Source organism: Mytilus trossulus, unplaced genomic scaffold (assembly GCF_036588685.1).
Source record: "Mytilus trossulus isolate FHL-02 unplaced genomic scaffold, PNRI_Mtr1.1.1.hap1 h1tg000070l__unscaffolded, whole genome shotgun sequence".
NCBI classification, from domain to species: Eukaryota; Metazoa; Mollusca; class Bivalvia; order Mytilida; family Mytilidae; genus Mytilus; species Mytilus trossulus.
Window position 1 is genome coordinate 3,799,841 of NW_026963294.1, and position 144,179 is coordinate 3,944,019.

The 144,179-nt window shown below is 32.4% G+C and overlaps 4 protein-coding genes and 2 long non-coding RNA genes across 6 annotated transcripts; 4 read left to right on the forward strand and 2 right to left on the reverse strand.

Moving 5' to 3' along the window:
• Positions 1–35,064: 35,064 nt before the first annotated feature.
• Positions 35,065–47,059, reverse strand: LOC134699544 (uncharacterized). Its single transcript, XM_063561137.1, has 6 exons — positions 46,939–47,059; positions 46,011–46,151; positions 41,693–41,971; positions 39,288–39,620; positions 37,500–37,835; positions 35,065–35,873 (listed from the first exon to the last, which is right to left on the reverse strand). The coding sequence occupies exons 1-6, from the start codon at positions 47,057–47,059 to the stop codon at positions 35,080–35,082; spliced, it is 2,004 nt and encodes a 667-aa protein (XP_063417207.1). The 3' UTR covers positions 35,065–35,079.
• An 18,334-nt stretch (positions 47,060–65,393) lies between these two features.
• Positions 65,394–66,998, forward strand: LOC134699545 (uncharacterized). Its single transcript, XM_063561138.1, has one exon. The coding sequence runs from the start codon at positions 65,394–65,396 to the stop codon at positions 66,996–66,998; it is 1,605 nt and encodes a 534-aa protein (XP_063417208.1).
• Positions 66,999–68,008: 1,010 nt separating this feature from the next.
• On the forward strand, positions 68,009–71,494 carry LOC134699446 (zinc finger protein 180-like). Its single transcript, XM_063561042.1, has one exon. The coding sequence runs from the start codon at positions 68,063–68,065 to the stop codon at positions 70,850–70,852; it is 2,790 nt and encodes a 929-aa protein (XP_063417112.1). The 5' UTR covers positions 68,009–68,062; the 3' UTR covers positions 70,853–71,494.
• A 15,597-nt stretch (positions 71,495–87,091) lies between these two features.
• On the forward strand, positions 87,092–88,471 carry LOC134699546 (uncharacterized). The gene has a single exon (XM_063561139.1). The coding sequence runs from the start codon at positions 87,092–87,094 to the stop codon at positions 88,469–88,471; it is 1,380 nt and encodes a 459-aa protein (XP_063417209.1).
• Positions 88,472–117,429: 28,958 nt separating this feature from the next.
• Positions 117,430–119,266, reverse strand: LOC134699447 (uncharacterized). Its single transcript, XR_010103595.1, has 3 exons — positions 119,189–119,266; positions 118,106–118,148; positions 117,430–117,531 (listed from the first exon to the last, which is right to left on the reverse strand). It is a non-coding gene; the product is annotated as an uncharacterized LOC134699447 (long non-coding RNA).
• A 13,617-nt stretch (positions 119,267–132,883) lies between these two features.
• On the forward strand, positions 132,884–139,860 carry LOC134699440 (uncharacterized). The gene is made up of 4 exons (XR_010103592.1): positions 132,884–132,960; positions 135,146–135,294; positions 136,281–136,323; positions 139,748–139,860. It is a non-coding gene; the product is annotated as an uncharacterized LOC134699440 (long non-coding RNA).
• The last annotated feature ends 4,319 nt before the right edge of the window (positions 139,861–144,179 follow it).

Consider the following 144,179-nt stretch of genomic DNA (forward strand, 5'->3'; position numbering starts at 1 on the left):
AACATTCGTTTTCAACATTCAACATTCGTTTACAACATTCAACATTCGTTTTGAGCGTTCAACATTCGATTTTCAACGTTCAACATTCGTTTTAAACATTCGTTGTAAAGCTGTCCTATATTTTCCACTGGATTGATACTTTTTCAGAAGCTTAACATATATCTTTCAAGAGATCAATTAAAAATCAAATGTCTTTTGTCTCATTTTTGTGTAAAATTGCGTCACAAGGTTCGTGTGAAAAAAATATTGTAAACATTTGGCCTAACAGTGACATAGTGTGAAAGTCCTGTTGAGAATTGTCTCATTAGCAATTATACTTCATCTTATTTTTATACTACAAAAGTTGCTGGATATGCTGAAAATATGGAAAGTCAAAGAGAAAGAAGCCCATAAAACAGGTAAATAAAATTGAGAATGGAAATGGGGAATGTGTCAAAGAGACAACAACCCAACCAAATAAAAAACAACAGCAGAAGGTCACCAACAGGTCTTCAATGTAGCGAGAAATTCCCGCACCCGGAGGCGTCCTTCAGCTGGCCTCTAAACAAATATATACTAGTTCAGTGATAATGAACGCCATACTAATTTCCAAATTGTACACAAGAAACTAATATAAAAATAATACAAGACTAACAAAGGCCAGAGGCTCCTGACTTGGGACAGGCGCAAAAATGCGGCGGGGTTAAACATGTTTGTGAGATCTCAACCGTCCCCCTATACCTCTAACCAATGTAGAAAAATAAACGCATAACAATACGCACATTAAAATTCTGTTCAAGATAAGTCCGAGTCTGATGTCAGAAGATGCAACTAAAGAAAATAAACAAAATGACAATAATACATAAAAAACAACAGACTACTAGCAGTTAACTGACATGCCAGCTCCAGACTTCAATTAAACTGACTGAAAGATTATGATTTCATCATATGAACATCAGGCACAATCCTTCCCGTTAGGGGTTTAGTATCATACCATCATAGCATATATGAGAAGAACATAACCCGTGTCATGCCAACAACTGTTTTTAGAATAAATGGGTTTTTTCCCGACGCAAAGACCTTATCAGTGACTCAATATCAACGCCAAAATATGCAATCTTTAATGACTTGACAACAGTATCGTAATTATATCCCTTCTTAATCAGTCTATTTAAAGGTTTTGTAAGTTTCTGAGTTGAATACTGACACCTTTGTGCTTTATAAAGAATATTTCCATAAAAAATTGGATGTGAAATACCTGAACGTATAAAAAGTCTGCATGTTGAGCTATATTTACGAATGATGTCTTTATACCGATGATAAAATTTAGTAAAAGTTTTGACTAGTTTGTGATATCGAAAACCCTGGTGTTATAATTTTTCAGTAATACATAAATTTATCTCGTTAAAATCTAAAACACTGTTACAAACACGAGCGAATCGTACAAGTTGAGATATATAAACACCGTAAGATGGTGACAAGGGAACGTCACCATCTAAAAACGGATAATTAACGATAGGAAATGAAAAATCATCCCTTTTATCATAAATTTTAGTATTCAGCTTTCCGTTAGTGATAAAGATATCAAGATCGAGGAAAGGGCAGTGGTCATTATTAGTATTAGCTTTATTTAAAGTAAGTTCAGCAGGATAAATTTCATTAATATACATACTGAAGTCGTCATTATTGAGAGTCAAAATATCATCCAAATGTCTAAAAGTATTATTAAATTTGTTTATCAGATGTTGTTTTGATGGGTCTTTGCTTATTTTTGTCATAAATTGTAACTCATAACAATACAAAAAGAGGTCCGCAATAAGTGGTGCACAGTTAGTCCCCATTGGAATTCCGATAATCTGACGATATACGGAATCCCCAAAGCGAACAAAAATGTTATCTAGTAAAAATTCGAGGGCATATATAGTATCAAAGCATGTCCAATTAGCATAGTTTTTTTGTTTATTGCTACTAAAAAATGACCTAAAAGAGTTTGAACATATATATTCACATTCTGATTTTTTGAATGCCAATTTAATTAGGTGTGTGAATTTTTTCTTAATGAGAATGTGAGGCAATGTGGTATACAGGGTAGAAAAATCAAAACTTTGAACAGATTCAAAATCACCAATATGAGCATGCAATTTATCAAGTACTTCAAACGAGTTCTTGACACTCCAAAAGTAATTTATTCCACTATTTTCGAAGGCCTTATTTGAACAATTTATTATAAGGTTTTTAATTGTACCAAGTGTGCTGGTAAGAAGAATAGACATTTTAGTAGTTGAACAATGGCTTGAAGACGAAATAAATCTATATTTGTAAGGGGTTTTGTGTAGCTTCGGAAGCCAATACATAGTTGGGACTTTCATTATATTTGGCTCTGCTTGTAAAGCGGTGGCTAAAAGTTTATGTTTGTTACAGATTTCGTTTTCTGAAAATGAAGTCAGTTGGAATGTTGGTGAATTGGTGATTTCTTTTTTCAGAACCTCAATGTAAAATTTACGTCAAACAATAATAATATTATTAGCAGCTTTATCGGCCGGGACAAATACAAATTCCTTGGCTAGTTCTTTTAGTTTATGTTTGATACGAGAAATAGGTTTATTGTGGTTATTGTTAATAGTAAAATGTTCTTTAAAATGTTGAATACGTATATCAACTATCTTCATTACTATTACTGAATTAAAAAAAGAGTCCAAAGTTCAGCTTTTTCCCGTTTTATCCATTTCATACAGTAAGTATGGAGTGAGTCGTGGATGATATTACGACACTCATTCAAATTAATAATTGACGGGGGACGATGTTTAGGTCCTTTACTGAGGAATGATTTTAACTCTCGGTTTTGAACGATGTTAAGATCTCCTGTTATAACATGGGAAATTGGTCCATAGATATATGCGGAATTACTGCAATTACACGAAGTAGGCGTATTTTCACTGATATTAACATCTTTACACAATTGACTATAATTAAACACAAATTTCCCGGTAGATTTCTTGTAAATATAACAAATAAGAGGTAGCTCAGTATTGTCAAAATAACCAGGAATTTGTTCTTTAACAGAATGGTCGTTAAATATACCGGCAATATTTACAAAATCAAAGCCTTTATTGACATACTTAATTTTAATAAAATGTTTTTAATGATCTTCAGGGCGATCAATTTTGGGAAATAATTTAGAATAACAATATGCCATAATAATTTGAACAATTTCATACTTAGGACTGCTATATGAAATTGTGTTGCAATCCTCCAAAATTTTATTTAACTTATTAACCGGTAACGAACAAAGTTTTGTTAACAGAAAATGTCTGCCGTTGTTTTTTGAAATAGAAATTAGGTCCGAAATATTGGTATGATTGGCCCGAAATTTTCTTTGATTGCGATTTGTTCTACGACCGTGAGAACGGTTTTTACGAACAGTTTTAGAAACTATATCCAAAATGTTAACGGAATTGGTTCTAGATATATTACCAATTCCCATAATATTATCATTTAGACCGAGAGGGTAAACTGCCTGTTATTTTTAATCCAATTTAATTCAATTATTTTCCGTGATCGTACAAACTTTGAATGCGATTCACCAGGCTGCTTATTTATTACTTCTAAGGGTTGAACTGCTAAATATTTAAACGGATGGTTGTGCTTCTTAAGGTGTTGGTAAATGATACTTTTGAATTTATTTGGTCTTTTAAAACGATACAGATGTTCTTGAGTGCGTTTAGATAAATATCGTCCAGTTTCTCCTACGTACTGAATACCACACCCCGGTTTGTTTCATGTGAGTAAATAAATAATACTGTTTGTTTTTTAAGTTATATCAGTTTCAAAGTTTAAAGAAAATGTGCGACCATTAAACGTGGACCTTACCGTATTGTTGGTGGAAAGACGGGGACATGTAAGTCATTGTTTGGCATGACACTTATCGATAGAAGGGTAACCACGATTTTTATTGTTAAAAATGTTAGCGATGGTAGTATTTTTAGATAACCGATTTTGAAGATTGAGACGTGTAGATACCCTTTGAACAAGTTTAGTTTTTAGTATTTTTCCGTTTCTAAGCTTCATAATTGTTTTGTTAGTGAATTACATAATAAAGGAGAAAAGATTGGCGTCCAGAATATGAACCAGCATACAATAATTAAAGTTATGTAAAATTGATAAATTATTGTTCGGCTGAAAATGTCAAACGCTATCAGTATAAATTACCAGAAAAAGATAGTGTATATCAGGGTAGGACTGATGGCTGACTAAATAGTAGAATGGGGCTGAATATTGAAATACTACTTTTTGATAAATATTTCTAAAGTAATGAACTAGAGCAGTTCTCGCTCGGACACACACTCCATAATCTAGTATATTATAAGAGCATAAACCTGAAGCACGGGGAGGCACTCTACTGCCTCCACACGGCACTAAAGACAAACTCTGTAAAAAATAAAATTGAGAATGGAAATGGGGAATGTGTCAAAGAGACAACAACCCGACCAAATAAAAAACAACAGCAGAAGGTCACCAACAGGTCTTCAATGTAGCGAGAAATTCCCGCACCCGGAGGCGTCCTTCAGCTGGCCCCTAAACAAATATATACTAGTTCAGTGATAATGAACGCCATACTAATTTCCAAATTGTACACAAGAAACTAATATAAAAATAATACAAGACTAACAAAGGCCAGAGGCTCCTGACTTGGGACAGGCGCAAAAATGCGGCGGGGTTAAACATGTTTGTGAGATCTCAACCGTCCCCCTATACCTCTAACCAATGTAGAAAAATAAACGCATAACAATACGCACATTAAAATTCTGTTTAAGATAAGTCCGAGTCTGATGTCAGAAGATGCAAATAAAGAAAATAAACAAAATGACAATAATACATAAAAAACAACAGACTACTAGCAGTTAACTGACATGCCAGCTCCAGACTTCAATTAAACTGACTGAAAGATTATGATTTCATCATATGAACATCAGGCACAATCCTTCCCGTTAAGGGTTTAGTATCATACCATCATAGCATATATGAGAAGAACATAACCCGTGTTTTTAGAATAAATGTTTTTAGTTCCGACGCAAAGACCTTATCAGTGACTCAATATTAACGCCAAAAAACAGGTATGTTGAATGTTGAAAATCGAATGTTGAAAACGAATGTTGAAAACGAATGTTGAAAACGAATGTTGAAAACGAATGTTGAATGTTGAAAACAAATTATGAAAGTTCAATAACGAATGTTGAAAACGAATGTTGAATGTTGAAAACAAGTTATGAAAGTTCAATATCGAATGTTGAAAACGAATGTTGAAAGTTGAAAATCGAATGTTGAAAGTTGAAAATCGAATGTTGAATGTTGAAAACGAATGTTGAAACCAATGTTGAGTGTTAAAAATATATGTTGAAAATGAATGTTGAAAATTGAAAATCGAATGTTTAAAACTTATGTTGAATGTTATAAACGAATGTTGAATGTTGAAAACGATGTTGAAAGTTGAAAACGAATGTTGGAAACGAATTTTGAAAGTTGAAAACAAAGGTTGAATGTTTCAAAGAATGGTGAAAGTGGAAAATTGAATGTTAAAAACAAATGTTGTATGTTGAAAACGGATGTTGAAAATCTAATATTGAAAAAAAATATTGAAAGTTGAAAATCGAATGTTTAAAAAGAATGTTGAATGTTAAAAACGAATGATTAATGTTGAAAATGAGTGTATAAAGTTGAAATCGAGTGTTGAAAGGGAATGTTGTATGTCAAAAACGAATGTTGAAATTCGAGTGTTGAAAGTTGAAAACGAATGTTAAAAAAATGAACTTAAAGTACAAGAGAATAAAATCAATACTGAATGCTGAAATCGAATGTAGAATAATGAAAAGGAATGTTCAATGTTGAAATGTTGAATATTGAACCAACTTGACATCCGTTGCTGTTAAGAGATATTTGAATTAAATATAATACTGTTTCAAATAATTTGGGTTTGTAAAGATACAATTCTTGTTTCTTAAAGTCTCTTTTCCCTTTTGACTTAGACACACTTTTTCTCTAAAAAGTCATTATTTCATTTGTTTTGCATATCAAATTTCGTCCTTCTATCAACCACAACATATACTAAGCCGGTCATTTAATTTTGAATTTAACTTTGATCCCAAATGTCTGAACATAAATAATGTCATTCCTTGCTGATAGTAAAGGCGATATCACGATCGTTTTTTGAGTCAAATAACTTTTTGATAATTTTTTTCGATTTCAAAAACAATAGCAGCTGCTGAACGCTTTAACACTTATTTCAATGATCAAAACGAATTGTCTTAGTAGAACAGTGTTGGCCTCTGACTACAGAATGTCTATAAAACGACTGAGAAACATAACTTTTTTTTGTTGGTCACATTAGATAATATTTGATCAAGCTGACCGTTTCTATTCAATATTACTTTGAATCTTGTTAAAGTGGAATAACTTATTGTAAAGTTTATTGATATGTTCTAAAATAATACCTTATCAACTATAACAGTGTATTACCTTTTTCGTTCAGTGTTCTTGTTTGATTTCCTCTTATATATATATCATATTCTCCTACTTTTTGTGGTGCCCGAATATTGATTGTTGTTATCTTACTTCTATCGATCTGATATTTTTCATTTCGTTTATGCTTATTTATCATTTCACTCTCTGAATTTGGATATGCGGAGGTGAATTCACAATCGATATACGGGTCACAGTTACTGACATTAACGTGCAAGTAGGATCCTGGTGTGGTATACACCCTTCTTCTATAAATAAAATGATGGCATCGATCACCTGTAATAATACAACAGCAATAACCAGTTACACAAAAGACACAAAATAAATACAACATTGTATTCTATTCTTATCTATTTATACTATTACTTTGCTTGGTAAACATAGAGAGCTGAATGATTGTCTTATATGTGAATGTACCTTTGCAAGTGTTAATTATTTTAGAAATATGTGGAATATTGAATATTTCTATAATGTAAATAAACAAGACTATAGTAAGTGTATTACAAAGAAATATCACTTTTGATGATTTGTCAGTCTCCTTTTGTACCAAAGACCAATTAGCCAGTGCGTCAGAAAATTATGTTTTGTACTTTTTTTATTTTATAAAATATTTAATTGTTCTTTTACAATACGTAGATTTGTGCATTATTTTGACATTTTTGCTGTGCGTAAAAACATCTGTGTCATTTACTAGTAATTATCATAATGCTTCCTAATTTTACCTATTTAAACAAAATGTGTTTTCATTACTAATGATTACAACTATAAATCAGAGACCAAATTACGTATCAATTATTTTCCGCCGTATATCTTTTAACAATGAACAACATCTAGCATATATAGTAAGCGTTAAAGGCCTCAACTTTTTAAATGTAAAACGATTCCAACAGGAAAACCAACAGTCTGATTCATGTAAAAACAACAAACGGAAAACAAATATGATAGGCAGTAATAATCGACAACCACTTAATATAGGGCTCATGACAAGTCCATCCAGAATATTAACCAAAAGGTTTGCTGATTTACAACCAATTACTACAAGGTTAGCATGACAGTGAGGTTTTTTTCTTCTTTTTTTGTTCAATATCTCACTGATATAACAGATTAACAATGTTAAGATGGAAACTTATATTCACTATATACTGACATGTAATGAACTAATGAACTTTTGAATAAGTGGGAAATTACTGAGGACAACTTATGTAAGCATTGTAAGGCCGTGTTCACATTGACCTAAATTCGGGGTTGTGTTAGTGTAACTCACACGTAAACTAAACTCAATTGCATTCCCATTGATAAAACTCAATGTTTACATGTAGTTTAAATGATGCTTTATCTACACACAGTCGATAGTCAATGAAGGCCTTGTGTTAAGTGTACACAAAACTAGTCATTTAGGACATTAGTTTTTCCGTGTATATTTAAGGAGGAAACTTTTTTTGAATAAAATTGATATTTTTGATAATTATTAGTATAGTTCTTTACAAAAATTGTTGTCCAAATTTTACAGGGTTTTTTTTGTTAAAAAAAATTAACGCAACCGATTGATTTTTTTTGGGGGGGGTATTATAGTTGAGTATAAAACATAAATGCAGGTTGGTGGGGTGGTGGGCTATGGATTTTGTCATGAAAAAAAATGTTTCCAGTTTTTGGTAAACAGCTGCTACTATATATAATGCTGAAATTGATTTCGACTTGTCACCAAAATTTGTCCTGAAAAAAATCTTTAGCCTACGCCCCCCCCCCCCCCCCCTCTCCCCCTCCCCTAAAAAATTAAATAAATAGTTGCTGCCTTATTCATTTGAAAAGGTCTTCCCGAATCGACTTGAAGTACACAGAAATATTATCCACTGGTCTTTACTCAAACAACGATTCACGCATAAATGCATGACTAAAAAAAGGGTGAGGTAAATGATGTTTGTCTAGTATCTCAGATCCGTTAAATTACACTTAAGATAAAACAAAAAAACGTTACCCTATTCCTTTACCAAATACTCCTTGGAGAATAAATACCAGTTGACACAAACAGAAAAGATAAAAATGCAGTGATCCCTAATATCTCAATCCTTTTTTTCGGCTGCATGTTAGCACGCTGCTGCAGCTAACGTTTTCTAATACGTAATCGAGACATCTCTAGTATAGTCAAACTACTGCAAATTATAAAAATGGCTTTCATAAAGTAGCAACCACTTAACTTAAAATAAAAGGGGGGAGGGTTATTACTTTTATCTGAGTCAGATTTTTTTTCGCGCGTACGTTTTTATTCCGGTTTTTTTTCGATGCTGGTGATCAAATACTTTGGCCGTGTTCACATAGACCTAAACTTGGTGTTGTGTTAGTGTAACTCACGCATAAACAAAACACAATTACGTTCCCATTGATAAAACTGTTTACATGTAGTAGTTTAAATCATGTTTTGTCTACATGCAGTCGATAGTCGATGTAGGCCTTGTGTAGGTTTAGTGTACATAAAACTAGGCACTCAGAACTTAATTTTCCTATGTATATTTAAAAATGATTCACTCATAAATGCATTACTAAACATATGGAAAGCCAACGGGGTCAAAATTCTTAATTCGTAACTTGTAACTGAGTAATTTCTAAATTGTAAATTAGTAAATTGTCAATTTGTAACTTGTTATTGTTAACTTCATAATGCCTAATTCGTAAATTGTCAATGTGTAACTTGCACCTTTGTAGTTTCAACATTCTTAATCGGTAAATTGTCAGTTTGTTACTTGTAATTGTGCAAAATTTTTCATAATGCTTCATTCGTTAATTGTCAATTTGTAACTTGTATCTTTGTATCAAAATGCTTCATTTGTTAATTGTCAATTTGTAAGTTGTAGATTTCATAATTCTTTATTGGTAAATTGTCTTTTTGTATATTGATGTTTTGTAACTTGTAACATGTGATTTGTCGATTCGTGAATTGTCGATGTGTGAAATGTCGAAATGTTAAATGTCCTCTTTGTATTATGCTAACGATCATTATGACGACAGATGGCGGTCGAGTTCTTCTTCGATGTATAATCCTCTTGTAAGTAGGAGCACCGCCATATGGAATATATACAAAAGGAGTTTAATTCAATTATGTACAGCGCATACATATAAAAGATAACAAATAAATAAATACATTGTTTGTTTTATATGGCATGTATAACAGGGACTCGGTTTTATATTTAGGTAAACTCGTATTAACATATATTTATTTAATGTACTGGTCACCAAAAAAAAGTAAAAACACAAAAATACTGAACTCCGAGGAAAATTCAAAAAGGAAAATCCAAAATCAAAAGGCAAAATCAAAAGTCCAAACACATCAAACGTCATGCAATGAGGTATGTCACTTCCTTTATGAGTCACCAAACATGCAATGAGGTATGTCACTTCTTTTATGAAGGTATACATGGTATATAGATGTGTCGCTGGAACGCGCTTCTTTATCAACTTCGCAAATATATGACTGTCACTTGGCAAGAAAGGAGTAAGTTCGGTAACGGCCATATTTGGCCCCAATTATAAAGTTCATAGTTATAAGACAATAAATGTTTTAAGTTGCCTTAAAGACCTCTTAAAAAGTTAAACAGAACTGTTTTGTCAAAAGTTAATTCTACCACGTTGATTTTTACATCCAAAAAAGGTCAAAATATGGGATTTTGGTGAAATTTGGCAAAATCAGCTAGATTTCAAATAAATGTTAGACCAGGAAATATAGAGCGCAGGTGTCGACAAGCTTAAGATTAAAATAGGGCATGTGAAATATCTTTACAAACATTATTTTAAAAGATCTTTGTTGTCGACGTATGCGCTCTATGTTTCCTGTCCATAAATCTATAGAAAATTACCCATTTTCATTGATTTTTTCATGAAAAATCAATATGAGTACCACTTGTGACGTCATAATTAAACGCAGAAACGTAAAACTTTCCACAAAATTGTTTATATCCTAGCTAGTCAATGTATTAGCTGTAATTTATCGTGATATTGATCGATATATTTGAATTTGAAATTAACGGTAAAAAAGGGGGCCATTTCAGGACCATATCGAACATACTCCTTTCTAATTAATATTTAATCGGGTCAAAACAAGACTCAAAACATGAAATATAAGACGGTGCTGGAAAAATACTAATATTGTCTTGGGCCCGCAAATTTTGGACTCAATGCATAATGGCAGAAATGGTTTGACAACCATCATTCATTAATATTATAATCTCAGTATTGAAATTTCAGAAAAGAATGTAAATATCTAATGATATGTTCTAATACAAGAAACAAATGGACGAACAGTCTTTATTTAGCTCCCGAGTAATGAACATAAATCAGGAATCTGATGTACAGTAATTGCGTTTGTTTATATAATTTATACGTGTTTCTCGTTTCTTGGTTTTTTTTTATATAGATTAGACTGTTGGTTTTCCCGTTTGAATGGTTTTGAACTAGTTACTTTGGTGGCCCTTCATATCTTGTTGGTCGGTGTGAGCCAATGTTCCGTGTTGAAGGCAGTATCTTGACCTATAATGGGTTACTTTCATAATTTGTTATTTGGATGGAGAATTATCTCATTGGTGCTCATACCACATCTTCCTATATGTGGGAAAAAATGTTTAATGATATCATATAGGTACTTTGCAAAACAAACTGAATGGAAAATTATTTTAAATGAGTCACTTTTTTAATGTATACTATATATCAAAACTGTGTTGAATATGCACTATTTTGTAATAAAATATAAAGGAACAAGAAAACTAACCGAGGTCCTCAAATTTGAGATATCGTCAACCGGAATGCGAGAAAACAGCGTATATTTAAATGTTCAGGCCAATAATAAGATATCATATCGACAATAGTATGGGACCAGTTCACATCTACAAACATCAATAAGCTAGAAAGAATATACCGACAACCTGTCAGATTTTAAACAGGAGAGTACAAATCCAGAGAAGTTGGTTGCGTCTCAAACACGCTCACCAATCTGAATCTACAAGACATACAGACAAGACGCTCAAATCGGAAGCTAATATTTCTGTACGAGATGGTCGCAGTGATATAGAACCAGACAATTTGAAAAAAAGCTCGTCCAAAAAGAACACTAAATTGCTGCCAAGGACCCGATTTAACAATCATCAGTAAGAACTATTGTGAAAAAACACACGAAACGTTTTGAGATCTCAACGAGTAAAATACAACAATATTCTAACTCATTTTCCCCCTAAAATCAGTATTCAAAAAGAACCACACTGAAGAAGCGTAGTGCGTACACCGGGCGTTGATAGCCGTTCAGAAACTACTCTCGTGCATCGTTAATACATCGACGGCGCTCTCTTTACCGTTGTATTAAAGCCGGTATTTGTATCAACAACGTTCTCCTACAGATACAGATACAGATCTAAAATGATCATGGTACTAGATCGAAATATACTAGTAGGTGTTCCCTCTATATATTCTATATATTTTTAATGACCATGATCGTTAAACGTTGAAACTGTTTATTTTTTACTACACGCGTTACCTACATAAATTTGAGAATGAAGATGGGGAATGTGTCAAAGAGACAACAAACCGACCATGGAGCAGACAAGAAACGAAGGCCGCCAATGGGTATTCAATGCAACGAGAAACTCCCGAACCCGGAGGAGTTCTTCCGCTGGCCCCTAAACAAAAGTGTATACTAGTTCTGTGATACCGGACGGCATACTGAACTCCAAATTAAACCAAAAAAAATAAATTTAAAAAAAAATCATAAAAAACTCACAAAGGCAAGTGTTTTTTGGAACCCCCCCCTTCCTAATACTCCCACTTTTAAACAAATTGACGCCCTCTTCCTCTGACTTGTCAGAGAAAAGATTTTGCCATATCGCTGTTTGCATGAAAGAGGCAATTATCTCTTATATGCTTACACTAATTATACCGCCACGCAACGAAGTTGCGGAGGGTGTAATGTTTTGACCCGTCTGCCGTCCGTACGTACGTCATTCTCTTGGTCCTGTTTCTTGTCATCGCAACTCCTCTCAAACCACACCATAGAATTTCATGAAACCTTGTAGATAATAAGGACATACTATTTAGATGTATATATCGACAAGAAATTATGATTAATTTTTTTTTCTTATACTACTTTTTTTCTTAAAGTTATTTTAGTTCTCCAGTGCCAATGTGGGGACGTGGGGCATGTAAGCGCGCTCACTAGGGTTCTTAAATTTTATAACTTCACGAACATATTTGCATATTATTTGGCGTTAGGCCAAAGGAGTATGTATTTGGTCATTTTTAGAGTAAAATGATAGCCTGGGATCCTGGCTGACTGCTCGACAGAAGAGGCAGGCGGAATACATCCTGGTTTGTCAAAAGGATATTAGGATTATATTGTTACGAATTCATTGCAAATAATTTTGTATTTTATATTTGACATGCAAGTTACAAGAGGATTATACACCGAAGAAGAACCCGAGCGCCATCTGTCGTCATAATGATCTTTAGCATAATACAACGAGGACATTTAACACTTCGACATTTCACACATCGACAATAAACGAATCGACAATTCACGAATCGACAAGTTACATGTTACAAGTAACAAAACATCAATACACAAAAAGACAATTTACCAATAAAGAATTATGAAATCTACAAGTTACAAATTGACAATTAACAATTGAAGAATTTTGATACAAAGATACAAGTTACAAATTGACTATTAACGAATGAAGCATTATGAAATTGCACAGTTACAAGTAACAAACTGACAATTTACCGATTAAGAATGTTGAAACTACAAAGGTGCAAGTTACAAATTGACAATTTACGAATTAAGCATTATGAATTTTACAATAACAAGTTACACATTGACAATTTACTAATTAACAATTTAGAAATTACACAGTTACAAGTTACGAATTGACATGTTACGAATTAAGAATTTTGACCCCGTTGGCTTTCCATATAAAAAAGGGTGGGGTTAATTGTTTGTTTTTGTAGTATCTCCGATCCGTTAAAATACAATTAGAAATAATAAAAAAAAAAAGATTAACCCCTCCCTTTGCCAAATACTTCTTAGAGAAAAAATTACCATTTTAAACAAACAGAAAAGATAGAAATGTAGTGATCCTTAGCATCGCAATTCTTTCTTTTTTTTCGTCTGAAAGCACGCTGATGGCGAGCCTACGTTTCAATGCGTAATCGACACATCTTTAAACTACTGCAAATCACTTAAAACGACTTTCTTACATGAGCAACCAGTTTACTTCCAAAAAAATGTGGGAGGGAGGAGATGTCTGAGTCAGATTTTTTTTTGTTGCGCAAAAGTTTATAATTATTTTTTTTTCGATGGTACCAATTCAATATTTAACACTGTAATGTACATGATGTATGGAGAAACTTTGGATTCAGAATATTTTTTCATTCTTATCATCTGAATTACCCGATTTTTTTTACTCAAATTGTGGCAAAATCCACTCCCCTTTTTTTTAAAGTCAAATGGTCGTTCCCTAACTGCTAGAATACTGTTCAATAATTTGAATTCAGTACTACGTAATAAACATTTAAATGACATATAGTTTACAAGTGTGAACAAATCTTATGTACAGGTAGCTAAACAAGGTGTATAGATGTGAACAAATCTAATGTGAAACTAGTGCAGATTACATTAAACAAAATGTAAACATGTTTACAGTACACGGCGTTTGGTGTGAACACGGCCTTTTTTCAATATTTAACACTATAATGTATGGGGAAACTGTTGATTCAGAATATTTTTTTATCATATGTATGACCAGATTTTTGTTATCAAATTGGGGATCGGAACATTTCCATCCCCCCTTTTTAAGTCAAATGATCGTTCCATTACTGCTAGGACAAAACTTTGAATATAGTTTTCAGTAATGAACATTTAAATGACATATAGTTTACAGACTTAGTGTTAACAAATCGTATGTACAGGTAACACGGGTATCATTCGGTTTATCGAGAGAAATGGGCGTGAAAGAATATCGAACGGCGGTCAAGTATTGAGAGACGATCGTGAAAGTTCTGGTAACGGATCGTGAAAGGCATTTAATGTACATTCTAGTTCAGAATCTTTGAAAAAATCGCTTAATTTTTAAAACGCGGAACAAATCCGAACAAAAAAATATGTCTGTCAAAATGGTTTAACTTCCTCAACATAACTGTGAAAGAAGATAAAGAAAATATGAAGTACTTTTTGAAAAAAACACAAAAGGCGGAATGCGTGTCTATGAAATTAATTAAAAATAAGACGCTTTGTGTACCTATAATGGTCATATTTCAGAATATCATGATATATTTGAAATTTAATTTTTGGTGTATCTGATAGTACAGTAAAATTAAAGTATGTGCTTCCATTAAAAGCGATAATTTGTTTATGAAAACCTTGAATTTGTTGAATTTCTACAAACTTGATCGTGAAAGACCAGGCAACGTATTTTTTTGGATCGTGAAAGAAAATGCGTGACCAGACTTAATACTAGTAATCAGAAATCAGTTTTTCTATTACCATTTGATAAATCTGCAAGTGGTTGAAGCCTGTAACTATTTTGATAAGGATGAACATTAAAGCTATTATCTTTTTTTTCTATGCAACACTTTACCTGAAAAGTTATAAAAAAAACAACTAATAACGTGTCTAAATAAGTGTGAAAGATTCAGCTCTTCAGGCACACCGACACTAGTTGGCCAATAATATGGATAGTATGCAACGTTTAAACCAAAATGTTATCCATCAAACAACAAATCATAGCAAAAACAGCACATTTCATGTGTAGTTTTGGATTGAACGATAACCAACATTGTGTGCAACAGAACTTTTTAGGTTCTTTATAAACAACGCAGATAAGGATTGATTTAACTATATACTTACATATTATAGAATACCAAAGCGCAAATGTTGTAATGTCCTGTTTGCTTTACTTATGATAGCATATGTGTTGAACGTCTATAATATCAAGGATTTTATTAGAAGTGTCAAATGCGCTTAAGATTATCAATGTTTCATAAAAAAAAAAAGGCCTTGGTTAGATGATCCATGCCATACAGATCTCTACAAATATCCCGTACACAAAATAAATGTGTTCCGATCCTTGCAGTGCCTTAGAAACTGACAAATGTAAAAGTTATGCTTGGCCAATTAATTCGAAACATAAGTTCAAAAGTATATGAACCCTGACCGACAGCCAGACATAGACATCTTTCTATCATTTAATAAATCAAACACAATTGAATCATCATGGTCATATAAGAAACATGCAGACAGACATGTACACCATACACGAAACACCTTGTCGCTATTGCATACATGTATATATTCAAAAGGCCAAACAACATAAAACAAACATTGCCGAATGATGCATGATAATGAGTTCAATGTTAGTTGAAACCTTGCACAAGTCGAAAATATACACCTTACAATCATAACAATAGACAGTTATCCTAAAGCTTAACGAATCCTCGATACGGACTTGACCACTAAAATGAATCTTCATCCATGAAATGAGGCAAATTCAGAGTCAGGTGAATCCTGTTTGACGGACATTTAGTTTATGGGATCCAATATACAAAATATGGGTATCCTATAACATATGATAAGTGAGTACTTCACATGACGATAAAAAAAACTTCATCCTACAATCATCCAACTATTTTACAAACAACATGTTCACGAATGCCCAAATAATAATTTTAATGTATTTGCGCGTCTTGCGTACTAAATTATAATTCTAGTACCTTTAATAACTATTTACGCAACTAGGTCGATGCCATTGCTGGTGGACGTTTCGTCCCCGAGGGTATCACCAGCCCCGTATTCAACACTTCGGTGATGACATGAATATCAATAATGTGGTCATTTGATACACATTTCTTGATTACAAAACTTTAAAATTTTTCGAAAAACTAAAGGATTACCAAAGTCGTATTTGGTACAACTTTAAGGAATTTTGGATCCTCCATGCTCTTCAACTTTTTACTTGTTTGTCTTAATAAATATTTTGATATGAGCGTCATTGATGAGTCTTGTGTAGATGAAACGTACGTCTGGCGTACTGAATTATAATCCTGGTACCTTTGCTAACTATATGTACTTATACAAATTAAAATGTCCTGTTACCCCGCTTATATCCCGAGAAAGCGATTATATGGATTGTTTTTATGTGCAGCAGTTCATTTTAGCTCCTCTTTGAGATCTAAACAAAAGTTTTAAGTGCCGGGTGTAACAACTTGCAGTATACACTAACATACATTGGTAGATAATATAAAATTTACTTTTTTGGCGACTGCACTACGTCCTACAGTGACATCGGAAGTTGCGTGGCACCAAATCAACATTACATTAACTATATCATTTCAAAATATAAAATTGAGCCAATTCTGATGGTCTTTTGATAAGAAAATAAACTATTGTATGGAATAATGCTAGCCATAAAAAAATATTAAACGTTTGATTTATATTTCGCGCTTCATTCTGAAACACGTACTGTCAGCAACATGAACGTCTTCGTAGTATCAGATCTTTCACGATACTTTTCACGATCTTCAAAAATGCGGTACGTGATCTTTCACGATCCAAAAAATCTATTTTGTGTGAATAGTTCTTTGTTTACCAAGTTTCAGATTATATTTAAACAAAATAACTATGAGAACCGTTTAATTAATTCAAATACAATGCTCTTATTTTGATAAACGTAGTTTATTTAGTCGAATTTGTGAAAAAATCGTGTTTGTTTACATTTTTTATGTCCTTGAAATGTCGAGAAGCAATCTGCCTTTTGTCGCTTTGTAAAAACTGTGTACTTTTGAAACTGGATATTCTGACATACTGATCATAATGTTGAACCATTTTGACAGACAGTTTTATTTTGTCGTAAATGTGTCTGTGTAATTAATTAAATTAGAATATTTACTGATATTTCATATGTCTAATCGATTAAATGTCTTTCACGATCCGTTACCAGAACTTTCACGATCGTCTCTCAATACTTGACCGCCGTTAGATATTCTTTCACGCCCATTTCTCTCGATAAACCGAATGACACCCGTGGGTAATAAAACAAGGTGTATATGTGTGAACAAATTTAATGTGAAACCAGTGTCCGTTACATAAAACTAATTGAAAACATGTTTACTGTACACGGCGTTTGGTGTGAACACGGCCATAGACTTTGAACACTTGTTTGTCAATTGCTCGTTAACACTGACTAAATATATTAATGAAATCAATGCAACTTCTTGGTATTAGTAAGCCTTTGAAATTTAGTATCAGGGTGCAAAATTTAAGACACAGCATGCAGACTTTAATATAGATAAAATATTAACAATAATATCTTTGTCAGTATGCAAAATACATTATGTCTCAGAAAGGAAGACAAAAAGATAATATTTTATCTTTAAAACTTTTTACAGAAAGAAATTACAGATTAATTATTGAAATAAACAAATTTTAATTACAAAACAAATTCTAAGATAATTCTCAAAACAAATTAAACATTATCAATATAAATATGATATAATCATATTTATAAATATAACAGAATAAAATCAGTGTTAGATGTTTTGTTACAATACTTCATTAGTAAATACAGAACATGATATGCAAAATTGATAATTGTTCACAAGCCAAATATGGTAACACTGTTTAACAGGTTCATCCATGCATGTGTCCAGGACATGTTTTTAAGCATGTCCAACCATGCATGAGTCATGAAATGTACCATGTTGTATTCTTGTATTCAATTATGTGAATTCACATAAGTTAAAAAAAACTTATATAAAAAGACAATGGAATATATATACAAATGTACACGTCCACATAGAAAAAAATCAGTTTATAGATAAAAAACAAACTTATATACTCACCAAAATAAGAATATATCAAATAGGTTAAACCCTCTTTAAAATAATAATATTTAAATGACACATTTATATCATAAATATAACAGATAGCGCATATGTTTGCTGAGGCAGCTCAGTACCAAAAGAGGAAGGTCGTGTAAGGACTTGTTTTGGCCAAAAATTCAAAGTACATCAGATGAAAGATTATCGAGATTTTTTTAACTTAATTGTCTACTTCAGTCGATTCAATTAGTTCATGAAAAAGATTGGAAATGATTTAGTCATTAAAGACGATTAATTTAAGAGAAGATATGAAAAATCTATCAAATGTACTATAAAACCTCATTTCAAAGATGGTTTCTGTCTAAAATGTATGTGGCCGCATTCGTGTTCGGTCTCAATCTTTATATATGTTATGCATTAAAATCAAACACAACATCTATTTAAAAATCAAGACTTAGCACAAATGCGGCTACTCACATTTTAGACAAAACCCGTCTTGAAATTAGAATAAATGCTAGAATTGTAAAGATTTCAAAAAAATACATTGTAGGCTAGCTATAAAACCAAGTTCAATCCACCATTTTCTACATAGGAAAATGTCTGTACCAATTCAGGAATATGATAGTTGTTATCCATTCGTTAGATGTAATTGATTTTGTCATTTGAGTAGGAACTTCCTATTTTGAATTTTCCTTGGAGTTCAGTATTTTTGTGATTTCACCTTTTTACATGGATTTCTTATGCTAGTGCACTTGATGCATGTGCATAGTTTTGTCAAAGACAGTCCATTTTTTGGGAACAAAAGTATTGTATTTTCCAATAAATAGCTTAACATTTAAATTTCAGTGGTTTTTTTTTCTTTTACACATTATGACTTGGATGCCAAGCTGTCTCATAAGCACTCATACAACAGCTTCTTATGTCTGATTATCGTCAATTGAACTTACCATTTACAAATAGAAGTACTATTAGAAATATTGTTTTTGTACCCTGAAAGAACAAAGTCTTCTCATTTTAGGAAAAATTGTAACATAGTTCAATTCTAAAAGAAGATAAATTAACTCTTTTTCATTATTCTTAAAACCGTTCTCAGATAAACATTCTAGCTATGCATTTTGGTTTTTCATATTTATTTTATTATTTTATAAGATGCAATCGTTATGTTTATAACATTTTAATAATTTGACGCATTTGCGTTTTTAGAAGAAAAAAAAATAGATATTGAATTAATGCAAATAAAAATAAAACATGTCGTAGCATTCCATTGAGAACAAACTGTGCCCCTCTAATTGTCAACTTGTTTCTTTATTATTATGATGCTTACTTCATGCAGGAACTTCTTAGGAAGAAAGACAAAATGTTAGCAATATCCTCTAACTCTACTTTCAGCTATATAGATGATGTTCTTTCACTAAATAGTTCAAATTTGGTGACTATGTGATTCTTTTAATACACATTTTTAACCAATTTTGTTTTTGTATGTACATTTTAAAAATAAACATCTATGGAGCTAAAGCCATGTGCATGAAATTCATGTAAGTGGAACAACTTATTTAATTAAAACTAGAATTCAAAGTGGTGTTTTTTTTTTTAACTATGTGAAATATGCTGTGTGTACCTAGATTTAAATTCTTCTTATTGAGAAATTTTTCAGTCAGTAAATCTAATTTATAATATGAAATAGAATAGAATGAAATAACAAATAACATAATAAATTAAAAACTCACCATTGTTATTATGAAGTCAATAAGGACACATATTTTTCATATCCGGGATTAATTCACAGTCCACTGAAAACAGTTTTTCGAAATTTGGTTTTATTTATACATTAATGCAAATGTTTATCTAAAAGTTAGAAGAAAAATAATAACACAAGATATATGTAATACAAATTATGGCAATCAAATGGACTTTGCAGGTTTTTTGTGATCGTAGGTTCAACTTTTACGACGACTGGTCTAAATAGGCAAAGTAGACATGTTTCGTGCCCTAATAAGATTTGTTTAAAAAAAACCTCTACATTTTCATCATGTATGACGTCAGGCTGTGTGAAACTTGTGTTGTCGCTGTATTTGTCTTTATAAAAATAAGAAAACGTGATTTGCCAGTGACACAATTCTGCACAAAATAAAAAAATACACAGAAATTAACAACTATAGGTCACCGTGAGGCATTCATCAATGAGAAAATGCATACCGCATAATCAGCAATAAAAGCCCCAAATTGATAAATGTAAAACAATTCAAGCTAGAAAAACTAACGGCCTGATTTATGTCCAAAATAATGAACATTAAACAAATATCATAAAAAATGGTATTTATTTCAATTACCTAAAATCTATATTTTCCATATACCGCAGAAATAATTATGTAGATCCACAGAAACGTGTGTAACAATCTCAAACCCATATCATATAATGGACCGACTAAGTGCCGGTCCATAATAAATAACAACAAACGACAACCACTACAATACTGGCTTCTGACTTTTACGTTTTGTTTTCTCTTGTCGGAAGTTATTGTTGTGGTCTGCTGTAATAGTTACTATTATGTTGATGATAATTCTGTATAAGTATTGTACATTGTATTATATATCCAGACATTTTCAAAAGAGGGGTCAAAATGCAGAATAAAAGGGTTGGGAGTTCCAACCATGTGTTCCCATTCAAAAGCATTGATCGTCAAAAAAAGGGTTTAAATCCTCGGATATGTTTTTGATATATTAAAACTACTGTAAAAGAGGGGCGAAAGATACCAGAAGGACATTCAAACTTATAAATCGAACACAAACTGACAACGCCATGACTAAAAAAGAAAAAAAGAAACAGACAAAAAATAGTACACAAAACACAATATACAACGAAGAAAAAATAAAGTCTAAGCAACACGAACCCCACCAAAAACTGGGGGTGATCTCAAGTGTCCAAGAAGGGTAGCAGATCCTGCTCCACATGTGGCACCCTTCGTGTTGCTCATGTTATTACAAACCCGGTAACAAGGCTAATTCGATAGATCACATTCGTGAAAAGGAAATGGGCTTGTTATAATCTGTGAAAACATAGCGGTCAACCAACTAGTGATGGCGTCCGTAAAAATTACGAAGGGATACTTTCAACTTCTTCATTCGAAACTATTTGTCTAATAGCTTCCTTGAGATCAGCAACCCTATATCAAGGAAATTATAATAGGGAATACAAGCCCGGGAATATCGTACCAATTTGGAGATATATATACTCCTCATGCAGGCGCTGCTTGAATGACGCTACATAGAAATGGAATGTTCATATAGCGGAAAGCAAAGTTAAACGATACTGCTTACTCCTTTTCTTTCTTCTTCATAGGTTCCGGTATAAAGTCAGCCTCATAAAAATAAAGAAACTATTCGGCAAGAAGAGGGACACAGTTGGTTCCCACGGGAAGACTATAGTTTGTTGAAAAACACGTCCTAAGCTCTAACTTAATATTTAGAAACCTTGATTTTATATTTAGATAGCTTATACTGGTCATTTACCATGTTTAAAAGTGAGAGGTTTAGCTAGCTATAAAACCAGGTGCAATCCACCATTTTCTACATTAGAAAATGCCTGTACCAAGTCATGAATATGACAGTTGTTATCCATTCGTTTGATGTGTTTGGACTTTTGATTTTGCCTTTTGATTTTTGATTTTCCTTTTTGAATTTTCCTGGGAGTTTAGTATTTTTGTGGGTTTTACTTTTACCACACAAAATCAAGTTTGTAAAGTAAACATTCGTCTTGTTAATTACTTATGGTGTTAAGCAGTTTAGACTGTATCCATTATGTGACATATTGTTTTCAGCCTCTTTATTTCCACATTCCACCACTTATATTGTCTTCTTGGTTTTGAACTAGAAAAGGGACAAATACAACTTTTCCATAATTTGCAATTTATCATTAAATTCAGCATACCGATATTAAAAGTTTACCATTTCCTTAACAATTTAACGTGATTAAAATTATTTTTTACAGAGTTATCTCCCTGTAGTGTTATTTACCACCTTAATATTTGTTAAGTATTCCAATCCAAATATCCCTTAGTTTAATATCCATTGACATACTTACTTGTTTATACGTATAAATAGTCAAATAAGCGACATTTTCAAAGTAGATAAATTCATCTAAAATAAAGTAAGGCTAGCTTAGTAGCGTTCAGTATGTGGAATCGCAATAAACAATTGAATATTCAGTGCAAATAATGAAATCAAATCCAAATAGTGTGTAAACCAAAGCGCCTGTGTTCCAACCCTGTATAACATATGCTAAATTCATAAAAAAAAAAATAACACTAAGTTTCCTTTTTTGTCTTTTTAAACAGTGATTTCATCAGCATTGACCTTTTACTTACCTGAACCGCTAGATATATATTTTAAAGAGTGGTTTGTAACAAAAACACTGCATGCGTCTGTCTGTCATCACTATACTTGTTCATTATATTTAACAGAGCAGGAAACAATAATAAAACTTGTAATGTGATAAAGCTCTTGATAATGAATTGACTTCATTGGTTAATGAAATTGCCATAATGAAACATATTGAAACACATCTGATATGTGATGTGTTAAATTTTGATTACTGGTAATATATTTTTTATAGTTTTGACTGTCCATGCTATATCTAAGAATTTAATACTTTTTATAATTGTATTAAGGTTGACATGGAGAGTGGAATAAATAAATATATGCGTACGATTAACGCTTTTTACAACCCTATTTAAATTATAAAAAGAAGCATACAAATCTTCTAATTGCATTGTTATGCTACAACCGTGACACTAAGAGTTATATCAAGCTTTGTGTGATAGCTTTTGTCTATGCACCTTTTAACAATGTCACGGATAGCATGGGTACTTGTAGAATGATGATGTATTTTATACGGAATTTTAGAGTGCCTTGAGAATGTTGTCAACCAATCAAAATAATGATTTCTAATGAAACAAACATGTAATTTAATAAAAAAAAAATACTTAGAACGAACAACACAAATCATAAAATATTCCGGACAGCACAACAGACTTCATTGATCGTCAGCCCTCGGCCTCTTCTACAGCTTTGACATCACAACAAAGACAAACAACAATGAAGTCTAGTACCTGTTCTAAAAATCCTGACATGTTATAGCACAAATTGTGGTAGAGTTAAACCAGTTTTATGATATAAATACCGTATGTCGTAAAAACTAAACATTCAACCAATATAAAAAATCTGCACAGTGCAGCTACTGACAGCCAAACACGGCATGATATCTTACGTAAAAGGGTGAAAATGTGTTCAATACCACATCATATCTTACTATTTTCGAATACATGAGATGACCCTCTTTTTATCGATTGATTTGTTTACGACAATAGTAAAATAAGCTGCAGATTATGCATGTTTATTCCGTTTAGATCATTTTCAGTATGTTCTATCTTGGACGTCAACAATATTTATATCTGCTTATTGTAGACACGATCGTCAATGTATGTGATAGAACCCTTTGCTTAAAATGATTTTATTGATCAAAAAAGTTGATGACCTGTTGAAATTATACTGTTCCAGTGAAATAAGGATGTACTGCACGCTCGGGGGTGGGGGGGGGGGGGGGTCACTTGCTATATAATTAGTGGTCAGGGATGGGCCGCTGGAATAGGTCACTTTTTCATGCTCTATGATATATGAAAAGGGTGAGAAATTCAGATTAAATATATCAATAGGTTGATATTATCACTTGCTTGATTATAAAATTATCATAAGTATCTGAATTAAACTAATCAGATGTCCGTATTTATTCTTGATGAGGTTAAACCAGTCGTAAATGCATTAGTCATTTGTCAAACCAATTAAACTCTATTTATTCTGATGTGGTATTTCCACTGATGCCAGTGAAAGATGCAATAAATCCAACTATTTTGATATTTGCACCTAATTAATATTCAAGGGTTTGTTAACATAAAACATGATAACAATTATTTAAAGAAATTCAATTGTGAAAGCGTCCTTTAAGAGGGAACGGCAATGAAACTTTTTATCAGTTTTTAATTAAATATTTAAACATGTTAAAATCAGTGAAGGTGTTACACTCTGGGGTGATATTACATAAATCTGACCATAGATGTAATAACATCTATGATCTGACCAAACTTCTTTTATATGTATTGTATATTGAAATTGAAATATCTTCATAATGAAAGATGTAAAATGGGCAATTAGAAAAAAGTGTTTAAGATGTGACGAATTTATTGGAAAAATGTATTGGATAAATATTGAAATATACCAAAAAAGTTTGAAGGGCCCCAGGCCCTACCCCCTCCCCCCTCCCCGAGACTTCACGAGTTCTCCATTTTTAATGGTAGAAATGTATGTTGATAAGTGCCGGATATTATTCTTTAAATTTACCCCACTTCAAATTTGTATTCTGATTTAAAACTCAAACATAAAATATGAAATATGAATCAATTACGACAAATGGGATGTCAAAAAGATATTAAGTGTACAGTCCATTTTCATTAAAATAGCATACATTATTTTAGGGGCAATTTGAAGCCCACCTCCGGTGGGGGATTTTCTCGCTGTGTTGAAGGCTTAATATTAGTGGCCTTTGGCTGTTTTCTGTTCTTTGTTCGGATTGTTGTCTCTTTCAATGTTTATATGAGCGGAATAAGGACACGTATGTGGTAGAAATCATTGATTAAAGTGATGAACGTTTTATTGACCTTTCAAGTTCATATTTCCTATTGAAATAAGGATGTAATTGTTCTTCAAGAGTTTTTCCGTTTTTTTTTCAATGATAAAACTGAATGTTGATAAGTGCCGGACATTATTGTTTAAATTACCTCCACTTAAAAATTGTATTTTCATTTGATATTCAAACGACAAATTAAACTGAATTAAATATCATTATAATTTCATATATTTAGATTGGTTATTTTGACAACAATAGACAATGTATATGGTCTCTTGAACACTTAAAATGTAGACGTATAAATCGATTTAATTGTAAAATTCAAAATGGACACAAAAATTGATACGCTCAAATATAAGAACCGCCACAAGGGAGCGAATCTTACTTTAAAATTAATGACAGAAAAACACAGATGCAAAGTTATTGTAATATGTAAAGTAAAACAAATATAAAAACACCTTGTGTAGGAATATTTACAATTAATTGAGATGCGTTCAATTACTAGATATATAGAACCCTTTTTGTCTATTTGTAATTTCTGTCGTAATATTTCCGAGTAGATTTCATACCACAACTTCATTTGCAGGTTATGAAGATAAAATAGAGAATGGTAGTGGGGAATGTGTCAATGAGATGACAACCCGACCAACGAGCAGAAAACAGTCGAAGGCCACCAATGGGCTTTCATCGCAGCGAGAAAATCACGCACCCGGAAGCAGGCTTCAGCTGGTTCCTAAACACAAATGTGTATACTAGTTCAATGAAAAGGGACGTCACACTTAACTCCAAAACATATTAATGAACTAAAATTAAAAAAACAAGGGCCAGAGGCTCCTAACGGAACAGGCAGAAACATGCAGCGGATTTGAACATGTTTTGTGAGATCTCAACCTTCCCCCTATAACTCTAGCCAATGTAGAATAAACAAACACACAGCAATACGGACAATCATGAAAACTCAGTTTAAAAGAAGTCAAAGTCCGATGTCAGAATAGGTAACAAAAGAAACTAAGCGAATGACAATGATACATAAATTAACAAAGGTCTACTAGCAGTTACTTACATGCCAGCTCCAGGCCTCAATTAAACTGATTGAAAAATTATGTCTTCATCATATGAAAATCAAGCACAATCCCATGCACCCGTTAGGGGTTACGTATCATACCATGATAAAATATATGAGAAGAAGATAACCCGTATACCACAATCTTAACGTTTACCGATGTATAGAGTTTCATTATAATCAAACACGCGTGTTCGCAGTCGCTGATCATGAACATACTTGACAACAATCAGCCCTCTCTCAGTGTTGTTCTTGAAGGTGTGGAATACTGTACTTCTAGTATTATTTACACAATTCCTATTATCCTTTTTGTATTTTAAAATCAAGTACGCATAACCATTTGAGGTAAATCCGTCAAAAAGACAGCAAATAACCAAACAACAAACAGAGAGATCAACATTCAGTTTACAACAGAAATCGCACGAGTCTAAAAAAAGGAGGGGGGGGGGACAAAATTATCACAGATCTGCAAACAACTCCAAACTATCGGAATTCCAACAACCCAAGGGTTGAATCGGCTTTCGAAATTAGGCATCCCTTTACATCTCCCGTCCGAAGGAAAAACTTTTGTTAGAGTGGGGCGTCTGTTTCGCTGTTTAGGATGTATATAAATAAAATCCACATCAGATAGGAATGCTAATCCGATGCTTCGTGAAGGACGAGTGTCATACTCGCTATACGTTACATAACCATTGCGGCTAAAATTCTTTAGCGGGCCCGTCGCTGAGCAAAATGTCTGTCCCTTTCTAATATACTAGTACCCGTATTTCCTGAGGCAGTCGTAATTTCCCGTCCTTCATCCCGGTCGACCCGATCTTGTAGAACCTACTTAATTAATATGTGTCTGTTCTTAGCTTGTTCTCGGCCTACATATATATATAGAATATGTGGCACTGGACGTTAAGCAAACACCAATCAAACAATCCAAATAATATAAACACCTGCAATGTGTACTGGACATTATTTTCTTTTCTTCTTTTTCTCTCTATGCAAGTTTAACATTATTTGCATTTCTTTTATTCAAAACAATTAAAAAGGGGGTGGGGACGATATTGAAACAATGTTATTTTAGGACTTTCAAACAGTTGGAAGCCAAACGAAACTTTTTTTTCAAACATTTGTACAGATCATGATAAATGAAATAGGTTTAATGTCAATTTCACAAATGGTCGTCTTTGTTAAAACACAAAAAAATAAAGTGACATTTCGTATTACTACTTGCATAGTAAACATGGGTGTGGCAGACTAGTTTCCATAAAAAGAGGTAGTGGTGTTCCGTCATGTATATGTAAAAAAGACATAATCTCAAATAAACTTTCACATACGATGCCCGGAACCTCATCAGTGGTTGTCTTTCTTTACGTCTAGATTGGGTTAAAAGAATATAGAAAAATGAAAAATATAGAGAATATTGTGCAGAAAAAATAAAGAATGAATTTTTTTTTACTTAAAATCAAAGAATTCAGAAATGAACTTCAGCCAGACCCTGTTATATCCTTCGCTTTTCCTTAAAATAAGTTTACTGATACACTGTTATAGCAGATATTTTAAACAATCTACTGAATTAATTCACATTTTCTTTACATTTTACTCCACACATTGTATATATTAAGTTTAGTTTGAACATATATTTTCACCTTTTTATTGTCGATGATTTCTCAACGAAGATTTTGACATCTTACATATTTCGAAGATCAGATATCAATGAAATCAATTGTTTAACTTCATGTTTTTTTAGATTTGTAACTGTAATATTTGTCCGTCACCAAAAGGAATTTAATATGAAAGCTTATAAATATCTATGTGATACATTCTATAGTTTATGACCAATTCAATGAAAAATGATACATCACTTCAGCGATAAATTCTTTACCCGGATTTTGTTTACAAAATATGACAGTATGATATCGAAACAAGAGTTGACATTGATTCTTTTTTTGTTGGTATATGTTGTTATTGCAATTATTTGGATATAATCGATGGTTTCAGATATGAATGCTAACCTCATTTTGAAGGCGCCACGGAGGAATTCCTTGCTTCAAAGTATGCTTCCTCACATATTTTCTATCGTTTGGATTTTTTATACTTTGAGAAAATATGACAACCTTTACATATCGAGAATGAACGAAAAATGATGAATATACAGTTTACAATATACAAAAATAAGGAGATATGGTATGGATGCCAATGAGATAACTCGCAAGCAGAGTCAACATGACGTGGAGTTAAAAAAGTATACCACCAAGTCCGGTATGATATCAACCTTAAATGCGGTACCTAGTGTAATGAGAATGTTGTGCCTACAATACGTTAAAAAAATCGCAAAGTTTCTTTTCAGGTCTTACATGTAAGTTTCCCGTTATCAGGCAACATTTATGCATATCTATAATCATAAATATTTTATCCAGTGAGAGTCAAAATTATCATCCTTTTACCAGTCCACCTACTTATCGTTAAAAAGAACCGATTATTAGATGTAATATGTCGCCTGACAGCGTCTAACGAAAATAAAGGGATAACTTTCTTTATGTTTATCCATAACTCTATGGAAACGGACGGAAACAATGTTACCAATTATGTACAAAATCTACTACAAACAGAAAATTGTGTACCTTTATTTTTATCTCAGTGATCCTTTGGGTCTCTGAATACCACTAAACGGGCTTTTCTTCTTATATTTTATAGAAACTATCGTTCTAAACATACATGCCATGTTAGCCACTGGACTTATTAGAGTGCCTCGCTCTGTGTTAGAATACCGTTTAGTGCCATGGGATAGGCCCTATATTTGAAATTTGAACAAAAAAAATCATAAAAGAAGCGTAACAATGCACAAAGTCATGCAATCGTTTTCGTATAGAAGCAGTTCTGTTTCGACATTCGGCGTATGTCGGTTAGATTTCTTTAGATAACGGATACGAAAATGGGCAATCAAACGGATTTTTATACATGTTTGCAGGCAATCTGATCCATTAGAGCAGCACATATATATTCCAAAACTATGCAAGTTAGTTTTAGACTTTCGGAAACAAAGCAATCTGAACATTCTATAAAATGAAGTACACATGTAAATGTGTTAGGATGCACGTTAATATTACAAACACTTAAATAAGATAATTTGACTTTTAATTGACTTTTCTCAAAAACGTTCAACTTTAAAAATAATATTGCATTGTCACTAAAATTTCCTGTTTTATTGATATTAAATTTACAGAGCTAACGAATTTGTTTTTGCTGTACAAATCCTTTAAATGTATACGTTTTTTTTTTGTCATAGCGCTGTCCGTTTCTCTTTTACTTATATGTTTTGGGATCCGTTTGATATCTTCTGCATCTTTTTCGAAGTCAAAGTTGCTGAACTTACATGTATTCTATTCTTTTGTGTACCTCAGATTTCCAAATATTTAATTTGCTATACATATCGGAGAGTAAAAAGATACATTATATAATTTTTCGATACTATTGTTATATCTGCAAGTTGACTCAGGCCTTGTGCATCTTATCAACATGTATCCTTACTGAATAAAATATTTGCCACTGGACAATCGTTACAAATACAGTAGTTATTCCATAATTTCACAAACGTTCGTCATATGATTTTGCTTCTGTTTGTCGTTGTGCTTCTTTGTAAGGACATTTGTTTTATTTAGCTGATGAGAGTTTTTATATAACCTCATATGCATTCGGGCGCATTACGTTTGCGCGCATTTGGGTATTAAAAAAATTTACGTTTGCGCGCAGCTTTTGATAATATTTGCGCGCATTTATTTCAGAGGAAAACGGAGGTAAAATTAAAGGTAATATAATAAAAAATATAAAAATATAAATGACTATATTTGTTAATTCTTATTATAAATATGTCTATCAATTTTTAATTCAAAAAAATATGTGTTCATTTAAATAATATATATATTGATCATATTGAATTATATAACAAAATATAAAGTTAGTGATGATGATAAATCCCGTATATCTTAAGGCATACATGTAACTTCATTGCGAATATTTCATAGTGAATAGTGTTTCAACAAAAAGTGATCGCTTTTAAATTAGTAAATAATTTAAGTTAGTTTGTAAAGCTGTGTCGAGGCACAAATATGGAGTTTCGTTTGTCTGAAACAAATCGGGGGAACATCATAAGTATATGATGGATTTTCTTCCCGTATTGATAGAACACTGAAGTTAGGGGATATTTTTTGGCGTTGCACTGTTAAGGATTGAAAAGGCAGAATAAAAACTGACGATTATTCAAAAGCCATTGTAAATGATTACTGTGAACCGATAGAAGACATAAAATGCTAGATCTATGAAATAGGTCCGGTGTAAATCAATGAATATAGAAGAAGAAACGTTTATTCAAAAACCCCTGAAGAGTTTGACCATTATTCTGCTCGAATTTCCACTTTCAACTCCTCATTGATGAGCAGGGTACTTACACTAACGAAAGGGGGACTTGTACTTGAATAAATAAATACGTATTCTTACCTGTGTTGACCTGAGTTTACCTGTCAAAAAAATGCGCGAAATGTAATCAAAAGCTGAGCGCAAACGTATTACTAATGATTTTTGCGCGCAAATGTAATGGTAATGCGCGCAAACGTAATGCAGTAAAGTTGCAGCGAAAAACGAAATACCGAAGAAATTTATCGAATTCAAGTTAGGTCATTGAACACACCTTTTCAATAGTTGATACTGGTAAATTTTCAAAAGTTACTGATGTTTATTTTAGTATGAATCAAACAATACCGTTTGATTTGCACTGTTCAATGCCATGATGTTTCTCTATTAGATATTTTCGGAAATACAGCTGCCTAGTTATAGCGGTTCGATAACATGATTCAGCAGGTTATGAGTTTTGAGCTTTCAGTAGTTTTTTTCAAGTTTTCTAGTGTCTTTTAACTTGTCCCTGTTTTTGATTTTTATTTTACCAACAGAACAGAACTAAGGGCCTTTTCCGAAATATCTTTCACAGTAGTATTGATTTAAGTGACTGTTACGAAGTTCTGTTTGTACGCTCTTCAATTCTTATATTTTTGGTCCCACTGATCAAGGTTCAAAGTTCTACCCTGCCCTGTGTGCATTAGCTTTTCCCAAATTGAATAAAGGAGTAGGTCCGGTAAGGGCCGATTTTGGCCTCAATTTTCAAGTTCATCTAACGAAATATCTTAGACACTTTTAAACACTTAATAAGTGTCTATTTCAATTGATTCAATAAGTTTATGTGACAGATTTTAACTGATTTAGTCATTAAAAACGCTCCTATTCAAGCTTAAATATGAAAAATCTATCAAATATGCCAAAAATCGTCATTTTCAATTGGTTTTTGTCAAAAATGAAAGTGGCCGCATCCGTGTTCATCCTCAATCTTTATATATATTATGTATTATCATCAAATACAACTTACATTTCAATATTATGAATCAAGACGAATGCGGCCACTTTCATTTAAGACGGAAACCGTCTAAAATTTAACTAAACTGCTAAAATTGTGAAGATTTCAGTAATTTACCATGACTTAATGATGCTAATACCGGGTATAGGTGCATTGTATTGTCAAAAAACAGTCCATATTTATGTAGCAAGATCATTCTACTTTCCAACAAATAGCTTAACGATTACATTTTCACAATTTTGTAAAACTGCTATATTTTGGGGCCAAAATGGGGTCTTACTGAACCTACTCCTTTGACTTTTTTTTACTTTACGGAATTGTGTTTATAGTCAGGCCGTTGATAGTCTACATTACAGGTATAACTGCTATAGACATGAGGTGTTTTAACATGTTTAACATTAAACAAATTGTATTTTGATAAAGACGCTATGGTATGTTGATCTCTAGATAGTCTTAACACAAATAATGAAATATGGTATGATTGCCAAATACCCTTCTATGACTAAATGACGTAGATGTAAGCAACTATAGGTCACCGTGCGCCCTCAATAAAGAACAACACCCATTCTGTGTAGTGAGCTTTAAAAGTCAAACGAGAAATCAAGCTGCCTAATATATGATAAAACAGTTAACAAAATAAAAACAAATATGACAGACAGCAACCAACACCAACTACTGAATTATAGGCTTCTGACTTGGGACATGCACATAAAGCTTCTGATGTCATTAAACATGTTTGCGAGCGCTCAATCCAAACCTAACTGGTAACAGCGATGTAACATTGTACGAACAGTGAAGCGGGACCAATAGAAAAGTAACTGTCCTACTGATAAAGGCAATTTGGTAATCAAACTTATTAAAAGTAGTTTTGTACGGAAGCCGTAAGGGGACACACAAATTTTTTTTTTTTTTTAATTCGAGATCACGATAAAACATTTCCGTTTTACCGACATCGATAAAAAAATATATCGTTATCTCGATAATACGAAATTGTTATATCGAGATCTCGGATAAATATATCGTTATCTCGATTTATTATAGCGTTATCTCGGATTATTATATCGTTATCTCGATTAATAATATCGTTATCTCGATTTATTAAAACGAGATTTGGGATTATTAAATCGTTATCTCTATTAAATATATCGAGATATCGATAAAAATATATCTTTATCTCGATGAAAATATATCTTTATCTCGATAAAACGAAACCTCTATTTCTGAACTCGTCATTTTGATGTAACTAACAAATATTCAAATTATTACCAGAAAAAATTTATAAAAGTACTCTTTTTAACGAAATAAATATATCGATATAACGATTTAAATATCGAGATAAGGATATAATTATATCGAGATAACGAAATAATTATATCGATGTAACGAAATAAATAAATATCGAGATAACGATATAAATGTATCGAGATAACGATTTATTTATATCGAAATAACGATTTAATTATATCGAAATAACGATTTATATATTCAGATAACGAAATATTTTTTTATTTTTTTAAGGTCCCCTATGGGCTTCCGTATTAACTTAATTCATTCATTTATTTAGTTGCGGAGAATAAACTAGTTGATTTCCCTAACTATTTTTATCAGAAATTCCTTGTTTCAATGTATGGACGACCTGAATACCAAAACGTATAATTTTTTTATATAAATAATTTCAGTTTTAGATGTCGACTGATTGGCTGACGTTATTTTGTTATCAGCCCATAGACATAATCTAGTCATGTGAACGTGATTATCAACCTTTTTTTCATGGTTTTCTACGGTTATAAATGGAATTTAGAATTAAATTATAAGAAATAACTGTAATATGTTTCTGTCTATTCGATATAACATAAAAAATGTGGTGCACACTGTCAATATCCCACTACGCGCGTTATTCAGTGTGCACCAAATTTTAAATGTTATTTCTTCATAGACAGTCATTCCTTAAATCTAAAAATACTCAACGTTATCTTTTTTTATTTTCACGTTAAGTTTGCTGTTCTTCATCCAATGTTTATAGATATAACATGTCAGTAGTGCCGCAATAACAATAAAAGGGGTTACGGAGGACCTAAATGCCAAAATACGCGTGAAAATTAAGAAATAGCCAATTTTGAATAATGGAATGGATATTTTGAATAATGCAAATGAATGGCCTGCTGCGACCCTTCAGCCCCTAGTTACAGATATACTTCATATCTCATTCGAAAGCATATTATTGGAGGAACAAAAGGTATATAGTCAATATGTTCTAATTCTTTATCTTCACGCGTATTTTGGCATTTAGGGGGTCCGTAACCCCTCTTATGGTCATTGCGGCACAATTGACACGAGATCTCGATACATTTAACAGAGATAACGATTTAATAACCCGACATCTCGTTTTGATAAATAAGGATAACGATATAATAATCCGAGATCTCGATATGATCAATCGAGATAACGATATAATAATTCGAGATATCGATATAACAATTTCGTTTTATCGAGATAACGATATATGTTTTATCGAGATCTTTGTAAAACGGTAATGTTTAATCGTGATCTCGAATTAAACAAATATTTTCTAATTTTTTTGTGTGTCCCCTTACGGCTTCCGTAGTTTTAAAACCACTTTGATTGGTACTTTTTAAACATATTATTTTTTACACTATCGTGTTATATTTGTGAGATGAAGAACATCAATAAAAGCATCGCTGCTTTGCTATCAATGTTGTTTTTATGGGCGTGTAGTGATTTGAATCTAAATGATACAACATATCCTTTCTTTTTATATTATTGATTAATCTGTTTTCACCAAATTGAATGTAGTCCATTGTTTGTTATTCATCTTTGACCCTTAAAGGGTCAGGGCGTACTTGGAGAAGATTATCTAGAAAAGCATCAAAATTGCAGTATTTTGTTTATTTACACCAATTTGAGATCAGGTACTTTCAAAAACAATCTCAATTCTTTCTAAAAAAAAAAAACTAATTTGAAGATATTTTTATTCAGAAGAAAACAATTGTGAGAAATACATGTCTGAAAAAAAGATAAATTGTTCATACATAAATTTCTAATAAAAATAAGTATAGGGCCACCGAATTTGTTTTAAATGTATATACAATATTCAAAGTGGTGTTCTGGGGTAAAATAATACTACAAAACGTTGAAATTAGCGTAACGTCATTTCATAGAAACCGACAACAAAAGACGAATAAAAAACGAGTAAGCAGTTTCTTCTTCGTTATTTGAACCTGTCGTGTACTTGAAGATATGAAGAATCAAAAGTCAAGTATATCATGTATATGTTGAGCATATACAGTTATAATTGATACACCAGATATAATCTCATAATAATAATATTCAAAGAGAACAAAGAGACAAACAAACCAGCATAAGAAAGCTAGGAAATAAAAATAACAATATGAAATAAAAAAAAATACGAAATTAAAACATACAAACTGTCCAAAAATCACAAGTGAAATAAAAAAATAAATAATTATGAAGTTAACTTGACCAAAAACTGTGAATGGTTATGATTACAATGTAAATAATATTTTTAATTACCGAAGGGTAATAAGGTTCTCACTCACTAGTAGCAAATGAGTGTGTGTTCAGTCAGAGTCGAAGATTGACATAATCTGTTAAATAATTTGTTTGTTCGTCAATGTCAGATGTTTCCCTAGCACTATCAGCTTCCCCACATGGATTAATTATAAGACTATATTGATGGGTCTCTTGGTTATCGCGAATAACTATTTGGTACGGATTTTCGTATCCGTCACCGACATTTAAACCCAATGATGGCGTGACATCTGCTTCCATTCTAGATTCATCACTACTTGATGAACATTTTGAAGTTGCGTTTCTATTCGTCAAATGTTTTTCATGATGTTTTCTTCTTTGAAATGCATGTAAAGACTCGTCTGATGAAGCAGCAGGTTCGTTACGGGTGCGTTTGTCATCGTGAACGATATCATCAATAGATATCGCAGGCGACACATCAAGTGTAGCTTCTAAAACATTATTTTGTTGCACTGCATTAACTTGAGATTCGTGATCTGATACTCTCGAAGACGCATCTGTTTCAGTTGTACAATTCATTGCAAGTGGGTTGTTAATATTGGTTGTGGAACATGCATCTTGAAGATTAAGGTTTGTTTGGGTTTGCTGAATTGGTCCTCGTTGATCATTAGCTAACCGCCGAAAGCCAGCGGCTTCATAAGAAATTGATCCTATTTCATCGTAAGTGTTATAATGCAACGGCTCTTCTATATTTACTCGCCTTGTTCTAGATCTCTTTCTGATAGTCAAACAGATGTGAATTACGATTATGTAGACCAATAAACAGGCGATAATGCTACTACTTGTTATCAGTAGGTATCCATGCTTCCCTTTGATTTTACTGGATTCTAAATTAAACAAAAATAAGCTGAATATTTAAAGAAAATGTTTTCCCAAAAATATATTGGGATATTCTTCTTCAGAATGTTTTGTTTTTAATGTTAATTTAATATATTTAATTGCAATAAAGTCTTAACGTGTGTGTTTTAAAACAAATACTTTTCTTTTAGTCCCCTTTTCAAGGTGTATAAAAAGATTGAAGACATACTGTAAATCTCATCTTCTGTTAGAACATTCATTGGAACTTCATAACTTTTTTGACAAAAACTTGCAAACGATTCTTACAAGTTGTCTAATTACACTCCCTTTTGCAATAATGAACTTAGATAAGTAATGTCTTTTTTAAAGCTTTTAAGACATTTGGTGATTTAAGGGCATACTTAAGGTTATGCAAGTATTTGGATGGTGATGTTCCTTTGGCACCATCTTACGGTGTTTATATATCACAAATCGTTCGCTATGCCGTGTCTGCTGTGACGTTTTGGATTTTAATGACCTGTAGTTGTTAATTTCTGTATCATTTGGTCTCTTGTGAAGAGTTGTCTCATTGGCAATCATACCAAATCTTCTTTTTTTATATTCAAGTGAAAATTAATCAGAAATCAACAGATTATAAATATGATAAATCGCTAAGAATATTTAAAAAAAAAACAAAAAAAAACACTTTGACCTTTGGTCGGGTTGATGTCTCCTTGACGCACTCCCCGTTTCTGGATCCATTCTCAATTTTACCATTGATAAATTTTGTCTAATTTTGAAGGCAATGAAATGCATGGATACTGCATTATTTTAGAGTTCCTGTGGAAAGTCTGGAAATCTTAACTGGTCACATTCATGTCAAAACCTTACAAACGATTTAACAGAACGATGATTTTAATTTTACTGCCTACACAAATGGTTTAATATACAAAACATCAAGGATATTATAAGAAGCTCAAATGATAAAAAACGTGATATGGTGAGTCGCGAAATTGTCCGTTTACTTCTAAAATTGTCCGTTTAAAATTTTTGAAATTGAAATAAAAACTAATGCTTCAATCCCTTCAGGCAATGTTCGCCTTAGATGGATTTGGCTTCTTTTTTTTGTCTTTTTTTTTGTCATAAAGCTCTTCAATACTTCGGTTCTTATAAATCCTTGACTTTCAAATATTTGGCTTTGAGCGTTCTTGATGAAGGTAAATACCGAAATGCGCTTCGAACGCATGCAATTTATATAACTGTTGTTTTCATTTTTTACAACTTATTATTCAAATACATACACAGCAATATCGATATTACTAATCACTTAATGCTTGTCAATTCAGCGGACATAACATTTCTTATGAAGTGATTGACTGAATATATGTTTTCTGTGGACGTCTATCTGTGGTGTTCAGATGCACAATGGGTGAAGGTACAATACGGCTCAATAAAAATATGAGAGAACGAAAAAACACTCTATAGAAAGTCAAATAAAACAAATTCCATAAAACCATCAACAGATTAATACAGATGTTACCAAATGATCTTATAATTGTACTGAAATAATGTAGTGAGTATTGAGCTGAAATTTAACTTTAAGTGTGTCACCGAAAGAGCCAATAAATTGAAATCATTTATCACATAATAAGCATAATCAGTCAAAATTATATTACCAACTGCTATGACTTCGAACTTATAGGAAGTGACTCCAAGTTCATTCGTTGCCCATATCTTATACACATGGAAGTCAATACTGCTTACAATGTTTGTTTGAATAGTTATGTTATAGCACATGATATGCCCTTTGTTTCCAAAAGCCGTATACGGCACAGTTAAATTGGCCAACATGAATTCAAGTTTTATTTTGTTTTGGTTATGGTCGGTATCAACGCCTTCTATCCATATATCCTTTATTGTAGGGTCACTGTATATGAGAAATGTTAGTGCTAACAGTTTATCTAGTTCGCCATGCTTGACATTTCTGTTTTCAGGTACAAATATTGGTGCACCTGCAATAAATAGCAAACATTAATGTTGTAATTCAAGAATCAAAAGATAAACTGATAATAATACAATTGTAATGATATTTATAACAATGAGATAAAGAAGCGAACAATTCAAAACGTCAATAATAATAATCACTAAATTCTTTGAATATCTAAATTTCGGATAAGAAATAAGATTTATATAATGATTCGTCACAATGATAAATGAAAAGAAATTAATATCACGTATTTCATGTATGTGCATAGAATAAGTAATAGTAACACAGAAACAGTTCAACAACCAAAGAAATTGACGATGAACGATTGAATTAAATGCAGAATACACATTAAAAGCTTACAAGTTGTTATGGTTGGCATTTGTTTTTGTAAAGACCAATGGAAGTTATTTGGGTTCATTATATTGAAGACTTTGTCACTTTAATAGGCCATTAGTCCGAGCAGTAGTCTAATGCCACATGTTAAGATAGTCGGTAAGATAAATTCGTTACACAGTATGTGCGAGTGACCCTAGCTTCGCTCTCAGCCAATATGGAATTTACTGAACCCTTATATATCGTATCTGAGGTCACTACATACTCTGTAACTAATATATATTTATATATCTATATCTATACAAGTCTTAATTGAAAACAACGTTCCAACCTTTTGCGTCAAGATAAAAACCGCAATTTTTATACGTGTGCATTTAAAATTAGTTGTAGAGGGGTCTAAATACAGTACAAACAACATTTTCCAAAAGACCAAGAGTGAAAAAATATATTTTAACAAAAAATATTTGACAAACAGGTCGAACAACTGATGTTCTTAAACCCTACTGACTGCCATTGGCGATTGCCAAATAAAATTGATCACAAGATGTAACAAAATGGATCTTAATATAAATTTAATACTAAACAGAAAAGAAATTTAACTTGTGGCCACGATGTTATGCCACACACATACGGTGTCAATATTTTATATATTTATGAGTACTACTTACTGAGCTGACGATACTGTCGAAAATTAGCAGTCCGCTAGCTTTAAAACTAAAAATCCGAAATACTTAAAAACGAAAATGTGGACAACAATGACGGATGGTGAAATTTTTAGAAGCATTGACATTTATTAAGTTCTGGGGCCTCGGTGGTCAAGTGGTCTAGTTAGTTCTACTTCTGTAATCACTAGATAGTTTACACTGAGAATGTGAGTTCGAACCCGGCCGTGCGGGTGCACAAGACTCCAATCTTAATTGACTAGGAATGTCAGTTTTCCTATCGAAGGTCGGTGGTTTTCTCCTGGCACTTCGGCTTTCTCCACCAATAAAAACCAGCCGCACCGAAAAAGCCCAAAATGGCGCCAAAAGGTGTTGTTGAAACACTAACAATCAATCAATATTACGTACTAAATTGTAATTGTAACATCCAAGTATTGGCCCTTATATGGTCGTACAGTATTTCAATTCTAACATATTTTTACCTGTAGCCTTGATGTTGAAACTGAAGGAATCTTCTCCTATTGCATTACTTGCCCATATTCTATACATTTCATATTCATTGCTTAACATTTTGAATTCAAATACTATTAGTTCGCCTTTGATATTTGCATTGCTTTCAAAATCTGTGTACTTCAGATTTGTTTCAGACATGTTAACATCATTTATTGTTTCGTTTTTTGTATACCCTGGAGCGACACCTTCTATCCATATGTGTTCTACAATTGGATTTGAGAATAGAAAAAATGTCACTGTTATAGTTTTATACAGTTCAGCAAACTTTAGTTTTCTGTTCTCCTTGGCAAACATAGGTGGACCTGTAAACAAAGTTTGAAGTGTTTTTCAATATTAAGAAAGAAATCATATAGCAAAACATTTCTAGTTCAAATAAATGGGTAAATCAATGTTACAACATGCAATACTCGTCATTACCATAACCCATAGAAGCATATTATGATATGAAACACCTGAAATGTATAAAGAAAATATCTTTCTTACAACTTGATTTGATAATGTTGATTATTGTGTTTATAAGATACATTGGATATATGCCATATGTCGCAATCTTGTTTTATAACACAACAGAACAAACATCAAATATTAGAAAGAAATGCATGTCATATTTGAAACACTGTCATCTAATTTTTCAACATTATGTGATGTATCTTATTCGAACAAATATAGAATATAATAAAAGTAATGTGGTTTCATTAAACATTATTTTATCTGGTTTGAGTTTGCTAAGTAAGGCGCGAAAGTTTATATTTTTTTAATAAATGAATAAAGGGTTAATTTACTCTTTTTTGTAGCCGGAAAACAAATACAGTGATCGCAATTTTCATTCTTTTGACCTGTCTTGTAAGATGCATTTTTGATTCATTCATAGAGTAAAAAATTCGTAAGGGTTCCGCGGAACCTAGTGTCTCGCATTCGTTTACTGTTAATCGGAGACTCAACAAAAATAAGAGGAAAATTCCATAAAAATATTCCTCTTGATACTATCATTTGGTTGTAAGAAGCTTCTGTCCAAGTTTGGTAAAAATTTAGGTTGAATCTAATAAATGTTTTAAAAACTTTTACTGCAGACTGTATGTGATGTTTACTGGAAGAAAAACTAAGTCCATTTATAAGTAATATACATATAAAAAGGTACAAAATTTTAACAAAGTTTCCTTCTAGATACTAGCTTTTGCTCTTACACAATCTTCTGTCCAAGTTTGGTACAAATCCATGATAGTTTAAGAAAGTTATAAAATTTTAGAAATTTTAACCTTAGAGTGAACGTATTGATTGTTCCCTGCAGAAAAACTAAGTCCATTTATACGTTAAATACGGAAAACATGGATTTTTTTATAAAATTTACTTCTGGATACTATCTTATGATCATATACAAGCTTTTCTCCAAGTTTGATACAAATCCAGGATAGTTTAAGAAAATTATAAAATTTTAAAAACTTTAACCACGTTTCCCGGCAGAAAAACTAATTTCATTTATAAGTAAAATACGAAAAAAGGGAATTTTATTTTTACAAAATTTACTTCTGGATATAATATACTATCTTGTGATTTAAACAAGCTTCTGTCCAAATTTGAAAAAATTTAAGATAGTTTAAGAAAGTAATACAAATTTCAAAAACTTTAACCACAGAGTGAATATTTGTAGACGCCATCGACGACGACAGCGACGCCGACGGAATCTAGAATCGCTATGTCTTGCTTTTTCGACTAAAGTCGAAAGCTTGACAAAAAGAAAAGAGGAGGTGAAAAAATTGCTTGGATATGTCTAATGATTTCCGACATGAAACATTTTGATAATATAAAACACAAGAAATAATTATGCATGAATTGATCATCTTAATATTTTTTGTATTGCATTACCGTTACCTTGGTGACATAGTGCTCTTGAGAATAAATTTCCCAATTAAATTACTTGTGTTATATTATTTGGCACATCTGGAGTAGTACAAGGAATGTTGTAGTATTTTTTTTAGAAAATCATTCATGATTATGATGATAACAATATAAACAAATGAATGGTGTTCTGTGGAAGAAAAGAGGTGCATTGTACCATGTGATTTGTTGCAAACAAAATTGAGGACCTCCGATCTTTTGTTTTATATCGCTGCTAATTGTTTAGCACTAGTTTCACATCTTTTTATCAGTATTTCGCTGATCAATACTAGTATACAAAAAAAAAATCTCTCAACTGTTCCTCCGTTTTACTTAATGGAACCTGAATTGCTCATTGGAGATAGTAACATGCAAATGATGTGTTGATTTATACATTCTTCAAACCACATCACAGATTGGTTAAAATATATAATATAATACTAATATAATACTAACCATCATAACAAATCACTTTATTCTTATTTTGTAGCCGTCTTACCTTGGTACACAAAATATTCAGAACTTTTTTGCAACATACTACCATTCGCATCACGTATTATATTGGATACAGTGCAGACATAGCGGCCATTCATCTGATATTGATATGGAATGGTTTGCAGAATCAATGTCCCATTTTGCAATCCGTCAACAAAACGAACATGGTCACCCTTTTCTGATTGATGTTCCCATTTGTCAAATGTGTACGTATCAGGGAAACCATCAGCAGCTAAACAATCTATGCTATTTTCTCTCAAGATGACAGTAACATTCGGTGCATCTTAAAAGAAAAATCAAAGCAGAACTAAATAAATGTTTGTCTTAAAAAAAAAGTTTCATTTTAACATCACCTTGAAAGTATAAGCATTATAAATATTAACAATATTTTAAGATTATTTTTTTTCTTTTTCATATAGTAAAATCGGTACTGGTCAGACATCTGACTTGAAGTCATTCCAGAGCTGTAGTCCAGTCAATCTAGCATAAATTTGACCCTAACCCGAAGGTAATTGCAACAGAAGATGTTAAAGTTGTAATCTTTAGCATTATACCCCAAATATACACAGAAAAAAAGTACCATAAAATCTAACTTGAGGAAGACTAGAACAATCACCATTTAAAACTCCTATTGAGATTTGCATTGAAAAGGGAGATAACTCTTGCAAAAAAGGCAGAAATATCAACTAAAATTGATACAAAAATATATGTTTACTGCTTCTGTTCATCAGAATGTATTTATTCTTGATTTTTTAGCAGTCTTTAGAGTATAACAAACAACTCTAAAGGTGTTTTCATATCTTTTATCAAGCTATAATCTCGATATCGTAATTCATTAGTTCACCATTTATTGAATTTTTCAACATGTCAAGGTAAAGAATCGCAAATTTAATCAAAATAATTAAGCATGTATTCTTCTTTTTGTGGTTTAAAGTTTCTTAACATAGGCAGGTTGCTGAAAAAATATAATATGCAGGTATAAACAATACCAAATTTTCACATTATTTTTTCAAAATGGTCACAAAGCTTCAAATTTGCAATTTCTTTAATGAACAATGCACGAAAAAAATAAAACTACCAAAAAAAAAAGGCATAACATTTCGGTTTTGTACATTTTATGAGTAGAAAATTATATAATTTAGTCAAATACAAACTTACAACCCCATTAAAGTATCATACTATACCTAAATTTCAAGAAAAAACAACCAAAAACTTACCAAAAAAGACTTATTGTTGTAAGAGTTATCTCCCCTTCCAATTTTAATTTCCATAGGAAATTAAAAATGTTGATTTTGAGTTTTTCTCAAGTTCGATTTTATGGGACTTTTTTCTGTGTATATAAAGGGCATAATGCTATAGATTAGAACTAAAACATTTTCTGTTGCAATTAGTTTGAGGTGAAATCTTAGTTTGGCTGGACTACTGTCCAAGTAAAATACATGAAAGAATTTACATGTTAATTTTTATTTTTCTCCAAGAATATACACTGGTTAAACAGAACAAATATGGAATATGTCAACACAAATTCACGAAATATGTTTAAATCCATAATTAAAGAAAGTAATAAATACGACAAAAAAAGTATTTGTTAAAACACTGATACACATAATATCTATGATAAATGAACACTTGAAAAAGATAGAGATGGTATATTGAATTGCCTTTTAAAATACTTCCGACCTGACAGAAAAAAAAGTATAACACAAATATCGACCTCCAAAGCAATATCTGAAAGGGGAAGGCCACACACAATGACAAAGTCAAACACTATCAATTAACGGAGGAAAGAAAACAACAACTGCGATATTCCTGACTAGGTACAAGCATTTTCTGAACACAAAATGATTAGATTTTGCCGCTTTGCAAAAGTCTATATACAAGCCTTTAGAAAATATTTAATTAGTTGCATTCAGGGTTTACCTAAACTCAGAAAATATCCTTAAATTTAAACCACACATATAACAATGAATACGCGGTATACACAAATTGTTTTTTGTTAAATGATTGGTAATTTCTGTATTTTATAAGTATCCTCACAATTTCTACATTTTTTATTCAGAAATAACTCATATTTATCAAATGTTCATGAATGTAGAAAAAAAACATAATTTTTAGCTGTGTATTTATCAAATTTTAAAAAATTGCACTATTCACATTTTCATGACAATTGGCCCATATATTCTTCTTACGTAATCAAACCTAATGCCATTTTAAACTAGAGGCTCTAAAGAGCCTGTGTCGCTCACCTTGGTCTATGTGCATATTAAACAAAGGACACAAATGGATTCATGACAAAATTGTATTTTGGTGATGGTGATGTGTTTGAAGTTCTTACTTTACTGAACGATTTTGCTTCTTACAATTATATCTATCATGAACTTTGCCCATTAGTAACAGAGAAATATATTTGGTAAAAATTTACATAAATTTACCAAATTAATGAAAATTGTTAAAAATTGACTATAAAGGGCGATAACTCCTTAAGGGGTCAATTGACCATTTAGGTCATGTTGACTTATTTGTAGATCTTACTTTGCTGAACATTATTGCTGCTTACAGTTTATCGCTATCTATAATAGTATTCAAGATAACCAAAAACGGCAAAATTTCTTTAAACAATTTATCTCTATCTATAATAATATTCAAGATAATAACCAAAAACAGCAAAATTTCCTCAAAATTACCAATTCAGAGGCAGCAACCCAACAACCGATTGACCGATTCATCTGAAAATTTCAGGGCAGATAGTTCTTGACCTGATAAACATTTTTATCCCATGTCAGATTTCCTCAAAATGCTTTGGTTTTTGAGTTATAAGCCAAAAACTGCATTTTACCCCTATGTTCTATTTTTAGCGGTGGCGGCCATCTTGGTTGGTTGACCGGGTCACGCCACACATTTTTTAAACTAGATACCCCAAAGATGATTGTGGCCAAGTTTGGATTAATTTGGCTCAGTAGTTTCAGAGGAGAAGATTTTTGTAAAAGATTACTTTAATTTACGAAAAATGGTTAAAAATTGACTATAAAGGGCAATAACTCCTAAACGGGTCAACTGACCATTTTGGTCATGTGACTTATTTGTAGATCTTACTTTGCTGAACATTATTGCTGTTTACAGTTTGTCTCTAACTATAATAATATTCAAGATAATAACCAAAAACAGCAAAATTTCTTCAAAATTACCAATTCAGGGGCAGCAACCCAACAACCGATTGACCGATTCATCTGAAAATTTCAGGGCAGATAGATCTTGACCTGATAAACATTTTTACCCCCATGTCAGATTTGCTCATAATGCTTTGGTTTTTGAGTTATAAGCCAAAAACTGCATTTTACCCCTATGTTCTATTTTTAGCCGTGGCGGCCATCTTGGTTGGTTGACCGGGTCAAGCCACACATTTTTTAAACTAGATACTCCAAGGATGATTGTGGCCAGGTTTCGTTAGATTTGGCCCAGTAGTTTCAGAGGAAAAGATTTTTGTAAAAGCTAACGCCGGACGACGGACGACGGACGACGGACGCCGGACGCGAAGTGATGTGAAAAGCTCACTTGGCCCTTTGGGCCAGGTGAGCTAAAAAAGAGGTGTCCATGAACTCGTTTTCAAGTTAAAAAAAGTTTGAATGATAAAAATCCGTCGACAACTAAATCTTTTCCCGCAAAATCATAGTTTGACGTCGCGAAAATAACAATTTACGTTAACAACGTCATTACTTCCCCTGTAACTGTAACGTATGCCCGTAGGACTATAAATCTTAATGGAGCCTTGATAGCCAAGTTGTCTAGTAAGTTTGTTTACTTCTGTATCACTAGTCTGTCAAAGTTCAAATTGTAAGTTCGAGTTCCGCTTGGTTCGTTCGACTATAAATCAATTGACTAGGAATATAATTTCCCAATAATGTTCGATGTGTCTACATCAAATAGAAGAGTGGCGAAAGATACCAGAGTGACATTCAAACTAATAAATCGGAAATAAATTGTCAACGCCATGTCCAAAAAAGGAAAGGAGAAACTTACAAACAATAGGACAAACAAAAACATTAAAAACAAAGATTAAGCAACACCACACCTCCCCCCAAACCCCAACACAAACAAAAAATGGGAGTGCCCCCGAAGGGTACACAATTACCGCTACGAAATAGTCAACAGTGCTGAAAGTGGAGTTTAAGTGCAACCAATCAATCAATTTCAATAATGATACTCACAATAGACATGCAACGTTACATAAACCATTGACCTCTGATTTTGACCCTTGCATCCGTACTCGTTAAGATTGTCGTCTCTATCTGGGTTGAAAGACAAAGTCACCATACTACTATTACTTGTTGATAATGTGGTATCGTTTTGTTTTATAGAAAGTCCATGTACATCGTGTCCAGTTATAGAAACACATGATATATTTAAATTTGTTCCTTCTTGTCCATATATTACATTAGCATCGCTCTGATTGAGAAATCTAATTGCTACAAGTATCAAGAATAAAATAAACATAAAACATACTATGACTTTGTGTAATCTTGCTTATTTTAGGGGGAAATCGATCCAATGCTGAACATGTAACATCGTGGTTCAAATAAACCAACAAAATCCACGACTATTGGTTTCACACAAATGATAATAAAACCACATTATCTAGTCTTTATTAATGTATGTTGCGTTCAGTAGAATGTTATAAGTATTTACGTTTTTCGATTTTTGCCGTGGAGTGGTCAATGTGTAGACACGTAAAAATCTGGTTGTTTGAAAAAATATTCCGTTCATATTTCATTACAAAATTACAACTTGTCCATAACATAAAATATACCGACCAGTGTACGTAGCCGCGAGAATCATAACTTTAACGATTATGTGAGTCCTATTTTGATTGTTTCATTTTGACTGGATTTCAGTTTGGGGGATTGATGAATGCATATCGGAATATGCTGACTCTGTAGACGTATCCAATCAGGGTTACCTTGACTTCCCCTTTCTTTATAATCGATTTATGAGATTTTAACATTATAAAATTACCGTCGACTTTGTAGATAGATATCAATAATGCAAAACGTCTTAAGTAATATAGCTGCATACGTTCAATACAAATTAGTCTGTTTCCCGGTCGTTATTGAAATTCTTGACAATTAATATTTGTATATTCCGAAGGCATACTGAATGTTTTACGGAGGGGACCAACCTAAATACAAATAGGCTTACACTTATATTGCCTAGATGATGCAACTACTATTGAATTATCAAAACCGTAGTACTTACGGGCAACCCATATCACAATAGGAAGTAAATCAATGTTGCAATCATATTTCCCAGCATCACGTGATGTAACATTTGTTATTATCAGTCCGAAATCCAAAACATAATCAAATGTTCCTTCCATCGTCCCCCAAAAACTCCCGCCAGCCGTATAAGACAATATTCTTGAAGAGGGGGATGTTGAATTTTTAGTAAACATCAAGTCTATTGTTGACCTGTCCTTTCCAAACTTTACTTCGTCTTTTGATTTTAGAGAGATGTCTACAAACGAATATTAATAATAAATTAACAAATGTTTGTTCAGGTCAGAAGCCGATATATGATATCAGGTATTTCCTTCTATTGTCTGAGGAAACTTAATTTTCAAAAATTGTTAAACATTTTTTTTTTTTAAATCGTATTGTCTTAGAGCATAGCTTATAGGAAATAGAACTTTCAAAGGTGCACAAATCTTGATAGCTTCCTAAATCCGAAGAGATGAATGTTTTATACATCCTTTTATATTTTTTTTACTTTCGAACATATGATGTAAACTTACATAGATGTTTTCTTATCCGCTTGCATTTATACATTCAAATACACGCGAGCATTGATAAAACAGTACTTTTGTGTTTTATGACAAATATGTGTATGCTTTTGTTACGTCGGAAATAATTTTGAACAAAATGACGACTAACTTAAAAAAAACTGTGTGACTTTACATTAACAGCGCTGAACATCCCAATGTTTAGAGGGGAGAATGAAACTCTGCAGGGTGAACATCTATTACTGTTTTATACAGTGTTATTATCTCTGATATACTCATATACTGTTATCTAGAATTACTGCAGTTCAAGCATTTTTTTACATGGGAGTACAAATCAATAATAAACGACAGGTTTATTATTGATATGTTTACTCCCAGGAAAAAAATAAACATTGTGCTTTTATTAAGTGTTAACTTTAGTAACGTTTCCAATATTCCGTCATCAGTTTATTTATCATAGCATGTACTAAAGCCTGGTATAGCATAGTAACTAATTTGAAGTGTCTCACCTGTTTCATTCAGTTGTATACTTCCTATAGTATTAACTGATAGATCAAACCATCCTAATTCTGTTGGTGTCTGGAATGTTATTCTTAGTATTTCACTTGCTATGATTTTATACTTGTGTGTCTCATAGTTTCCAAATGTATCTGCTATGACACTCGAATTTAAATCGTTGGACATGAATTTGCATCGAATACGTTGCTCAGGATTACTGAAATTCAGTTGTAAGTAAGATCCAGGAGTAGTGTAGACTGGTTTCAATGTAATGCACATTCCACCTGTAAAACTCATATATGCTTCAGCAATATTGGATTGAAAACATCTTCTAGAACAATCCCCTTTGATCAATTAAGAGTTTGCAATTGATCACGAGGCAACGTTGGCCTATTTAACTACAATTGGTTTTATCATTTGTGTCCGTCTCTGCTAATTATGCTTTTCAAATGTATTTTTGCATATATGGCTCTAACATGTTAAGGCTAGTTTTGGGTTAACCATTTATTTAAAAGTCCGACAACCGTATTGATAGTTACTATAGTCTGTTACATCATTCTGACTTTTTTTTTATGTCACAGGTTGCCAATGATATGTCCAAATTGTCGGATATGTAGTCAGAACCACTTTTCGTCAAACAACGATTGGTAAGTATCGTCGACTGTCATTTAAAGAAGCAACTCGATAGATGTTACAAGATAGATACACCTGGGTTGCGTTCAATATCTGATCAGCTATATAGTGCTATGTAGTGCTACGTAGATTTACGACTATTGAACGAGTAGCTAGCCTAGCTGCTATCAATATCTATGTTGCTAGGATAGCTACAAGTTTAATAGTCATAAATCTACGTAGCACTACGTAGCACTATATAGCTGATTCGATATTGAAACGAAACCCTGAGTACATACGGGATCACTTAAAATCGCTATTAGTTTTTAATGGACTTTTTATTTTGCCAGGTACCAAATGTTCTGTGAAATGTGTTATGAATTGTTCTTTCAAGTTGTCTATTCGTCGCTTTTAAGAAATAGTGGTGTTTCATTTTCTTCGACTCACGATAGTTAAATGTATCTTCTAATTATTTCTATTTAAGGGGGCTCGCGGGTCTAAATCGATTTTTTTATTTAATATAGGGTTTCGATATATTTTTCATAAATGAACTTTGTCTTATACTTAATGGAAAATGAAATAAAACAAGTGAAACTGCGAGCTACTGCTCACTGATGATACCCCCGCCGCAAGTGGATAATATTAATAGTGTAAAAATATGCAAGTGTTCGGTAGACAGGAAGTTGTCGAGTGATGAATTTGAAAACGCATCACACGGTAAAGCTGACTTATATAAATCCTGAAACCAAATTTCAGAAATCCTTGTATTGTAGTTCCTGAGAAAAATGTGACGAAAATTTTCAACTTGGCTATCATGTGTAAAATCATACAAGTGTTCGGTAAACAGGAAGTTGTCAAGTGATCAATCTGAAAACGCATCACACGGTATAGCTGACTTAGATTAACCCTGAAACCAAATTTCAGAAATCCTTGTATTGTAGTTCCTGAGAAAAATGCGACGAAAAATATTCATGGGACTGACGGACTGACGGAAGGACAGAGAGAGGTAAACAGTATATCCCCCCTTTTTTTTAAAGCGGGGGTATAAAAATGGGGTCACCGTTCATTAACGATCACAATCTATCTTCGAAAGAAGCATACATCTTTGTTCATGTCCGTTTTTTTACTGTTGAACTAATAGGAGAAATAGAAATTATATCGAAATAAAAAAAGAACTCAATTACAGAAATCGCTTAAATTTTACAATTATTTAGTTTATGTGCAGCTTATTCGAGAGAAAAAAATATAGGTCACCGATGAGTTAAAAAAGATATTTTAATTTTAATGCCAAAAAATGGTATTTTTGCACCAAAGGGATATAACTTGGATCTTTTTCAATGATATCTACATTTTAAAGTCAGCTGGGGCCAACACGAATTGATTTTTTGGAATGAGTTGTGTGCTATATGATAAAGTAAAAACTACTTTATGTAATTTATAAAATTTAAAATGAAAGATAAGTGTTTAAATTTGTTTCTGAAAATCTTATACTCGCGAGCCTCCTTTAAGACCAAAAATATCTCGTTCTTATTACCTCGAATGATTTTTTATAAAACTCAGTTTCCTATTCTTTTTTTTTGATTTTTTGTTGGGCAATTATTTCCAACTTTTTTTATTTTTACGTGTACCAATATATGATCCTGGTATCTTTATTAGTATTTACAAGAATATTCTGTTTTTTTCTTAACTTATAATCCCAAGGGTGACTGGGGAATAGAAATATGGTCACTTGGTCTTTCGACCGGCAGTAGAATGCTTGCCGAAGTTGGGCGTTCGTTTGGTTGTGCGGGATGTATTAAGTTCGCAGTCACGTCCGGTCAGAATGGGGACGTTAAATTCGATGTCTCGTGTAAAGAGAGTGCCATCCTCTTTGCAACAACTCTTTGAGGGTCCGTAGGTGGACTGTTGCAAGGCAAAATTGCTGTCCCTATCCAATATACCCTCGTTTCCAGTGGCAGTCCAAATTTCCCCAACCATCATCCCAAATGGCCTCTATTATGACAATACCTACCTATTGTATTCATTGTGAACTTGTTCTCGTCCTGAATATGCATGAAATATTTGCCACTGGACGTTAAGTAACCAACAATCAATCAATCTTAACTTATATAATCTTCTATTCCTCTTTTTCATACTATATTAACCTCAAAATGGATAGCAAAAAGGCATTTGACAATACGCATAAGTTATTAGTCTTCAAGTTGACATGCCAGCTACAGTGTTGAAAATTGAAGGAGATCATGAAGATGTTTCCAATGCTCCGCTCCGCTAATCGAATACTGTGTTTGAAAATTCACGTTGATATAATAAAATTGAGAATGGAAATGGGGAATGTGTCAAAGAGACAACAACCCGACCAAATAAACCTATCAAATATCGATTCAGTTCCCATCAGGTCCAAGTTTTTATAAGATGACTTTAAAAGTAGGAATCGGAAATTGAACTTACTTGAAAAGAATATCAGTAACAGGCCTGGCATACTCCCTGTTATTACCTAAAACACACAGACTGTTTGTTAATTGAATTTAAAATAAATGCAAAATAATACTAGCGTACGATTGCATTGCTTATTACTCGTTTAGCAAGAAACGAAACATGTGGCTAGGTATACTCAAGTTGGAGCAATAACGTTTTCTCTTTACGTATGTCATAAAATATGACAAAGTTATCCGAACTATTTGCTTATTTGCTGAAAGTAGTTTAAAGGGCACATCATTTCAGTGTTAATCGCATTTTGTCTTGCAAGAGACATGTGAAATCGAAGTCGGTGCTGGTGATCGATATTGTTTATTCTAATAAAAAAGAAGATGTGGTATAATTGCCAATGAAACAACTGTCCACAAGAGACCAAAATGACACAGACATGGACAACTATAGGTCACCGTACAGCCTTCAACACTGAACAAAGCCCATACCGCATAGTCAGCTTTAAAAGGCCCCGATAAGACAATGAATGTAAAACAATTCAAACGAGAAAACTAACGGCCTTATTTGATAAAGGTTCTAAGCCAACAGTTTAATATATAACCGTCATTTACGATGTTATTGATATTGTATGTGATATCCTACGTGAAATTTCAAATCTAACTCGTTTTTATGTAACATAAAATTGGTTAATCATTTTTTTTTTAATCATTTTCTTTTTCAAATATAAAAAATAAACGATATTTAACCTCCCCACCGACTAAAAACACCCATTGAATTGAAATATCCATCAAAAACTCACCATAGTCATTATAAAGTCATAAATGTTACATTTCCTGGTACATTGTGGTATGAAGAGTTGTACTATGACCTGTTAACTTAAAGTCCTTTTAAAATGTTTATGAATATTATTCGAACACTCATTGTACATAACAACATTAACAATACTTTACATAGTTGAAATAAAATAGCATGTTTTCATGATTATTTTTTTACTCATTTTTTCTCTGTATAAATAAAAGTTTATGCTGCATTGAAAAATATATTTGGATGTTAAAACCACTAGTTAAAAGTGTGTTCATAAAATGTTTTGCGGGATTGGTGTGGACTAGTACAAACAGCTTGAGCACAGATAGTTGTATATTTTGCATAACTTCCATGTCGTCTGCTTAAATCCAATCAAACTGTTTGGTTCTGCGATGCTAGTATGACTGAAAAGAAAATCTAGAATCAATTATCTCTTATCTGTGTTTTTTTCTTTCAACAACATTTTAAATGCTATCTATCTATCTAAGGGTTACACAAGAATATATATGTGGCTATTCCCGATGCTAGCAGACTATCAATCTAGAAGTTCTATGATCTTCTCCCAACTTTCAAACTAGCCATAATTTGAATCGGTTATTTTCTTTTTCTTTTATGCCAAACATACACACATTGGGGTAGTGGGTTTGAATTTTGATGAAGCCAATGTTTTTGAAGCCCAAACAAAAACAAATCATGGAATATTTATATCGTAAGCAGCTACTTTCGGTCGCAATGTTCCTCTTTGTGTCTAAACATAGTACAATGAGAAGCTAAATGTAATCTTGCCTGCTCCAATATAAACTTCTAGGGAACTAAGAGGGAACAGTTTTATAAAAAAAAAAAAAAAAAAAAATGTGTTTCTTGAGTTGGTATATATTACTAATATGGTATACACTTCTTATTAGCATGTCATTGTAAAAAAAACTAAACATCAATAAACAAAGTAAACATTGATCCTGTATCATATAACTATGATTTAAAATCACTTTTATAGTATCACAAAATAAGTTTTGGAATGAGATGATCGACTTAACACACCAATAGACATCTACAAAAACAAAAAATGCAATTGCTGAAATGTGTAAAAAAACACATTTTCGAAAACAAAACAATACGGATGTACATGTAAATACAAGGGTCTTCCAATCTACAATGACTAGTCTTTTTAAATATAAAATACCGGATGTTGCTTTTGAATACCACTTAAAACATCAAAGAACAAAAAGTCAGTCATCAAAATTCAAATTCGATCAATGAAACATTGTGCATTCTTATTTATACAGAACTAATATAGCTGCATTATCATGGTTATCCTGTCCCTTTTAATTGGTATATTATGTATCTCATATATTATTATATATTCTAAATATTCAACGCTGCATTTTATATAAAATTAATGGACTCTGATCCAGACAGTCTTTAGTTATAATTTGGAATTAAAGGGCGCGAGTAATCTCTGGTATAAATAAACTCATCATAGATACCAGGATTGAAACTTTATATTTACGCCAGACGCGCGTTTCGTCTAAAAAATGCTCATCAGTGACACTCGAATCAAAAAATGTTAAAAAGGCTAATTTAAAACAAGTACGAAGTTGAAGAGCATTGAGGACATGACGCAAGCTTCTCAATTTAAAGGGGTAAAATTTATTCTCTATTTCATACCTATTCCGTGCTATTTCTATTGTGGAGTTACCTTTGCAATTCATTATTCAAAGTGTAACAAAATTATGGGATGAGCAAATTGAACAAAAAAAAAACCCTTAGCAAATCTAATGGATAAATTGTCACATCTTTCTGTTCTAAGCTCTTTTGAATGATAAATATTCTACTACTCGAGCTTCTTATTGTATTTTAGACGCAGTCAGTACTAGCTGATTTCGCTATTGGTAAATAATGACTAATTTTTCTATTTCGAGAGAAATTCTTTTGATTTTTCAAAAACTATATATAAACTTTAGATATTTAATTTAGTCCAAATTTGATTATACAGCAATTTATATCGAAATGTCTGCTGACATATCCTTTTTCTTATTACTTTGCAATACATTTCTAAACTCTTTTTGTTCATAATCTACCATATGCAATTCAATATAGTTAATATATGTCTGTATACAAGAATAGATAGAAAAACATAGTCGAAACTTATCTCGTATTATTTCTATCTTTATATTCTATTCTATTCTTCTCATTTTTGCCCAATATTCTCTATTTTTTATATTTTTTTGTCCAATGTTCTCTATAGTTCTATATTCTCTATGCTTTGTCTTTATTTCTCTGATTTTTGAAGTTTGCCAATTTTTATGGCCTACTATTCTCTTTCAAGTCTGTTTACTCATCCAGACCCTCATATATATCAGCTGATCACTTTTGTTTATTTCGAATTGTTCCTAATGTTTGTAATGTCATTAGCTTCATTTTACACTTTTCTTAAAACTACATAACACACAAAATTTACCTGAATAACTGGGTGTTGAAGAATGAAGTTTGAATCTGTGCACTATCTTAATTACATGATCCTGTACAAAAACGACTTACGTCATCGTTTGCTTGTTTTTCTGTCTATCAGAGAAGAAAAATCACGAGCAATAAAAATATAATTCAAAACAAAAAAAAATCACAAAAATATTGAGCTTCGAGGAAATTCAACTTGGAAAGTCCCTAATCAAATGGCCAAATCAAGAAATCAAACACAACAAACGAATAGATATCTTGATTTTGGTACACTTTGGCATTTACCTTGTTGAGGATTTCATTCCATTGCTTTCAACTCGAAACAATTTCCCCTTTCTTTGGGCGGAAATGCAGAGGTTGTATAACAAGCAATATTTTACAATATTATTATATCGATATGTCGGTGAGGTGTGTTCCCATTTCGCCTTAGCTGTGAATTCCAGGTAAAAATATACTAAGGCCAGATGGGAATTGAACTAAGGCGAAATGTGAATTTAGATAAAAATATTAAATAAACAAATTAAACCTTTGTGTTTTAATAGCAATTTGAACAACATGTTATTAGGGATTTGTTTCTCTTTAATTATTTTTTTAAATAAAAGTGACCATTTTTATGATTTCAAAAGTTGTGATATCAAGGATTTGCATAGTTAATATACTATACAAATCCTTGGTGAAATCAAGAAAAATCTACAATAAAAAAATGCAGTTGAAAGTTGCTTCTCTTGAAATATTGTTTGTTGATGTTTAATAAAAGTTTTTTGAATTCATACAGTTAGAAAAATCAAAATAATTTAATTATCCTTTACATTAAACAACACAAAAAGTTAAATAGAAAGAAAAAAAACCTATTTTCCCACAAACTTGTTTAATTACTTAACAGAAACTTTAATAAAAAAAATATTAAAAAATCTCCAAAACTGTGCTAATTATATATATAAAGCAATATCCATGGTATTCAATGACTTGACTTCTTCAAGATTTGAACAAATTACCAATGTTTAGTTTATCATGAGATGCACAGACCAATGAGACTGCACAAAAACTGCCTTCATTCGAAAGCAGGAGATCAGCACTCTACCAGACAAAACTGCAATCACGTTTACCAAATACACACCTTGGAAAACGCACCACAGACTAAATTAATAACTGCACCAAGTTAACGTATACTTGTGATATGAAGAGAGGGCAGAAACCTACAACCAAACTGATATGAAGAGAGGGCAGAAACCTACAACCAAACTGGAACCACCACCAGACAGAAGGACCCAGGACAAAAAAGCATTTAGAGGTCTGGCATAACAAGATAAAAGAGACAGACAAAATAACACATCCAAATATATTTTAAATTATCAATGTGTTCAAGAAAGAGTAAGCAGCTTATGAGGCAAAGAAAGTCATGACAGTGTGCAGCAGGTGGCAAGATGAGAGGAAAAGCAAAAAAGTATAGATAAATAGAAGAAAGATTCACCACTTTAAAGGAAACCCTACACAATGGTAAAACAGACTATGATTCAGTATATATGGTGATGCAGCATCTTACATCCTCAAACTTGGAAACTGAATTAACCTTGAACATTAAAATGTGTATATCAGTGCCTTGTACTTGTATGTTATTTGTCTTTATTTATTCATTAAAATATGAAATGTTCATATCCAATTTGTCATCTCTAATAAGACTTTATTTACAAAATATAACACATTAGTAAAAAAAAAACACTTTCAGGAAAGAAAAAAAAAGGGCAACTACAAAAAGTGGGACATCAAAAAAAATATCAACTAATTGCAATACAAACAAAACATAACTTAATTTTATTGTTGACAGAAGCTCCCATTTCGCCTTAGTTAATTCTTGTGTACCTGCAAATTTGTACTAAGGCAAACTGGGATTAATTTTATATATAAATTTTGACAGCTAAGGTGAAATGAGGTGAACCCTACGTGCAACGATTTTGTTATTACAATTCGGCTTTCTTTAAACTATACTAACCAATCTAATTAAAATATTGGTCTGTGATTACATTATACTGCATATGAGTATAACGTAATCAGAAATCAATATTTTAATTAGATTTCTATATTAGCATATCTGGGTTCGATTGCCTAACTTTAGTCAAATTTCATGAAGAATGGGAGAATTCAACGACCCGAACATGCATAAACTATTTGCAACTGGACGTTAAGAAACCATGCAATAACCAACCAACACTACTTTAATAGCTGGCTCTGAGAGCCCTTCGTACAAAAATGTAGGATATCAAACACAAAATGTGTTTGAATATGATTATTAATTTTTGTGTCCATTTCATTAAGAATCAGCTGCATGTTTGATACTGGTTGGATATTCAATATCAAATAACTGTCCAGATTCAAAGCATTTCCATCAAGTTCATGTTTGCCCATTGAAATGCGGATGTGCTTGATCTACGATACTTCACCATAAAACGTAGTTTTGTTAAGTGTCGTCACTCGTGATACTACTTGAAAATTTAATTTTCACTTGAAATTTAATAAACAAAAATGAAATAATAACACTCATTATATTTTCATACATCAGATAGGGAATTTGTGGAAATAATTTTCATATTTTACATACATGTATCATTGTGGATTTATTAGAAGTGAACGCAAGGGAATTTGTGGAATTAATTTTCAAATTCTATATATTATTGTGGACTTATTAGCAGTGAACGCATCAAAATAGTTTTGAAATAAATCAATGCTCTATAATCTCATGATATTAAAAACCATTTCAGCAAATCAGTGATTTTTTCTTTTATTTCATTTCATTTATAATTCACAAATAGGACCATTATCAAAAGGTCGTTCAAAGATAGATATATAGTAATACGTCTTTGATCTGTAAACAACCAGGGACTTTCTATACTTTCTGTTAGTATATAGAAAGTCCCTGAAACAACTAAAGAAAGTTTAAAATATGTTTTCCTACATCGCGAATAAGAAAGTTTTTAGAGTATTCACCCTCGGTTACTTAGTTAGTTCGAACTCGTTTCTAACTGAGACTACTATAACACATGTGTTATCATGGTTATAGTAGTCTCAGTTTCTAATATAAAAATGAGAGTGACTTAAAACTAGATATATATATATATACAATATTCACTTTTTTAGGGTGTCGGGAAGACATTTTTAATTCTGAAAAAAACCCAGACCGTCGATCAGTTGTTTCAGATTATTTTTTTTTGCTTCATTTGAAATTTGGCGTATATCTAGTCTCATTTGGTCGCATTTCTTTATTTTCTTCAGTTATTCAGATAATTCAGTATATGTCCGTATTTTTTATGACAAAACGTGCAAATGTATAGGATGAGTACATGTATATATACATACTCAACTTTTGGTTTTGTCTAGTCTTCTTCTTTTTCTTCCATATTATAAGAGTTGGGTTCCTTGAATGAAACGTTTAAACTTTGCGGGACTACGTGTATCGAGCTTGTTTGATTTCTTATAAATTAATTATTCTATTCGAAATTTTCTCGGAGAATTTATATAACACGAGAGCTATAACACAATTATAGTAGTCTGCAAGTTCTTAAAACACAAATAGAGACTGGAGGTTTGGCTAGGATATGCTTAGGGCTTAGCATACACACCGAAATCATGACTTGTTTTGTTTCCGAAGGGGAGTGACACATAGGTTTATATTGCTTTACATAGGGTAAATTGAATTTCTAGCCACATAAGAGATGCATGGTTGGAGTCAGATTTTAATGTTTAATACAATTATCGAAGATAGGAAATAAATACGTGTTAATATTAACAATTATATGGGACGAGTTGTGAAAGGGCCGATTAAGTAGTGCAAGGAAATTATTCGGCCAATCAAAACGATTGTTTGTGAATAGATTAGAGTTCATAAAATAGGAGGGTTAAATCACAAAGAATACTTGAATGAGATCACAAAGACATATATATGTACAAAAATGATATGATATGATTTTGTTGTAAGTTCTGAAAGTTGATTAAACAATAAATATTATACGTACAACCTTAAAAAGTTTAGAAATTACAGAAACAGGTGCTTATATTAGTTCGAGAGTTATAAAATGTAAATAATTATTTCACTGTCTTTCTTATTATAAAGTATGTACAAATGATCTGATCAACCAGTTGTGGGTGTGTCCGACATGAAGAATAAAACCTTTACGTTATAAAATAATATCGCCCAGTAAAAATACTGAAACATTTTGCAAGAGAGGTTGCTGGTTAACCTGAAAATATTGCCAAGCTATCATTGTGTTTGAGTTCGTCTTTGGTCGAATAAGAAGTGTAACATGTTTGGCTTATGAACTATATGTTCGTATCCATTTTCACAGAATCTGAGATACGCCAATATCAATCTTTTAATTCACTCAAAACTTACTACAACTTCAAGACTTTACTTAAAAACCACGAAACCAACCTTTAAACTTTGAAACTTAATAAAGGAACAACGATATTTACACAATTATCTTTGTATCAAAAAGAAATCTGAAAACTATAACCTCTATTTATCCTTGATCCTTTCACTGACTCCGAGGTCCCAACTGATTTGACAAACAATTATATAAAACCGGCTTAAGAACAAGCTTTAAAAATCCTAGGTTCTTGAAACACCTAGTTTTGAGACACCCAGTCTCTGAGACACCTAGTCCTGAAATGACTAGTCTCTGAAGCACCTAGTTCCTGAGACAACTAGTTTTAAAGTACCTAGTCTCCGGAGCACCTACATTTGTAAGTCACCAGATTATTACAAGCTATCTGTTCGAGGGACTGCGACCATTCCCGAGGGAAATTACAGTGTCGGAACAACCCGAGAGCTTCTAATAATTTTAATACTTAGTCTCCTAAGCACCAAAGTCACCAGACTATTACAAACCACCTGTTCGAGGGAAATTACAGTATCGGAACAACCCAGTAGCTTGCAACAATCGTAAAGACTTCAAAAACCGCTTGCTTCAAAACCACAAGCTTTCAACTCAACTAGGTTTACAAACTTCTCAATTCTAACTTCTTTATTTGCTGGTACATGTATTTTCTTCCCGATGTTTAACCATCAACGGCCAAATAACAAATGAGCGAACTCGCACTATGAATCAGTGTCTTTATAAACCAAGAGTGTGGACCTCGAAGAGAGCACCCTAGTAACAATTAATGCGTCTCATAACAACCAAGGATAAAAGAATAATTCTATATGTATTTATCGTTAACGCAATATTCAAACGGGTAATCTATGATAGATAACAATTCAACGATAAATTACAAATGTTGTCTTATGCCTACATGTAAATGCATTTTTGTCACAGAAGTTTCTAAAAGTGTTGTCATTGCCTATGGCCCATCATAAAATTTTGTTTGAGCTATTTTATTATCACCTAACACTGCGTTACCAGGCGTGAATCAAGCCATTTTAAAAAGGGGGGTTACCAGCCCAGGACAAAGGGGGGTGGGGGTGTTTGGGGTTGTCCAACTATATGTCCCCATTCAAATGCATTGATCGGCCAAAAAAGGGAGGTTCAAACTGCTGGATTCCCCTCCCCTGATCCTCTAATGGATACACCACTACAATGACATTAAAATTCCATCTAACCATATCATGCTTACACATTACAATATTTATTTTTTTTTTTTAAATTTGACTTACATTCTTCAATCTATAAAGAATATTTATACATGTACAGTGGAGTCCCTGCATGGTGACTGAGCGGCTAGTGATGTCACACATTTTCTGATTTGCTTATATTGGCCAATATAACACAATCTTTATAGAATCTTTCTTGTATTGTTTAGAATTATGTCAGTATGTATTCAAAAACAAAATTAAGTAAATTTATAAATACTATCTGGTGATTAGCTACATGTATATTTACTTAATTTAGCCAATTTCTGATAAAAAAATTACATCATCATATTAAATTTGTTTTAATCAAGTCAAATTTTAATCAGATTGAATAAATTTTGCTCTGCATCCTTGGCAACTTATATATATATGTTTGATTCAAATTCAACTAAATTTTGTACTGTAAATTTTTTCTTTTAAATATTCAAAATAATAAATTTTTAGAAAGCATGCACAAAATCGCCCCACATTTGAAAAAACGTCTAATAAACAAGGAGTTTCCTCATTTTGGACACACGCTTACTTAACTCGAAATCTTATGGGTGAAACCATACAAACAGAAGATTTCACAAAAAAAAAGTGTATAATAAATTTTTTCAGTGGCACACAATATTATCTGATTATTGGTTTTAATTAAGTAAGGTCATAATTCTTTTGTGCGAGGATACACTAGACTGCACAGTATATATACAGGATTTAGATGTAAAAACAAAGGAGAAGGTCTTGTAAGAGCTTACTTCAGACAAAAAGTTGAAATACATCTGATGAAAGATTTTTCTTCCAATTTTGAAATGTTTTAAACCCTGAAGTGTCTACTTCATTCGGTTCAATTGGTTAATGTAAAAGATGTGGACTGACTTTGACAATAAAAAACGCTCAAATTCAAGCTTTAAACATGTTAATTAAGAAAAAATCATTACACTGGTATGCCATTTGACCACAATTTTAGACAATTTTTTTGAAAAATGGAAGTGGTTCCATTCATTTTCATGATTTTCACCCTCAACATTTATATATATGTAGTAGATTATTATTAAAAACAAATATATTTAAATATTAAGACTGAACACAAGTGTGGCCTCATTCATTTTAGTGAAAAACACTTAAAATTAACACAAATGTTTAAATTGAGTTGTCTCTCTTTAATCATGTTAATTAAGAAATAATTCATGGAAGCCAAAGATTGTTAGAAATTAACACATGGCCTGGGCCTTGATATTCAAATTTTATCCTGATGGCTAGCAAGGCATTAAAATTATCGAATATCACTGCCCAAGCCATGTGTAAATTTCCAACAATTATGGCTTTCATGAATTATTTCAATTCTTATAGAACAAATACGGTCATTAAAATACTGAAGGGAGGGTTGGTTTAGTGTGTGTGTGTGGCTGATCTTTTTACTCCCTGTTAGATAAAGCTCAAATATCTAATAAATCCGTAGCTTGCATGGGTTATTTCGTGAATAACCGCTAGAAAAAAATTTAATTCTTCTAATTCTCAAACCCAACATTTGCCATTTTTGATTTACATGATTTTCTCGTAAGCTTCCATCAAATCCAAATTGACATTTCGTAACTAAGGAGTAGCCATGTTGACTTGCTGAAATAAGTAAATATGCAAATAATGCAATAGAAAATAAAACAAAACCTACCTCAAAAATCATTTTTAATAGAATATCATATGAATTTCAATGGTTCACGTGACACAAAAAACTTTCAACTTTAGCGGTTTCATTTGTATGACATGATGTTTTGAAATGACTTTAATGTCCAAAAAAAATAATAGACTTTTGCCATGTTTGCTGAGTTTTATTTTATTTTTGTTTTGTTGATTTCTCAGAGCTCTTGTGCATAACTACTTTTTATTATGCTTCCGAATAAGAATAACAGTAAAATCAGCAAAGGGTCTTCATGGTCTACAAATGTAGGTTTCAATACATGTAGATTTACTTGGGAAGTATATTGTAACAGCAATTATTATGTTTATCTCTGAGTCTACGCAAAGTATAGATATATTGAGAATTTTATCACAGTGTTGTTTACAAAGCGAAAGAAGCACGTCATTCATGTGTTATATAAGAATAACAGTTTTGGTTATGAACAAAATATTTGTTTTTATCTGATATCAATGTATATATTCATGATATTATAATAAAATTGAGAATGGAAATGGGAAATGTGTCACAGAGACAACAACCTGACCATAGAACAGACAACAGCAGAAGGTCACCAACAGGTCTAACCGTCTTCAATGCAGCGAGAAATTCTCGCAACCAGAGGCGTCCTTCAGCTGCCCCTAAAACAAATATATATACAAGTTCAGTGATAATGAATGCCATACTAAACTCCAAATTGTACACAAGAAACTAAAGTTAAAAATAATACAAGACTAACAAAGGCCAGAGGCTCCTGACTATGGACAGGCGCAAAAATGTGGTGGGGTTAAACATGTTTATGAGATCTCAACCCTCTAGCTTATGTAGAAAAGTAAACGCATAACAATACGCACATAAAATTCAGTTTAAGAGATCTAAGTCTGAGTCTGATGTCAGAAGATGTAACCAAAGAAAATAAACAAAATGACAATAATACATAAATAACAACAGACTACAAGCCATGCTAGCAGTTAACTGACATGCCAGCTCCAGACTTCAATTAAACTGATTGAAAGATTACATGTATGTCTTCATCATATGAATATCAGGCACAATCCTTCCCATTAGGAGTTTATTATCATACCATCATAACATATATCATGTCTATATATAAGAAGAACATAACCTATGGCATGCCAACTCCTGGTTATTAAACAAATAACAAAGGAATATATAGAAAATGAAGATGTGGTATGATTGCCAATGAGACTTGTAACTCTCCACTGGAAACTAAATGACATAGGAGCTAACAATTATAGGTTGCCTTCAACAGGGAGAAAAACTCATACTGCATAAGTCAGCTATAAAAGGCCCTGAAATGACAAATGTAAAACAATTCAAATGGTAAAAACTAACGGCCTGATTTTTTTGTTTATAAATGTTAAATACTATGAACGGATAGAAAATTAATAAACAGCAACAAACAACAACTACTGTATGCCATTTGTGTACAATTAGCCACATAATGTAAAACAAGCTTTAAGAGAATGTGAAAATGTATTCATTTTGTAGTCATTGGTCATGTTGGTAGTCATGGTAGTTGGCCATTTATACATATTCTTTTTTACACAAGTCTGGAGAGTTGTCTCATTGGCACTCGCACTACATCTTCCTATATATATATACATGTAGATTGTATTGAAAACATTACAAGTACTTATGTTAACAATTATAAATATGATAAATCAGATGTGGAGTATTCACGTATTGGTTTATACACACACCAAATGTAGGTATAGATCCAAGATTTTAAAATAGGGGGACCCTCTGGTAAGTCAATGTTGGAATGATACTTGTAAAAAATTTATGCATATATACACATTACAATGTATCATATATGAACCTCCATAATGGGGAGGCAACAGTTGATTGTCTTTTTGTCTTTTTTTTTTGGCATGGTGTTGTCAGTTTCTTTTTTAACTTATGCGTTTAAAAATCCCATTGGTATCTTTTTAACATGTTTAAAGATCGTAACAAACTTTTATGAATGTATCTTGTATTCATACAACATGTACAATGTTTAATGACTTGTGTATACTTTTTCTGTTTTTTAGATGACTACAAGATGGAGGGTGTACATTATAAAAGATCTAGACAGACCTGTACAATGTTTAATGACTTGTGTATACTTTTTCTGTTTTTTAGATGAATACAAGATGGAGGGTGAACATGATAAAAGATCTAGACAGACATGTACAATGTTTAATGACTTGTGTATACTTTTTCTGTTTTTTAGATGAATACAAGATGGAGGGTGAACATGATAAAAGATCTAGACAGACATGTACAATGTTTAATGACTTGTGTATACTTTTTCTGTTTTTTAGATGAATACAAGATGGAGGGTGAACATGATAAAAGATCTAGACAGACATGTACAATGTTTAATGACTTGTGTATACTTTTTCTGTTTTTTAGATGAACACAAGATGGAGGGTGTACATGTTAAAAGATCTAGACAGACATGAACCATGGTAAACCTACAAAATAAAATAAAAGATATATAAAGGTCAGCATACACTATTTTTTTCATGTCCTTGCCTTTTTTACTCTGTAGCTGATTGCTATATACCATATGAATATGAATCTGGAATAATTCAGAATTCTGGCACTTGTTTAGAATTTTTGATTAAAACTTATCCCAACTAAATAGGGTAAGCCTTGTGTGCATGGCTAAGGTTAATTTCACTTTCACTAATATTTAAGTGAATACTGACTAACTCTCATTGTCCATATACATGTCATGCATGTAGTTGGGTTAGTTTTTTTCATCATATTTTTCTTATCAATTTTCAAGAATTCCAAAATATTCCAGGTTCAAATAATTCCTTGTTTTTTCCTTGTTGTTGAATGCTGGGTGTACAGTTGCCCAGAATTGCTTACATCCAGTTTATTTGAACTTTGGTTTTATACTTTATGAGAACAAAGTTTTAAATCATGTTAGTTTTGGTATAGCTTGATGTTTGCTTCTGCAATAGAATAGTCATTGATCTATTCATCATATGTACACCGTCAAGACAGTCTTCAACAATATATAAATGAATTAAATAAAATAAAATTGTGTAATAGAGTGTTGATATGTAATTTAAAAAAATCATACGCAATATACATGATATACAAAAAGTACATGAATATTAAACATTTTAAACCACCAATACCCAGCTAAAAATATGGCTTACAACATGTACAAGACATTGTATCTCAAATAGCTACATGAACAATGAACATGTGTTTTCAAATTAAGACACCTCAAAAGATCAGCTATTTTTTTATTTTTTCCTTATACTCAAAAGAATAAACCTAAGCATAATCATAATAAATCTCTTATGATAAGGTAAATAAAATATCCAGGTGGTACCTGACAATACAGGGAGATAACTCTGTAAAATCAGCTAAACTTTTTAATCGCATTGTATTGTTAAGGAAATATAAAGCTTCTCAATGATCAAAAATAGTGTTTGTCAAACTGCTATACATGCTATATACTGTGGATTCCTTATTATTCGTTGGATACCAATTTTCATGGATTTCGTTGGAACAGTTGAACTACGAAATTTAATGTTCAAAGAATGACAATTTTCAATAGGCTTGTATGTAGATTTCAGCAAAACCATGAAATCAAATATCCACTAACATGTTAGTTTTCCTCAATCCACGAAAATTAGTACCCACCAAAAATAAATGAATCCACAGTATCCAATGAAATTTTTACAAGAAAGTGTGTGGTTCCAGGTGTTTCAAATTTTTATATTTTTTGTCAAAATTTTATGAAATTCAATGGGTCAAATTTATTTTAGTCAAGGTGTAAGTTATTGGATTATCTTATCTATATTATCTATATTATTTAATCTCTAATGGAAAGCATGAAAGACCTTAATTATTTTTGGGAAATCTCAGGTTTAAAAATTAACTACAGTAAAACCCAGGTTGTATGGATTGGCAGTATGAAATACAGTCAGAATGAACTTTGTACTAGCTTAAACTTATCATGGGGTAAACATAATTTTTCGTACCTTGGAATAGACTTTGATGTAGATTTATCAAAGATGATACGATTAAATTATGATAAAAAAATATTGGAGATTGAATCTCTTTTAAAGCAATGGAGCAAGAGAAACTTAACTCCAATTGGGCGTATTACAGTGGTTAAAACATTGGCATTACCAAAGCTAATCCATCTGTTTTCATCATTGCCAAATCCAGACTCTAGATTTATTAAAAAACTTGATAACTTGTTTTATAGTTTTGTTTGGCAAAAACCAGTTGGTAAAGTTAAGAGAGAAACATTAGTTAAAGATTATTTTGAAGGGGGTCTAAAAATGATTTGTTTGAAACCTTTCATAAAATCACAAAAATGTACATGGGTTAGAAGATTGATCAATAATAAAAAATTACAGGACACTCTTGCTTTCTATGGGATTGATTCTGACTTATTAGAAAATACAGGTGCCAAAAACATAGAAAAAAGTATGAATGTATGCACAAATCCATTTTGGAAAGATGTTTTGAGTGCCTGGAAAGAAATTGTTTCATTAAATATTGAATATACATGGGAATATTTTTTGAATATGCCTTTATGGTTTAATGAGAAAATTGAAATAGAAAATGATGTTGTTTTCTACAAAGACTGGTATGACAAAGGTGTACACATTGTAAATGATTTATTAGATGAAGCCGGAGAATTTTTTTCTCTGACTGAATTCCAGAAGGTGTATCAAATACGTACAGATTTTCTGAAATATTATGGCTTAATAAAATGTGTTAAACAGTATTCACAACAGTTTGGTAAAAATGCTACATCGCCAATTAAGAATTGTTACCCAAGCATTCCTAATAATATCAAGATTTTTTTTAAACATAAAAAAGGTTCCAAAGATATGTACCTCATATTGAGAAAAAATCTTACGGAACCAACAAATAAAATGAAAATTATGGAAAAGTTTGGTGTCACTAATGATGAAATGAAACTCATTTATACACTTCCATTTAAAACTACTACAAATAGTAGAGCACAGTGGTTTCAATACAGGATAAACCACTTAGTTTTGACTACTAATTATTTTCTGGAAAAAATAAAACTTGTACAAAGCCCTCTTTGTACTTTTTGTAATATACAACCAGAAACCATTATACACTTATTGTGGGAATGTGAAGAAGTACAAATTTTGTTAGAAAATTTTGATACATGGACTTCATCTACAGCACACATAACACTTAACTATAATTGTAAGACTTTTGTATTTGGTATTTTTGATGTTAGAAACTGTATTGTACAAAATAAGATATTGCTCTGTATTAAGTATTATATTTATTCAAGTCGATGTTTGAAAAAAGTTCTATCACTTCAGGCACTCAAGCATAAGTTAAATGATCTGTATTGTACTGAAAAAAATGTAGCTATTTCCAAACAAAACCAAGAACAGTTTGAGAAAGAATGGAATAGCTGGCACTTTCTGTGTTTATACTGAGAACAATCACACAAATACATGAGACTTTTATTTTTAAATTTGCTAATGAAAACCTATAAATCTGGCTCTTTACTTTCCACCTTTCTTGAATCAGAAACCATATAAGGGCAGTAATATATAGAGCAAACCACAGATGACCAATTCTTCTTTTTTTTGTTTCTTTTTTTTTCTAAAAATTTCAAACTTGTATTTGTTCTTTTGTTAGATATTTTTTTGTTACTTTTTTGACAAACTTTTGATTTTTTTTCTTTTATTTTTCTCTATCCATTTTTTTTCTTCTTCAAAATTTTACTATAGAAAATAAAACAAAACATAGACAAATTAGTTTGCAGCAGAAAACTCAAACTGTTCTTTAGAATTAGTAATTGTAAGAATTATTAAAATTAACTTAATTATAATTATCTGTAATTGTATTACCTGCATTGTAAAGAATAATTTATATACTTTTGTATATTATCATGATCATGTATTGTGTTTTGATAAAATAAAATAAATATAAAAAAAAAGGTGTAAGTTATTATGTAACGACAGATGTCTATAGAAAATGTTAAGCTCTATCACATGCTCAAACTCAAACTTCAGAAATACTCAGTTGCTTTGCTTTAATGCAGAGTACTAATTACCTGTAAGACTAATCTTTCTGAAAACAAAAGTAAGTAAATAAATCCCTCATATATATATGTTAAATATGATTGCTAATATAAATATTCAGAATTACTGCCTCAGGTGAAAAATCCTTGCCATCTTTGATGTCTTGTCACATGCATTACCTTTATAGACATGTAATTAGTGAAAGTAAACATGCTAAAATTAAAGTAAAGCTAACTCACAATTGACTAAATTGTGTAAAAATTTATTTGTACACATAAGTCACAATTGGTACCATTGATGTTAATTATATAAGATACATGTAGAATATGTTTATAAATATTTACTTATCTAACCTCCTATACATTTCTAGGAATGTAATTGGTTAAAAGCAACTGTTTTTTTTTTATATTTTCAGAGCTGGATTTCAGAAGAATATCAAATAAAAAAGTCCAGCATAATATCAAGAATTTCCAATGGAAAGTAAAAAGGATAATGGACTCAGTATTTATATCAAAACAGAACCAAATGACCATGGCGATTACCTTCCAGAAAATAGATCGGAAAATTTTGCATGTTCAAGTTACCATGGTTATGCTGAAAAGAATAGAATAAGTATGGGTAAAAGACCAGAACATTATGAGTATGATGCCTTTAAGGCTAAATATGCATCTGAAAATAATATGATTTATGCAGAATACAATAGACCAAATTTAAAACGAAACAATGAACATGAATATGATGGTTTTCAACTTGAAAATAGCTCAGAAACTAACACAGACATTTTGACAGATAAGAATAACAAGGAAAAAAACAGACTTGCTATAAATAGACCGAAAAGTCCAAATGAATATAATGCCTTCTTGTCTAAAATTAGATCAAAAGCTGACGAATATATGAACTACACAGAAAATCTCATAACAGATTCTAGTGTAAGAGTTAATGAATATGAGCAGAACCATTCTAAAAATAGATCTGAAGATGTTGCCATTGACTACAGTCTGGTACAAGAAATAAAAAAGGAACCAGTTGAGGATTACCATTGCCTTTCTGAAGCAGAAATCAAAGATGCTATGTACATGCATCAAAATTTACAAATAAACCAAGAAAAACCTATTCAGAGTCAAATTTTCGTTGAAAACACTGAAAATGGAACTCAACTTAGTTTAAACTCTAATACCAAAGATAATCCTGATCTTGTGAGAAACAGAGCATATAAAGATGAAATGATGCATATCACCGATAATTCTAGAGCAGCTGATTTAGATTTAAACAAAGAGATATGCAAAGCAGTTGAAAGAGAAATTCGTGAAAATACTGGTTTAGTAAACAAGGAAAAACAAGCACCGCAAATCTCTAATACAGATATGACACAGATAAGGGATAAATTTGAAGGTCAAAGAAACGAATCCAAAGATGATAAAAATTGTGAACCTATTGATAAACCAGGATTAAGAAATTCTGACGATACCTTGAAGTATTATGCCAGGACGTGTACAGACATAATCAATGCATCAATAGCAGGTATAATAAACTCTGAGGCTACGAAAAAGTGTGAAGTTGGGGAAGTGAAAAACAAAAGAAAAAGAAGAAGTCCAAAGTTCAATTCAAATTCAAATACAAATTCAGAGGAACATTTAAAAAGCAGTGAAACGTTTGAGGAAAGTATGTATATAATAAACAGTTCATCACCAGTGTTTTCGAACACAGCTGATCAGACGAATGTTAGTGCAGAGACTAAATCAGCTAAAGGAAAATCACCGTGGATTTGTCAAACTTGTGGTAAAGAATTTTTGCATTTCTCACGTTTAAAGACACACACAAGAACGCATACTGGCGAAAAACCATTCATCTGTGGAACATGTGGAAAGAGCTATGCCAGTGCAGCTAGCCTGGCCAATCATGTTAGAGTCCATACGGGAGAAGAATTCACTTGTAGTACGTGTGGAAAAACCTTTGTTAACCCAGCAAATTTAAAGTTGCATCTTCGAACGCACTCGGGTGAAAAACCATACATCTGTGCTACGTGTGGCAAAGCATTTGCTCAGTTGGTACATCTACGTTTACATGATAGAACCCATACTGGTGAAAAACCGTTCATCTGTCAAATATGTGGCGTAGGATTCAGTCAAGCATCAAATCTGAGATATCACAAGCAGACGCACACTGATGAAAAACAATATCACTGTAATATTTGTGGTAAGGGATTCAATCGGCCGGATTATCTTAAAGATCATGAACAAACACATTCAGGGGATAAAACTCATGTCTGTGACATTTGTGAAAGAGGGTTTAGTAGGCTTAAGGATTTTCAAGCTCATCTTCGAACACATACAGGTGAAAAACCATATATTTGTCACATATGCGGAATAGGCTTTTGTCAATCAGGAAATCTTGCATCTCATGTTCGAACGCACAGTGGCGAAAGACCATACCCATGTACTACTTGTGGAAGAGAATTCAATCGCTGGTCGAATCTGAAGTCACATGTTCAAACGCACAATGAAGAAAAACGATTCAGTTGCAAAATATGCGGGAAAGGATTTAATCGACAAGATCGACTGAAGAAACATGGTAGAATACATTCGAGGGATGGAAGTTTTAAATCTTTAGATGGTATGGACATGACCGAGGATGATGTTAAATCCGACGCACCTATGGAAAACGAAGATCTAGAAGAACCTGAATCTCACCTGAGAAATAATGAAAAGTGTTCAGTAGACATGGTAGACATGGACAGTGAACAAGAAGTGGGAGAAAGTCTGGAAAATGTCCAAAGATCTGAAGAGAATTTGGAAAAGGGAGGCAAATTAACAGTAAAACTTTGGAAAAACCAAGAATTTTCTAAAAATTTTAAAGATGTTCAAAGATCCACAATAATAAATAATGGAAAATCCATAGAAAACTTTGTAAATATTGACAAGGAACACAAATTTGGAGAAAATTGGGAAATGAATCAAAGATCTGAGGTAAATATGGGAAATAATCAAAATTCTACAGTGGACATGACAAAAGACCATAAACATGATCAACCTAAAAATTATAAAAATATTGAAAAATCTGCGATGAACGTGATAAACAATGAGAAATCGGCTGAACATTTTGAGAAAAATGAAAAATCTCAAATAAACATGGACAATTCTGGGAATTCTTTTGAAACCTTGAAAAATGAAAACAAAACACTGTGTGCACTGGGTTGTAGTAATAATAAGAATTCTGATGGACAGGATAAAACTGAAATTAATGTTATGGAACATGATGGATAATAATAAGTTTTAGTGTTTCAGTGTGTACAATGTATATATCTAGCCCTAGAATAACCATATTAGTTAGAAAAAAACAATATTTGTAATTGTAAAAGAGGTTGCTGGAGTGCAGGATTTTCAATTAATAAACCTTTTATTGTCATGACTTATATCAAATATAAAAATATATATTGACATGTTTGATAAACATGATAAATTCTAACAGAATAGTACTATTGTCATGATTGTTACAGTTTTACCTTTTTTATTATTCATGTTTAACTTTTTAATATACTTTTTTGTAATTTATTAAATAAATTTTTATTTTTATTCAACATTATTCAAACATTTTTTTTGATGTTGAATTTCAACTGGGAATGCTGTAGATTTTGGGTGATAATATATATAATTATTATCTGCAGGATTATAGTATACAAAATTTAATGTTATACATCATTGTACATACATGTAAGGATTGTAATTTTCATGCCTTTAATTTCAATTAAAGAATGCAATATTTAATATTTCGATAGCAATCTTGGTTTCTTATTTAGCAAATGTTAAAATTTGAATGATGCCTTCTGTGGATTTTTCAAATTAAACATGTTAAAACATTTTCATGAAGTTTCACATAAAAAAACAAGTTTTTTTTCAATATCTATCTATGTGACATGGAGACATAAATTTTCCAAATGTAAAGAAAAAATATTAGTCAGTGCTTGCTTGTGAATTAAATTATTTTTTTTAATAATATATTTTGAATGCTAGCTAAAAATACATGATATATAGACAAATGTTAGAAGAATAAAAACCAGCTCATTTTGCTTTTGATCAACATGATCAATGATTGTTATTTTTTTCTGACTTTTTCTTAATTACATACCACTTAAAGTTTTATTTTAGTACGCCATGTATGGTGATTTTTTTTAACTACCAACCATCTCAAATATATACATGATATATGTTTCTCAATATTTTTTTTAATTTCCCTTTTAACATGTTTAAATATACTAATTGTACATGTTATCAATCATGGTATTGCTATATCTGAACTATTAAATGCTATTTATAAGGATCTTGTAATTTGAAATTGAGCTGTTAACACCCTTTCTCATGGGTAATAATTATACAAGTTATTTTTCATCACTTGAAGATGTATATTAATTAACTTTTATAAGTAAATAAGACTGTTGGTTTTCCCATTTGAATGGTTTTACACAAGTAATTTTGGGGCCCTTTATAGCTTGTTGTTTGATGTGAACCAAGGCTCCTTGTTGAAGGCTGTACATTAACCTATAATGGTTAACTTTTTTGAAATTGTTATTTGGATGGCGAGTTGTCTCATTGGCACTCACACCACATCTTCCTATATATCTATTGTAAGATTTTATTTTTATTTTCAAGATTTGAATTATCTCCCTTTAAAAAGCATGTACTTATACATCTTATACAAGTTAAGTATTTTTCAGGGGCGGATCCAACCATTTTAAAAAGTGGGGTTCCCAACCCAGGATAAAGGAGGGTTTCAACCACATGTCCCAATTCAAATGCATTGATTGTCAAAACAAAAGGGGGGGGGGGGGTTCCAACCCCTGGAACCCCTCCCCCTGGATCTGTCAATGTTTTTGGTCACCCCTTTCAACCTCAAAACATGCCTAAACATAATTTCCTGGTTTGTGAATTAATTTTTGATTAGAGTTCAAACTTTTTTCTCAAGAACTAAGCAAAAAATCCATTTTGAAAAGTTGTTTTTTAAAAGTAATAACTGTGCATGGTCTTGTGAATTATTCCCTAAAGGCTTGTTTACGAGCAATATTTTGAAGCTTTTAATTGTCCATGAAATTGTAGTATAAAGAATAGTAAAGACATCTATTACATACAAACAATTAAACACTCTATTATACCAATATGGTATAAAGATAATGTATAGTGAAGAGAAACTTAAGTTATAATTAAAGAATATTAGAAAAAAAAATTACTTCTTTACTTACATAAGTTTCGAAACCTCAATATTTAAAGGATATAACTCGATCTCCAAAATAAATTACCTTACTGTACATGTAATCGAAATCACTTGTATAGTATTATATAAGTATTACCTCTTAACATTGCTAAATGACCAGTTAAAGTTTTTAAAAATACATCTATATCATATATACAGTTTGAAATTCTTGTTATTTCTTATACATTTTTTCTTGATCATGTAAATCATTACACATTATATATCTATCCATACTTTACTTATGAAAGACTTTACTTTCCCGCCATAAATATGAATTTTGAATTTATTTGTCCCTGTTATAATATATATATTTAAACAAGAACAGTAACCTGCATTGTTATGATTGTAAATGTATCGTCAATATTTCCATTCTGATATGTCTGTGGAATACCTTATTAGAAATAAGGAAATGTTGATACTTTTAATATACAATGTATATACAGGTAGCAAACTGTTTTATTTTTTATGCCCACAATATTTTCCTGATCTGTGAAATTTAAATTGCTTCATATGTTTTATAAAGATGCAGATCCAGAACTTTTAAAGAGGGGGAGGGAAACAAGGCAACCTTTGGAGTGAAACATGTATAAAGTCTATGTAGAAAAGATGATGTGGTATGATTGCCAATGTGACAACTCTCCACAAGAGACCAAATGACAAATATATAAACAACTATATGTCACTGTATGGCCTTCAACAATGAGCAAAGGCCATATCACATAGTCTGCTATACAAGGCCTGGAATTGACAAGTGTAAAACAATTCAAACAAGGAAACTAACAGCCTTATTAATGTACGAAAATTAGAACGAAAAACAAATATGTAACACATAAACAAACAACCAATGAATTACAGGCTCTTGACTTTGGACAGGCACATACAAACAGAATGTGGCGGGGTTAAACATGTTAGCGGGATCCTAAACCTCCCCAAAAAAAAATGTATAAATGACCAAGGACACATAAGATCAGTTAAAAAATTATTAAAGGGAACATATTAAACACAAAGGTGAAGGATAAATGGAAGGAGCATACTCAAAGCGCATCATCAACGATACGAAATCTTAAATTTAAATTCGATTTTTGCTTGAAAATTCTCGGAATTGAAACTTCTGTCCGAAATATGTTTTGCATCATCCCTATGGCCCCTTATATAAAGGAAGATTCTGTTTGCCACAAAGGAAAACACACTTGCATATAGATTTCAAAACAGTTCTGTTTGCTTTTATCAGTTCATTCGTGGCTTTATCAATAAATGTTTGAATATCAGTAGTCCTTTGCTCAATGTTGTCAAGAAAAAGTTGAGCTTTTGCTCTAGCTTCAGTATGACTTTCTTTACATGATTTCTCATCACAGCCGAAATGATCGTTAAGTCCTGTACTTGCATGTGCCATATCTGTTAGTGGTTTGCATGATAATGTTCCCAAACTATCAACCCCAAACAGAGCACAGTATATGCAGTAAGCTCCTTCTTGTGAAGGTGATGTAGTGTAATTGCCCCTTAGTTCTAGGGGTTTCCCCAACCTATCACAAGGGTACTGGTACATCACGGAGGGATCCGAAGGGACACATGACATGACGTAACAGTTGGGTACTTCCAGCCTCTTCCTCGAGTACATCTCTCTGACCACGGAACGAGCAAGGCAATGCGCCTGATATCTGGGGCTAACCGAGGTTAGCTGGGACTGACACCTTGTAGGAAGGTAGGGGCACTCTTACACTAAGCATAGCTTGTATCAACCCCTCGGGTAACCATAGAGCTCAGCGAGACAGGCCAAATAACACTTTACTGGTAGTTTAAAATTTTGGTCCTGCAGGGGATTGGACGCCATTTTGGCATCACTCCAAAATTTTGAGTGCCTTCAGTCAAATCTAAAAATAAGTTTTTTGTCTAAGGGAGACAAACCAGGTCCGATGGTATACTTTCTAGTTGAAAGTCAGTAGAAATACATCGTTTTTGCATAGTTTTTGGGCTGAGGAAAAACTTTTTGAAAAGTTTGCTTTAGTGATAGCGAGGTCACGTCAGCGGCGAGATTTGGTCGCCATCTTGGATTCTGTTTACAGATGTAAACAAACGGATGTAAACAAACACAAGAGCAGTTTGCTTTTATAGTGTTCCGTGTATATTTATTTTTGACTTGAGTTTTTATTGAATAAAAAATTATTGTTGATCCGTGTATATATATAATTTTGTGAATTATATTGAATTAAGTCAAATAAATTTTTATAACTTTGTAAAGTACAAAGTCACTATGCAGGGGTACATGATCAATATTAACACCTGTCCTAAGGTAATACTTACCTGCATACCTGGCATAGGGGAGGCCATAGCAGGAAGGATCATGGATATTAGGGCAAAAGGTATCCACATTGATAGAGATGTTTTATTCCAAATTCCACACTTGAGAGTGACAGAAGGTATTCTGGGTATAATTGATTTTTCACGAAGACCAAGAGCTGAGCTCAGGGAAGCTGTCCGTGACGGAGCCTGTTCTGTGAGTATGTTGCCTCCAAAGCCTGATCATGTGATTGTTGATATGGAGCCAGAGGAGTATCCTTGTTCAAGTTTTAAGGATACAGGTACTCAAGATGAGGTAGAATCATCTTGCTCAGAGGATGGAGCCTGCTCCAGTCTTGAATGGGACAAACATCGCCTGGAACAAATACAAAGTCGTTCTGAACATTTAACTATGTTAGAGCAGTTACATTGTGAACCATCACAGGAGAGCCTTTCTTCAGAGAGTTTGAACTCAGACCTGAGTGTTTGTAGCAATGAGTATCATACTCAACCACCAAGGATCAACATGGTTGCACACCCTCAACCAGACAGTCAACAGGACGGTGATGTCCCATATGACAGAATGTTCATACCGCTTAGCCAGAACTGGCATATTCAAAACCCTGTAGTCGATCAACAGGAAGATTGCAACCATCAACAAGAGGTGCAACAGACTCCGCCTAGATATAATAGCTCTGATTATGACCAACAACCAAGGTTCTTACATACACCTACATCTGACCATGTTCACTTTTCACCAAGTGTACAACATGAGTACCACTATGTCGACCAATATCAACATGGCTTCAATAGTCTTCACCGACTGGAAGTCAACAAGATTCAACAAAGAGTGCAAATGCAACATAAAGTACAATGCCTACAACAACGGCTAGACCAGCTTCAACAAGGGGTCATTAACTATGCATAGCCTGTGCAGCAACAACATCTAGCTGCAGCGCCGGCTTCTATACCTCTACAGCAGCTACAACAACAGGTTAGTTAAGTTGTTCATCAACAACCAAATTATCCAGAACCAAGGTTTCAACCACCAAGTTCTGTACCAGAAGTTCAACAACATAAGATGATTGGTCACCCAACTTCTATGTATCAACCACCAAGTTCTGTACCAGAAGTTCAACAACATAAGATGATTGGTCACCCAACTTCTATGTATCAACCTCCTAGAGATGAACCACCGCCACAAGCACCAACAAATTTAACGCCTTACAACCATCAATACATACCTGGTTTAACGTACCCAAGTTTGGGTCAGTCACAACCATTACACGTGCCTCAGTTACCTATACCTGGCACACAGCAGCAACTTCCACCATCAGGAGCACCTCAGCTGCATTACAACCAACCTTCAGGAAGACAGAAGGAATATAATAGTGATTACAATGGGAGACAAGAAAGAAGTGATCCTAGACATAAATATATAGGTGATTCTGACATGTCAAAAGTTTCAGCATACCGCCAGTCCAGAACGAAGCGAAGGTCAGAACCTGAGTACAACAGACCTCATAAGAATCAACAGCGTGATTTCTCACCTTTAAGAAGTGTAAGGAGTTTTCCATTACACCGTAGTCGTTCAAGTCCTAGAAGGTATAGAATGTCTAGTGACTCCCGATCAGAATCTGACACAGATGGTCAAAGTTCTGAAAGCAGTCAGGAAAGTAGACAAAAGGAGAAAATAGAGAAAAGACAATTTCTGTCCTCGATCCCGAAAACGCTCAGCTATAATGGGAAGGACAACTGGAAAGCCTTTTATACCAAGTTTTCTAGTTATGCTAAAATGGCCGAGTGGACAGATAAACAAAAAAGGGAACAGCTCTGCTGGTGCCTAGATGATGCAGCCAGTGAGTATTACACCTTAATCCTAGAAAATAACAAAACAGCAAGTTTTTCTGATATTGTATCCAATATGAATAAGAGATTTGGTCATCAAGATTTGCCAGAAACCTCACAGGTTCAGTTCCAGACAAGTGCCCAAGGAGAAAAGGAGACCTTGGAGGAGTGGTCGGAAAGAGTGTTGACTCTCGCCACTAGAGCCTATAGCAGATACAGTGAACAACTAATGACTGAACAGGCAATCATGAGGTTTTGTCAGGGTGGTAATGATACAGTTGCTGGAACAGAAGCTTGTATCTCTAAACCAAAGTCCATGGATGCAGCCTTGGATATGATTAGATGGTGTCAGCACACTAGGAAGGCTGTCAGTGCCATTCAGAAAACTAGCAAGGAGTCTCTTTCAGTGAAGTCAGTTAACTCACCAGTAGTTCTTGGTGTAGGTAGCACCAAGTCTAGTATGGATAATCGTCTCTCTCGCATAGAAGAACATATAAAGAAAATGATGTCAACAGTAACCAGTTTGGTTCAGGAACAATCAGCCAAACATGGAACCAGTCCTAGTTCTAGGTCACCTAATCAAGACAACATGTATTCTGATTATTCGCCTACTCGTAATTATGGTCGAGGGCGAGGGAATAACTCTGGCGACAGGAGATATACCAGACAGGGTTATTATAATAATGAATGCTTTAACTGTCACCAGCAAGGTCATTATATCAAAGACTGTCCAGAGCTTTATGTACAAGAAACAGGGAGACAGTCAGTACAGAAAGAGCCAACATCTCAACAAGTATCTTTTGATGAGAATAACAAAGACGATTTTCATGAATCTGAAGGAGTAGTATCAGGAATCAGTACAGTGAGATCACTAGGATCAGCCAAACTCTTTAGAGTTGAAGTATATATTGCAAGAAAGAAAGTACTGGCTCTAGTTGATTCAGGTTCTGAAGTAACTATTCTTAAGGACACAATTTTTGACACTTTGGAGCCTAAGCCCTATGTTATCAGGGAGACTACCATGCATGGTGCTGGTACCAACATGACAATGCCATGCAGGCTTTCTAGTCCTATAAAGTTTAAGATTGGAGATATACAGTTCAATCAACAACTGTATGTAGCTCCAGTTTCATGTGATATGATACTGGGATGTGATTTTATCCTGCATAATAGAGTTGTCATGAATATAAGAGAACTAACATTAACTGTACAGAATGGGAACATGCCACTAATACTAGGAGATGGAAATATAACTCATGAACCTAATGTCAACGTTGTTCATGGAAAGAACACTTCAGATTCATCGTCAGATGAGAAACCCAGAACAGAAGGGTCAACACAAAGGTTCCCAGCCAGCAATGCTGAATTTCATCTTGAAACAGTCATTCCACAAGTAGAGTCTAACCTAGCCATGAGGGCCTCAACATCTACACAGGGATCTGAGCCTGATCAATGTAGAGACAATAGGGTTGACAAGGTAGAATCAAGAGAGAGCCTTGAGTTTTATACTTGTCCCAAAAGTGGAAAAAGGGAGAGGACTTGTGTTCAAAGTCGAACAGACCGTAAATGTCCTGTAAAGAACTGCCCAGTAGTGGTAGATAGAAGAGACGTAAAACGTCATTGTTTTGAAGAACATCTTTCTGAAATCTTTCAGACCTATCATTCCAAAAGACTGATGGGGGACAGACGATTTCACCAACATAGAGCTTATGTGGTTATGCTCCTAGCAAAATGGTTAACCAGGCAGGAAACAGTGACTGCCAAAGACTTGGTGAATTTCCTCAATGAGAAGTCTTTTGTACCCCGTTCTACACATGTTTCAGGGATACAAATGCAAGTCCATCGTACTGTTTGTAAAGAGATGGGATGGACAGACTATTTCAGATATAGCTTGCGACCGATAAACAGCCCTGCCTGTTTACTCAACTGGAGAGTCCTTACTTCAGTTCTAAACTTTTTAAGCCCTGAACAACAAGATATGGTAGCCGAAGGATTTAGCTACAATCCTAGAAATCCTCCTGAACCTGAGGAACTTGCTGAGATGAATGCCAGTTTCTGGCCAGTGTTTGTTAACAAAGCTCAAGATGAGTCAGCAATCCCTCAAAAAGAAGGGGAGGAAGACAATGTTCAGTCTGAACAAGAAGGACGTACCATAGTAATGGACGAAATAGAAGAAATTCACTATGAGAGTGAAAGTTTGAACACTGAAACATCTAGCAAAAAGAGAAAATTGCAGTCCAATATTGCTGACAATGAAACAAATGCACACCATACTCCAAAGAATGAAACCGCACTTCTCCTAGGACGCCAAGTTTCACAACTAGCTGAATCCCAGGTAGAGCATTCTTCTTCACATCTCAAGTTGAGTCAGAGCCCTCAAGTTCCAACACTTGTGGTTATACAGTATGAAGGTTTGCAGTGTATGGCAAGAGTAAGTTCTATGACGGAACTGTACAAGGTAGTAAAAGACCGATTCCCTGAAAGTGGGAATGTTTCACTGATCTGTGAGGGAACAGCCTTAGAAGATAGTGTATGTTTTGACCTGTTAGGTCACCGTGCTCACATGGAAGTGAGGCGCCTTCAGTAATAAAATTGTAAAAAAAAGAACAGTTTTCCCAGTTTGGGATTTAACGCCTTTGAAATTATGTTGAGTGTGAACCATTTTTGTATTTTCTGTGATTTTTATTAGGTTTTTTTTTTTTTTTTTTTTTGCTTCACACTCTCACATGTTAAGTGTACAAATATGTGGAATAGTTGAAACAGATATATAAGAGTGGTGTCATGACCCTGTTATTATGTAAATTTTGGTGATACTAACTATTAAAGTAGAAAAATAGTTAAATGCATCCTTATATAGAGGCACTATATATGTGGGTTTTTTTTTGACAAGAGTCAAATTATTTATGGTCATGTACATCCTTCCCAGTTTTGGGATTATAGACCTATAGTATTTAGTCGGTTGTAAATTATGTATAAAGATATACATGTACATGTTAGTTAGTTTCATTTGGAAATTCAGGGTGGTATTAATGAACTTGTCATTTAGACATTGAGATAGTTTTATTTTTTGAAGTATGATTTTTGTCAGTTAAGGTCTGAACAGTTGATACATGTATATGTAAGTGAACATTACACAGAGTCAGGGTTTTTAGACGTGTTGAGCACGCAGTTTATTGTCTTGTAATGAGACCCATGTCCAGGACTGTATAAGTTGGAATAGCATATGGCTATGGTCGACCTGGAGTTCGGCTGTTATTTGTCCTGAAGAACCTGTTGAGGTTGGCACCCTGTGGCAACTCTGGTGTGTAAATTGTTGGGAGTTTGGTACTCCATAGATAAGATAGCTGTTCAGAGCTCGATTTTCATATGTTTATTTTTACATGGGTAATTATTTTTTTTTTCCTTGGGGAAAGATTAAGTTTTGTCAATTTTCCCCTTATCCTGGTTTTAGGGGGGTGGATATTTAAGATACCCTGTGTCATGGTTTAATTAGTAAAAGACGTTGCCAGTCTTCCCCTTGGGAGTTTTTTGTAAGATTATACAGTCGTTTTTGTCGGAACTGTAGTTCCTCCTTTTTAAGATGGAGGGGGGTGTAGTGTAATTGCCCCTTAGTTCTAGGGGTTTCCCCAACCTATCACAAGGGTACTGGTACATCACGGAGGGATCCGAAGGGACACATGACATGACGTAACAGTTGGGTACTTCCAGCCTCTTCCTCGAGTACATCTCTCTGACCACGGAACGAGCAAGGCAATGCGCCTGATATCTGGGGCTAGACGAGGTTAGCTGGGACTGACACCTTGTAGGAAGGTAAGGGCACTCTTACACTAAGCATAGCTTGTATCAACCCCTCGGGTAACCATAGAGCTCAGCGAGACAGGCCAAATAACACTTTAGTGAGTACACTAGCCCATAATAGCGATTTAGCCAATTCAGCTGAAACAGTGTTCTTTCCTGCATATTTTTTTTTTATAGGAAAGTTATAGTTTATTCCAGGTTGGAAATGATTTCTTATCAAATTAAATTTCTCTTCGTTTGTTAAGTTACGTGTTGATTGTTTTACTAAACCAATGTCGTTTGTACTTATATGTAAGTCGGGGGTTGATTCTTTAATCTGATCACTTTTATTCGTATCAGTGCTAGGTCCATTTCAAGTCGTTGGTACTTCAGAGGGGGTTGATTTGTGGCGTTACTTGAAGGAAAGAGGTATAATATACAAATATATCATGCTTACAAGGGGTATTTGCAAAAAATACCGGTTGAGAGGTACAAATTTCCAGAGCCGTCTACGTCATTCGCTCCAAATTCAATAATGATGCTTTTTATCCTAAATATTTCATCTGGAACCATATATTTAGAATGACCATGAATTTGTCATATTAGAATAGAAATAAATCATTGAGTTATTTTTAGACATGGTATTCCCCATCTGCCATGGTATTTGCTAGGGTATTTCCCATCTGCCATGGTGTTTGCTAGCAAATACCCCGGCACATGGAATTCCCTAACGAAAAATACCCCGGTAGAGAAAAAAAAATCTCAATATATAGAAATTGGTGAAAAATACCATGTTTCTCATCCAATCAAAATACAGCATTATTACATAAGGTGGAATTAGTTACTAAAAAATTAGAATGAACGAAACTTTTAGACAAACAGATGATGGAACGGGGGTATTCATTCAATATAGAATGTTTATGTGACTTTAAAACTTTAAAATTATTTTTGAATGTTGGCATCACAGTAAAAAAATATTATTGGTCGAGAAAAGTTATTATACAAACTTTAAAAATTTAGATAAACGTAAAAAAAGTAAAAAAAGATCGAGGACTGTCTCTTCATTTTTACACCTTAACATCGAAGAAATCGACCAAGTAGTTAGCGATTGTTGATAACATGTTCATTGTATAAACATACCGGTCAAGGTACATGTATTTAGCCTTAAGGTTAGTAATGACAACTTTATGACTGGTGATTACGATAGAAAAATTGATTTGATCGACGAATTTAATTTTTCAAAATGTTCAAGGTGCACCATTTTTTGGTACATGGTGCACCATTTTTTCAAACCCAGGGGGTGGTCACCGGCACCGGGTGACCACCCCCTGGATCCGCCTCTGTCAGTGGCGGATCCAGAAATTTTCATAAGTGGGGGCCCACTGATTGAGCTAAGAGGGGGCCCCGCTCCAGTCACGCTTCAGTGATTCCCTATATAAGCAACCATTTTTTTTTCCCAAAAAGGGGGGGGGGCGGGCCTCTGGAGTGTGTGTGCGAGCCTCTCAACCCTCCCCTGGACAACGATGTTACATCACAATATAAGGACATATTAAACTAGGATTGAATTATCATATCGACAACATGCAACAAAAATACAAACCAAACAACAGAAAGACGGATACACTGATGAGTATACTTATAAAGCAATTACAACTAGTAAATGTCATATATGTCTGTTTTTCTCATCAAAAGTAAGGAGGGAACGGTCATTTGATATTCTCGAATAACGGGAGGAAAGGTTGGAACTTCTCTATAACATGGGGGATAGGTTGGAACTTCTCTGTATCCTGGGTTGGGAACCCCTTTTTGAAAATTGCAAGATCCGCCCGTGTTACCCCAAATCGATTTAAGTGTATAACTGTACATGTATAGTAATAAAACTTATCGGTAAAATAAACATTTGAAGTGTATCATATCATGTGGTAATGTATAAAGATAAACAGAACTGCACCTAGCTATTACATTTGTACGTAATAAAGTTGCTTTAAGGTAAGGACATTTTAAGGGTTTATAATATACTCATCGTGAGCTAGTAGCTACATTTTGAAACAATATTTAAAAAGCTGTATATTGATCAGAAACCTAACATATTTAGAAAGAAGAAGACGGAAGTATAAAATGTATTTACCAGTTGTGGATCCAGGACTTTCATAAAGGGGGGGGGGGCACTGACACCCTAAGAGGGGACCGCTCCGGTCATGCTTCAGTGACTCCCTATATAGTCAACCAATTGTTTTTCCCAAAAAGGGGGGCCTCCCCCTCTATATCCGTGTCTGTAAACATGTATGTTAGAATTACCGAACCGATAGCCATTTTCTTATTGTAACTGACGAAAGTTCGTCGTTGGACGGATAATTTAAATTACTGAATACACTTCCCGTTGCAAAAAGGGGTATCTAAAACTGCTCGACTATAGTAATAAAAAGTAAAACTGAATTTTGTCTATGCTCTGAGTCCCTGTAGGTCGAAAATTTAATCAAATAAAAAGTGTTAAAAGCTCGAGGTTAAACACTACTTGACAAATATATATGCACGGAAATTGTTGATTTGGATTTTGTAAAATCCCTGATTAAAAACTTGAGGATAGAAATGTTTACGTATTTTTCATGATACAAAAAGACCAATGATATGAAATACATTTGATAAATAAGTAACTAGATTAACTATTTTACAGAGACTATAAATGATAATAGGAGTATATAAACTGAAATTAAGACTACAATTTACTTATTTTTGCATGACGAATATTGTTTTAGTACTTTTTTTTTTGCATCTCCACATTCGGAAGAACTTTATACATACACAAATTTCCTTTTTATTTGATTTGTATTTAACATGACCTAAAGAATGGAGAAAGTAAAAAAACAACTTTTATAAAACATTAGATGTATGTTTCATTATAATACTTTATTTTGATTGGCTAACTACACATCACGTGTTATTCCATAAGCAATTGCGTTACTCAATAAAACTTTTCATTCATGATAGCACGTGGTCCCACAATTAAGTGCAAAGGTGAATAAAATACAAAATTTATAAAATTCGTGTTTGCATGATCATAGCTAAAAAATGTAATTATAAGTATTGAATGCTTCTTTTTGTAACTTTATAGGGTTGTAAAAGCGTTGACCGTGCGCGCATTTTTAGTATGAAGCGCTCCATACAAAATGTACTTCCGTCAACGCTTTTACACCCCAATAAATTTACAAAAAGAGGCATTCAATTCTTAAATGATAAAATACATGTTTAAGGCAGTATCCGACGGATATGACGAAGTAAATAATTCAAGTACATAACATTTTTTTTGTTATTTCCACTCATCTGTTGTCTTTTTGTTTTACTTTATAATAATTACATTAGATGTAAGTTTCATTATAATACGTTATTCTGATTGGCTAACATGTTATTCCGTAAATAATTGCATCAGACAATAACATTTATCATGCATGATGACACGAGGTCCCACAAAAAAGTGCACAGGTGAATTAAATAAAACTGGATAAAAATCGTGTTTTCATGATTTTAGCTAAACAAATGTAATTATAAGTATTGAATACTTCTTTTTGAAACTTTATAGGGTTGTAAAAGCGTTGACCGTGCGTACATTTTTAGAATGAAGCGCTTCCGCGCTTCATACAAAATGTACTTCGGTCAACGCTTTTACCACCCAATAAATTTACAAAAAGAAGCATTCAATTCTTAAATAAATTTGCGGATATGAATGAATTTTATAAGCTGCACTTTAATAATACCACTTATTTGCTTTTATACAATAATTTCAATGTCACGATAAGATGTCATCGTCCTGATATGCATGTAATATTTGCCACTGGATCATTGTGACATAGCTTAAACTAATACATGTCATACTTTTTCCATATGTGTTTTTCTTTTTCATTACGACAACGACTCCAATTGTTGCCTTTGTATTTGACTATAAATTTGATATGATTGGTTTACATGTTTTAATAATAACACTACATGGAAAATTAGTTTCGAACAAGCAAACAAATGAATTTATTCAGTGATTTTGTAAAATCCATGGTCATAATCAGGGATTTTATAAAATAACTAATTAGTTCAGTGATAATACAATTTTTCTGAAGTTTCAAGGATTTTACAAATTCACTGATTTTACAAATTCACTGTAACATATTTAAAGGTTCATCATAACAAATGAACAAAATCAGTCAATATAAAAACAAAATATTTAAAGATTCTACTACTCTGCTTAATTGATATCTTTGACAAGGGATTTATTATGTTTATTCAAAGGATGAATTAGTTTTCACGGATTGTATCTTAATATCAGGATTCAACTTTGTACTTTGTTTTACCTTTTTAAACTCTTTTGCTTCGAGCGTACACAATTTGAATCCTGGTATAACTACTTATAGTAAGATTTCTACCAGTACAGCCAGACTTCCGAACATTAAAAGAACGCGCATTTGTAAAGCATGTTAAGGTTTTAAGTATATTTTTTTCGTAACGAAATCCTTGATTTAATAATTGATCAGTTATGATTAAATTACTTTCCTTGAAAGTAAGTAGAACTCCACAAAAGAAAAAAAATGACACGGACATTAACCATGTTAACAGCAAGACCCCTATATGAAAATTTTAAAACATTTCAAACGATAAAACGATCGGCCTGATTTGTGATCAAAATAATGAAAAGCAAATATGATAAAAAGCAACAAACGACAACCAATGAATTACAGGCGCCTGACTTGTGAAAGAAACATGTAGAATTTGTCTGGGTAAAACTAGTTAATAGACGGTTCCAAATTTTAAACCCTCCCCCAAAATTTAAAAAAAACTCAGTTAAAGGGCTTTAGGATGTTCTTATGTGAGGGTTAGGAATTTTTGTCAGATGATCGGACCCTTCGGTGTTATGGGGAATACCATTGTGCCCATGAAACCAGTTTGTCTTTTCTTTTGGAATTTAATAGCTCGTAAAATTTAGCAGATTCTGTATGTCTATCCTTTTGATTTGAGTCCTAAATGATATTTATATTAGGTAAACGTCTGAGTCAGTCTTTTCCTGCCATTTAAAAGAATGACTTGTTAGCTTGTTTTGTACCCTAAATAATGTTCTTTTGACTGATAGTATCAATTTTGAGTTTTATCTACTTTTCAACAAGTACATCTATAGCGCATTAATTAGATAGGTACAAAGCAGAAACACACACAAACTCAGAGTGGATGCAGACATGGACAGCTAACGAGTTGTTACATATAATTTATATCGTGCAGTGTACATTGCAGACAAATAGTAACTGTCAACCGAATTGAACATACCATATAAAGCAAGTTACTTATATAAAAGACTTTAATAATAGTTTTTTTTCATAATGTTTACCAAAAAATAAAAAAAAAACATTCCTACTAATAGTAGCTCAGAAAGTAATTAGTAGAACGTTTATTTGAAGCTGAAATTAAATTAAATTTGAACGAGCTTTTGTGAAGTTAGGAGTAAAATACATACATGTTGTAACACATTTAGTAGACCCTTAAAATGAGAGAGAAAAAAATATTGAATGGTAGTTTACTCTCAGTGGAGCAAACGGCATTTAAAGATTATACAAGTTTATCATTTTATAATAGATATGGACATTTGACTAAAACGCCAAAAATTGTAATTTAAAGGCTTTTACTTCAATGAATAGTTAATAAACGATTTCGGCTATATTTATAGTTATAAAAAGTAACAGAATTATAATTTAGTACGCCAGACGTGCGTTGCGTCTACATAAGATTCATCAGTGACGCTCATATCAAAATATTTATAAAGCCAAACAAGTACAAAGTTAAAGAGCATTGAGGATCCAAAATTCCAAAAAGTTGTTCCAGATACGGCAAGGATTAACATAGTTGTAGATATTGTGGTCCTTGAACATTTTGATTGTCAAAGTTATAGTTTTAATAGGCATATTTTCATCAAAGCCGATTAAATTTGCCAAACGTTCCTAATCTATTTATTTTTTTTTGAAATTGTTTGCTTGCATTCTGCCCCATGTATGATCAAATTTTTTTTTTTACACGTTAAAGTAATATCAATAATACCAATCAATCGTATTGTCTTTCAGATGGCATCAAACCATCTATGTCAGCCGTGTGAGACGGAAGATACGTTTGTTCTGGCTATAAAATGGTGTACAGAATGCGAGGAAAATTTATGTAAAGAATGTTTCCAGTTCCACAGAAAAGGTAAAGCGACGAAAAATCACCATGTACTTGATATATCTGAAGCCAGTATTTTCCCAACACTGGAAACCCAACATTGTTCAAAGCATAGCGAAATGTTGCTAGATTTATTTTGTGTCGATCACGACTCGTTGTCATGTAGGCAATGCATGACAGAAGATCATAGGACGTGCAGTAAGTTGTTGCCTTTAGATGTCGCAGCAAAACATGTTCATTCATCCGCGTTAGTGAGTGACGTAGTGAAAGACCTTGGACTGTCCGTTGTTTCATTTTGTTCTATTGAAACCGCAATCGGGAAAGCATTGAGAGAAGTAGATGATCAAAATATAGCCTCAAATCAAAGCATCACTACAATAAAAACTCGTTTACAAAACCAACTTGCGAAGTCAGCTTCAGTTCTGAGTCAGGAAATAGATATCATTTGCACAGAACATCGCCTTCGTTTACAAGAACAAGACCATTCATTTACTGAGTCGAAAGCTATGTATACAAAACGCCAACAGGAGTTGGAAAAGGTTCTTAAACATGGGTCTAACAACCAAGTGTTTATTATGGCCCATCAAATGAAAATACTTTTAAGAAAAGAAGAAGCAGCATTTATTAACAACTGTAATAAACTAAATAACATTGAAATACATTTTCCTGAAGACCAACATATATCATCGATTCCATCACTAGACGATATTTCTATTGAAAAAATACCTTTAACGATTATTAAAAAGTTCAGTAATGCTCAAGTAGCAGACAATGTTCGACACAATGATTCAGTCAAAAAATTATATGAGCATTCGTCCATAGCCTATGAAAGCCGTCCATGTATTAGAGGACTGGCTGTCACAAAAGAGAACAATTTACTTATGTGTCATGAAAACGAATCTACAGTATCGAAATGTTCCCAGTATGGAAATATTGAACAATCATGTATAGTAGGCGGTCAAGTTTTTAATATATGTGTCATTGACGAGACAAACACTGCAGTTATAACTTTGCCAAGCAAGAACTTAATGCAGTTTCTAAAATATCTGCCAATGAAAGTAGAAAAAACAGTAAACATTCTTCCAAATTCTTTGGGAATTACATTATATAAAGACAAGTTAGTTGTTGGTGGAAAACAAAGAATACAGTTCTTCACTACAGACGGAAGACCTATAAACATAGTTAATGTTAACCTTGATTCAACAAGTGCAATTTCTTATCTGCACCCATGTGACGACAGAAACCGAATTTACGTGTCATGCGAGTCCTTATATGAAATATCAGACAATGGCAAAAGTGTTATAAAACACAGTGGATCATCCATTCCTCTTTCGCATGGTATAATTACAGACCGTGATGACAACGTTTATGTTGCTTCGAAAAATTCAATTATGAGGCTATCAAGGGAAGGAATCGTTTTGAACGATAATCTCTTAAAAACTAGACTGTTTGGTTACGATGAAATATGGGCTCTAGCATTTAATAGAACATATACACTGATGTATGCCACTACTCGCGATGGTTATGCACTAGAAATCTTTGACTTTAAATAAGAGGATATGCAATGTAATTATAATAAGATGAAGATCTCTGATTTTATTATCCTCTTACATGTATGAGCATACAAGTTTAATTTAGATCAGAACTTCAATAATGAAAATTATTTGGTCAAAAGTGCAGGTATGATCGTTATACTCAATCCATCAACACCATCACAGTTAAATACATTGGGTCCAACATCAAAAAGTCATTAGAACTGAGGACAGGGGACACTGGACTATTTACCGCAATTGAATGATTGAGTGTGTTTATATATTGTAAATTATAGTTATATTGTTTACTTATTTTGTATGTCACTAACTAAATGGTTGAAGTTTATACGGCAATACATATTTGAATTAAAATCTAAACTATCAGTCAATAAAATTTGACGAAGAAAACTTTCATTTAAAACTTTGTTTGTGGTGAGTTTTTTTGCAGTGTTTACATTATGCTATGTTACCCAAGTTATTTGTCAACTACTTGTCATAACGCAAGTAATAATATTAGGGTTAGAAAGCAAATAATATTATTTCATTATTTTAAAAAAAAAGTAAACAACCTATGTGTTAATGTTTAATACCACAGAACATTCTAGTGTGCATTCATAAAAGTCTAGAACATTGAAAGTATATTGTCAGGGTAGGAAAAACTAAGAATAGCACAAACTCAGGTTTAAGACTCTAAATTTGCATTATGTGACTTTTTGTAAAAAAGATTGAAATAATACATTTTTGTAATAGATACTAGAAGATAGATAGATACTTTATTCTCTAAAAACTAAATACATGTTTACAAAGAAACATACAATATAATTAAAGATGCAATAGTTGAGGTAAACAAAAACAGTAAGATATTTTAAAAGTACAATATTATGATTGCATACATGTTTAGTTATATGTATAATTAAAGGTTACACTCAATAGAAAGGATCCGTAAGGTGCTTATGCTATAACATTTACATCGAGGACAAACTTTTTTTTTTATTAATACGCTTAATAAATAACCTCACTTTTCTTAAAACAGACTGGTTTTTTTCTTCATTTAATAGTGAGCAAAATGAAATTATATTTGGACTATTTGAAAATGTTGTAAAATGTATGCAGAAATTCGTCACCTATCTCACTGGAAGTACACAACGAACAAGTCCTTTCACTTTGGGCAATATTTTGCCATCTTCCCTTTACTATAGGTAACCTGCTCTGAATTTACATAATGTAAACAAATGTTGTATTCAAGAATATTCAGGTAGTTCTTAAACTCTAATGTTTTTAAACAGTCTATAGTTAATGCATTTTGGTGATTTTTGTTTTTTTAGAGTACCATGTCTGATTGTAGTATTCAATTAGCCTCATATTTGTCTGATTTTGGAGTTTTGCCGCTTTTCGCTTTTTGACCTGATGCAATGGTGAAGTAACAGTCGAGCAGACCGCTTGAAAGGTAAGTAGTCGTATTTACTTGTTTATATCAATTAGATTTAATAAATAAGGTAGTGCACCGAATGTCGGATACTATCTAGTTTTGAAATACACAATTATCCTTGCTAAAAAGCGTGCAGTTAACGCTAACACTTCGACAGCAGTTATCCGTCGAAAATTTGGAACTGTGTCGAAGTGTTTGTAATAACTGCACGCTTTCTAGCAAAAACAATTGTGTATTTTAAGACTACATACTATCCGATATTCGGTGTGCCAACTTCTTAATCAAAATTTAATTGATATAAACAAGAAAATGAAACTACCAACCTTTCAAGCGGCGAGTTCGACTGTAACTTCCGGTGTGTGTATATCCATCAAGTGATTTTGATTTTACCCCTTGTAATCGTTGGTTCTAAATCACGTTTTACATAGTTACATGTATGTATAATGTATTACATATTTAGTCAATGTCTAATTGATATAAACGATATTTTGCATTTAAACTTTGTAAACACGAAGCTTAAAATAAAATCGATTTGAATGTGCGTACCTGTGCAAACTATGTGAAATTGTGTAATTTTACACTTATATGTTAAGGTATTGTGAGAGATGAAGAATATCAATATGGATCTAAGTTGTTAAATGTTGTTTTGAGGTACCGAATTAGCCGAAATGGATGAATATTGAGAATATTATATGATTATAAATGTCACATATATGACATGATACAGTTACGTACACAATATATGTATTACCGTATAACTTTTGAATAATAGACACACTGTTTCGGTCTTCAATTGAAGAGTACACAACGAGAGTTTCAGAAAAGGGAAGGCTAAACACAAAAAACATTTGTAGGTCTGGCATAATGTTTGGCTCTCGGTCGTTGGATAATTGTAATGTTTGATAATCTCTTGATTTCATTAACAAGACGGTCTGATTTTGTTTTATTCTGAGAGACTAATTTTAACTTTTTTAGGAAGAAAAAACAATTTTCAAATTAATGACTTCTGACTTCGGCATTTATATTTTGACGACAGGTTACATTCGCTGTGGATAGCCATCCTGGTATTCGGTCAAGCAAGAGCAACGTTAATAAGTGAGTTGAAGAATATAATCTACGCAATTTTGAGAGAAGGTTTTTCAGTTTATTGCTTTCTATGCATGACTAAATCATCGGAAGGCAGTACACATTCTTCTTAAATTTTATATATTTGATTCTACTTTTGATTGCTCGAAATTGACGGAGTATCAAGATGTCTTACCAAAGAGTAGGCAACCTGTTCAAATATTTAGAACCCGGTGCCGAAGTGGGTGAAATAAAATTAGACAACAAACCGAAATCTGTAATAACTCACAACAGACGTCCCTCATGTAATGTTTTATTTTTGACTAAGTGTTACCATACATAGTAGTAATACATACAGTTACATTTTTTTTGATCATTTGTTAAACTTCACAAGTAAGATTTACTTTAACTTAGCAGACATGATTTCGGAAGGTCTTCTAAAATGTATCTCTGTTCTCGATGAGGTGAAAAAACATAGCCATCAGAGGTTATCTTTAATATTAGAAATAAAAAAAAACCACCAAGCGTTTTTAATTTGAATTAATATTGGTACCCTTTCTACGTGACTTACACGTCGAGCGATGGACCTTTATTGTATGATTATGGCAGTCCTTAAACAAATCTCGTTGTATTACCTTCTCTTTTATATACTATACACGCACTATGCAAGCGTATACAACTTTGCTCGAAAGATATACTGAAGATCTCGATTGTCTATTCTAGATGGCATCAACACATCTTTGTCAGCCACGTGAGACGGAAGATACGTTGGTTCCCGCTGTAAAATGGTGTACAGAATGCGAAGAGAATCTATGTAAAGATTGTTTCCAGTTCCACAAAAAGGTAAAGCGACGACAAATCACCATGTACTTGATATATCTGAAGCTGGTATCTTTCCAACGCTTGAAAACGAACATTGTTTAAAGCACAGCGGTAAGTTGCTGGGTTTATTTTGCGTCGATCACGACGCATAGTCCTGTAGGCAGTACATGACCGAAGAACACAGGGCGTGCAGTCAGCTGTTGCCTTTAGACTTTGCCGCGAAAGATGTGGGTGCATCTGCGTTAGTCACTAAAAGAGGGACGAAAGATACCAAAGGGACAGTCAAACTCGTAAATCTAAAACAAACTGACAACGCCATGGATAAAAATGGAAAAAAAAAACAAAAAAACAACAGTACACATGACACAACATAGAAAACTTAAGAATAAACAACACGAACCCCACCAAAAACTAGGGGTGATCTCATGTGCTCCGGAAGGGTAAGCAGATCCTGATCCACATGCGGCTCCCGTCGTGTTGCTTATGTGATAACATATCCGGTAAAAAGTCTAATTCGGTAGGTCAAATTAACTGTTAAAAGACTTTGAACTTTCAGTAACACAAAGAGGAATTAGAAAAAGGTTACTAAATATTGATCAAATAGCCAAATATTTATCCTTGCCCACCAGCTTAAGTTATTACAAACAAAAGAAGAAGCATCGTCTATCGATGTATGTCAAAAACTAGATAAGATTGAAATACATTTCCCCAAGAGGCATGAACTACCATCTTCTTCATTCTTTGGGGATGTTTCCATTAAGAAAACGCCGTTAAATATACATGCGAAGTTCAGTAAAGCACAAGTTGCCGAAACTATTCGCCACAATGATTCAGTCAAAACATTACACCATAATTCTACAAATGAATTTCGATCACCTATCAGAGGAATTGCCATTACAAAAAATAACGATTTTCTTATATGTGGTGATGAAAATTCTACGGTTTTACGTTGTTTTTCGAATGGAACAGTCGACACATCTTGTAAAGTCGACAGTCAAACTTTTAATATATGTGTAATTGATGAAACTGACGAGGCCGTTGTTACACTTCCATTCACAGGGAAAATACAGTTTATAAAGTACATCACAATGGAAGCCAGTAAAACAGTAGATACTTTTCCACATCCCTGGGGTATTACGTTGTGTAAGGACAAATTAGTTGTTTGGACTTTTAACAAAATGCAGTTCTTCACTATATACGGCAGTCCTCTACACTATGTTGATGTTACATGTGTAGACAGCACAGCTATTTGTTTCATGTATCAAGGTGACAAAAACCAAATGTATGAATCCTGCCGTTCTTTTTATGGCATTACAGAAGATGGCAAACTTTTATCAAAACACAGTGCACGCTTCAACAGACGAACCAATGGCATCTGTATTGACCGTGATGGGAGCATTTATGTCGCGTCGCAAAATTCAGTTGTCAGGCTTTCAAAAGAAGGAACAGTTTTAGACAAGGATATTTTAGACGAATCAAAACAATACGGGGATATATGGGGTATAGATTTCAACAGAACATATACACATATGTATGCTGCTTCTAATAATGGGCTCCAACTAACAGTGTTTGACTTTAAATGAGTATATTAGTGATGAAATCACAAAAAAGCAACGTAAACACGAACTGTACTAATTTGTTTGTCTATTTTATTTCATATAAACCATACCATGTAAAAAAAAAATCAAAACAAGAGTTAAAATATAAAATAAGAATATACCATATCTCATGCTCAACAGTTTATATCAAAATGGCAGTAATCCACCTATTCACATGAAATACTAAGACGATAAAATACACTTATCAACACTATGCAGTAAATACAATATGTTAAGCTCTTAATTCATTTGTAATTAAGCGTTTCTATTTTTAAAACATATATAATAATTTTAAAAAAGGCAACAGTAGTATACCGCTATTCAATACTCAAAAATCCATGGACAAAAAACAAAATCGGGGTAATAAACTAAAACCGAGGGAAACGCATTAAATATAAGAGAACAACGACACAACACCGAAACGCAACACACACAGAAACGGACCAAGCATCAGACAAAATACAACGAGAATAACAAATATAACATCAAAACCAAATACATGAATTTGGGATAGACAAGTACCGTGCCACGTCTTATCTTAATATCTCAAAAATAAGAGATACCAATCGGCACAACGTTAAAATGCAACACACACAGAAACGAACATTAATATAACAATGGCCATCTTCCTGACTTGGTGCAGGACATTTTTAAAGGGGAATAAGAATGGTGGGTTGAACCTGGTTTTGTGGCATGCCAAACCTCGCACTTTAATGGCAAAGTTAAATATAACATTGAAATGACAACATAATATTACAGGACTACAATACAAATAAATAGGAGAACATATTAGACAGAGAATGATTAAAATTGGAATGAACTATTTAAAAATTACTTAACGTAACCAATGACGGGGATTCCAAATTGCCAAATTAATTGATACAATTAGTATTAAAGTTCAAGCGAAATATTTTCTTAGTGAGAGTCTTTGAGTAAATGCGTCATACATTTATCCCTAAACCAGCTGTTCGAGAGATGACAAAGTGACCAACTTAAAGATATAAGAAGATGTGGTTTCAGTGCCAATAAGAAAACTCTCAATCCAAGTCACAATTCATAAAAGAAAAACCATTCTAGATCTAAGAACGGTCTTTAACACCCTCACTTTAACTTATACTTGAGAAACTTTTTATAATTACAAAGTAATAAATGTTCCTTATCAGCTGTGTCAGTATATGATTGATGAATTGCTTGATTGGTTGATTGTTGTTTTAAACGTCCAGTGACATATATGTCCGGCATATACAGAATGAGACCAAATATAAAATTGGTATATTTTACTGTTGTGATGTACACAAATATGATGGAAAGATATATACAGATAACTCAAAATTACGGGTAAAGTTGATCATTGACCTCTTCTTGACGGTGGTGCTTTTGAAGTTGTACGCCTGGTGTATGTATGAATCATTATAAAAATGGTTGGTGTGGGGCTGGTATATCACGGTTGAGACTGTTGCAACTCTTGCAAACGGTTGCGATCCTCCTTTTGACCACCTTAAGAGTGTGGAATACGCCAGTCCTTAATTGCTGAACGATGAACACACTCTATCAATGTAGTGTGGTTGAACATTACAGTTCTGTTGACTGTCTAGTTGAGGGCGAATTATACTGATCCCTGTCAACACAAACACCGCGGTTCTCGATGTTTGTTTTTAGACTCTGTAGAGAGGCTTTTTTTTATGGAGGTTCGCACAGTCGAATGTTTAGACTGACTTGCTACATTGCAGTTGTTAAAACCTATGTCGTTTCCATGCAAGGCTGCAGTACTTTCTTTCATCCGTGCAAAAGGATTCTACCTCATATTGTCGATCACATTCCCCTAATCAGTGTTTTATTTTAAAGTTCTATCTGACAGGTGCGTAATCTGTTTCTCCTCTTCTGTCTGTCGGTTACTAGGGTCAGGGTTATAAGTCACAATGTGGATGCATGAAATATCTATGTCCTTTATAGTCGCTCAATGACACTTCGTTTGGTCCATATAATTAATTATATTCATGGTTTAATTTTAGATTTACTAGTATATGACTTTATACCAGAATAAATTACAAAGCAATATACGAATATATAGCATATAATTTGGTTTATAATTGTTTCGACAGCTGCATTATATATATTGCTTGTTTGAGAAGTTCATAGTATCGTCTATTCTAGACTATTTGGTACTTTATACTATATAGTACACAACTTGTTTTCTTCGTGGAAGCATTAAAGAAAGGTTATATTGTCAGCCCAATATGCGATCATCCTCTGTAGACAATTTACATTTTCAACATAACTTGAATACACTGAATGTTATTCAAACTTTGCCAAAAGAGTACATATAGAATTTCTTATATAACTTCCACATATCATTTTGTTCTAGAATGGCAAAAAAAAATCTTGTATTTTGATTAGTTAATACAAAATATATATATACAAGACGACGTTAATAAAAACCGAGATCAAATGACCCCTACGAAATGTGTTATTGTCTATTGAGAAGCAGGCATCAAAGTTTTTAAAATGCAACCACCCATGAAAATCGTATTGAATTGGATTGATAACTAGTAACAATGTCGATTGAGAGGCAGTTATTAAAAAAAATCTAATTGAATATTTTTCTCGAAAACCACATGTACTATGCCAATGTCAACCAAACCTTATTTAATGATGTATCAATTGTCCTTTTGAAATAACTCATTTAGTTCCAGTTAATCAATTTGTATTTCTCAATTGACTTTTCTAGATGGCATCAAAACATTTATGACAGAGGATTGATTTGCTCTTGCTTTACAATGATATACAGATTTCAAAATATATTTGTGTGAAGGCTGTTTTTTCTAGTACCACACAAACCATATAGAGAATATAGCTGTGAGATTACACGATAAGTTACGTCAAGCCCAACTTGTCAAACATATTCGCCCTACTGATTCTGTAAAAACAATATATTGGAAATCGACGAAAAAGGTCCAGTCAAGTATCACAGTAATTGTTTGCACTAAAGAAAACTATGTACTGATCTGTCGTTATAAACCACGTACTGTGTCGCGATGTTTACCGACTGGAAATATCGAAAAATCTTGTAATAAATTAGATGTTGAAGTATTAATATATGTGTAATTTGTTTTGACATAAATTATCATCAATATGGTCAAAATTAACTGTTTGGCAAAACTTAGTTTTTGGGGTTCTTCAATGCTCTTCAAATTTGTTTGTATCTAATCTTTTTAAAACTTTTTGATTCGAGCATCTATGATGAGTTTTCTGTGCATTATTTCAATCCCGATATCCATGATGAGCTAATAAGACGAAGAACAGCAATAATTGCATTGTAGTTTTGTTTGGGGTTTTGGTAGGAAAATGAGCATATTATAAGATAAGGGTTGTCCTTTATTTTCAATACTTTATAGACATGGTCATATATTATGGATGGTCTTTAATTGTCCAAATTATATCCGATAAGATTTGCACCATTCAAAAATTTATGATTGATCATAATCTATTTTCTACTAGAACCAAGGTACCAAATAAAACTGGAAATCAACATCAAGTTTGGAAAACCTCCATTTCTTTTTACTACCTAATTTCATGATGTTAGTTCAAATACTTTTTAATTTGATGTATTTATCTTTTTTTTCTTTTTAGTTGATTTTTTTATATTCAACCTATTTATTATGATTTAATGACATATTGGGCTTTATCAGTTACCTTACGAAATAAATTGCAAACACTTGATAGTATGACTAAACCTTTTCATGTTATGTAAAAATGAAAACTTAGGAACTAAGCTTACTCAATGCATGCTTGGATGAAGGCAACTAACGTGGAGGAAATACTCACCAGCAGTGGCATCCACACAATCGCTATAAATAGGCACATCATAACTTCCTTAGATGAACTATATTTAAATATGTTTCACACTGTTTCATACTGTTAAATCACTGTCTCGGGTTAGGGGGGGTTGCGATATCGCTTACATGATTAACCCCGCCACAATATAATATAATTACTACTAAATATACAATGCTGAGCAATTGTTTTAACACCACCTGTAAGAGAATGTGGATAGAATATGGCAAAAAAAATTCTCTCTATATATATATTCACTGTTCACATTAAAGGTCAAGGTTGACTTATGTTGTTACGTAATGTATAAATATTCAATAAACTAAATAAAAATTTGACTGATAGCAACTATGCAAAACAAAAGAATATTTCTACACAACAAGAAAGTACGGAATTTAGTTTTAAAAGACAAAGAAATGTCTGTACTTGAACTTTTGTATAGAAGATTGTTATTTATTTAATGTATTAATATATATCTTAAAATCACGGTATTTAAATGAATACATTATACATTGTTAGCTATGTCAGGAAACAAAATCAAGTCATAAACCTATGTGTTTCCTTTAAAAAATCAATATGTGATGACCTTCACCTGTCTAAAAACACCCGGCAATTTCATTGGTTGGTTATTTTAAATCACGAATTGACCTTTTCAAAATCTGATAAAATAGGCATTTTCCATCAAAAGTCTTTAATCAAAGAGAGGTAACTCAAGTTTATTTTGGTTGCTCACATGTAATCAATCGGCACTTTTCTTCTATAGTCTGTTCTGTAAATTAGTTTCTGAAAATAAGAATATATAAAATCAAGGATATGAATTGTAGGTTTACAATTAAAGTAAATAGTTTTATACTGTATAGTATAATTAAAAAAAAATTTATATCTTTTTCCCATTTTTTTTTATAAAGATAAGCTGTAAACAGCAAATGTGTTCTTTTAAATAAACTGACTAGTTTACTTTGAGTAAAATATGTCAAAACAGCCTTTTTTTAATGAAAAGCATACATGTCTGAAGTGAACCCTTTTTAAAAATTAATCTATCTCATAAAAACACCTACATGATTTTGAGATCACCACTCTTCAAATCATCTTTGAATTCTTGTAGTGAAAGTTCATATTTCCTTAGTCTTTTATGGAACTTGTGTCCCTTTTTGCTGTTATAATATGTAACCTGTTATGAAGAAAAAGCTAACATGACAAACAATGGTTACCACTCTATTTGTCTATATAACAAAAAAAACCAATAGTGCAAATTGTCACTTTATGCATGAATTATTTCAAGATTTTTAAAACCTGTTTGTAACTGTACATATATAATCATGAATATCACCATTGCAGTATACATTGTAACGTATTGTTTAAAAACTAGTACTTCTAAATTGAACCCATGGAAAAGCATAGTACAATGTAATTGAAATAAAGAACATTCCATCACCTGTTTTGTCTTTGGTGGAGAGTTGACCCATTGGTAATCATGCACAATCATGAACAACTGTCATTTCTATACATATGGCATTTAGCTACTTTTCAATGAATTTATCAATTTATCATTTTAAAGTTACCTTTTTTTTATTACTGATTAATGTTTAAACTTATAAAGATATACAACTTAGGCTTGAAAAATGTAATATTTTCTTGCAATTAGTATAACAAGTGTAGCATAAATTCATTGCCTATGTAAATTTTAAAATTGTTTGTATGCACATTGAACGACAAATTTATGTGACGTATACAATTTTTCAGACACTCAAATCAATCCATGTGTTCGTAGATAGTAGATGTTTTTGTGTCCTGTTAAACTGTTCCTTTTAAAAGTTTTGGATTCTCATAAATTCTATGTATAACTTTTGGACTAGTTTGAATCTCGGTCTATTTCTGTAATTTATTCTTATATATTTTTTAACCCTGTATGCATACATTGCCTATGTAAATTTTAAAATTGTTTGTATGCACACTGAACGACAAATTTATGTGACGTATATAATTTTTCTGACGTCAGACACTCAAATCAATCCATGTGTTCGTAGATAGTTAATTGTTTTTGTGTCCTGTTAAATTGTTCCTTTTAAAATTGTTATACGATGATGACTGATGTACCCATATTTTGACTATCGTATTAATTGTGACTGTTTATTTAACGCATCATGTAAATGTAGCCGAATTTGATGAGACTGTTATTAAAGTGAGTAAAATATGTCAAACCAGCCTTTTTTTAATGAAAAGCATACATGTCTGAAGTGAACCCTTTTTAAAAATTAATCTATCTCATAAAAACACCTACATGATTTTGAGATCACCACTCTTCAAATCATCTTTGAATTCTTGTAGTGAAAGTTCATATTTCCTTAGTCTTTTATGGAACTTGTGTCCCTTTTTGCTGTTATAATATGTAACCTGTTATGAAGAAAAAGCTAACATGACAAACAATGGTTACCACTCTATTTGTCTATATAATAAAAAAAACCAATAGTGCAAATTGTCACTTTATGCATGAATTATTTCAAGATTTTTAAAACCTGTTTGTAACTGTACATATATAATCATGAATATCACCATTGCAGTATACATTGTAACGTATTGTTTAAAAACTAGTACTTCTAAATTGAACCCATGGAAAAGCATAGTACAATGTAATTGAAATAAAGAACATTCCATCACCTGTTTTGTCTTTGGTGGAGAGTTGACCCATTGGTAATCATGCACAATCATGAACAACTGTCATTTCTATACATATGGCATTTAGCTACTTTTCAATGAATTTATCAATTTATCATTTTAAAGTTACCTTTTTTTTATTACTGATTAATGTTTAAACTTATAAAGATATACAACTTAGGCTTGAAAAATGTAATATTTTCTTGCAATTAGTATAACAAGTGTAGCATAAATTCATTGCCTATGTAAATTTTAAAATTGTTTGTATGCACATTGAACGACAAATTTATGTGACGTATACAATTTTTCAGACACTCAAATCAATCCATGTGTTCGTAGATAGTAGATGTTTTTGTGTCCTGTTAAACTGTTCCTTTTAAAAGTTTTGGATTCTCATAAATTCTATGTATAACTTTTGGACTAGTTTGAATCTCGGTCTATTTCTGTAATTTATTCTTATATATTTTTTAACCCTGTATGCATACATTGCCTATGTAAATTTTAAAATTGTTTGTATGCACACTGAACGACAAATTTATGTGACGTATATAATTTTTCTGACGTCAGACACTCAAATCAATCCATGTGTTCGTAGATAGTTAATTGTTTTTGTGTCCTGTTAAATTGTTCCTTTTAAAATTGTTATACGATGATGACTGATGTACCCATATTTTGACTATCGTATTAATTGTGACTGTTTATTTAACGCATCATGTAAATGTAGCCGAATTTGATGAGACTGTTATTAAAGTGAGAGGGTTAGCGCTATAGAACCAGGTTTAATCCACCATTTTCTACATTTGAAAATGCCTGTACCAAGTTAGGAATACGACAGTTCTTGTCCATTCGTTTTTGATGCGTTTTGTTTTTTGATTTTGCCATGTGATTATGGAGTTTCCAAATTGATTTTCCTCTGAGTTCAATATTTTTGTGATTTTTCTTTTTTCATATTATGTGTTCATCTATTAGGAGTAAGGACAATAATTATTTATGGTAATAAAATGTTTAAAAAATGACTGCAGTATATATCATAACCAAAACTGGTTTAATGATTTAACTTCCTATTTTATTTTTGGTGAATGACAATTAAATCACAGGTATTGTTCATAATGGTGACACTAAACATTGTTAGGATTATATCCTAATGGTATGTTTAGGGTAAGCATAGTCATTTTAAATCCAATATTATAACTGTTAAATGATTTAATTGTCAGGAATGAAATATGAGTGTGAAGACATTAGATAATTTGTGTAGATTATTATTGTGTAGAGTACATTGCTGATGAATACATGCACGTCACGTGAGGGTATTCAAGAAGCTGGAAATTACCCTAAATGTCATTGTTGCGCTGTTATAATCTAACAGTTTTCCATCATATTCTGTTAGAATGTTACTTCCTTCGTCCCAGATATGAATGATATGTTTCCCTACATAGTTTGTTGGTTCGTTAACATCATGTTGCACTTCATGATCAGGTATGGACGTGTCCATTTTACATGGGACATTGTTGTTGTGATCACTTTCAATATAAGGGTCTATGTCGTTGGTATGATTATCAGTGGAAATTAGTAAAGCATCAGTTTCCATGTCTTCTATAAGTTCGTCTCTATTTTCTATATAAGTTTGTTCCAGCTGTATTAATTTTTTCAAATTTTCTGTAGGCTCTGGAAGGTCAAGCGACTTTTTAAACAAATGTTTTGAATTTGAATCCACTTTTTGCATTTGTATCTCTGTCCGATATGTAATTTGAGATTTAATGGCATTTAATTTCAGCTTTTTAGTTTTGCAAGTAGAAATAAAGGAATAAATTTGGTCTAATGTTGTCCATTTCCCCCCTAAATTGTTGATATCTAAAATATTTTTTTCTTTTTCAGCAAGAATTTTAGCTTCCTTAAGTTCATTTTCTTTTATTCTGGTTTCAATTATAGATGTTTTTTCGGTATAAATTTTGATAAAATCTCGGATGTCTCTGTGCCTGTTTTCTTCCCCCATTTTCCTGCATTCAACTATTAGGGTATTTTTCTGCTCCTCCGTTTTTTCTTTCAGCCAATCTGCTGTCCCATTATTCTTGAAAATTAATTTGGAATTAATTGTAGAAGTGGATGTATTTGGAGCAATTGTCTTTTGCCGATCTATTTGGACCATTAGTCTTTCCAAGGTAATGTTATTTGCAGGACAGGATTTGGAACTTAAAATCAATTCTTCTGACGGATTTGAATATATTCCACCATTTAAAAAATCGCCAAAGAGGTTTTTGGTTTTAGTTGATAAATTACGACAAACCAGTTTAACGGCTTCTAAAACAGTGTCCTGATTAGTTGTTTCAGTTTGTTCGAATATTTTAGAATCTAAATCTGTTTTCCCTGGTTTTTTGGTCTCCAAATGTTGTAACGAAAATATTTGTAAATTTTTATCTAAAATAAGTTGAGGTTCTTCAAAATTTTTATCAAGACCTGATATAAGTTGGTTGTAGACTGAAGACATCTGCAAGGCTGTTGGTGTTGTAGCAGCTAGATGAAAATAAGGTGTAGTTATATGGTGACACACAAGAGCAATGGCTTGGCGTATATAAAGTATCACAGGATTTCTAATATAATGGATCCCCCTGGATGATGGAATTTTGAAGAATATTCGGCGGAATTTTGGATGAAGTTAAATATTTGTATAGATGTTGATGAATTGAAAAAGTTACAGTGGCATTGTAAAAATAGGTGTTAAATCTGTTTCCTTTAAATTTCATTATAGGTATATGCGAAATTCCAACCATGTCTAAAAAATGTTATGAAAAGCCAGGATCTCCTGATTTGTCATCATAAAAAAATTTTGAAACGCATCATAGAAAATTTTGTGTAAAAGATTCTCCATGACTTTTGAAAACTAATTTGTTCAGTTGAAGATTTTTCGTAGTTTCCAAATGTTTTGCAACTTTTTCGGCCTCTTCTGCAAACTGTAAAAGAGGGTGAACGGAACAATGAAATGATGATGTCTTTTTATCTTCTTCTAATGATTCAATGACGTTGTTGATCAATCTGTTGGTCTTTATTTCTGTTGCGCTTCTATCAGTCATACAATTTGATATTTTGGATACAATAGGATTGTCGGGTGAACTAATATTTTCCAGCATTTCAACAGCTGCTTCAGTATACTGTTCAGCAGTACCGCACGAAATTTCCTTAGTACCTATATGAATTAAAACATACCCTTTGTATGCATATGTATATTTTCAACATTGATTTTAATATCTTAAGGAGGCTCGAGGATTCCAAAAAATTCATAAAACTCAAACAATTTTTGTTTTCATAACAAATAGTATTTATTAAATTATTTTGTGTTACCTTATGATATAGTACCAAATCAACCAAAAAATTCAATTCGTTTTTGCCCCAGATGACTTAAAATTTTCATTTCATTGAAAAAGTTTCAAATTATCTCCCTTTGATAAAAAATGCAATATTTGGCAATTTAAATTGAAATTACTTTATCTAGTCATCGATGACCTATATTTTTTAATGAACTGTACTTAAACTAAACTATTGTAGAAGATTAAACATTTCTGTAATGTAGTTCTTTTTTTTTCAATATTACTTTTTTTCTTCTATTCGTTCATCAAAAGCAAATTAAAAGTACATGTTGTACCTTTACAAAAATGAATGCTTCTTTCTTTTTTGATAGAAAAAAATAGTGAAATTCTTTATTTAAAAAACCAATAGATCTATACCACCCGAGCTTCCTTTTACTAATATCATTATTTGATTTTGATGGCTAAATGTAATATTTAGTAGATTTTATACCATAATAATGGTTTCCTCTCTTTATTTTTGCAAAAGTAGTCTTGTAATAGTCTTTGTCAACAGTGACTTTTGACCCCAGCAGGGTCAAACCTTAGACTTTAACATTGGTGTTTGCTAATTCTTCAACTATTTCAGTACTTATACATCTTTGGATTTCAATGTTTGGCTTTGAGTGTTCCTAATGAAGGTAACTCAAGAAAAGCGCAACAGACGCATGACATTACTTCACGTGTTTTTTTTTCCTATTTTTACATCACTGGGTGGATACCTCTGCTGGTGGACTATCCATCCCCGAGGGTATCATCAGCTCAGTAGTCAGTACTTTGGTACTTATACATCTTTGGATTTCAATGTTTGACTTTGAGCATTCCTGATGAAGGTAAATCAAAAAAGCGCAACGGGCGCATTCATTTAGCACGCATAATTAAGGAACAGCTGTAGATCGTGAAATTCTAACAAGGAGCATACTGACAGCCCTAAGAGGGGCCCCAATCCATTTATGATTCAGTGATTTCCAATATAATTAACCAAAATTTCCAATCAAAAAGGGGATGCCAAGGCCCACCCTTGATTGACCTATGGTTGATAATACTGAATTTTTTTTTCACCTTGACCTTTAACCTAGAAAGTTGTACATACAATGCACATTATGGTGCACTCTCTAGTGTTGGTTAATATACATGATACTTTGAAATTAGAACATTTCTACAGATAAAGAGCATACAATTCATTACAGACAGACAGACTGATATCACTTTGTTTTGTTTCAATTTATTTTGAATATCCCCAATATGTATCTATTTGTCTCTATTTGAACTAACAGAGCTTAAATTACCTAATGTTAAATCTTGTGTGTCTGTACACAGTTTAACACCATAATAATGGCGTCCTCTCTTGGTTGTGGCATCCCGCAGTAAGGTCAAATTGTTACTGTTGGACAATGTTTCTTTTAATTGTAGTTCTGACAAAATACCAGCTTCTCTTGCCATTGTACTGATTGATGATGGAGCTGGTAAAGTTGTTATGTCCTCTCCAGTAAAACTTCTGACAATTTCCTTAATAAGTGGGGAAATATTTTCTCGTGACACATTGAACTGTAGACAGCTGTAAACAGCTTCCCTAACTTTGCAAGAGTAGGGGCTTCCCCTTCCTTCTTCTTTCAATTTGAATCTAAATGTTGGAGCATGGGCTTCCTGTTGTTGTTGTAAGGTTTTTGTCTGCCAAAATGAAATCTCTTATCTTAACTCTATACTGTCTGCATTTAGTAGATTGCATTGGTTACTCTTTTCCAAGACCATTTTTTTCTGTACAGTTTTGGTTTGACAGCTTTGAGTTTTCTGTTTCAGTTTTGGAGATTCAGATGTTCTTGAAGTCCCAAGCTTTCTTTTTAGGTTGATATTCTGTCTTTCTTTCCTTTTGTTTGCCTGTTTTAGTGTTGATAGGTTTGATGATGCTATGCAAAGTTTCCGTTTTACAGTTGTCAGCTGATAAATCAGTTCTTTAGTCTTGGTTTCTTTTACTGAAAGCGCCTTTAAGGTTGAATTGTTGATAGCAGGTGATTTAAAATTTTCTTGAAGAAAAGCCGAAATTCTTGAAGTATTTTTGCTGGATTTAATTCTGTTGTAATCTCTTAGTAATGATTTTATTCTGTTTATCAAGCTAGTCAAATTTATATGGTCGGTTGGTGATAATTCCGATATCCAGTGGTGAAAAATTCTTTGACTTCCAGATTTATAATAAAATCTACTATTGGTGTATAGATCAAAAGCAATTTGATTTGTAAGTTTATCAACCTTGAATGGGAGTGGTGGAAAATGTGCCATGTTAATTAATATTACCTAATACTAAGCTGTAGCTGCAAGATTAGCACATAAAGCAAATACAAATATGTACAGACATTATATCACATGAACATAAACATTAACACAGAACATATATACATGAAAGGGCAAAATACATGTACAAACTGAAACAAATACAGTTAATTTAAGCCGGTAAATGAGTTTATTTGATAAATGCCTAAAATTGTGACAAAAAGAAGGATATGACATAATTACTTATTATTTTCTTCATGATTTAAGTCTAATATAAGTTTATATTGAAAAAAATGTGTGATGCTTCATATTAAAGATAAGGGAGATAAAGCACAATTTAAGGGAGACAAATCTTAATATATTTATTTCAATTATTTTGTTGTACATGTATTTTAAAGCATAAGTTTACCAGTAAAGCTAACATAAGCACATGCATTACAGTAAAGCAAAGGTTTAACAGTGAAGCCAAATTAAGCACATGCATTACAGAAAAGCAAAAGCACACTTACTTCACAAATAGAAGAAATTGTGAGCATAATATAATTTCAATACATATGGTGAAAAAAATACCTGTATCATAATAATGAACTTATCTTAGAATAGGTAACTTCACTTTAATTATAAGTTGATTACTTCACTGTGCAAATGTCTTTTAATGTTATGAGCATGCAGAAAGTGATGGGGAATCCTGCAAAAAAAGTTATTTACATAACTACATGTATGTGCTATAATTGGTGAAAGATATGTTTGCAATTATTTTTTTTATGATACTTTTGTGCACATATAATGGTCTTCTGCTAATACTCAATACATACTTCTAAACATATTTTGTCTATCATATTTAATCAAGACAAAGAATTCAAACAATGAATTATGAATGAAAATGGTTTTAAATATATACAATGAAGCTATTTACAACAGTGAAAAGAGAAAAGTGATAATAATTTATTTGTTGTGTGAGTGTGACATATATATTTGTATACGAATCAAAACTTTTGGAAAACAATTGGAATTTGATTTTTTTTATATATTCAAAGGGAAAAAAACTTCAAATGAAGTTTCATCTTTCTGGTATAACTATATACTATATGTAAAATAGAACAAGAATGTGTCCATATTACACGTATGCCCAACTCGCACTATCATTTTCTATGTTCAGTAAACCCTGAAATTGGGGTTAAAACTTTAATTTGGAATTAAAATTATAAAGATCATATCATAGGGAACATGTGTTCTAAGTTTCAAGTTGATGTCATTTTAACTTCATCAAAAACTACCTTGACCAAAAACTATAACCTGAAGAGAACGGACGCACAGACGGACAAACGGCGGCACAGACCAGAAAACATAATGCCACTCTACTGTCCTACGTGGGGCATCAAAAAAAACTTAAAAGTAAGAAACTGTAAAATGCATTTATTGGGGCATACAATTTGATTTTTATAAAAAAAAAACATTGTTATAGAAAGGAGACAGTATGAATGGTGTGGTGCCTAATTTGCCCCATAAAAAACAGAAAAAGGAGCAATAAAAGAAGGGTATGGGGTTTAGTGCCTAGGTTGTTTTCTGCGAAGAATACTTTGTGATAGGGAATCACCATCAGAATCAGGACTACTTATAATGATTGGTTTGTCTTCCCTAACACCAGTTAATCTTTGCAGTGAACTAGTTGTACCAGGAGAATTATCTTGATTTCCAGTTTGATATTGAGAAATAAAGATTTTCCTTCCCAGCTGTTTTTTTCTTAGGCTTTAAAATGCTCACAGATGCAACTGAACAGCATGTTTATGAATCCTCATGATTTCTCTCCTTTAAAGATTCAGAAACATTCTGTGATTTTCCATCTGGAGCTGATGCACAATGTTTTTTTGACTCATTTTCAGACAAAGAAAATAGGTCAACAGAACCATTTGCCAATGTCATGTCACTATCATCAGAGAAGATGTTTATAATTTTCATCTTCTGTGGTGATTGTGTCATGAGGGTATCTGTTGACTTCTTTTCTAGTGATGAAAATAAGTCATCAGAACCATTGACCCCACTAATGTCTTCACTATTTGAAAATAACTGTGGGTTATTTCCTAAATTATTTTCAGATAATACTGACAAAGCTTCAGTTACATCTTCTTTTTTCTCAAAAATGAATGGCTGTTTCCTTATTTTTGATGAATTAAAAAAAGACAAACTGAACCCAGAAGAACATGCCAAGCTTCAAGTCTTATGCAATGATGACAAATACAATTATCACTTTTCTCTGTCCTAGAAATAAGCTCCTCATGTATATAAAATGAAGGTGCTACTATAGCATATCCTTTATATAAATATCTGTGAAGTATAGCCTCACGTGCATCAAAAAATAATCTTAAGTTTTTGTTTATTGAGTAATGCAGAGGAACTGTAATGTACAATTCTTCATTTCCACCAGTAAGTCTTAATTTGTGGCTTATCTTTTCACAGTCATCCAAGTCTGAATCAAATTGAGAGGACCACATTGTCATGTAACAACTTCAAATTATAATGTTTCTATAGTATATAGAACAGAAATATTTACCGTATCAACCTTCTATTTTTCACTAGTTTCATTCATAACATTTTAAAAATGCCTTTGACATGTTTCATTGATTGTGCCTAAATTCAATTGCTAAGTTCAACAAATCTAGTTATGCATGAAAACAATTTTTTATTGATTTTTATTTATTTTTTGTTAGTTGTGTATTTTACTGTTAGGTGTGAGCAGAGACTCTGTTGATGAAGATTGTACTTTGATCTGTAATGGATTTTCTTTTACAAATTTTGACTTAAATGGAGAGTTGTCTTACTGGTCCTCACATCGATCATCTTACATCTAACGATTCAATTATAATCCAGATACATGTTTGCAGTATGATATCATGTATTTAATAGTTGTTGTTTATTTTACTCAGCTTTATGATTTAAAAACACTGATATTGTGCTTTGTGTAAGGTTAATTATCTCCCCTTTCTTAAGTTTAAACATTGGCATTAAAAATAAATTAACCAGTTAACATGTAAATGATATTTTATGTTTGCCATATAATGTATACTTACCTTTATTAGCAAATTTAATGTTTTATGGTATGAATGATTGTAAATTGTTCAAAAGTGGCTGTCAAATTATCATGGAATGACTTCTTATAACTGTTGGAGCTGAACATATAAATATGGTGACTTTTATATACATGTATTTTGTTTTCATAAGACTACAAAGCACATGGAACTATTACACAGTTGTTTTAAGAGGATATCAGGCCACACTTGAAAATATTTTGGTTTGCCCCAACCCTAGCAAAAGGTTGAGATAGTGGGAAGGTAGGAAGGCATTTTCTTTTTTTTTCAAAAAGAGAAATTGAAGTATCAGATGTTTATTAGTCTTTATGCCTACTTGATTAAAAAAAAACTTCTTCAAATCAGGACAATAAAAGAATTTGAGTATGCAGCTTTTTCCTGGGTAGGTAGCGTTTGGGCAAACAAACCTATAATTTATTATTGCCTAAATGCCCTTTATTGTGAGGCGTCAAATGATCACTTTTTGCAAGTATCCAATTGGTTAATTTTTTTACCGTGATTTGTAAAAATATCCTTATCCAGATTCATAAGAGGTATAAAATAATTTTTACTGTTATTTTTGGAAAATATAAATTATGATTTGTAAAAATGTGTAATTTAAATTAAATTGAAAATGGAAATTTGGAATGTATCGAAGAAACGAATGTATCGAAGAGACAACAACCAAACCATAGAACAGAAAACAGCAGAAGGTCACAAACACGTCTTCAATGCAGCGAGAAATGTCCTTCAGCTGGCTAAGAAAGTATATTTTTATTGTAATATACCATAAGCATTAAGTACAGCTATTTGTAAGATCCAGGCAGGGGGTGATTCATGTATGTCTCAGAATTGCTTTATTCTTTTATATTATAGGAAGCTAAGATTGAAATAAAGTTTGCAAGCTTTTTTTTAAATTTTCTTGAACGGTTGCTATGGAAACATGCAGCCATCTTTTTGAGGAATTTATGATGAAATCAGGCATGAAATTGGAAAATGTCTACTTTTTGGTTGCAGCAATTTCATGATAATGACAATTTCAAGAACAAAAATAATTTCAACATATAATTAGGCATTATTTGAAGTTTATATTTTGATGCTGAGTTTGTGAAAAAAAAAATTGATATTAGGCTAAAATGGTATTTAAAAAGGTGCAAAAATCTGTTTTTTGACATTTTCTGAAAAAAGCTTAAATATCATACTTTAAATCAAGAAAAATTGACATTGAGCAGACAAGGCCATTATAAACTATGATTGCATCTTAAAGCTCATACATTGAATTATCAAAAACTGGAAAAAAACATCTGGGTTTTTTTGATTTTTTTTGTAACCATGGCAACAAAAATTGGTAAAATTTATAAAAATGACAAAACACAATACTGGTTCATTATAAATGTTTTTGCTATTTTGTTTGTATTAATGTAATTTAACAGACAATGAAACTAATGATTTGTTTGAAAATGAAAAAAATAGTATATAAGCTTTAATATAAGTGGCTGAAAGACCATAGCAACCAAAAGAAAGCCCTAGCAACCGGTCTGAAATTACTAAATTAATTCAGAATCAGCATCAAATACATGGTTTTCTAGGTATTGGATACATATAAATGATTGAGTTTGAATAATATACACAACAGTTAGATACTTAATTTACACTTGATCTGCTTTTGGTTACCATGGGAACAAGAAAGTTCAGATTTGATACAAACCATTATGTACCTTATAATATCTGTTTTGCAGCCCTGTAAATGGACTTCTTTCAACCATAATCAACAAAAAATCATATTTCTCTATATTTACAACTCATATCTCTTGATTTCATGAAAGGGTCATTTGTTTCTTGTAAAAACAAAGTATGGCATAGAATTTTTAGGTGAAAAGTAGTTAATAATGTAGGACTGCTGAATTTGGTGCATGGTTTCCTTAAAAAATTGAATTCCTGGATTTTTCTCAATATCTCAAAATTCAAATTTTATTTTTGTTTAGAATCGTAAAAGTAAACGGTACGTCTAAACACTGCTAAGGACTCCTTTGTGCACTAACGACCTATACAATGCCACTTAGGACTAGAAGGAGTGATGTTATGTATATTATTTTTACATATTATGGTAGAGATAGATATTTAATGCAAAAAATTCAAATTTTATAGAAAAATAATCTCAAATAAATAGATATTCAACATTATTTAAACGGTACATTCCTCCTATTCCCATTTTTTTTTATAAATCTGGTAAGAAAAGTTAAAATTTCATGTGGGAATAGGAGGAAAACTTATGCAAACAAAGGAATATACTTAATCAACTTTTAATTGGCCAATGTTTTTTGGGATAGGAAATAAGTTATTTTTGTATATGTCTGAATTTTGTGTTTTTAATTCAAATAAAAATAAATTGTCCCACTCATATTTATTTTTTTGAGTAGTATTCAGTTACTGCTTCTTCTAGGCCATTTATAGATAAAATCTGAAACCCTCATAAATCACATGTATATGACACCCTGCCTGGTTCTTACAAAGAGATGTACTTAATTGCCAAGAATTGTTACTGTTTTTCATCAAATCGGAACCACTTTGTGGAACCTCTATTATAGTAGTCCCAGAGGGATCCTAAAGTTTTTTTAGGGGACATAAGGGTGACCCCCCCCCTTTTCCTATCATTTTCCGGAATATTTGTTATTTTAGTGTTAAGCTGTTCTGTTCTACTCCACATGTTTATCAAGAGGCACAAAAACCCCTTTCAATATATATATATAACCCACATTAGATCTGTAACAGCCCCCCTTCACAAAACCCTTCATCTAAAAAAACACTGATAAAAAAATGGAGAAATATTTCAATTCACATAATATCATAATAACTTCAGATTAAGGGGTTTCATAGCAAATTTCTTGCAGTAGCGTACACTTGTAATTATAACAATAGCTGGTCAGACTATAGTTGCAAGGGAGATAATTACTTTCCTAAATCACAAAAATCGTGTTTTAGAGATAGTTAGACATTTTAAGAAAAAAGGAGTCATGTTATATTTCTTTAATTATGTTCATACATTCAAATTTAAAAGGTAAACGTCGGTTTCGATAGAAGAAAAATAAATTTACCGAAAGTGATCAATATCGTCACCTTCGTTTCATTTCGCCAATACATAAATCTGAAATTAACCTTTTTAAAATATCATAATTCTTATAAAATGTATTTAATCTTGTAATATATCGCTTTAAGATCATTATCAATTTATATTTTCAACAAATAACTACTGTCCTACCTCAGTATCGATCGGCGAAATAATATTACCTGTTGCAGGTAATGCAAGTGGTATAGATATTGGTTCAAGGCCAATAAATTCATAGAGTTATCGTTCTTGAAGAACTCTCCTGTCTACCTCCTTTTGTCTCCTGACGATGCTAACATTGTATGTTTATGCTCGAAAACAGACCCTATAAATGTTTAAATTTGCTGCATTTTTTGCACATGTCCATAGTCAGGCATCTGTTGAACAGAGGTTGTCATTTGTTGTTCATAAGTGTTTCCCGTATACCAATTTTTGTCCAGCCTTCGACTTTTGTCAAAAAAAAGGGGCAACATAGAGACCCTACATTCAGTCGTCGGTGTCGTCGGCAGCGTCCACAATTATTCGTTCTGTTGTTAAAGTTGTTTGAAATTTTAATAACTGTCTTAAAATATCCTGGATCCAGAAGTAAAAGTTCCATTTTTTCCCGTATATTACTTATAAATTGACTTAGTTGTATGCCAGGAAACATTACATTCACTTTGCAGTTAAAGTTTTTAAAATTTTCATAGCTTTCTTAAACTCTCCTGGACTTGTACCAAACGTGGAAAGAAGCTTGTTTATGATCAAAAGCTAGTATCTAGAAGGAAATTGAGTTAACAAATTTTACCTGTTTTTTCCGTATTTTAATTATGAATGCATTTAGTTCTATTCCAGTTAACAGTACCTACAGTCTGCAGATTATGTTTTTTAAACATTTATTAGATTCATAAACTATCCTGGATTTTTGCCAAACTTTGACAGAAGTTGCTTATGTACAATCAAAAGATAGTATCAAGAGGAATATTTGTATTAATTTTTTTTCCTCATTTTGTTGAACATGCGATTAATTAGGCGAGACACTTACATTTATTTTTAAATCACCTGGCCAACAAGGCATAGTGAGCTTTTCTCATCACTTCGCGTCCGTCGTCGAAGTCCATTGTCGTTAACGTTTACAAAAATCTTCTCCTCTGAAACTACGGGGCTGAATTTAACCAAACCTGACCACAATCATTATTTGGGTATTCAGTTCAAAAAATGTGTCAGACGACCCGCTTGCTAACCAACATGACAATCATGGCTTAAAATAGAACATATGATTTAGAGTTATTCTGACAAGGGGTAAACATATTTATCAGGTTCAGATCTATCTGGCCTGAGATTTTCAGAGGAATAATAATATAGATAGAGATAAACTGTAAACAGTAATAATATTCAGCTAAATAATGATCTTCAAATAAGTTAACATGACCAAAATTTTTAATTGACCCCTGAAGGAGTTGTTGCCCTTTAAAGTCTTAACAATTTCTCGTAATTTTTTACAAAAATCATCTTTTTTTAATCAATTTTGACAAGTTAAACCAAACTGGGCCACCATAATCATTATTGTATGACCCCGCCTGTCAACCAACATGGTCATCTTGATTAAAAATAGAACATAGAATAGAATGCAGTTTTTGGCTTTTATCTCTGAAACTAAAGCATTTAGAATAAATCTGACAATGTTTGAAAATGTTTCATCAGGTTGAGATATATAAGCCCTGTAGTATTCAGACGAATAAAACAACCTGTTTTTGGGTTGCTGCCCCTAAATTGGTAATTTGAAGGACATTGTGCAATTTTTGGTTACAAGTATTTTCTTGAATATTATAATAGATAAAGATAAACTGTAAACATCAATAATGTTCAGCAAAGTAAGATCAACAAATAAGTCAATATGACCAAAATTGTCAATTGACCACTTAAGAAGTTATTGCTTTAACAGTGAATTGTTAAATATTTTCCGTAAATGTTTGTAATCTTTTCCAAAAATCTTTTGAGACAAATTTAACCAAACTTGGCCACAATCACTATTTGGGTATATAATTTGAAAATGTGTCGATGACCCCGCCTGGCGACCAACATGCTAAAAATAGAACATAGGGGTAAAATACAGGTTTTGGCTTATATCTCTGAAACTAAAGCAAAAGAAGAGTTGTTGCATTAAAGCATGCATCAATTGTAAACAAACATATCAATTGAGCGACACAGGCTCCTTGGAGCCTTTAGTATATAAATTAGACTGTTGGTTTTCCTGTTTTAATTGTTTTACACTAGGCATGTTGAGGCTCCTTATAACTTGCTGTTCGGTGTGAGCCAAGGTTCCGTGTTGAAGGTCTTACTTTGGCTTATAATGGTTTGCTTTTTACAAATTGTGAATTGGATGGAGTGTTGTCTCATTGGCATTCATACCACATTTTCTTATAGCTCCTTACATTGTATACAGTATTCGTATTTGTACATAAAGGATGTGTATAACTATTATGCAGTCTTAATGATACACATTATAGACAATAAAAAAGGGAACTTAATGGAGGCCTAATTTCGTGTTAATCATGTTGGGAAGAGTCTATAGTACAACAAAAATAAAATAAAAATAAGATGTGGTATGATTACAAATTGGATAACTCTCCACATGAGACCAAAATGACGCAGGAGTTAACATATATCGTAAGGGTCACCGTACTGCTCACAACAATGAGTAAAACTCACACCAAATATTCAGTCATAACAGGCTTTGAAATAATGACACATACAAAACTATATATTATTCTGTTGTACAAATATCCGATCGTTTGTTATTCTCGCATGAAGTGTTTTACTTTTTACCACGAATGGGTCTGTTATAGCTTCTTATACGGTATGTTTTTCTCATTGTTGAAGGTAGTACGTTGAATTAATATAGTAAATAACATACATTTCATTTGGTTTCAGGTGAAAAGTTGTCGCATTGGCAATCATAAAACATTTTTTTTATTTTCATACGTCGAGGTGATTGCTTATTATTAAAGACCGTTCATATCATGACCTATATTTTTTAAAACAGTTATCAAAGCTACCATGCTTATAATTTAGTACACCAGACGCGCGTTTCGTCTACATAAGACTCATCAGTGACGCTCATATCAAAATATGTATAAAGCCAAACGAGTTTAAAGTTGAAGAGCATTGAAGATCCAAAATTCCAAAAAAGTTGTGCCAAATACGGCTAAGGTAATCGATGCATGGGATAAGAAAATCCTTAGGTTTTTGAAAAATTCAATGTTTTGTAAACAGGGAATTTATAAAAATGACCACATTTTTAGCTCACCGGGCCCGAAGGGCCAAGTGAGCTTTTCTCACCACTTGGCGTCCGTCGTCGGTCGTCCGGCGTTAACTTTTACAAAAATCTTCTCCTCTGAAACTACCGGGCAAATTATTCAAACTTGGCCACAATCATCATTGATGTATCTAGTTTAAAGTGTGTGTTTTTTTTACCCGGCCAACCATCCAAGATGGCCGCCATGGCTAAAAATAGAACATAGTGGTAAAATGCAGTTTTTGGCTTATAACTCAAAAACCTAAGCATTTAGAGCAAATCTGACAACATGGGGTAAATTTGTGTATCAGGTAAAAATTTATCTGCCCTGAAATTTTTAGATGAATCAGACCACCCATTGTTGGGTTGCTGCCCCTAAATTGGTAATTTTAAGGAAATTTTACTTTTTTTGGTTATTATCTTCAATATTATTATAGATGGAGATAAACTGTAAACATGATAATGTTCAGCAAAGTAAGATTTACAAATAAGTCAACATGACAAATATGGTCAGTTGACCCCTTTAGGAGTTATTGCCCTTTATTGTCACTTTTTAACCATTTTTCTTAAATATATATGATCTTTTACAAAAATCTTCTCCCCTGCAACTACCGGGCCAAATTATTCCAAACTTGGCCACAATCATCATTGATGTATGTAGTTTAAAGTTTGTGTTTTTTTACCCGGCCAACCACCCAAGATGGCCGCCTTGGCTAAAAATAGAACATAGGGGTAAAATGCAGTTTTTGGCTTATAACTCAAAAACCAAAGCATTTAAAGCAAATCTGACATGAGTTAAAATTGTTTATCAGGTCAAGATATATCTGCCCTGAAATTTTCAGATGAATCAGACAACCCATTGTTGGATTGCTTCCCCTAAATTGGTAATTTTAAGGAAATTTTACTGTTTTTGGTTATTATCTTGAATATTATTATAGATGGAGATAAACTGTAAACAGCAATAATGTTCAGCAAAGTAAGATTTACAAATAAGTCAACATGACCAAAATGATCAGTCGACCCCTTTAGGAGTTATTGCCCTTTATAGTCAATTTTTAACCATTTTTCGTAAATGTCCATGATCTTTTACAATTTCTTCTTCTCTGAAACTACCGGGCCAAATTAATCCAAACTTGGCCACAATCATCATTAATGTATCTAGTTAAAAAAAATATGTTTTTTTATCCGGCCAACCAACCAAGATGGCCGCCACGGCTAAAAATAGAACATGGAGGTTAAATGCAGTTTTTGGTTATTACTCAAAAACCAAAGCATTTAGAGCAAATCTGACAAGGGGTAAAATTGTTTATCTGGTCAAGATCTATCTGCCCTGAAATTTTAAGATGAATGGGACAACTCGTTGTTAGAGTGTTGCCCCTTAATTGGAAATTTTGCTGTTTTGGGTTATTATCTTGAATATTATTATAGATAGAGATAAACTGTAAACAGCAATAATGTACAGCAATTTAAGACTCAAAAATAAATCAAAATGACCAAATTGTTCAATTGACCCCCTCAGAAGTTATTGTCCTTTATAATCAATTTTTAACAATTTTCATAAAATTTGTAAATTTTTACTAACATTTTCCACGGACAAGTTCATTATAGATAGAGATAATTGTGAGCAGCAAGAATTTTCAGTAAAGTAAGATGTACAAACACATTACAATCACCTAAACACAATTTTGTCATGAACTGTCTGCTTCCTTTGTTTAATTCACATATACCAAGGTGAGCGACACAGGCTCTTTAGAGCCTTTAGTCTATATTCATATCAACACCGAATGTGTTGACTACTTGGCTGGTGATACCCTTGGGGACGAAATGTGGAAAGGGAATTATATAAGTTACAAATTTGAGTGGAAAGGGATTAATATAAATTGCAAAACTTGTTTCCCAATCCACAATAAATAATATGTTTAAACTAACATCTAAGCAGGTTGTTCTGGTAGATGTCTTACTCGTGAATATTATTTTGTCTCCATATTTTTGTAGTTCTTAACCTTTTTTATCCGGGTTACTTGAACAGCTACTGAAAATTTAAAAGTTGGGGTCGGACATACATTTGGCCTTGAAAAAGACATACATCTCAAAGATGTGTTACAAGGGTAGCACATTTTCTGTCTTTTATGTCCCAAACTGACAAAAATTGGCTGTTTACTCATCCATTCCTCCCGCACAGCAAAATGTAAACCCCACTAAATATTTAACTGTCGATAAAAACCCAAATTGATTATATTTTTATCTGCTAGTCACCCAACCTCAAATGTTAACAGTAACAACTCATGTAAAAGAAATGATAATTCAAATTATTGGTAGCAGACGTAAAAAAAACCCACTAAATAATTTGACTAACAAATAGCTGAAATATTTAATATATAATCATCAAGTTATTCAAAGCATGTTCATGAAACAACAGATCCATGATACTTGAAATATTGGCGTTGTTCTATTTGAAGGAAACACGAACAGAAGAAGGTCATGCCCTGCTTCTAGAAATGCTTTTAAGTCTAAAACGCCTGATCCTCCAGCAACGTCCTCTTCTACAACCTTGGTCATTACAACAGTCTCTGTAACTGTTACACTTTTTACCCTGTCTACAGGTAGGCCTGGCTCTTTTCGCACGACTAAAAATAAACGAATTGTAGAAAATGCTGAATTAAAATTGTGAAAATTATTTCAGTTATCAAGTCAAAATTGCAGATAAAAATGAATTAAGTAATGTTACTAAAAATACTACCTACCATACACAAGTCAAAAATTTAAAGTTGAAATTGCCGTTGAAGTTTGAAGTTTGAAGCACTTACATTATGCAAATACTTAATAAATTGTAATTTCATTATACCGTCTTAGTCATATTTTTTCAGAGGTGCGCTCCTTCTGAGCCCCCTTTCTATGCCGTCTTTATCCGATCTTTAACTCACGTATATTTAGATCAAATTGAGAAATGGCTAATTCACTTTTCGAACTGAAGAACCTTGAATAGAGGCAAAAAATAGTTTTATAGTATCACACAGTATATTCAATTCTTAGTTTACTCTTAATTATAAAATTATGTAGTATTATGTAATGTTATATCTACAAAACTATTGACGATACATCATTATACTAATACATGTGTATATATGTAAACGGTAAAGTTTAAAACTATATTGTTTAAGTCAGCTTTATAATTGACGAGGAGAAAAGTAAAAAACATACCTCAAAATTGAATCGCCTATTATGTCTGCATTGTCTGTCATTGCTACAAATTAGGAATTATTGTATAATATATTTTACATAACTTTTAGCGATGAAACAAGCGGTGGATTTTCGGAAGCGGGAGCAGGGTGGACATATGGTTGGGTAGGGGGGATATATTTTATTAATTTTGTATACAACCTATTTTTTGCATTTCGAATAACAGAATTACCATTTTCGTCCTATCGGGAAAGAATATTAATTAAACACTTGTCTTTCCATATCATTCTCTCCCGACTTTACCTTTATCAAACCCAGATATTTATATCTTGTCGTAGCCATATTTTCACTTTAAATTTTGGTTTCCTTGTTTTCTAAAAGATGCCATTCTCCCTTCTTCATGTTGTTCAATAAATTTTATATTCATCAATGGCCAAAATGTTTTCTAAATGAAATAAATAATGACTCCTACCCTCTCCCCCTAATACAATAGAAATTAACGATCTGATAATATCAGATAATTACATGGCATTTTTCATATCAGATGTGTTTTCGATCCGAGGTTTCATATCAACTCAAGACCAAAAGACTCGATGGCTGATATTGACAGAGGGCTGAAAATAATCTGATATGAAATGCAATGTTATGATCTTTTTATCAAATGGTTCAACAAAAGAGAAAAATACCAGATTCATATATTGATCATTTAAGTGATTCTCGAGTAGAATTTCAAGCAGTGAAAAGTTTACGGACGTCGGACGCCAAATGTAATACATTCGATATGAAATCTTTCTATCATACAACAGAGGGGAAAAGCAACAGTATAATATATTTTTATATTGACGACAAAAGTTCAATGAAACATAATGAACACTGTTTGGAAATGTCATCATTTGTAAAGTAATTTTCTTAATTATGCAGGAAACATTGAAACAATGGATTATTCATCTTTTTTTTTTTTTTTGCATTTCAAATTATATATTTTCGTTTTTTCATGATAACTGTTTTGCACCCTACTCTTATGTTTTTTCACTGAAAACGTACCATTGAGGTTTATTTTTTCTGGAATTTACCAAGTTACAAAAAAAGATTAAAAAAACTTACCTTGACAGATTGTAGCAAGACAGAAACAGACTAGGCAGAATAACATTAGCTTATGCATGGTTGTCTATTAACACTTAGTATACCTTGCTCTTAAAACAAGTGTTCTTTTATATATAAATATGTACATGTCCTGATTGAAAACAACCAATCATTGTTAAAAATATTTTACACAAAGTTATTGATTGTCAAAAGCTAGAATGTACACAGCTGTCTAAGGTACTTTTGTTGATAAAAACAGAATAAAATGATAGTACAATAAATTACCAATTTTGATTGTATCAAATTTGAAGTTTTAAGCACGTGTTCATTGCTGGATACACAAAAAACAAAGAAACCAACACAATACAAATTAGATAAACTTATGCCTTTTTATATGTTTTTCGTTCCAAACTTTTAGTATCTAAGCTTATTTCCATCTGATTCTTTCTTTGTGTCATGTTGAACAATTCATAGACGTAACAGACGCTTTCAAACCTTGTAAATGTTCTCAGAATAAACAAATGGAGAGTAACAACTGAAAAAAACACAAGAACTACGAAATAACTGAATACGGGTTTACATATCTTGCTATGTATGTGTTGTGTACAAGATGTAAGTTTGTACAAATTATAATTTGTACAGGGTTTTTGTACAAGTTATAAGTTTTTTTATACCTACATTCTTGTAACAGGTATTGCAGGTGTATCTTATAAAATGTACCAGTGTAATGTTTTAAATTTTAAAAAGAATCCACATCAACCTAACATTTAATCCTATTCTCCTAATCTTCAATCTGGACATGAAGATACCTGAATGGTTAAAATTCTAATTTTATTTTTTTCCTTATAACATATTCATATCCATACAAAATCTTTGTGTGGTCTAATAATATTTTTGTATCAATGCTCAGTATTAGACTGTATTATGGAGTTGTGAAAATATGACAGAAATATGCGAAGCAAAAGACTGTATGCTTTCAACATTCTTTTTTGTTCAGCAGATCATAAAACACTGACAACTTGTATATAACATATGCATCATCAGACTTCAGAAAAAAGTAAAATTACAAAAATAACGAACTACGAAGAAAACTCAAAAAGGAAAGCCCTTGAGCAAATGGCAAAATCAAAAGCAAACAGACATAATACTAGATACAATTGTCAATAATAGGGGCACAACAGTCAACATTTTGTGATGAGAATTTGCAGTATGTCAGAATTGCAAAAAATGGTATAAAAGACAATTGGTAAATTCAAAGATCAGATGACTTTCTATTTTTGTGTCGAAAAATAAAAGAAATAAAAAATGGTCGATTCGATTTTTAGTTTAGACACAGATATAGTATATCGTTTAACTCGTTCATGATGTTGAATCTTTAATGATTTCCAATGAGACAACTCTCCACAAGAGAGCAACATAACAATGAAACGAACAACTATAGGTCACCGTACGGCTTTCAACAATGATCAAAGCCAATTCGGATAGTTAGCTATAAGGTTGGATTGGTTACATTTACCAGACATACATCTAACAATAGTTGATCGATATAAGATCGAGAAAAAAATCGCGACCAGGAAAACAGCCAGAACATTGATACAGTATTTACAAATAAGATTCTGCCGTTCACAATAAAATCTGGGTTTGACAATAACATTCTGACTTTAACATTACTTTCGTCAATAGATGGTAAAAACAAGTAAAGAAGAATCGACCAGAATTACAAAAGCGTTGTATTTTAAGTTGCAACTAATTAACAAATTTAACAGATGTTATAAAAAATATAAGTATTGAAAACGGAAAATGATGTAATACATGTGATAAGGTAAAAACAAGTAAAGAAGTATCGACCAGAATTACAAAAGCGTCGTATTTTTAGTTGCGACTAATTAACAAATTTAACAGTTGTTATAAAAATACAAGTACTGAAAACGGAAAATGATGTAATACATGTTATATTTAAATACATGTACCAGGAAGACCAAGAATGACTTGTACATTCCGAAATAATATTACATTCAAAAATATAAATGAGATATATTTTTATATAAAAAGGTGATCTGGTGCAATACCCGCATGGGTAGTCGCCATTAAACTATATCGATTAGTAGTAGGAATGAAATGTACTTTGTCAAAATTTATTTTCGATTTAACGTACAAGTAAAAAAAAAAAAAAAAATTCGAGTAAATGTTATCGTCGATGAAATTCTACAAAAAAATATTTAAGATATTTTAGTGCATCAAAAGACAACCGAATAAAAAGTAAATATAATAAAATGTTATCGAACTTAATGGAATATTCAAATCGCAATGTTCTGTCTGATATCGGGGGTGACAGTTCCTTAATAAGATCTTATATGGTAAAAACTACAAAAGTCAAAATAAAAACAACCTATAGTAATTTTACAAAAATATAAGTAGGTCAAAATTTAAATTTCTATATAATGTCAAAACATTTAACATGTCAAATATTTATGACAATGACACAAATTGGGATCTATTGAAAATGTAACCCGAAAAGGGGACATTTTACAAAGCAAAACATGGAAACTTTAGAGGGCGATACAGATCATTTTTATTTTACACAAAAATGGGATGGATCGATTATGACATGTATAAAACGCATTTAACTTGCTTAAACGCCCCAAAATTGATGCAATGCAATATAACCAAAATCAGATGTTTGCAAAGGCTTTTCACTGCAATTACTTCAAATCGTCACAAACATCAGTATGAAACTAGCGGTACATATAAAAAATAACATAACTCACATTGTGGTGGACAATTATACGACAAAAATTGATCCAAACTTCTCAAGCGAGCAATAATGCGTTGTGTTGATAAAAGGGAATACTCAAATGAAAAGTATCTTTTGGAAGCATGTTAAAGACGTGACAGAGAACGGAAAGTCCCTTATCAAATGTCAAATTAAAAGCTTTAACACATCAAACATTTGAAAAACAACTGTCATATGTAATGAAATATATTTTTCACAAAGATTTTTTTTTATTGACGGAATGATATACTTCAAATCATGTTTCTTTTATCATTAAAAAACAACACCTTAATCAAAATAATATAATAATAAATTTATTTTCAAATCAATTTTATCTAACTACAGTACCTGGCCATTTATTTGCTGTATATAACATCTAAAAAAAAATGTTGAATCATTTGGGCCTCGGTGGCCAAGTGGTATAATTAATTACTACTGTTATAACTAGCCAGTCATTATTTGGTTTGAGAGTTCGAAACCCGCTTGTCCGGGTGCACTCGACTCCAATATTAACTGACTTGGATTGTTAGTTTTTTCTATCGAAGGTCAGTGGTTTTCTTTGGACACTCCAGCTTTCTCCACCAATGAAATTGACAGCCACGAGATAACCTAAATGTGATGTTAAAACACCAAAAACAATCAATTGTATTTTTTTCAAGGCATTTTTGGTTGATTTTTTTTATAAACACGGATAACAAAATGAATAGAGAGCCGTGGTGTAGTGGTTAGTGCATCGGACTACTAACACAAAGGTTCCTGGTTCGATTCCCGTTCGGGATGAAAATTTCAGGAACTCAATTTTCGGCTCTCCCTTGACACCATTTGCAAGTATGGTCTTGAGGAAACGATGATAGTCCATCGGAAGGGGACGATAAATGGCTGACCCGTGTTAAGAGAGAACCATATCTCTTCCACGTTAAAGACACCATTGTAGATTTCGAAAAAGAGTAGGCTAATGCCGCTACAAGGCAGCACTCGCACAGTGGAAAGGGATTAATTTAAGTTGTAAAACTTGTTTCCCAATCCACTATAAATAAATAAGTTTAAACAAACAAAATGGAAAATTGTTTAAAGAACATTTGGTTTGTTGGTCATAGTTTTATTTACAGTTGATTTTGTTTTCTCTTGATGTGAACACAGATAATAAAATTTTACAATTTAATTTGGTTAAAATATAGCAATTTTTTTAATAGAAAATAACAGTTGTGTTATCTCGTGTAGAAATGAAAATTATCAACAACAAAAACAAACCAAATAAACAAATGAACCTTTGACAATTCTTCTTCTACATGTTCTAATTGTAGCAAGTTGCATAAAATCAAGAAAGGAATGACACCAAAATATTGTTTTGAAAACAAGTAGTTCTATATGAAAAAATTGGGAAATATATTAAGTGACGACTACCTATGGCCACACTCTGATACTTTAACAGTAATCCGGTTGAAATCTTTTTTTACAAATTATTGAAATGCATATTAGATCCATGACGTGAATTTTGCACTTAATACTACATTTGTAAGCGATTTTTGAAATATTTCATCGTCAATGACATTTATGGGGTTCGTGTTGTTTATTCTTTAGTTTTCTATGTTGTGTCATGTGTACTATTGTTTTCTGTTTGTCTTTTTCAGTTTTAGCCATGGCGTTGTCAGTTTGTTTTAGATATACGAGTTTGACTGTCCCTTTGGTATCTTTCATCCCTCTTTTACTCATCTTGAAAACTCTTTACATATACGGTAACACGAAGATAAATCTTAATAACAATAATTATATTTATTTATTTTTGGACTTTTTCGTGTTAAATATTTGTACTTTTGTTGATTAGTTTCAATTTATTAAAGTACACTACTATTGTAAATTTCTTTGTCGATACTTTGCTTGTTATCACCATCTGTTAACGAATCTATTTTAAAACCTACAATCTAATTGTGAAACCTAAAATGTTATAGAAAATCTAGAATCTTATTGTAAAACCTAGAATATTATTGTTTTATTGTAAAACCTAAAGTCTTACTGTTGTTCTATTGTTAAACCAAGAATCTTGTTGTAAAACCTATAATTTTATTGTCTTGTAAAACCCAGAATCTTATTGTAAAACCATGAATCTAATTGCGAAACCCAGAAATTCTTGTTTTTATGCATATGAATTAAAATCAAGATACACGTACCCGCCAATGTTCCCAGTCTCACTAATTTTGTAGTTTTCAAAGCTAATTCTACATTCATAGCATTTCCCCTGTTGTCGTATTACCAATGTTATTTCAATTGATCGGGCAAAGCTTATGTTTTAATTGTGATACACTCATAGTAAGAGACATTTACCCTGTTTTCGTACCTTGTATCACTCTTCTTATAATTCGCAAGGCTAATGATACATTCAAAGCAAGATATATTCACCCTGTTGTCGTACCTAGTATCACTCTTCTAGTAGTTATCAAGGCTGATGATACTCTCATAGCAAGATACATTTACCCTGTTGTCGTACTTTGTATCACTCTTCTTATAACTCGCAAGGATGATGATACATTCATAGCCAGAGACATTTACACTATTGTCGTACCTAGACGTTCTCCTTTTGTAGTTCTCAAGGTTAGTGATGCTTGTATTGCAAAATACTAGTACATAAACGATGTTGACGTACAATATCATATTCCTTCTGTAGTAGGGCTAATGATGCATGATTGCATGATACACTAACCGTATTGATATCAGTGATCTCACTCCGTTTGTAATAACTAAGGCTGATGATACATGTATAACGAGAGACACTTGATCTATACCGAGGTACCCATTTTCACAGCTTTGGTAGTTTTTGTGTAGCCCTTGCCTTGTGCGTTGGATTTGTTTATTCTGAAAGAATTCACGAAATTTATGTTTTCGATATTGTTTGATTATCCCTCTGGTTATCTTTCGTCCTTCTCTAATAATTGATTATCTATTCTTGTTTCAAAGTAAAGTATGCTAAACTATAAAATATAGAATTAAGATTATATATCAAAAGTATGGAACAACAACCACATATACTTAACCACTAAAAACTATCTTATTCTAATTCGTTTACGATATTGCCTTAGAAAAGAGAGGCGAAATATATCAAAGTCACATTGAAACTCAAAACTAAAAAAACAAAAACAAAAACAAAAACAACGCAATAGGTAAAACAGAAAAAAACAAATCAAAAACAAATGAAAATAGAAATTTAAATAATGGGCTTCACGATCCCATGTAAAACTAGGAGATTATCCAACGATGGACACGTTCTTAAATTTATAAAAATTCAATTTTTATAGACATAACTGTTTTATTTTACTATACTTTTGTTGTAATTTTCTCAATACAAGTACATGTTTACCCCCCATAGTTGTGTGTAGCCAATGCTTTTGAAAATCATTAAATTTATGTTGCCGTTAACATTTATTGGTTATTGTCAATCCGGACGTGAAATGTTTATTTATTCGCTTGGTTGAATTCATGCACTTTCTTGAATACGTACTTTTTTGTTTATATTTTTATATTGATGTTATGCAGCGATAAAAAAAAAATATGTGCATGTACATAAAAGAACATCAGTTTTGAGAGATCACTCATCATATCGACAGCCATGCATAAACTTATTCTAGTTTGCTTAGTATGTTTCTTTGTTGCTACAATTTGTCAAGGTAAGTCATTTATTATAGAATCTTGTTTTTTTGCTACGATTTGCCAAAGTACCTGAAGACATTTATTATAAAATGTGTTTCTGTCTTGCTACTATATGTCAAGGCTTGTCATTTGTTATAGAATATTTCTTGCTACGATCTGATAAGGTGAGTCATTTGTAATAGAATCTGTTTCTGTCTTACTACGAGCTGCCAAGGTGAGTCATTTGTTATAGAATCTGTTTCTGTCTAACTACGAGCTGTCGATGTAAGTTATTTGTTATAAAATCTGTCTTGTTCTTGCTAAGATCTGTCAAGGTAGGTCATTTGTTGCAGATTTTATGCTGTCTTGCTTCGATCTTACAAGGTGAGTCAGTTGTTACATAATCTGTTATTTCCTTTTTACGATCTGCCAAGGTAAGTCATTTGATATAAAATCTGTTTCTGTAATGCTACGAATTGTCTAGGTACGTCGTTCTAAAATTCATTTTCGCTTCATTAAATGTTTAAATATAGGCTCAAACAGTACTGTTTTCATTGCACCAATTCCATATCCGTATGTCGACAATGTATATCTCTTCAGTGATGCTCTAGGTAAAATAATTTAAAATCGAAAACCTAAAACAAAAGTTGAAGACATAACCAACCAAAAGGACCTAAAATCTGTATGTAAATCAAACCTATATGACATGGTATGATATCCTACGATATAGGGTATACAATACATATGATTAATGTCTTTTAAATTCTTTATGCAGTAATAACCAAAAAAGTAATTTATTGATTATGAGTTGCTTAACATCAAGGAGCAAATATATCACGCATAAACTGGTCGATTATTTCTTTTACTTTTTTTTTTAGACAAAGCAGCCATGATCATTATTTCTTAAACATTTGTTTTCAATCATAGATATAAAAAAAATATTGGATAACATTGAAAAGGAAGAATGGTAGTTTAAAAACAGTTAATAATAGGAAAATTTGCGTACATCTAAACAAATAAATGTCTGGGTTTAATAATGGATATCCGGAGGAGAATTTATGAAATGACTAGTATCCTAGCATTTGAAATACTCAAAAATAATCTCTCCCAGCTGAAAGAAATTGACATTTCGATCATAAAAAAAGTACAGAATTGTATACAAAGTGGAAAAAAAAGATCATCCAACCAGGCAAAATGACCTACATCCCCTCCCAAAGAAAACGAAAATGAAAATAAAAAAATAATGATAATGTAAACGTTAAAAGCTATGCGTAATACATTAATAATACATGTGTTTTTGTTTTAGCCAATTCAGATGATAAAGATATAAGAATCAACGAAATTTTGAGGTATGATTCACTTTTCACTTTAAAGATAAAGCTGACAGAAATTATAAAATTGAAACCGCTTTACCGATTACATGTACACACATGTATATTGATTTACCATCAACTATTTGTACTAGATATAGCAGTGCAGAATATACACATATGTATATGTATATTGATTTATTATCAATAGTTTGTACTAAATATAACATTACATAATATTATATATATTTCTATTTTATCATAAAGTAAAATATCATAAGTATTACCTTACACAGAAAGTACTGAGAAATGCAATTAAACCGAATGTTGTTTATACTGAGGGTTTCTTTAGATCAAATAGTGAATTAGTATGTCTCATTATGAATTAAATGACATAAATATAGAGTTCAGGCCTTGAAGTAATTAAACTTTCGATTCATTTTTTTTGTCTTCGTACTCCAAAATCAAACAATCAAAATGTTGGATAGCAAGTTTTGAGCATGATTTTTGTTCTTCGATCACTGACCAAAGTTAAATGACTCCCAGTATGATGGTTTAGACGGGTGATGGAGAAAAAAGGGGAGCCTATCCTTAAAAATAATGGATTGTGATGATGTTAAGTAATCTGTAAAACAACCATAAAAAAACAATATCAACTATAAACAAGAGGCTGTCACAACGACAGCAAACCGGATTTATTAGCATTTATTTGTGTCCTGGTAATATCACAAGAACCATTACTGATGATTGGTGAAAGTGAAAATTGTCAATATCAAATTTGACCTCTATTTTGTCATCAGTATCAACATATTAAAATTTGAAAAGCTTAGATTGAATGGTTTGTGAGTAAATGCAACAACGTGAATGGAAACACCATTTTACGATCTTTCAAGAACCATAACTCCTGAACAGTAAAAGTCAAAATCGTCATTATTGATCGACCTCTATTTTGTCATCAGTAACAACATATTAAAATTTGAAAAGCTTTCGTTGAATGGTTCATGAGAAAATGCACGGACACGACTGGAAACACCATTTTTCAATCTTTCAAGAACCATAACTCCTGAACGGTAAAAGTCAAAATTGTCATTATTGAACTTGACCTCCATTTTGTCACCAGTAACAACATATTAAAATATGGGAAGCTTTGGTAGAACTGTTCATGCGTAAATGCACGGACACGACTGGAAACGCCATTTTTGAATCTTTCAAGAACCATAACTCCTGAACGGTAAAAGTCAAAATGGCCATTATTGAACTTGACCTTCATTTAGTTGTCAGTAACAACATATTAAAATTTTAAAAGCTTTGGTTGAACATTTCTTGAGTTGATGCACGGACAACATTTGATTGCCGCCCGCCCGACCGCCCGCCCTGCTGCCCGCCCGCCGAGCATCCCCAATTTAATAACCGACATTTTTGTCACAAAAATCCGGTTAAAAACTATATAAAAAAGCATGAGAGATTAAAAGAACGAGCACCAAGAAAAAAACTTTTCACTATTCTAATTCAGCATTAAGAGCAATTGGTTTATTTTCAGCCGAGAAAAAAGAGCGAGGCCAACTTGTAGACGTAGTTGAAGATGTACTAGTAACAGAAACTGCTGTCATCCTAGACAATATTGCAGAAGGGGACGATGTAGGACCAGAAATCTTAACATTCTATAGAGGGAGAGAATGGCACACGTATATTCGTGTTCCCGACTAGAAAAAAACACGCCACAATTTTACGTTTCATGGATCTGTTGTTTCACGAACATATATTGCATAACTCTATGATCATTTATTAAAACATTTCAAACATTTGTTAGTCAAATTTATTTCAAAGTATTTAGGTGTACATCAGGACAGGACCCGGCATTATTGAGGTTTCTGTTAGCCATTGTACTGGCTAAGCTGTCTATCTTTGATTAATGACTTTGATTGTCCAAATACAGGTTCTTTGAGATTCTTTTTTTTTTGCCAACCACCTTTTTTCCAAAATCCGTCAATTTTGTTTTCTATCTATTCCAATGATTTTTGTAAATTTCTGTATTATTCGAACATAAATATACTACCAAAGAGGGGCCAACAGATACCAAACGGGCATTTAAACAGTCACATGGATAAAAAAAAAACCTGACAATACCATGGCTAGGAAAGGAAAAGACAATTGACAAACAATAGAACACACGACAAAAAAAAAGGAAACTAAAGCCAAGCAACAAACCCCCCACAAAAAGTCGGTTTGATCTTAAGTGCGCCGGAAGGGTGCATATCTAGCTAGCTTCCATTATGTTGTTCACGTTATACAAAACTGGTAAATATTCTAATTCAAATAGGTCACATGCGTGAAAAGGGAAATAACTTGAATGTTCGCTATTTTCTATTATTCCAAAATACTATCCACAGCGGTCACTTATATATTATATAGAGAGAGCCAGATTGATATGTTCAGACGACAAACATCGATTTTTTTTAAAGTGGCAACTGCTTAAAAAGAAATCATAACGGAAGCAAGTGCTCATCATACAAAGGTAATTGCAGTTCATATAATGATAATCGTCATAACAAGACAGTTTTGGCGTTCCATACATACTCAATGCCCTCAAGTTTTTAATTCAATAACAGAGGTACTTCATATAATTAGGTACGTTCTTGTTGATAATTTTATGAACAAGAATCGATTTGTAAAAAGGAATTCTATTTGAGGGTCTGGATGGGAAGTCGTTCATTTCGTTATTCTTAATTTTCTTAAGTCATTTTCTGTATTCTTAATATGTGTTGCCTATTATTCTCTATTATTTATAATTTTTTTGCCCATTGTTCTCTATTCTTTATATTATAGAACGGACTTATTCTCTTTTCCCTTTTTTTTGCCCTACTTTTCTCTTTTTTTCATTTAATTCTCTTAGCCATTTATTCTGCACTTTTTGCCCACTGTTGATCATTGTTGATCATTGTTCTCTGTTCTGCAAACCCTATCTAGACTTTCCTGTTTATCCTCGACGTATAACAGCACGTATATTTCCACTGTTTTGTTTGCTTTAAATTAAAAAGGGGGCGCAACTACCACCTCTGCCACAACCCATAGGGGGGCCTATAATATTACAATTCGAAATTTAAAAAAATGGAAATTCCCAAAAGTACAAATCAATTGAAACTGTGTCGCAACGTGAAAACCTTGTTAGAATTGCGGTCATGAAATATCTCTCTCATTGAAAAGGATACAATTTCAAATGAGTATACTTTAATTTGTTTTCAAACACTTAAAGGACGGTTCAAAGTTGCACGTTTGACGTGTTTGACGGAAGTTCTTGTTATTTGTAGTTGAAACGTATCACTATCAAGTTGATATTGTAAGATATTATTTTAAAGATTGTTCATAATGTGAATTGATAAATTTAGAAATTATATCTTTAAAACTTTCGTGACGTTAAGCTCCTGAAGAAATTACATGTACACATATGCGATTTTCTTTGTGAAGAATCACGATTTTCTCTCTATATAACATATGATCACATATGGTGTAGTATTCTTCTTTTTTCATTGGTTATAACGATCACATGGTTCAACGGGTATTCCATGTACCTGAAGCTATGTTTCTTTTTAGCTCACCTGGCCTAAACGGCCAAGTGAGCTTTTCTCAACACTTTGCGTCCGGCGTCTGTCGTTGTCTGGCGTCGTCCGTCGTCGTTAACTTTTACGAAAATCTTCTCCTCTGAAACTACTGGGCCAAATCTAACCAAACTTGGCCACAATCATCATTGGGTTATCTAGTTTAAAAAGGTGTCCGGTGACCCGTCCAACCAACCAAGATGGCCGCCATGGCTAAAAATAGAACATAGGGGTGAAATGCAATTTTTGGCTTATAACTTGTTGGGTTGCTGCCCCTGAATTGGCAATTTTCGGATTTTTTTCTGTTTTTGGTTATTATCTTGAATATTATTATAGATAGAGATAAACTGTAAACAGCAATAATGTTCAGCAAAGTAGGATTTACAAATAAGTCAACATGACCGAAATGGTCAGTTGATCCCTTTAGGTGTTATTGCCCTTTATAGTCAATTTTTAACCATATTTCGTTAATCTTAGTAATCTTTTACAAAAATATTCTCCTCTGAAACTACCCGGCCAAATCTAACCAAACTTGGCCAAAATCATCATTGGGGTATCTAGTTAAATAGAGGTGTCCGGCGATCTGTCCAACCAACCAAGATGGCCGCCATCGCTAAAAATAGAACATATGGGTAATATGCAATTTTAGGCTTATAACTCAAAAACCAAAGCATTTACAGCAAATCTGAGATGAGGTAAAATTGTTTATCAGGTCAAAAACTATCTGCCCCGATATTTTCAGATGAATCGGACAACTTGTTGTTGGGTTGCTGCCCCTGAATTGGTAATTTTAAGGATTTTTTTCTGTTTTTGGTTATTATCTTGAATATTATTATAGATAGAGATAAACTGTAAACAGCAATAATGTTCAGCAAAGTAAGATTTACAAATAAGTCAACATGACCGAAATGGTCAGTTGACCCATTTAGGAGTAATTGCCCTTTATAGTCAATTTTTAACTTTTTTTCGTAAATCTTAGTAATCTTTTACAAAAATCTTCTCCTCTGAAACTACAAGGCCAAATCTAACCAAACATTGCCACAATCATCATTGGGGTACCTAGTTTATAAAATGTGTCCGGTGACTCGTCCAACCAACCAAGATGGCCGTCATGGCTAAAAATAGAACATAGGGGTAAAATGCAATTTTTGGCTTATAACTCAAAAACCAAAGCATTAAGAGCAAATCTAAAAAGAGGGTCTAATTGTTAATTAGGTCAAGATTTATCTGCCCTGAAATTTTCAGATGAATCAGACAACCTGTTGTTGGGTTGCTGCACCTGAACTGGTAATTTTAATGAATTTTTGCTGTTTTTTTTTATTATCTTGAATATTATTATAGAAAGAAACAAACGGTAAACAGCAATAATGTTCGGCAATGTAAGATTTACAAATAAGTCAACATGACTCCTTTATAGTCAATTTTTAACCATTTTTCGTAAATCTTAGTAGTCTTTAACAAAAATGTTCTCCTCTGAAACTAATGTGCCAAATTAATCTAAACTTGGCCACAATCACCTTTGGGGTATCTAGTTCAAGAAATGTGTCCAGTGACCTAGCCATCCAACCAAGATGTCCGCCACGGCTAAAAATAGAACATAAGGTAAAATGCAGTTTTTGGCTTATAACTCAAAATTCAAAGCATTAAGAGTAAATCTGACATGGGGGTAAAATTGTTTATTAGGTCAATTTCTATCTGCCCTGAAATTTTCAGATGAAACGGAAAAATTTGTAAATTTTTACTAACATTTTTCATTAGGCCAAGTTCATTATAAATAGAGATAATTGTAAGCAGCAAGAATGTTCAGTGAAGTAAGATGTACAAATACATCACCATCACCAAAACACAATTTGGTCATGAATCCATCTGCTTCCTTTGTTTAATATTCACATAGACCAAGGTGAGCGACACAGGCTCTTTAGAGCCTCTAGTTTAAGTGTATGAACACTATATTCCTATTACATATATAATGCCTTCTTTGACTGTTTATGACGTTAAATTACTAAATTCCTGTCATGAGTTGTAGTTGCTTTTAGAATTTGATGCATGATTTTTTAACATTAATTGTTATAGCTTTTAACTACCTGTTTGTAACAGCGAGTACTCTCAAATCGTACTTTTTGTAAATTTGACCTGTTGATACTTCTATTTGCAAATGCTTTTTTGTTATTTAAAGATTAATCTGGTCTAAAGTCCAGCTTTGATTGTTTTCAATGACTAAAACATGTCACTTATTCCTGGTATAGTTTTATTGTTGATATTCACCCCAAACATACCAAGGTTCAGGTTAGTTTTATTGACATACAAGAAATTTCTTGGTATTCCTAAACGGAAGATCATATAGAGAGAAGAAGTATACTTAACAAGTCCATTATAACCGAAGAAATATAATTGGTTCTTAGCCGACTATATAAAACTTACTACTTCATAGTAATGCGCGTTATTACTTTGCTACACTAAAGTTGAATATATCATCGATTTATTCTAAGAAAGGTAAGGCTTTTATAATAAAAGTGTAAACTATGTTTCAAAATGAAATGTGGGCGATGCTTATAAAAAAATGTTACTGGTTGTTTCAAAAATATATCATAAGATTTTTCATTGTTGAATCTACTTTCTAGGTCAAAATATAAATAAATTTCGACTGTTGTTTTTAAATAACTAGTGCATTTATTCCTTGCATCAGTTCATAGTATTTTGCCCTATCGCAAAGTGCTTGTAATGTTCAGATTTACAGAATTAATATAAGTATTGAGTAAATGCAGGAAATAGTGATAAACCTTTTATATAAATTGTGTTAGTAACAGAGCACTGGTTAGTGAAACTACTTTAAGATGTTAGTATATTTCAATGGAAGGAAGTAATTATAAAGGTAAATGTCAGTTTACACGTGTATATGTATTGAAAAACTAATCATTCAAATAGAGAAAAAATATTCAACGAGTGACCGAACAACGCAGTACATGAGTTAGTAAACAGTGTTGTTCTGTCACGAGTTGAGAACATTTTTCTTAGATTTTATTTTTATTGCATTCGTAAATGGCTTTTTTATGAAATTAAAAGTAGAAAATGTAGGAACTATATCTTTTTCTATGCATTCACAAGTGTTTTGATCCTACGTAATCGACGTCTTGACAACGCCTATTGTTGTATGACGTCCGAATAAAAACATCGCATTACTTACAGAACATATAAGTTTGACGACTATATTGTATTCTCAGTCCCGACTCCCGAAGGTCGTAATCACGTTACTTTGAATAATTTATTCCTTGTTGAGTTAATTTCCTGCTTACGTCAAATTGATAAGGACTACTTGTGACTACAATGATCTTTTCTATGAAGTTGGCGATTACAATTGTTGAATTTTTGTTATTTCATTTTTGGTAATGTGCTTTATTTATATGCCTTTTTGTGTTTCCTTGATACATATGACGTGGCTTTGTACTTAAACATTCCGTCAGTGTGCTGTAGTACATTTTTGTTTTCTTTGTTTTCATTTTTGCGTTGTCTGTATGTCCCTTTGTGCTTCTTTGTTACATATTTTATTGTTTTAATAGTGAATAAGCATGATAAGGTTATAACACAATTTTGGCTGTTGTACTCCTGTTTTTGACGTTTTTACTTATTACGTCTGTTTGTTTTGAAGATACATCCGTGTAAGTATAATGGAATTTGATGCAACTGTCATACAATTGCAAGGTCTAGTCAGCTATAAAACTAGTACCAAATCAAAAATATGAAAAAAATGTATTCTTTCGTTTGATGTGTTTGAGCTTTTGATTTTGCCATTTGATTACGGTCTTTCCGTTTTGAGTTTTCGTCGGTGTTCAGTATTTTAATGAATTTAACTTACTTCATAGTGTGATACATATCTAGTGACCGTAAATATGAATGGTGTCAGTAAATTCCGTATGGGATGAGATTCACTGAGACTCATTCATTAACTTACTTGAGTAAACAAAAAATATCGTCTAAGTTGATGAAAATATGAATTAACCCTATTTTGTGCATTTTTCCTTTTATCTGTTTTTGTGATAATTTTATATATCATGCTACTCGCTTGCGATGGAAAATTATCGCTAGAAACTAAGAAGACACGTGGCGTTGCTGATGAAATTGACATGAAATTGACATCGTCGTCATAGGTAAAATAGCGATAAACAGATTACCATTGGTCATCTCAACGAAAATCTATAATCATTACCCAGTTAACAGCATGTGATGTTGTGGTATTATACAATATTAATACTATATACACAATCTATTCAATAAAACACTGATTGAATCATACACATTTGATTTCTGAAAATATATAATTCTGTGTTGTCGTTTACTAGGATTGGTCGTTGTTGATCTGGACGAAACGTGTTTAATTATATGCCTGGTCTAGGGCTGATCTAGCCATTTAAAATTATGAAAAAATATCAGTGAACAGCTTTGTACGTGCTATGATGAATAGAATCATTCTTGTTACTATAGTAATATAGGGATTGTGGATAAAAACCAACATGTGAATATATCCACTACGAAGCGGTCACCTACGAAACAAGTATGGAACAGAAATGTTTCAAAACACGTTCACGTTTACAAGGATTTGTTGTTGTTGATCCGGACGTAACGTGTTTAATTACATGCCTGGTCACGGGCGCTACTGCATGTATTTTTTTTATATTTCTAGATTTTGTTTGTGCAGCAATAACTAAAAATAAGCCTTACCCTGTTCATAAAAGATAGTTGGTTGAGAGCATACTGACTGTTATTAGATAACGATGCATACACTAATCCTAACCTGCTTAGTCTGTTTCTGTCTGGCTACGATCTGTCAAGGTGAGTCATTCGCTATAACAAATCGCTTCATATTCAAAGCATGAAACAAGTTTTGTCTGCTAATGATATATTTGTTTTATAATATGCAAGTGCTTCTTCATTGAATAAAAGTTTTTTAGCTTCTGACATTTCAGGATTTATTTGTTGTCTGCATTATTTCTTTTTTATATTTAAAACTCGTGCTTCTGAAGTTTAAGGGGCGGGTGCATGATCACCGCCTTTTTTTCACTTTGAGCAGTTAATATATTGCGGCTTTGAAGTAGCTGGTTAGAATCGTATTCTAGTGGACTTTTGTAAGTTTTTATAGATGTTAGCTTAGTTACAGTATCTTTACGTGATCAATCATTTTGGTATTTTTTTGTTTTTGTTTAGTAACTCATTAATGATTAAAAAAAATCTTTTTAACTTTATGAAATATGTTTTCAATATAAGCGCATTTCATTAACAAAAACGGTGCCAATTAAACTGCACTATATGCGAATTTCGACAAAAAAAGGCTCTTCAGTGATGTTCCAAGCCAAAATCATTAAACACAAAACAAACGTTACCATGGTTAAAAAGATGATCAAACAACATGACCTAGAGCCCTAATGTAATAAATAACCATGCGATGGTAAAATGCCATGTTATATCAGGTATACAAAAAAACTCAAGAAAATGATAAAATCACTGCCGTATTCAAAGATTTACCTGCTGTTATTGATTAATCAATTATTATTAACGGCTTAATGCATAGTGGCAAATATTTCATGCATAAACAGGTTGAATTATGTTTTCCCTTTTTTGTTTAGAAATAGGATTCATTACATCAAAATAAAATGTATATATCGATAAATATAAAATTCATTGAACACAGAGAAAGTAAATGGGCAGAGAAAAAAGAAAGATTATCTGACCTTACAATATATCGTTCAAACCCTCTCCCCCTAAAATCGAACGTTAATTTTATGACTGATGTATATAAATAATACAATCTTTATTTGTAGCCATTGTAGACAATGCAGATACAAAAAACGACAAACGTTTGAGGTATGTTTCACTTTTCTCATCAACTATAATAAAACTGACAGAAATAAAACAATTTCATATTATATAATAACACTTGTATATATAATCAAAAACTTAACCGTGTTTTTATTTTAATTTTATTCAACACTAGATTTTTCTTTGTAATTTCAATATTGAAATATTCAATTTTTAGTTAACAAACTTATGAACAGAAAAATCTTTCATTACTTCAATGTTTAAAAAAACAACCTGGTCGAAAGTTGAATTGATTACGTCATTTTCAACGTTCAAATATTGTGCTATACACTGAAACCCTGGTTTACCTCTTTCATATTTACGTGTAACCGTCAGAAGCAACGACTGTCTGTAACAAATGTCAAAATGATTATATTATCAGAAAGGTCAACTAGTTCTTCTCGGCATGTTGTGGGTTATGTTTTTCACTTTCTGATTTTACCGTTGTTTAATCCATTACAATTGGTATTGACAATAATGCGGTCGAAACTTTAAGGCTTTAAATGTTTTTCTGCAGTCGATTTTTTGGAATTTAATTTAATGGGAAACATTTATGGCATAAATCTGTGCAAAATGGCATTCAGAAATTTGATGAGCAGTTGACGTTGCGACCGTAGGTCTGTCTCGCAAATGACGTTGCGTTATCAAATTCTATTGACGTTGCATTGTCACTACATATTGATCTGGTCATCGATTCAACAATTCCAAGCTAACGGTATCATTGTCAAAAGGACAGTAAGACGAGTTTCTGACGTCAGCACGTTCACCTTTTTTGCTGTTTGCAGTAATCTAATGGGTTGATTCACTTTTTAATTACTCAGCCTATCAATATGGTGATGCAACATTTTTTAACTGATTTAAGTGTGGCCAAGTATTGAAAGAACTGTTTCACAAAGAAATAAAAATGAAAAAACATCTTTTATTGACATGATAATTTCCCTGTCTGAATTTTTTTAGAGAAACAATTATGATAACTAAAGCATGAATACTAGTTGTATCAAATCTACAAAATGAGTGTTGCGTTTCTAAAGTCAGTCAGTATATAAAAATTTATATATGTATATAATTAAATTACTAAATAATACCCAACGATAAGTTTTTTTCGGGGTCATGGAGCAGAAAATTATGATACAATCTAAAAGGGTACAACATCACCAAAAAATAACAATAAAACGAACAAATTTTAAATATTTCGGATAACTGATATTCTTCATCATTATGATCACGATGTAAAATGAGTCATATCAATCTATTCTGGTTATAAAACTATCACAAGCTAGAAATGTATACAACAAAATAGTTTAAGCGAACATCAGAGACGCTGGTACACTTCTAAATTTCCAAACACGACTCAAATACTGCAAAGATGTGCCTAAAATAAAAATAGTAATTTGCGATATCAACTGGCACAGCTCTAAAATTACAAAGACAGTTAAGGTGGTACCTAACACTACAGGGAGATAACTCTGTAAAATCAGCAGAACGTTTTTATGATGTAGTGTTCATACGGGAATATTAACCTTCTTAATGATCAAAATAAGTGTTTGTCAAACTGCTATATAACCATTGTAATTTTTCGGATAAAACGGTTGGTTCAAATTTTTTGAAATTTTTATATTTTTGTAAAAATTTTAAGAAAATTAAACGAGACAAATTAATTTTAGTTAAAGTGTACCACCTTAAGGTATTATAACAACTGCGTGAAAATACAGTTTAGATAAACAGCCCTGGTCGATCTAAGCTGGTATAATATTTCAAATTTGTCAACATGAGAGCAGTTGAAGCAGAGACTGCGTATTTAATCATCCCAAATAAATAGCAGTTTGAGAATGATTAGAAAAATTAGTAATAAATTTTGTCTAAGTTAATATAATTGAACATGTATATATAGATTGTTATTGTTTAATCTAATAAGACTAGCAGATGATTCATTTAACATCAGAATCTTACTGAGGAAGGATATTTGGTATCCGAAATATTTATTAATAATTACATTTATAATTACCATTTTTTGTTTTTGGTGGTGTTGTGTACACATTTTTAGGCGTTTATTTTTTATACAACTCGTCACCAATGTTAGAATTGTAAATTTGCTTTCGCAATTGTTTGGTTCTTTCCTCGTCGGGATTCGAACCCATGCTACTGAGATAGCGTGACACTTAATTGCCTGCAGTGTAACCGGCGCGCTAGACCACACGACCAGCTGGGCTTCATAAAAATGAAGTATTCGGTGACCAGGTGTTACCTTTCCATGTGAGTTTTTAATCTAGCGTCGTCGTACTACAGTACATGATATATAAGGCATGAAGATGTTACTTTTAAAGATCAGCTAAATTATCTATTATAGTAAAGGATCCTACAAATTCATGTAAGATACAGTCACAGAAATAAGTATATTTATAAGTACGTCTGAACCAGTGACAATTCTACAACAGATTCATACATCGGATCACCAGCAGTGATGGTGCTTCATGGCTGTGTACATTCTGTATATAATACTCTTCTAAACATCAACCCAACAATTTTAGATCTGTAAATTTGCTTTCGCAATTATTTGTTTTATATATATTCGCTAACGCGTCGCCAGTAAACTTAAATAAATGATTGAAGGCTTTTTAGAAAATGTGGCGTTTCGTACTATTCCGTTTCAGACCGTTCTCATTTGTACTAATCCTTGCTTACCCTAAGTTATACCGTAGAACACCGCTGTTTATCCGCAGTACATACGCCCTGATCACCGACACATGTTGCTGTGTACTAAAACCGTGACATTTCTGTATTAAACCGTATCTCACCGTAAACAACCCGTATCGCTCTTGTCGCCAAATGACCATTGTCCTTCATTATCCATGTTAGTAACCATGTAGTCAACACGTTGTGCATCAGTATCGGATCTGTATCAGACTACGGAAACTGCGTTTCCGGGATCATCCGTTAGATTTACTCCGTAGTAGATCCGATGAGGTGATCCGTGAAGGTGTTGCCTATGCATTAGTGTGTTCCTGGCAGTTTTAACGTTTAATTGTTAAAAGTTGTAAATCAAACGTTGCGCCATTAGTCTTTTTTTTTTAGGGGGGGGGGGGGAGGGGGGGTTATGTGATAACTGAAAACATATACATAAAAAGGAGAAAAACACAGAAAAATTACATCAAATAAATACAAAAACATGACAAAATAAATGAAGCAAAGAACTTATTTTACAATTTCCATTATTTTGATCTAGCAAGCTGCATTTAGATATGAACTTTAATATTTGATATTTAGATGACTTATAGACCCAGTGGGTCGGGTGTATATGTATATATTATGTTAAACTATGTTTATTGACACACTACTGTAATTACAAAAGTCACTATAATAAATAATCTTTTTACTTACTACTGACGTATATAAGTACAAAATGTAAACGTGAACTCTGTTTATTTTTCAGGCGTGAAAATAGACGTCACAACGTTTACGATCACCGTATTCTAAAACTTCGAATGTGTAGAAAATGCTGTTTTTACAGGCGGAACTGTATGGGTTTCTGTCAACGATTTAGTTGCAGGCCCAACAATCCTAACGGCAGGCTTTTAGTTTGGATCCAATAGAACCTCAACAATATTTCAAGTCTGATGGATCCGTTATTTTACAAATATGTCTTGCATAACTTTTTCATTATATATTAAAATTTTCAACTGTTTCTTGTTAAATTAATTAAAAAGCTATCGAATTGTTTTATATGTCTTCTACAAGTATTTTGTAATTATGAATTATAAACTCACTTATTTTACACGACGGTTGGTAATTACTGACCTTTAACGTTCTAATGGGTCAAAAGGTAATATAAATATGGAAACTTTAGTCTTAATACTTTCCTCTGGTAGTAAATTATTTACCAAAACCAGTTTAGCTGTAAGAGATGTGGTCAGTATTGGGACACCGTAATGAAAAAGTGCGGCTCTTCAACCACTCTTTGAGGAATTCGTAGATAGCCTGTTGCGAGACATAATTTCTATCCCTATCCCATATACCCTCATTTTCCGGCAGTGGCAGTCAAATTTTGTCGACGGTCACAGAGGACGGCCTCTATTAGGCGAGTGATATTATAACCAAATTTTCATTTTTAATGCACCTACCTAACACACGGCCACATTATATATCAATGATAGCTAAGAATGTGTACTTTCTAAATATCCCGGTCGTCAAAAGAAATTATGGTGCATATCTTTTTTAAATCGAGGTCAAAGGTCATGGGTGAAATTTCAATTCATGGATATTTCCAGCAGAAAAATCGAGTCAAAACAAATGCAAAAACGAAACAATTTTACAGGAATGCTGTATTACTGTTGGGAAAATATATTTCTTTCATAGTGTTACTTAATTTTGGTTGATTTTAACCGCAACGCATGTTACGTAACGTTTTCTCTCGGAGTCTTTGAAAATGTATCTGTAGTCGCCCCTGCATTATCTAAATCTTATACTACCTCCATGTCATTTGATTGCATGTATTTACAAACACATATCTGCAAATTTGATATAAAATAATCCGAAACAAAATATTTGAAGCAAGGGGGAAATATAACATATGACGTATTTTAATTGTTTAGAAAAGTCCCATGATGAGCTACACATTAAAATTGAGGAAGCGTATGGTCTCCTGTTTGTTTGAAAGCCTGCGTCAAGATCAGACAACCATAGGACAGATTTTTTTTATTATTGTAGTGCAATATATTGAGTCTGGATCATATCGCAATTTCATTTACACCACTAAATCAGATATGTTAAAAGTACTAACTTACATAACTAAAATGAGTAAAGTGCTACTAGTATATTTATATCAACACAAATTGTGACAATTTTAATATAAAACATCACAAGGAAAATATGATCACTCAATGTACGTCAAATTAAGTTTGATTTTACTTTAGTCGGCCGCCGAGTATCTTGATATATCTAATTAATCAAATAACACTTTACAAAAGAGTTTGTACTTTTTTTTAAATTACGCTAGTTATGACATTCAGGTTTCTTTGGCACTAATTATTACTTTTTTTATATCTTGTTTCACCGCTTAAAACGGAGGACAAGGTTATCCCACTATTGAACCTTTTATTTGGCTTTGTTATGTTAAAATTCCGTTAGCGTATAACCTAAATGATCGAAACGTTGGACCAATTGGATGTTGGACCATTTAGGTGTCGAAATTTTGCGATATCGGAATATAAGAGCTTCATTTTAACTTGTAATCTCATCATTCTTATCGGTCAATATATCCATACAAAGACAGCTTCCTTGGCATGGGCATATATCAGTACAGCAGAGGTTTTGCTCAGAGCAAACACAAGAACTTCTATATACAGATTGAACTAAAAATTGGGAATGGACATGAGGGATTTGTCAAAGAGACACCAACCCGTTCAAAAAGCAGGCAACGGCCTAAGATCATGCACCAATGGGTCATCAATGCAGTAAGAAACTCCCAAATAATGCAAACCAAGCGACGTTCTTCAGCTGGCCCTTAAACAAAAATGTACTAGTTTGAAATGACAATGGACGTCATAGTAAGCTTCGACATATACTCAAGAAATTATAATTTAAAATCACACAAAACTAAGAAAGGCCAGGGGCTCCTGATTTAGGACAGTCTCAAAATTGCGGCGGGGTTAAACATGTTTTTAGAGTTCTCAATCCTCCCCCTATACCTATACCAATGCGTGAACAGATCAAATCTTGTAGTAAGTTGGATAACATCATACCAGACCGATGTTGCCTTTTAGCAAACAAATGTCATACGGAGAACTTTTATTGTTTCTGTAGTTCGGTCGACTTGTCTTTGATAAAATGTTGACCCCAAGAAGAAAAAAATGTATGCCCCGTTTTCAATTTTTCCAATCTCCTGAGCAGTCACACTTGTTAATAGTTATCAATGAATTGTCCATAAATACGGTGCATTTGTAATAATAAACCTAAATGAAAAAGAGTAAACAAACATATTTATAGATAATATACATTCTACTAAAGCCATACATCTTAGAACTTTATCAATAGGAATATCGTACGCTTTATCAACTGCCGCAGTTGCGCCATCATTCTAAAGACAATACAGAAATGTTTTTAAAGCAGGTGGCATAATTTCAATTGACTAATCAAGTGAAATGTTTTTAGATAATGGATATTCATCTGATTGGATTACAACTTTACCCTTTAACTGCTTCCGTAAAATAATAGTAGCTATACATTAAGTGCTTGCAACCAGCTTCGCAGTCACTGCTCAGATCTTTGAATTTTACAGACTGTACAGTGGAGATCATTTCTAACCTCTCATTAGAACTGTCAGAATAATCTGTCATAGAACTGTTCTAACCTGTCCTAGAACAGTTCTAGCTAGAACAGTTCTACCCTAGAACTGTTCTATGTAGAACTGTCAGGATCAGTTCTAGGTAGAACTGACTAAATCAGTTCTAGGTAGAACTGTCAGGATCAGTTCTAGGGTAGAACTGTCTAAAACTGTTCTAGGTAGAACTGTCCAAATCAGTTCTAACCGTAGAACTGTCAGCAGAACCAGAGACATATATATGTGTATATATATGTCTCTGGCAGAACTGACTAAATCAGTCAGGACGGTAGAACAGTTCTAAATGACGTCACTACAGTAAGGGCACTTTAGAATGTAGAAGAAATAAATCACTTCCAATTACTTTGCTATTTAAAGGCAGATTTTCTATATTTTTTACTAATCAAACGTTACATGTACAAATATCGAAGTGAATTGAAGGTTATCCAACTTATCGGAGAAACATTTTTATAAGATTGCATAGGAAACATCATTGTTTACGTTCTTCGTTCCCCGTCTTAAACAGTCTCTTCATAAAACTGCATGGAAGTTTAATCTAAATTTACCTTGTTTACCTTGGATTTACATTCATGATTTAAGATTCTGTTTTGACAAATGTTCTTGAAAACAAAAATTGTACAGTGGATGAATTATGGGATATTTTAACGAAAAGTGTTGTTAAACGTAAAAAAACTATGTAGGCTACATTTGAATTATCTCGTAAATAATCTGGGAGTGTGGAAGTTGGAACGTCAGAAAAATATACTCAATGTGAACATGAATGAAACATTTGCCACTGGACTTTAGGCTACAAACAAAACCAATCATTTTTCTCCTTCAAATTATTCCAAGAAGAGAACTTCTCATACATGTACTTTTCATTTTAAAATAAAGTATATGAATCAGTCATGTCAGTGTTGGATGATGCCGTTAAATAGTTTTGTTTAAAAAAAACATCATGAACTACACTGACTTAAAAAGTCACTTTTCATTATTTAATAATTTAATTTTGGATGTAACGGGTCTCTGATTGGCTGCCATTTTTTTGTTATCAGCCCATCGAAAAAAGTTAGTCATGTGACCGTATCGTCATCAACGTTTTTTCATGGTTTGCCAAGGTTTAAATTGCAAGTTAGATTTAAATAATAAGAAATGGCTGTAATATTTTTTCTGTCTATTCGAAATAACATAAAAAAAACGTGGTGCACTCGTGTTATTCAGTGTGCACCAAATTTTTTATGTTATTTCTTCATAGACAGAAAAAAATATTACAGTCATTTCTTAAATAATAATGTTATCATGATTATCGATACAGAGAGGAAATAAGGGCGCGCTAAATCTATTTTGAAATTTGGTATTGTCTTTATCATGCAGTATCTATCCTGACATAGAAATATTATTGGTTTACAATGAGCCCATACATGTATATATTTACATGATAAAGTATATATGTTCAGTTTTCGTTGATGCGGTCAAATAATGTTGTTATTAAAACGACTCAGTCTGATATATCGAAACTACTGAAATTTGTTAGCAATTCAATATT

Coding starts and splice junctions, on each gene's coding strand:
- LOC134699446 (XM_063561042.1), top strand. CDS start 68,063: ATGGAAAGTAAAAAGGATAATGGACTCAGTATTTATATCAAAACAGAA.
- LOC134699545 (XM_063561138.1), top strand. CDS start 65,394: ATGAAAGACCTTAATTATTTTTGGGAAATCTCAGGTTTAAAAATTAAC.
- LOC134699544 (XM_063561137.1), bottom strand. CDS start 47,059: ATGGAAGGAACATTTGATTATGTTTTGGATTTCGGACTGATAATAACA. Junction 41,972..46,010: donor CGATACCACATTATCAACAA/GTAATAGTAGTA, acceptor TTTTCTTTTAAG/ATGCACCGAATGTTACTGTC. Junction 39,621..41,692: donor TGAATATTTTGTGTACCAAG/GTAAGACGGCTA, acceptor CTTTGTTTACAG/GTCCACCTATGTTTGCCAAG.
- LOC134699546 (XM_063561139.1), top strand. CDS start 87,092: ATGACAGAAGATCATAGGACGTGCAGTAAGTTGTTGCCTTTAGATGTC.